Below are 143321 nucleotides of genomic sequence, written 5' to 3' on the forward strand. Positions count from 1 at the left end.
GCTATGGCTGGGCATGGCTGAAATGGCCAAGTGGTGGTCATTTGTCCACAGACGATGGAAAAGATTCTCATGGCTGCTTGAGCACCGAGAAGTGTGTCTCCTTTCCAGCCCTGCAAGAGCATCGGCTTGATGAAAAATATCCTTAATTAATTTTGACGCTTTTAAACACTACTGTAAGTATAATGGATGGGACAGAGATTGCAGGGGTCAGACTGGAGAAAATGAGCCAACTTTGCCCAGCTTTAGGGGACTTGTTTTAATAAATTTTGAAAGTCAGTTTTATGGACCTGGTTCGAGATTCCCAACAGCAAGTTTTAAGTGTTGGATTTCTTTTTTCCAGGAGGAACTCTGAAATCCGCTGTAATTATCCCCCCGTCCTTATAAGGGTCACAGTGGTCTGGAGCCTATCTCGGTGTAACTGGGTACCAGGCTAAGATAGGTACACTCTGGACTGAACACCAGTTCATCACAGACTACAGGGCACTTAAGAGTCTTTAGACTGTGGGAGGAAACCAGAGCACCTGAAGGGAATCCACACATACACAAGGAGAACAGGCAATCTCCACACAAAATGAGCTGGATGGGAATCTAAGCCCAAACATCCCAAGCTCTGTGCTACCAAAACTTGATGCAAAACTGAATAACACCTTAGTCAATAAGAAGGACAAACTTTTGGCTTCTAATGTGTTCCAACAGTGAGACTACTGCTCTCAGTATACAGAACGAACAAAGATGCAAGGACGAGGGACAGTGCTGAAACTGGCCTGTCTAGTTATTGAAAAGTGAGGCGGTGCGGTATGGATGGGGTGCACGGAGCCAGCGGTAGGGAGCGGGACCTGCCGTGTTAACAGGTGGGTTTGTTCTGCACCCTGAATCAGCCTTCCAAGTCACTGTGTGAGGACATCCCAGCGGATGCTGTTGGCGGATGTTCTCCGCCCCACTTCAAAAGCACATCAAGAGCAGGGCACACTGAGACTTCATTTGCACCGATAATGTGTACAGACTTTCCTTGGCATTGAACATGGGGAGAAATGACAATTCTACTTGAAGGTTTTTTTAAACAAAAACAGCGAGCAGCGTGTGCCAAAATGTGACTGCTTAAAGAGCAAAAAATCATATGGATAATTTATCTCCAAGCGCTCGCTGCTTCTGGACACAAAACAGAACAAAAAGTATAAATGACCAGTGAAACGGAGGCTTTTCAGCAACTAATTATTTATTTCCGAATCAAAAAATGTAATTAATCTCCAGAATACAACACAAATACGCACGTTTTTAGAAAGAGGAGTTTCTAATTACAGTAAATGATGCAAATGCAGAACAAAATATTCTATTTTTTTTTTTCTGTGGCTTTTTCATTCTCAAAATGCATAAGGGTCCTTTGGCAGTTTTGACTGACATACATGAAAACCGACCAAATCCCCAAAATGCGCAGAGATTACTGCACGGGGTGGTGTCTTTACAGATGTTTGTTTGGGCTGGTTGGTCACTTGGTTTCTCATGGGATGTCTGGACAATTAGTTGTGTCTTTGTACGTCGCAGCGACACACACTAGTTTCTGAGCTGCTGCAAATGAGGCTACCAAGAATAACGAAAAAATGTTAGAATTAAATGTTTTTTGTGCCCGAGCTAGGCTGAATCTAAAATGAATGCTCAGTTTATCAAACACTCATGTCTAGCAAATATGTTTCATTGGTGGGAAATGTTCCCTCCGCAGATTACAGAATAGAGCGGAAGCAATTTGACGAATAGTCGTAATTAGCTTCGAGGAACATTGTTGCCGTACTGCTCTTTACATGGTGCAGTTGTAGCAGTGGATTCCATGTTGAGATGCTCAGGACAGCAGCTGTATTTCTAGTGGTACCCTGCTATAGAAACAGTGCTTTTGCTCCCATCGCCATGGAAACAGTTCAAACAGAAGAGGTAATGGCAATATTAGTTTTAGAATAATGATGAAGCACTTTCTCACACTGCTACGCTTTCTGCCAAGTCCAGTTAGAAATGCGTACATGCTAACTTCAAAAACAGAAGCTGGCATTTTTGCAGTGTCACTTATTTTTTATGCGTCTTCCCCTGTGTGATCCTTTACTTGTTGTGATGGCTGTTTCCTCGCCACCGTGAGGCTTTAAAGAGAATAAAATAAAAACAATTCTGTCACTTGTGCTGTGTTTAATTTGACTCCATCTGAAATAAAGGCAGTAATTTTACAGTGCAGCACAACATTTTGACAGGTATATTCAGAATGCACGGAAAAGTGCAAAAACAGTTCTGAACTGCAAATTAGCGCATCTCAAAAATGTCAATAAAGAATTCATGGAATACAAATGTGTACACTGGTAATTCACCTATCTGACAAAGGATTTATCTTTAATTGCTCAGTTCCATGTATGTTAACGTCTACATGGGTGTTATAGATTGGAAGATCTTTCTATGGGAGCAGCACTGATCAATCAGTTTTTTGTAGGACAGCTGGTAGTGTATTGGTGACAGCTACTGCCTTTGGGCCCAAAGGTCGCAAGTTTGAATCTCACCTCTGGGTGTAGCACCCTTGAGCAAGGTACTTACCCTAAATTGCTCCAGTAACATTGCCCGGCTGTGAAAATGACTAAATGATTGTAAATAGATTAATACTGCAAATTGCTTTGGAGAAAAGTGTCAGATAAATATACATTTAAGAGAATCATTTTGCAAGCAGGTTTGAGAATTTCCTCTTCAGGTGCACAATGAGTCACATGGACAGAAAGCAGAGCAGTGACAATCCTTGTACTCCACTTTGAATGTAATGATGAGTAAAGTGCTGCAATTTTAAAATTACAATAATCTTTACTTACGTGTAATTTGTCCGGGTCCGTACGAGTGTTTAACCTTTAATTCCACTGACTCTTTCGATCAAGGCCACTTACTGTGTTATACAATCAGCTTTACCATGTGCCCAGCAGGGTATTCGTACTCTTAAGAAGTACCTCAATGAAGGGCACTGCAGCAGGAATGGGATTCGAGTCACCACTGTAGTGGAGTAGAATGCGCTCGGTTGTGCTGTATTCCCATAATAAGACGGACATCCATCTACCCCTCCGGTCCCAGGCAGACACGCGTTCAGGGTCTGACCACAAAATCTGAGGCCATTCATTCATAAAACGATCGGAAGATATTGCCGCCCGGCGGAGCGCGACCCAAGAGACCTTAACAAACATTCCAGAGCACATTTGATTCATTTTTAAGGGGGATTTTTTTTTTTATACAATACATATTTTTACGTAATACTCACTATATTTTATTTTACAGTACGATCTTTTATTTTTTTTTATTATTATAGTGCCCTTACTAGTAATTATATAACGTCCCCTTACCAAAAAAACAGTATCGGGTAATATTATAATAATAAACATGGCATGATGCACACTTCCCCACCCTGATTCTGAATGCTGACATTTTCCAAAAGCAGCAGCAACACTTTCGATGTGCCTCGTTCCTCATATCTGGAATAAATACACATGATCATGCAGCACGCACGAGTTCCTGCTGGCACTGTAAAATGTGGTACAGTACTGTAGTAGAGAAAGAGCCTATATTTGGTAGACACGCTCCCGCCCCCCAGAGGTTCGCTTCTCCCCGCTCGCTCCCAAGGACGGTTTCCAGGGTTCCCGGGAACGCGCGGCCGGCGCGGGGACGCGCGCTTCAATCTCGGTAGATTGCCAGACATGGCGGCGGATCTAAACCCGGAGTGGCTCTCCTGCCTGCCGTCCTCCTGGAGTTATGGGGTAACGCGGGACGGACGCGTCTTCTTCATCAAGTAAATATAAAAGCGGACACTTTTTTCGACTCGAATATTCAACTTTGAAGGTTGTGTACACATTTTTTTCTTTTACCTTTCCTCCCCCATTTCTTACCACCACCAGCGAAGAAGCGAAGAGTACAACCTGGCTGCATCCAGTCACTGCCGAGGCCGTCGTAACCGGGCACAGGAAAACTCCAGGTAAACCGTTCTCACGTCCCCCCCCCACAACCGGGTGCGTTTTTTGGGAACGCGCATGCCGGGTGCAGTCGCTGTCATCTGCGGCGCGAGCGCCCGCTCCCCGCCGCTGCCCGTGAGCAGCGCGCGCCGAGCGCGGGCTCGCGGGGCATTTAAACGGCGGATGCTGCGGCGCGAGGAGACCCTCAGCTGCCGGCTCGGGGAGAGCGGTGATTCTCTCCCACAGCGCGAAAACGACAAAAGTTCCCATATTTTAATTGTTGCGCGGGTTAATTCGAACCTCCGTTCCGTTAAATGTCACATTTAGGTGTTCGCCGAGGTACCTGCCGCAGTAAAGTGTTAAGTTTAACAGTGAGGAGATGTTAGAAAGACAGGTAAATGTGGTCCGATGGTATGAGCTGTCCGTCGCGTCCAGTCCAGATCTTTCTGTCTTTTCCACATCTCCACATCCCTCCTTCGCCGAGGTGGCTGGGGAGTAAAGGAGCGCAAGACGGCACCCCTTACGGCATGAAAGGAACAGGTCTTCGAGACGGTCGTATGTCGGAGCGGTCGCGCAGAGGTGGCGGTTTCCCACTTTCCCGCCTTTGGCGATTAACGGCCTCGCGGGAGGAAACGCTCTTCTCACACAGGAACATTCAGACCAGCTGAGGCGCATGTTACGTCCAGCTGTGTCCCCACCTCTTCCCCTGGCTGTCTGTGTGTGCATTTTTTAATTTATTTCTTTTTCCTGCCCTGCCTAGATTTACCATCCGGATGGGAGGAAGGATTCACGTTTGAGGGGGCGAGGTGCTTCATAAAGTGAGTTGTGGCCACGGAGTCACCGGGTTTCAAAGCCTTTTCGGTCCCACTTTTTTCCCCCTCTCGTCATTCCCGGATCTTGTCTGACAGCAGAGGAGACCTCCACTGGGATGTTTTATAAAACCCCATGTTTCAGAGTAAGGTGGCGTTTGAAAAACTATGTTTTTACTGAGACTTTGTGTCAGGATTGGCTGAAACAAGGGCTTTGCTTTAAGGTGAAAAAGGAGATCCCAGTGTCTTTTTCCCCCAGGATCTCAACATCTTTATCAGACCACTGTGTGTCCATTGTAGCTTGTGTGCACTCCTTATTTGAAGACCAAATTGATGAAAACTATTCTCCTAGGTCAAGCAAGTTTGTTTAATGCTGGAATGGATTTTCATCCTTTGCACCCTCTCCAGCTGCAGTGCTGTGATTTCATGTTGTCGGGTGAACATTTTGGCTATAAGTCCTCGAGCGGTGTGCTAGAAGCACACGAGTGAATACTGTTAATTCTCCTTTGTTACGCAGAGGTGTTGACAGAAGAACTGAACTGAGTTTCGCTGAGTGAATTTCTCTTTCGCAGATATCTTTGCAGGGCACCGAGCTTATAAGCAAGCATGCTATTTGTTTAGGAATTCAGCGGAATTAATGATCACTGAACTCACGTGTATCCAGCGTGTCTGTTAGCATGAATACTCCTGTAATAATTTCATGAATGAGTATTGGTTAACAGATTTGGACTCGGTCAGCTCTTAGAAGATTCTTTTGAAAAATAATGACTCAAGTGAATAAAGTTTTGTATTAAGAGGCAGCCTGTTTCATGCTCTTTGAAATCTTCTGAAGAACAAATATTTTGTGATATTTTAGGAAAATGTAAAATTTGGGGAACATTGTCATCCCTAATGCTGAGGTTTGCAGTTTGGCATATGAAGTACTGTTTCACAGTTATAGTAGTTTAATGTCTTGTAAAAATGGCAGCCTGTGTGTAGAAAGATATTTTTACTCATGTGGTCCTCTTTTCATCACTTTTTATCTGATCCAGCCACTCACTGTTTCCTCCAGCACTTCCCTCACTTACTGAATAAACTGAACCTGCTCATAGGCCTCTTGGATGGTGTGCATTTTCATTCAGACAGGTGGTCTCTTCATAGTGTGATGCTGTTGTTTGTTTATAAATTATGAAGGTGCCAAAGCTTGCAGTTATGTACAACAGGACTCGGTTGAAATTAATTGATTATTATTTATTTTGTATTAATTCTTTTTTGTAATAGTGTTGCTCATATTACATCAGCAACAGATGGCAGAGTGCCAGAGATTATAAAGAACTGCGGCCGTTTATTATTCCTCTGCTTCACTCTGAGTCACTGAGGGACTGACTCAAAAAGACAGGAAATCTTATTTATCAAGAGGAAGTTGTTTCCCACACTGAGTTACAATTTAGTCTTGCCACTCTCCTCTCCCTTTAAAATCATTGAGTTTTTGAGGCCATGGATGAAGAGCAAGGATAGCCCTTGTAAAAATCTCGTGGTGCTTAATTCAGAAATGGTGGCAACGGTATAGCTGTACGTAGTTATGCCGCAGGGGCTGACTTCCATCGATGAAGTGGGAGTTCAGTATGGACTTCAGATGGAAGATGGGGAAAAATAAAGGAGGAATATGAGCTGGAACAGACACAGGGAGTTGGGGCGGGCTCTTCAGTAGCAACAACAGTGCATGCTGGGAGTGTTAGAACCTCTCCTAGCTTCTGGCGCCTGGGGAATGCCACAAAATAAACAGTTTGTGGAGTTTTACCCACTCCCCCTGAGTCTTGTCTTGCTGCCAAACACACTGCCGTTTTGTTGGCTGACGCAGCTAGGAGAGTGATCCTCCTTTGGACCCATCTCCCACACTGCATCAGCCCAGCTAAGCAGGTGGGGGAAGGACCATTCAATCCCATGGACAGAAAGTTGGCGCTGGAGTCCTGTCCATTCGTGTGACCCTTGTGAAGGTATGTGACTGGAGATTTTTTTTTTTTCCCCCCCCAAATGAAACCTATGTGCACGAGTAGAGTTTTTTAAACAAAGAGGAAGGCATGATCAATAGCAGCAGCTTGCCCCTTTGTGTGTCTCTATAGAAATAAATGGCATGGTCGAGATGAAAAGAGAAATGGCTCCAAAGGTCATTTCACTGAGGCCTGCTCTTCCCCAAAGGGGAAATGTGCTTTCTGGAATTAAGGGATATCCTCTTCATCTGCAACCAAGATGCAAAATCTAATGTCGAAGGTGATTTTTGACCTGCTGCTGGCCTACCTGTGGGTGAATTCAAATGGTCAAAGAGGTTATACTTCATGAAATGCTTGCTGTGGGATAGATTTGTTGCGCTGCTACTTCAGAGGCAGGTGATGGGAGAACAGAAATTATAGTGTGGAGTTATCAGCAGAGTGGCTGTGTGCTAGTGTATGGCTTTTGACACTCAAGCTTGTATTGATGGCTCCTTGTGAGAGTAGTCCAAAGTGCCTCCCTAAAGCATGGCAGCTTAAAGTGACATGAAAAATTCTTTGAGTCATCTTAATTTTGAAGTGTTATTAAAAGTACCTGTCAGAATGGAGAGCCATTCTCAGAAGATACTTCACTGTGATTTTTATACCTTGATTTTGTTTTTCCTTATAGATGAGTTAATATTTTAATACTTACCAACTCAAAAGCAAATATACACACACACACACACACACACACACACACACACACACACACACACACAGTCTGAAACCTCTTGTCCCGAGCGGGGTTGCAGCGAGCCAGCGCCTAACCTGGCAACACAGGGCGTAAGGCTGGAGGCGGAGGGGACACACCCAGGACGGCACGCCAGTCCATCACAAGGCACCCCAAGTGGGGACTCGAACCCCAGGAAAAGCAAATAGTTTTTTGTTTTTTAACCCACACACACAGACACATTGTCTGAAACCGCTTGTCCGTAAGGCTGGAGGGGGCGGGGACACACCCAGGACGGGACGCCAGTCTGTCACAAGACACCCCAAGCAGGGACTCGAACCCCAGGAAAGCAAATAGTTTTTTGTTTTTTAACCAAAGGAAGTTAAATATGGCAGGATCCTTGAAGTGTCGTGAATATTGGACAATAATCTTAAAGCACTGGGCAATTCTGTTTAACATGGTTGGAATGGACTGAGGTCACCATGAAATAATTTTCACCCCAGTAGTTGTGTGACTGAACAATAACGTGCTGAATTTCAGGTCAGTTCAAAGGCCATACTTTGCCAGGAGGTCTGTGCCCATCAGTGGAATGTTGTTCAAATAAGCAGTTTCATTTTAATTAGCTAGAAACACATGCAATTTTGAAAGAGCAAGGGGAGGAAATGTCTGATTAGTGGGTTGGTCTGTTTTATAAGAGTAACTGTCAGGAGGATGAATTCTGGCATGATACCAGCTCTCCTCTTTAAAAGCCCACTGTCTCAGGGGAGGATGCAGTGTCTCCCACGTGCCTCGACAGGTACACAGCTCAACGGGGGTGACACGAGCGGAATGGATGTGGCACACGCTCCGCTGGTGCAGTAACATTATGTGAAAACCTTTTTTGGTATTGCTTTTCTTCTCCCCGCAGCGTTTTTGAATAGCCCTTTCCAGATTCATGCAAGGGAGAGCGCAGTTGATGGAACCAGGCTGTCATACCATTGGAGTTACCCAGTGTGGCACCTGTACCACTTCTAATCCTCCTCCTTCTATTTAGGTGCATTCCTCATCCCCAGCTGTTTCTTTGGGTCTGAAGGACTGGGAGAGGGGATGAAGATGTCTTCATATGCAGCCACTGGGCTGAAGAGTCTAAAAGTGATTCACTTCTTAACTGCTGGTACTGACTGTGAGTAGGTTGTTGTGTCAACAATTTGGGTTCTAGCGCATGGCTCTGAAGTGCTCAAACTGAACCTGAAACTTTTTGACACTGTCTTTTGTTTAAACGGTATTGTAGCTGCTATGAGGTTTGGAATTTCTTCCAGTTGGTTTGTGAATAAACTTAGTCCTTTCTTACATGCCAAACTGAGCAAATAAACATGGTCTCGTAATCTATTTGAAACATTTATCCCTGCTGTTTTAAGAAAAGATACCTGTCATGAGGTTTATGCTGTTAAACTGAAATACACAGTTGTAAAAATCTGTGTTGTACCTTTATGATCATGCCAGTCAAAAATGTATAGTTCATACTAGTATGCTGGCGATTGAGTATTTTGCTTTTGCAGCATGGTTGTAAGAGGTGGACGCGTGTTCTCAGTGCCATTGACGAAGGTGCTTTAGGCCCTGCTGATTTGCAAGCTGTGAGATTGTTCATATTTTTGTCTCTAGCTGTGTCAGTAGATTGGACCAAAAAGCATTGTTCCATCTTCTGACAGTGTGCTGAGAGTCATGACAGAGTGAAAGCAGGAGAATGATTAAAAGAATGATTTTTAGTGCCCTTTGTCAACCTAATTTATTTTACAGTATGTGTGATCTAAGGTAATTAGACCAGCTAAATGATTTTATAATTTGTGACCCTCTACTCACTCACTCGTGTTAACTGCTTCTCAAAGTCAGTGCTGTGGTGGTCTGGAGTCTATCCTGGATGGAATTTAAGTCCATTGCAAGATAGCCACATAAACATACACCTGCACAGTCTTACACTATGGCCAATTTAGAGTCACCAGTTACCCTGAAATGCATGTGCTTAGCTTGTGGGAGGAAAGCTAAGCACCTGGAAGAAACACACGTAAACATGGGGAGAACATCCCAACCCACAAAAACTGAGCCAGATTCGAACCTACACTCAAAAAGCCAGCCAAAGCACTATGTGCCACTGTACTGCCCTGTAAGAGTTTAGGTTTTAACAAATTAATGTTGGTTTAGTTTGCAGTTCTCAAATACTCAACACATTTTGAAATTTTCAAAGGAATCTGAAGCAGTGGTATTAAGACATATTTTATTGTTAGCTTGGACTTCCTTTGCGTACTTCATTTCTGTAGCGTTGTTGTTCCACACCAGTCATAGAAAGACCTCTGCCCCTCTGATTAAGAGCCCTAAAAGACTTGTTTGACTGATAAAGAAGCAGTGTTTTAGGAGAAGGGACATAGGACAGAAGTAACTGGAGAAGGATGGTGCCAAGCCCCTCTTAGAGCTTTTATAAGAGGGATTTGATGTGTTGACAGGGGGTTTATTACACCATAACAAAAGGAGGATCAATCCTTAGTACATTCTAAGCTTTTCTGCTAGTTTAGTAGTGGCTGATTTACAGCAGCCATACTGCTGCTCTGTAAATTACACAAAACAGTTTTTCTATCCTCTTTACTCTTGTTGGCCGTTGATGATCTGTTTTGACAGTTCATCAGTAAATCAGATCAGAAAATTTTAATTTCTTTCTAATGCCGTTTTGGAGCACTGCTCATCAGATACCTTGAGCGTGATATTACCAAATATATATTGTGGCTGTAAATTGAATACAAAATTGTTTCAGTAACAAATATTTCATAAAGTTCTGTTTAGCTGGATGGAATTTATAGTCTCACTGTGTTTTCTGTACTGTAATTTTATTTTGTCAGCGCTTGGTTAGTTCTTTTAAACATAGTATTTCTTTTTATTATCTCCCTCACAAATATGGATCTGTGAAAATTCTAAAAATACCTGGAGTGACATGGGATTTAATACCAATTAGCCCAATTGTTATAATGTCTAAAATTCTACAGCCTTTTGCTCATTGTGGGAATATAATATTATATATTTATGTTTTTATATGTAGTTGCAGACCGTACTGTGTTTTTGGCTTCAGAACCATAATCCTATAGCAATTAAAATGCCAAAACAACAGAATATATGAAAGGCAAGCTAGTGTATGTCTTTCTGTGTGTTTTTCTCGTCACATTTTAAAGAGGGATTGATTTAAGCGGTTGAGATAAAAAGAGTCCGTCTTCTGGGTATTTAAATGGCTGAATTAATCAGCACTTGTTTGTCAGTGTCCTGGCATCTCGGCACTGGAAGGGCATGGCGAATGCAGAGCAGATTGTTTCTCCCTGTCTCCTCCCGTTGGATCCAAGGCCTCTGTGAGTGCGCGGAGACAAGAGGACAGCAATGCTCCCTTGTACCTCCCCTCATCCTGTAAGAGGCATAGTAGAAGAAGAGGTCAGTCTGTCAGGCACTCAGTTTCAGGGTGCGCGTGTGTGTGGTTCCCATCCCGAGGCCATCCAAAAGAGGACAGATGCATCATGTTTGACAGCAATAAGGTTATCACTGGACGAATGTCTTTCTCCTTTTTCGAGAGCAGTTTCAGTGGTTGTACCACTCCACTGAAATGCAAATGTGGTCTGTTCTGAGCCATCAGTAAAAATGAAGAGCATTATCCACTGCCTCAGATACTTTTCAGGATTCACAGAGGCTGAACTTTAATGGTCCAGTCTGGTAATAGGAGCTATAATACTACATTTATATCTTTGACTTGCCGAAAAAGTTCCATCGTTATGAATCCACAGCCTTGTTTTGAAGTCATGCTGGTTACTTGAAGATTGCTGCGCTGAAAGATTAAAAAGCAAAAAGTTCATAGTAAAAGTTGGGCAAAGCAAGCAGCAGTAGTATGAATTAGAATTACTTACACCTGCTTATGGCTACATCACTGGTTTTCATGATGTCCTGTTTACCTCCTTGGTATCACTGCATTTGTTCTTTGGTATGATTCTATGAACCTGTGGTCCTAGACCAAAACTGCACCCTTTTCTGCACCTAGTGTCCCTTCTCATTGTAGGTCTGGGTTTTGGACCAGTGGCTGGGCACTGTGCCGACGAGCAAACGAAGCCCATGAATCTCAGTTGAAGGGTTTATTGTCCCAGTTGTAACACTGTGATCTGATGGACTAATCCAGATTTCCATGAATTGGCTGGGCTCTTTCCCAGCATATCTGGCAGCATCGCACCAATGTGGTACTGGTGAGCAGAACAAGGAGTCTTTAGTGAAAGCTGAAAATCAGACCACGGTGTGCGGGCACATACCAAAAGAGTCTATCTGAAATCTGATTTATTAGTGTGTAAAATTAATAAATAGATGTTAACTACTTGCATTTCCGAAAGACTGACATTCTTGTCAGGACTGTTATAATATTTGGCTTACCTTTCTTTAGACTCTTAAATGTTACCCCAATAAAATAATAATGGGGGGTGTGCTGGCGCAGCAGGTTTGGTCAGGGCCTGCTCTCTGGGGGGTCTGGGGTTCGAGTCCCGTTTGGGGTGCCTTGCGGCGGACTGGCAACCCATCCTGGGTGTGTCCCGTCCCCCTCCAGCCTTGCACCCTGTATTGCTGGGTTAGGCTCTGGCTCGCTGCAGCCCCGCCTGGGACAAGCGGTTTCTGTGTGTGTGTAAAATAATAATTACAATAAATGCAATTTAAATGTCCAGTGTATTGACAAAGGTCTTTTGAAAAAGTTTGTTACACAGTTTTAGATCAGTCTTGAAAAATTAACATTCACACAAAGTAAAATTTGAATGACCATTACAAGGTATTAACAAATGATATCAGAAAGCTCTAGCAGTCGCCTCATTTTAAGGTTGGCTTGACAGTGAAGGAATGCAGATGCAAAGTGCTAATTGTCAGGAATGTATACATTTTGAATGTAAAGAATTCGGGGTAAAATACAGTTACAATGATGCTTTTCCCTAATGACACCAGCAGTCTGTTTTTGGAACTCTCACTTAACACATTCCTTTAATCTCTACATGAAATGATCCTAAATTTTAATCTGCTCAGGCATCAGGGGGCTTATGATAGCACCATTTACTGTTTCAGCAGCTGTGCAGGTCACATCTGGTGTCTTCTGTCCAAGGAGAGTTACACAGTGAGCTGCTGTTAGGACCTTTCACTGATATGAAGCGGTTATGTTGGTAAGTTGCTTTTATTCTTTATTATGTTATACTGTTTCTCTTTTTTATATGATTTTGAATTTCTCTGGCAATTCTGAGATAGCATCCTTATCACAGTTTTTTGTAGATTTCATTGCATTAGTTTAGATTTCTTTTTGAGGAGACTAAACAAGCACTTTGCTTTTATAGCTTGATTACTCTGTAAATACAGGCAGAGGAAAAGAGCACTTGTACATAAATACACATTACTTTAGGAAAAAAAATATGAATGACTGCATTTGAGTGTGTTAACCTGCATAATCCTGTGGAGTGTGGAACCTGGCAGCTGGAGATTAGGTTAATGAGGTGTCTGCCGGTGTGAATGTTATGCATATGCATTTAAAGGGTCTTAATGAGATTTTTTTTTTTTTTTTTTTTTGAATTATGACCCTAATCATGTCTTGAATTGGACCTGGTGAAAATCCTTGCGGTGATGAGGCTGGTAATTTACTGCTGTGAAGCGTGTCATTTCCCCTTTGTTTCTCATAAGCATGACTGATTTCATTAAGGCACATGAGATAAATGAATTGCTATCAGTTCCAGATAAAAAAATAAAATGTATTGTTTGTTTTTGGAGGTTCTGTTAGCACTGGGTGATCATGGGCAAGGTCATAGGAGTCATGGCTGTAGCGAGAGTGGGCAGGGTCTGCGGGGCATTTGGCTGTCCTGGGATCGATGGTGCCCAGAGTGTGGGAATAGAGGGGAGGGTGCAACGGGGGGGTGTCAGAGGTGCATTAAACTTTTCTCCAGCCCAAAGCAACCTCACTTCCTGGTTTGACCGAGAGTAGGGTACATTGCCTGTGTAAAGGTCTGTGTAAACACATTTCTTACAGTGTCACAGATATTCAGAACAGAACACTATAAAACATACAGCTAAAGATTTACAAGATTTCAGTGTTTGTTTTCAGCAGGGTAGCTAGGGCAAATACAGTTATCTATTGGTGATATTGTTTTGCATAATTTACTGCAAATGCATTGAGAAACATAGCAAGAGAACGAGGATAAAAAGTCTCTTGCATAGCTGACATTTTAGAATTACATCAGAAGCACGCTTATGAAAATTCCATCCATATACCCATTCAGTGTCTGACACCATCAGACTTATTAAATTAGTTGTACTAAATAACTAAATTCTCACAGGCAACTCTGTGTGACTGAATGCTGTTGATCTATTGTAACGACCTGCGTTGCTGTGTTCGAGTAGGAAATGTGTTAATTATTAATCGGTTAGCGTTTGGTGACATACGGGGAATATTAGGGGTCGATTGCATCTGCCTGGAGGAGAAAGAGGAGAGAGCCTGAGGGCGCTAAGCAGGTTGGGGAGGCTGGCTAGACGCGCAGGTCCTGGAGGAAACGGGGTCTGCCGACCGAGAGCGTTGTTACCCTTTGTCCAAATAAAACGTTTGAAATGAACGCTGCCTTTGCGTTCTTCTTCGGCCCATCCAAACCCACGGCGCTGCACGCCACACTATTATAAACCACCATACTAATAATGCCATATGTTTGTTTCCATTTTGAAAACACTGTTTTAAAAGCCTTTCGTTTTCCCCCGAAGTCCCATAATTGATGTCTGAGAAATCATATTCAATTAGTCAGTTTTTGCATGTGTCAGTGCTTTCGATTTCTTCGCATTTATGCGAATACATCTGCAGTCCTGGTTCACCCTGTTATTGTAGCTCTGTGAAGGGTTTGCAAAAGAACAAGAACTGCTGGACGTTTTCTTTTTCACGTGACCTAAAGTTTGCATCCTCACTTGTAGTAATTGCTTTTTGTCCACCGCAGGTGTACTGGATTAGGTCTAGTTTGCATTCACTTGCTGCTGAGAGGCCTCGCAAGAGTGAGAGAGGGTGGACCTTGCCTTCCTTGTGACATGTGATGATCTACCCATTCCGTTCCTGAACACGTTATTACTGCTGTGGGCTCTTTTCAGCGCATTCACCATGCCTTTCTCCCCATCTAAAGCACATTTGTAGAGTGGCTGATGGCTCTCGGGGCTTTTGCCGTGGCTCCAAAAATGAAAAGCTCTTATCAGAAATCTGCAGGAAGGGAGCCTGTTTCACAGGTTGTAGGCTACGGGCCACTTATAGAGTGTGATGGTTTCAGCCTGGAAACAGGGTTTCTGTGCAGAGAAGGAGGTGGCCTTGGGTACAGCGGTGTTTCAGCATTTTGTTGTGCGCACCCTGATCTGCTTTGGAAGGCTGACGTCAGTGTCAAACTGCAGGCCGCATTAGCAGTGCATTGTGGGTCTTGTGAAAGAATCGTTACCGTTGACAAGCTGCCCTTAACACAGCTGCCTGGAGCCTTCCCTCACTAAAGGGCTGCCTCTCCAAGGGTATTATGTAAGATGCTAAATCTTTTCATGTATGATGAGGGACTGTGGGGCAGTTTCAGAGCCTATTCCTCCTCTTATGGTTTATATGTGTGGCTTTTTGGAGCCATCTCCACTCTGCAGTTCTGCAGCACTGTGCATTAGAGTTTTGTCAAGATCAGGTCATGTGACCCACAACCACAGTGGATCTCAAAAGCAGAGTGCCTGAATCTGGGATGGTTCTGATTCAGACATGTTGTGTGACCTTGTGTTGGGCACAGTGTCAGATTTCTGTGCGGTGTGTGCACTTCAACGGACTCAGCTTCTCTCATAGGGTACACACATCTTGGACGGGAATTATGATGGGCACATATGGCAAATGTAGCACGGCTGACTTGGCCACTCAAGAGTCCTGCTAATCAGTGTGTACCACAGATCCTGTGTGAACACTGTTTTCTAAATGCAGGGTATGAACCAACAGCCCCACCCTGCAAACAACTCCTGTCTCATCAGCTCTGCTGACAGAAATGGTCATGTAATCATGCTGGGAAATGGAGCAGAACCAAATGTAGCCAAACAATTCAGCATGTCAAGCAAATGGTAACTGAATACAGCAAGTGTTAGTTCACCTAATTCCTAGTGAGTACACAAATATTTATGCAAGCTGTTTTCTGTGTGTGATTACTTGATTGTAAGGTAAACATTCCTTTTTTGATGATACTGTTGTTAATTATAGGCCTTTGACTTGTATCTTGTGTTGCACGGTGGCACATCGAGTAGCGTTGCTGTCTCACAGCCCCTGGGTGGTGTGAGAGAACGTGGGTTCGATCCCCGCTCAGTCTGTGTGGAGTTTGCATGTTCTTCCCTGTGTCTGCGTGGGTCCCCTCTGGGTGCTCTGGTTTCTTCCCACAGTCCAAAGACATGCTGTTCAGGTTCCCCCATAGAGCGCGAGTGTCACGGAGGGAGTGTGTTTCACTGATGCATGGGTGAGTAACCCCTTGGAAGTAGTGTAGTCACCTTGGTGAATAAGGTGTGTGGGCTAGTAACACTACATAGAATCCATTGTAAGTCACTTTGGCCAAAAGCGTCTGCTAAGTGAATAAATGTAAAATGTAACTTAGAAAAACAATTGGTCCATAAGTTTATTTGTAACTGCAAAGTCACATTTACTCTTAAGTCAGTATCAGTAAAACTGCACAATGTATACTGCCCTTCAGTTATTAACAGGCTGTGTTCTGTAAAACCCTCAGACAAAGCTATAATAAATAAAAAAAAAAAAAAAAAAAAAAAAAAAAAAAAAAAAAAATACTGAATGTTACTGGGGGGCGGTGCATTGATGCAGCGGGCTTGGCCGGGCCCTGCTCTCTGGTTCGTCTGGGGTTCGAGTCCTCCTTGGGGTGCCTTGCAATGGACTGGTGTTCCACCATGGGCGTACCCCCCCCCCCCCAACCCTGTATTCTGTGTTGCCGGATTAGGCTCCAGTGTGTCGTCACCCCGCTCAGGACAAGCGGTTTCAGACTGTGTGTGTGAGAATGTTAGTATAATTGGATGTTATTATAATAAATATATGTTGTAAGATTGTAGTTGTTATATTTTAATTTCAAGCTGCTTTGAACTTTAATACAGGGAGCAATTTTATCACAGTGTCAGAGTACCGTTTTCTTGAACGATGCTTTTAATTTACTGTGTTGACTAAAAGAATGGTTATTCTGTGATTGCGGTACACAACATCAAGCGAACTAGCAGAAATTCATCTGCTGTGCGCTGAACATTTTCAGGTGTTTGTTTGGGAAAGATTTTCTTCAATCCCTGCAATACCTGCTTATACAGCCATAGTCTTCTGCTGCATGCTGTTTCCTGCGCTCGCCAGCAGTGGCACATAGTTCGTCCCTACATGGCGATGCTGCTGCAGTAAGACCTGCTCTGTGTGCTGGGCAGGGGCTCAAGGACAGCATGCTGCATGTCCCACTTTGGAGGAACCTCTTTAAGAAGCACAGTGCCACAGTGTAACCCTCAAACAGCAGCCATGTCCTGCAAACACAGTGTGCTTTCTCCCCTGCCAGCAGAGAGCATTGGCGAAACCAGCTCTCATGCGCTCATTTTTGCAAAGGTCTCTTCTGCCTGTGTCTCTGTAAGAACTGTCTTTGACAGATGGATGGAGTTATCAATCGCTGTAATTCAATGCCAACTAATAAAAAGTGATATTAATATGTGAGTGCACGTGAGCAGTTTTTTGCATCATTTTGCTGTGTGTGTGTTTGCGATTGAGTTTTGGGGGAAAAAAAAAAGGGTAAGTGAGCTAAATCCTCTTTTTTAAACAAACTTCATGTGACTGAACCCTCACCAAAGCTGGTGTTAGAGCAGATGAATTATGAGTTACACTGGTGACAGCAGCTTCACCTTCAGTCTGCACTTCAGATTTTCACCACCTTAGGCTCCAAATTAATTTTATCCTGTCTCTGGGATTACTACTTTGTTTTACATTTTCTCCATCACAAAGATTCTCCATGATCTATCAGCTCACTAGGTCAAGTGAATAAAACATTAACTCACATTAAAACTACACCACATAACAACTGCACAAATTGCTCTCGACTTTTTCCCTACTTCTATTGCTACAGGTTTTAATCGTCCTTGGTGTTGTCCTGTTAAATTGAGCCATAAGCATCTAATTCACCTCATTTAACCAGAGCATGAACAATCAATTTTATTTCCACATAATGTCTGTTTATTTAGAAGGTATATGGCCATGGAGTGCCCACACCAGGATGTGCTTAATTTTAATAACTTGAGGAATTAAACTGAAAATGAGAATTTATACATCTATTATCGGTTTAGTTTGTTGCTGGGTCTCTGCAGCTGCTTTTAGTAGCATCAGTGTTGGTGTTGTAGGTGAAGTGGAATGAGGCTGATGAGGGGACAACCCTCTGCTTAAATCCACAAGTGTGAAATAACCCAACACTGTGCTGTGCTTACACTGTATGGTGTACTTGGGGACCTCATTTACCAACCCCCACCCCCCAAGCCAGGCTGCTGGCTCTTCTCTCCCATCCTGCTCCTTTTCCAGGAGTGATCTCATTGTGGAAACTGCTGCTGTAGAAGCCATTAGGACTTCTGACCTCATGGAGAAATTTTGACACCTGCACTTCTTATAAGGGGCCTGGGAATAATTTTTATGTTTTTCTCATGTTGGCTTTGAATATTATTTTCTCTGACTCCATTCCAAATACGTTTTGTGAAGACCTACATTGACTTGAATGTAAAAATGTGCTATATTCATTGGAATTTTGTAGACTCATTGATGATGATATGCTATGCTACCGATGTGGTGGATGTGTGATCGTTACTGAGGCACTTCCTGCTGGCATTATTATTTAGCCTTAAATTGGCTCTTTTGCAGAAGTGACGTCTGTGGAGCGGCAAGAGTGGTGGACAAGGACTTTGTTGTTTTTGATTGGACTGAACTCCCACACTTCAGTAGTACACCAGTAGACCAGAGTTCACTAACTTTGCAGCATTTTACAGTTTACAGCTGGGCTCTTTTAAGCTGAAATTCTATTAATGTTTCAACAGCAAGGAGCTGTTGCCAGTATGGAGGGCTGTGATTTTTTAAAAATTTAAAAAAAAAATAAATAAATAAATAAATAAAAAGTTTAAAAAACTTCATGATCTGCTCAGCATGAAAAGACAGCTACTTGGACTCCAAAAGTAACTACCGTGTGATAGTGTGATAGGGATTGACCAGCACATGGGGATAATTTTCTCAATGCTATCAGTGACTATGACTTTTTCCACACTCAACTTTTTTAAAACCAGGTACACACAAAACTTTCTTTTGAATTGGATTAGAAATCATTTAGCAGCCAGCAGTTTTTCCAGCTGCTTGAAAAAATGATGAGGATAGAAGTTCAGACTTTTCCCTGTGAAGTGCTAATAAACGCTGATAGTCCAATGGTTAGAGCTGCTGTTCTCACATGTGGAGGTCACAGCTTCAAATACCATCTACTGCTGTCATATTCTGGAGTTAGTGTTTTTTTGGGTGCAGAATTGGCTTCTAGAGTCTTACATGCTGGATAAACCTCCAAATCTCTGCATGTACAGTTGTATAGTCCAGCTGGAGGACAGGGGAAGGGCAGTAGTCCATCATTACTGTTGCAGAGCGAGAAGCCTCTGCAAGCATCTCCATCTGCAAAGCCGGACTCTGTCCAGTGGGAGAACTCCACGGCGTCCATCCCGCATCTGCAACTCAGAGAAGTGTACTGTAATTTACTGCGTCATGATATGCTTTATCCTGTACTAGCTGCCCGTTGGCACCTGTACGCCCTCATGAAATGCCACTCCTGTAACAACTGTCATTGGAGGCTACCGGTGATTGTATGCAGGGATAAAGACTTCCAAGAGCTGTGGCACTCAAAACCGCAGAGCTGCTTCAGAGTCCAGTCACCGTATGCCTCTCTTGCATCTTCTGACCTATCTGTGAGCACATATCCATACAGTCATGTTATATTTACAGTTCTCTGTGTTTATGTGCACAGTGCTGTCTCTGCAGTGCCATTGCATGGGTCTTTCTGAGCTCCATCGAGCCCGAAGGCTGGTCATCTGTGACTGGGGGGCTTAATTCGGAAGTTTCTCCGTTTTGTTTTTTTACAGTAAGGCCACTGCTCATTTCCTAGTTTTTATTCGTGTTTTTGGCAAGAAGCCAATAAGGTAATTACAGGAAAAAATCATTTAAGTGTAAAAGAGTAGAAATGTTGGTTTCCTGAAGTTGTTTTGTGAGCCTGCTCTTAAAAAGGACATTGCGGTTTCCAGTGGCTGAAAAGAGTAGAGGACATTTCGAAGTAGCAAATGAAAATACAAAACAGTCCTATAAATCTCTAAAGATTTCAGCATTCAGTACAGATAATAAGGCTTTTTCAAAGCCAGGATGTCTCTTGCAAGATCAGGCATGCTGCATTCAGGGACGTTAAACTGTTCATTTGTTCATTTAGAGCAGGAGGAGTCAGCTGTGGTCCAGTGTGTTCTACTTTTCCTTTTAACTCAGCTCTTAACAGGATTCAGGTTCAGGCTTGACCATTCCTAATTTAGAAAACCGCTTTACACTTGTGTATGAATGGATGAATGAAACTTTATTAACCCCAGAGAGAAGTTGCACTTGATTGCAGGACCATGCAATGCACAACAAACACAGACATAAAATATACGTACATGTACGCATTGCGAAAACAGAGGTGAATAAGTAGGTAAATAAACAAGAAGGCCCGTTTATACACAAGAGAAGGCAGGCAGAGTTTCGCAACGGTGTTTTGTGGTGGTTTCCAGCGGCACCTCGTTCTCGTCCACGTCGGTGCGTCATTGTCTGTGGCCAAGTGACTCCGTCAGTCAGCATGCGTGTGGGATTCAGACTGCCGCCATAACACAAAGACCTCTTTAGATAAATTGAGTCATGAGGTTAATTGAAATATAATAGATTAAGCCCTTAACTAAGTCAGTTATTAATGTGGTCTTCCTGCTTTCCTATTTCCGCATGCTCTGAGGTCTTTCGGAGAGCCTTGAATTTTTCTCCCCCGAGGAATCAAGTTTAAAAGCACTCAATTAAACTCACGTTCTTGCCTCGTACCGTGAAAGTCCTATGGAGACTTAGCCATGGCAACCTAGATGCGGCCCTGGTCCGAGGAGAGTGTCGTACGCACTCCGGTCCGGGCCGGCTGTGCTTTGCAAGTGCAACCTACTGCTGCGGTACAGTTCGTGAGACATCGTTTCTGATGTGTCTCTAAAACTCTGTTCCACGAACCGTAACAGAACTCCTAGTTTCAAACCCTCCTCCCCAACTCCCCGTCCCTCACTTATACTATACACAAAATGCTGGATTTGTGTAATAAAACTCCAGACAAAACTGACTTTTGGAATAATTTTCCGGCGAGGTTAACAAGTTGCGGACAGGTGTTCAGAAATGAAGAACTGCACAGAGTCTCAGTCACTGTGGCTCCAGTGATTTGCATGATTTAAACAGTCATTTTTGTCCACAGACACTTAAATTAATTGAAGAAGCTCTGATTTCTAAGTTCTGGGACATAGTGATGCTTATTGTAAGTAATAAAGTTTAATTAACTCTCGGCGGAAGGTACGGCTGCTGTTTGTCATTCAATTGGCAGGTGGGGCTGCAGGTGGGAGGAATGTTTTCGACACGACGCTTCACGGAATTGCGGTCGTCGATTTGGTCGGTCTCACGGGAGCGCAGAAGTCGCTGCAGGGAATTCGATCGCGACAAGGTGTTCGTACCCTTGCTCCAGCATTTGGCTTCATCGTGTTTCATAACCTTTATTTGTGCGCGGCATGTAAAGTTGTGGTAAAAGTGCAGGCTCAGGTCGTCCGGCGGTCGTTCCCGTTCCTGCAGCAGTTATTTCCTCCTGCTATTATTCGTGTTTCTTCTGTGAACAAAAGGAGGGCTGGAAGGCCACAATTTGTGCTCACAATATGTCGAAAGCAAACTCCTCGCTCTTATTTCACTGAATGCATTCAACACACATTCATCTCCAGCAGGTATTAGCGGATTTGTAATCAAAGATGGCGGACCTTGTTTTTTGTTTTTCTTTGGCCTCAGATTTTCCTTCGCATATGTCCCTGTCGCCGAGTTTCCTGTGAAAGGCAGCTTCTCTTTCATTTTAATTGCTCGTTTCCTGCTAGCGTAGCCTAACGACCCGAACGCCTGCGCCCCACGTCTGTTTTCGGACAACACTTATATAAGCAATGGGAGCAGCTACTGAACTGCATGGTTCCTCCTTCAGCCTCGTTTTGTTTTCACAAGGTGAGTTTCATACAGTTCCACCCAGAAATTACTTCTGTGGGATTGGCACAGAACTTTTAAGGTCATTGACCGTTTTCAGTCAATAAATAATAATTTTTGTGGAAAATATATAAATAAAACATGTTACTGACTGAGGGGAAAAATTTATTTTGGCCCCACAAGCAAATTATAGTTGTGGAAAGCACTTGTGTGTTAAAACTTTACCTGAAACTTTTCATGTCCTTAATAAGAGTCATACCCCTCACCGCAGTTATGCAGAGCGCAGTATACCAGGCTGTCATTTACCTTATTGCCAGTTGTCTTGTGTACGTGTTTGGGAAGTGAACATTTTTTCATTGATAACCACAATTTTTAACAATTGCTTAGCCAGAATTAAAAAAAAGTAAATAGTGTTTTACATGGGGTGCGGTGGCGCAATGGGTTTGGTTAGATCCTGCTCTCTGGTGGGTGTGGGGTTCGAGTCCTCCTTGGGGTGCCTTGCGATGGACTGGCGTCCCGTCCTGGGTATGTCTCCTCCTCCTCCTCCTCCAGCCTTGCGCCCTGTGTTGCCAGGTTAGGCTCTGGCTCGCCGCGACCCTACTGGGGACAAGCGGTTTGAGTCAATGTGTGTATGTTTATTTTACATAACTTTGTTGCTGTTATTGATTTTTACTCATAATTCTATAATTAACTCAATTAATGGAATGCTTTCTGAAAGTACCAGGATTTTGTCTCATGAGTTACAGTGCCCCGCGATGGGGAGTTTTTTTTTCCCCATTATCACGGCGCTGGCCGACACACCCGTTATCGGTGTGCAGCTCTCATTCTGAACCTGACGCGACCATTTTCGTTAGGCCACAGATCTCCACACTCAGCAAGTGTTTAAAGGAAGATGTCAGTTCCTTCAACACCACGTTGATTCTATTAGCCGCTCCAGCTGAATGCCCTCTACCGCTATGGATTAGCGTGACCCCATTGGCCCTGCTCAGATCAGTTCGGTTGAGCCCCAGTGGGAAATTTTACAGTGCTGATGGAGCCAGGTGTGGTAGAGGTATAAGTAATCTGCCATTGCATTGGTTAATTTAAAATAAATTTCAAATAAATTCAACATGAAGGCACCCGATTTTCATTCGAGAGTGCGCTAAGATCATTAGGATTGCCATGGGTTGGGCTGGGCATATGGCATGAAGGAGGTCCAAAAAATCTTTGGCAAAGCTGTTTTGTTTAAGGAGGATACTCATTGTGCTGTCTCTCTGCTGGACAGCATGTTTTTTATTTTTTATTTTACGTTCACGTCTTCCTTTCATCTTGTGATTGTGCCGATCAAGCTTGTTGCCGATGAACTCTTTCTTCACCCTTGAACAGAGGTTCTCGGTCTGCATTACCAGTTAAGCATTTTTCACCTTTTGGTTTTTTTTTTTTTCTGCCACATTGGCCAGGAAGACTGTCAGTGCCTACGAGTCACGAGCTGATTGAACCAGTGGCCTTTGCGATGGCAGCCAGTTCTGCTTTGGATTTTCTCTCGGGTCTGCAGAAAGAGGCTATGTTTGAGCTTAAACTCTGCTCGGCATGAAAAGACAGCTACCTGGACTCCAAAAGTAACTACCGTGTGACGGTGTGATAGGGATTGACCAGCACATGGGGATAATTTTCTCAGCGCTATCAGCAACTATGACTTTTTCCATCCTCAGCTAGTGCTTCTCACTGGTGCTGAGGAGCATAATTTAGGCTCGGTCTTCAAAGCTGTAGATCTCTGTGCCTTACATGTCGGCTGAGGCATGGAACCTGGCAAAGCCTGCGGACTCATGCCAGTGAAATCCTGTGCAGTGAATGCTAATTCACCTGCCCGGGTCCCCAGCTCGTGATCGGAGTGAGATCTAATCTGTTGCAGATAATGAATGAACTGCATTTTGTGTAATACAAGTCAGTGGCACACGTTGACTTGATGAAATTTCTAATGGTGCAGGATACTTTCGTATTCTGGACTGTTGATAGATTGACGTCTTATTCCATTTGGTACCACGGGGAAACAAATGTGTATTTTTTTTGTACGTTCTGCACAAGGTTTTAGAGCACATGCTGTTTTCCTAACACATGTTGGCCAAGCAAAGGTTTTGTGATTTGAATCAGCCACAGCAGCAAGAAACTACTGCTTTCATTAGTCTCACCAGCTTTAGTATATTGGAAATTATGTGCTTGTTGTTCAGGACCATCTGCTAGAGGAGGAACAGAATCCTTCTTGGAACTGGAGTTTGCTGTGCTGGTTACCTTCAGTCTGGTTCTTGGTGGCCCCTTTTGCAGTGGTGTTCCATTTTGTGCCACTGTCTTCGAATTGCTAAGACCATGGAGATCTATGAAGGACTCTGCAGGTGGGCACCTTGTGCTGGTACCGCAGTTACCCAGAATATGGGACAGAATCAGGGTACTGATACAAGAATCAGAGCTGTCCCCAACCCTACTTTCAGTCCTTCCTCAGACTTTGACCGTTCTTCCTTAATATTATAATGCTGAGGGCGTACTACTTAACAACATAATTCCAAAAAAAAAAAAGAAATATTATCAGTAGAATTTTGCATTAACGCAAGAGTAACACATTTATATCTGTTTGCTTGCTGCTTCAAATGCTCATCATTTTAAACAGTTGTTTTGCATAATGAAAATAGGCTTTTAGCATTTTAATAGCAATTTACTTCTCAATTAATTACACGGACTGATGTGTATAATACTGTTGTCTTGATTGCATTACCCATAGTACATTTTTCTAGAGTGGTGACTGCAGTGTGCTTATGATGTCCTGGGTGTCCGGGCTGCATCGTGCACATGTGCGACAACTCTGGAAGCAAAAGGTCTGTTATCACTAGTGCACTGGAACTGTGCGCCAAGAGCAGATCTCTGCGCTGACCTTTCAGAGTGTGAATATGCATGTTCCAAAAGGCCAATTTTGTGTCCCATGCGCTCTGTCCTCAACGCAACTGTTTGAGATGTGCTGACGTCAGAAGTTATCCTAATCCCCACCTTCATGGAGCTGCTGCCTACAGAGCAAATGGGAAGCCTTGTGCCTTTTAACATTATCTCTCTGTACACATGTTCTCATCTGGGTATCACAGCCCTGGTTGAGTGGTACTCTTGTGTCTGTTGCAGGGATGTGAAAGAGACAGCAGCAAAGACCAGGCAGACATGATATAAGGACAGCCTTGAGTCTGTCTAAGGGAACACTTGAATTGCTCTCATCAGCATCTAATGAATGAGTTCTATATGAGTGGCATGTGCTTGTGTATGGCAGCAGGCTGTACACTTCTTAAGTGCTGAAACAGATTAGTCTCTAAGTCAGTGTCACCGTCCCATCACTGCGTGCGCACACACACACCTTCTGAACCGCTTCTCATACGGGGTCACGGGGAGCCAGAGCCTAACCCGGCAACTCAGGGCGTAAGGACGGAGGGAGAGGGGACACACCCAGGACGGGACGCCAGTCTGTCGCAAGGCACCCCAAGCGGGACTCAAACCCCAGACCCACCGGAGAGCAGGACCCGGTCCAACCCACTGCGCCACCACACCCCCCCATCACTGCATTTGCACTTTTAACAATGATGGCCCAGTTTTTAATGCTTTTCAGGCTTGTCTCATACTTGTAGTAAGAGTGATCATTTGGGCCTTAGTCTCTCTGGACTCTGCCAGTCTCTCCGCTGATCAGTCCGTGGATCTTTTCAGTCTCTGCCAACTTCCGTTAGTCTCCATTTGTGTGCAGAACCCTAGTTCTGCTGGTGTTCACATTCCTTGGCATTTGGACCACAGACTCAGGCCCAGCTCCTGAGTGACCCATGTGTGACCTCCAGAACCACAGGCTGCTGGCATCCCTCACGGAAGGGATAGTTGAAGACACACCCGCACAGCTTGCTCTGACACTTCTGATGATTCATTATTCTAATTTCAAATGTATGTCATGGTGAATGAATGTAATTTCCCCTCTTTCCTTTTCTGTTTGAAGACTGTCACAGAAAGAGGCCTCTGAATGTAAATATAGGCAGTGTTCCCAGTGGGCTAAATAAAGTAAGCCCCAACCCAAAGCTAAGTGCTAGGCATGCTTCCGTCTCACTCAGAAATACTGCTTTATTGATGACTGGAAATATCATCTAGAATGAGCCTCAAAACTGGTGAAATGGAACAGAAGCCACTAATACAGTGTCTTTAAAATTCTGGTTTCGTTTTTAACTTGCATGTCGTGGCTATTTTTCTCTGAAATCAGCTCTTTTACATGTTTTATTTACATACGCTGTCGTTCAAAGTTGAGAATTTTTTTTAATAGCAGAATTAATATTTCATGCATTCTGTATATATTTCCATTTCTTTGCTCAGTGCTGTGTAACAGCATTATTGTCTGCTGCATGTGTATCAGCTCATGAATGGCATTTATTTTGTTGTCAAATGCTGGCAACGTTTTAAACCTTAATAAAAGCAATCAAAATTGGTGGTTGAACTGCAGGCAATAAAAATTACTGGGAAAAAGTAAAAAAAAAAAAAAAAAAAAAACTTATTTTTACCGTGTTTCAGATAAAAATACTTTAATTTTTTCATGTACATTGTACCCACTGTAAATAATTAATTTCCGCTTTAATAATCTAGTTAATCTCACTGAGGTGGCTCTGCATTCCACCAGTCCTGAATCTCTATTAGTGCCCTCTGGTGGCCTGCTTTTTCAGGTCTGTGTCTCACATGTGATCCACACCAAAAACAAAAATGGGACGCTTGAAACTCGAGACTCTCAGTCCCTGGCTGGACTTCCAGTTCACGGGCAAGTTTTGTTTAAACAGCCAAAAATGCTGCTAATTTGTTCATCTCTCTGCTGCAGATCTTCTGCTCAGCTCCCTTTGAGATCCTCAGCTTGGGTTCTGCTGGAAGCAGTCTATGCTAGACTGAGCGAGTTGCTCACTGCTAACTACTGCTGTAGTACCCTTGAGTAAGGTACTTACCCGAAATTGCTCCAGCATAAAGTACCCAGCCATATAAATGGGTAAATCATTGTAGATGGATTAACATTGTAAGTTGCCTTGGAGAAAAACGTCAGCTAAATGAATAAATATAAATGTAATAACTAGATAACCATAAAAAAATAAAAAGAATCAACTGATGCTCAGTGACTTACAGTTCCTCCCTTCACCAGGTCTCTAGTACATCCATCCAGTCTATTTCAGTCACTGCTTGTTCTGACCAAGATCTTGGCAAACCAGAGCCTGCTTTGAAAGCATTGCACGTGATATACCCTGGATAGGTTGCCAGTCCATCTCAAAGGAGCCACATACATGCGCACTCGTTACTCGCCCATTCACACGACACGGGCAATTTAACATCACCAATCAACCCGAACTGCAACTCCCCTGCGTCCAGTACATGCAAGGCTGTATTGCTGTGTGTCTGGCTCCGTTGTGGTGAGGCGACCTCCCCCTCTCACTCAGAACTGCTGAATCTCTCTCCACATTTAAAAAAAAAAAAGTCTTAAAACTCACCTCTTCCAGACTCACTTTGCCCGTGATCTCTTAAGGTCGTGTAAGGTGTAAATGTTGATGCACCATAACTTTAAGATCATGCCCGGATAAATCCTTTACACAGCTACTCCTGTAATGTAGCATAAATGTTTATACGTATCTTAAAAAAAAAAAAAAAAACTGTTGCTAGGAAGGTGATCAGGAATCGTGGCCATTGGGTTAAAGTTTGATGCAGCTACTTGTGTGATGAACATTGCTGGATATGGTGGAAAGAAACTAACTGCACTTAAGAATCACACATCTGCAGCAATGTCTCTTTCTCCTAATGGACACGTTGTATTTTCTATGAGATGTACGTCACTTTGGAGAAAAGCGTCTGCTGAATGAATAAACGTAAACGTAAATGCAGGTAGAGACATCAGCACGGCTTTTGTTTAGCAACAGAGCGGAGTTATTTCTTTCACAAGTCCAGGCGAGAATGTGTTTGTTTGTGTGTGTGGGCGCTTTGGTGACCCAATTAGCCTGGATCAGGGACTAAAGTTCATCAAAAGTTTGTCCGGCAGCTAATCCACATTCTCAGCTGCAGCACTAATGTGTACGGCCAAATAAACAGTGGATTTAGGAACGCTGGAGCACAGCTCGGACGTGAGCTTTTACGGAGGCTGAAGCCACGAAGGAGCCGCGAAAGGGCCGTTTTGCCGGGCTCCACGCGCTGCTGCTCTCCCGTGACCGTTTCTGGATCAAAATAGATGGGCTGCATTGAACGAAGAGGACAAACAAGTAAAACATTTGCCAAACAGAGCTGCATCTGCGAACATTTGTCTTCATTGTTTATTAATGTACATAGAGCTTTGTTCACTGGCGAGTGGTTCGCTCGCTAGTTGAAACCGCGGCTTTGCTTTTGTCTCGTTTTTGGATTCGCGGCTCCGCAACTCTGTGATATCAGGCCTTCCAAAGATCGCGGTGTTGCCTCGCTTCCTTAAGCTAACAAAGATACGGCGAGCTAATTAGCGCGAAGGAAAAGAGAATAGTAAAACAGAGATCAGCGCGGTGGTTTGCTCCGGAGTTTGCTGTGATCCCGGGCCAGGCCCCCGGGTGTCCTCCGAGAGCATCGAGAGACGGAAAACGGCTGTGACGTGACCTCCGCGCTGCAGCCGCGTACCGTGTTGAGAAGCTGCTCTCAGCACAGTGAAGGAACCTACCGCTTTGAGTTAAAGCTGCTCTATAAGATCAAGGTACTTGTGCTCCTGCGGGTCCCCTGGCGCGAGCATACCTGATCCTTACAGCACTTTGTCATCTCCGCCATCTCCGCGTATGGAGATCACTGGAAGAGGAAAATTGGGGAACTAAGCCTGTGTCCCACCGCAGCGGTTTTATGTTTTTCGTACGCATGCAAAGTCTTAAATAGTACACATTGTGATTTGAAATTAAGTGCGCTCTCTTCTGAAATTATACAGTATGCAGAGCGCTTCCGCTTTTTCCCCGCGTGGCGAACTGCAGAGCTTTCCCCGCGTATCACGCCGGCAGAAACTCGCACTTTTCTCTCTGCCTTTTCTCCAGCTGAATTTTAATAGGCGTTTATTTCTGCATTATTTAACAGATGTCAAGAATTCTTTTCGCTGTGGTGCACAGTCTTGGTAAACATCGGTGTTTTGCTTCTTGCTTTGCCCAGGCCGGAAGTGAACGAGAGCCCCGTCGTTCAGTTTTGAGCATCTCTTTCTGTTCGAGTTGAGGAAAACGCACGGTGCTTTTGTGGACGTGGGTGTGAGGCACTTGGCCTCTATTTGACTTCGATGTTGAGCGGAGCACCTCTAAGAGAAAGGAGTGTTGCGTTGTGTAAAAACGCCATCCTCTCAGGCTTGAGCTAAAAGCCAAGGTTTAGCTGAACCCCTTCATCTGCCCGCTACCTTCTTGGGTGTTTCTGACAAATGTCCCATTAGCTCTCGCCGGCCACACTGATGATGACGGATAACTTCTTCTTGGCTCTCGCTCTTCAGGCACAGATGGATCCAAGTCGACGCGCAAAAAAAAATCCAAGCTCACTGCCGAGGCTGCGCTCTGTCAACCTGGAAGCGAATGATTCTCACGCATCCTCAACGTGTTTGGAGGATACCGCCAAGCTGGTCTACCGTGCTCGACGTAGTCGGCGGTTAAAGGTCGCGGCGCTGACTCTGAGCGCAGGTGAATGGCGGCAAACATTGTCTCAGTTGTCATCAGAGTCATGGGTCTCACCTGCCCCCCTCCTCTACTGCCTCAGCTGCAAACAATAATGGCTCCCTCGCTAGTTCTCCATTAGGCTCGGTTTTCATCTTCTGGTCTTTTCATGGCCCGATGGATCAGATGTCGAGCACCTGATGTTCTTTGTCCGGTACTTCCTGCCAGCAGGATGTTCCACGGAATGAACACGCTATACTGAGAACGAGTAGGACAGGCAAGCTCGTCTTCTAAATGAAGAAACGGTGAAAAATCCTGGAGATCAACTGTAGTTTTTTAGCTTTTTCAGCACAGCTCCGAAACTCTTAACCACGGAGGTGCTTTCTTACATCCGCACAATTTTTGAGTCTAAAATCGCCTCTCTGAAACATTTAAGTGTGCATGCCTGTGTGTGACCTAGGTATCGTGCATCTTATTAAAATCCTAAGCGGTCTGTGACTTTCCACTGGAAACCAAAGTGAATTGATTATCGGGGTAATAAATGGACATTAGTTTTCCTGTTCTGTAGATGATTGTTGTCGCTGGTCCAAGATGAGCTCATATTTGGCAACATTTAGCAAACATGTCACGCTTTCTGAATTTGATTGCACACAGTTTTTGTCCACAGCTGTTTACAGTTTCGCCGCGCTGACGTGAGCACACGCATTGTCTGCTGGGGATTCTTGGCTGAAAGTTAGTGTTTTGGTGATCTGCTATAGATATAGTGGTGAATGGATAGGAGCTTTCTTCAGTGAGTCCTTCCATACCTTCTTTATACATCCTACAGGTGATGTAAAGATTCATGGTTCTGTTGAGCTGATTTAAATTGTTTTTTTTTTTTTTTTTTTTTTTTTAAATGTTACGGAGCAGATTGTGAGGCCTGCTTTTTTTTATTATTATTATTATTATTATTATTATTTTTTTAAATCCATGAGAACAGATGCTTTGCCTAGTGTTCTTATGCTTTGGGTACTTATTTGTCACATCACTCAGGGTAATGCTACTGAATCTTTCTTGGCACTTGAAACGGTGACTTCTCACAGGTCCAGGTCTTTAATCGCAAGGCTGTTAGCTACTCCTTGATCATTCCTAAGCTGTGAATGCTTTAAAGCTATTGTGAATCAAATGCAATTACAAATGACATCTCATTTAAACACACGTTAATAACATACAGTGCATCTCCGCAAGGCACGTATCAGCCTCATCCTCAGTTCTAATCGGGTCAAGTTCCTTCAAAGCTTGACATACAAACCCAGTGTTTCTGAAGTATAAGTTGACTTTGATGTTACAAATCTTTGGCAAGTAGTCTGGGAAATGGTGTAAATGATATGGGTGGGAGGGACGCAGCTTCTGTAAACTTGCTCAGGTTTGCTTGTGTTGAGCTGTACCCATATTCAGTTTGTGTGAGCATCAGTGTTACCCTGAGCTGTTCTGCGCTTACTGGTGGACTGGACTGACTGTGAATGGCCCAGGTTGGAGGTTGGAGGCTCTTGGGCAGCGCTGCTCCAGTAACTGATTACCTAGCAGGTTTGAGTAATAGCTGCTGCTGTCCTGCGGCTGCACATTGCACCTCTGCCTGGGCAGCTGATTCCTGATGTTGCAGAACTCAGCTTTTGTTTGTCTTGAGTATTTTAATTAGATTGGTAATTGGGGTGGGGGGGTGATCGATGCCCGCCGTGTACTGGACCTGGGCCTCGAGCCCTGCTTGGGGTGCCTTGCGATGGACTGGCGTCCCGTCCAGGGTGTTTCCCCTCCCACTTCGGCCTTGCGCCCTGTGTTGTCGGGTAAGGCTCCGACTCGCCGCGACCCCACTTAGGACAAGCGGTTGTTGACGTCGGTTAGTAATTGGGGTCGTGGATTTTTTCGGTGTCTAAGTTCTTGCTCTATGTTGCGATTGTTGGCAGACTGGCAACGGTATGACTTATTTGGACTTCGGGGACTGTAAATTCTGTAAGAAAGTACCTTGGAGGTCTCTGTGGTTGAGAAACTCCTAGGGTGTATAGGGTGCTGTTGCGGTCGGGCCGGAAGTGATGGTTTCCACTGCCATTGTAATAATCATCATATTCTGGGAAGTGTTTCTCGGAGCCTTGCCATGCAATTCCTGTGGCAGTCTGAAAGGAGATTAGACTCATCTTTTTTTCATCTGCTGCTGTTTCAGAGAGGATTAGATGTGTTGATTCCTTGAGCCTGAATAGAAGAAAGGATGACGGTACACATTGCAGAGAATGTAAATGTTTTTCAAATGTCTTTGTCTCACGATCCAAAAATAATTAAAAGTTTGTTACAGCGCTCAACATTCTGAGTCACCTCCTGCATTCTCTGTTTGTATGTGCGTTCTCATCCTTTTCGAGAATTTGTATGTACATGGCGGGGAATGCGGAGTAATTAAGATTGTGCATCCCGGGCTTGTCTGTTTAAACCCCCCCCTCCCAGGGGACCGCTGTCTGACCGCTGTAGAAAAAAAACAAAAAAAAAAAAAACATAAAAATAAATAATATATTTATTTCTCCCTTAAAGTTTGGGAGAAGCTTACTAAATGACTCTCCTACGTCATTACTCCCACCCGTTTCAGTCTAATGACTTCCGGCATGCTCCCTCAAGTAGAGTCGGAGGGGTGTATCCGCTTCATCGTCTTGCTAATGCGGCTCATGTCAATGCCAAAGGGGCCCGTTTTCTCACTGCAGCGCCTGGGAAAATTAGAGCTGCGATTTCCACATCCGCTCCCGAAATATCGTGCAGCTGGAATCCGTTTCAGCACATGAATGTTTTCTGATTTTTATTTGAGTTTGCCAAGAAATAACCGAGTGTTAAATTAGTTATTCACATAGCTCTTATATGGGATTTGGTGTCATCCTAAAGACCTGCTGAAATACTTGTTTTGAATATTTTTTGGAAGCCCGTTTCCTTCAGATACCGTGATATCAGTCAGATGTCGATTTTGTTCAAAGCTTTCAAGAACTAATTAGGGCTAAATTATTTATAGAACTGTACCGTATATTGTGAAAATATGGTTAAAAAATCTTCATGAGTAAAATCGAATGTCTCATGTTCTGCGATGGGTCTTGCTGAATGTTTTTAGTCTGTCCCATAGAGGTAGGTATATGCGAGTCCTGGAGAACTGGATGGACTACTGGTGTAGCCTGTAGGGCTCACAGTGAATTGTTCAGCAGGGACAGAGAGGGGTTGCACGCAAAGTCTGAGACTTTTTTCCTTATGCAGCTGAAATATAGAGAGATTCATATTGATATTTAATATCCATCAATCATCAGTAACAGATGGTCCATCTGTTGGATGGACACCAGTTCACCTGAAACACATGTCTGTGGACTGTGGGGGGGAACCATAGCATCTGGAGACAATCCATCCAAACATGAGCGGAATATGCAAACGGAGTGCCTTGTGACGGACTGGCGTCCCGTCCTGGGTGTGTCCCCTCTCCCTCTGGCCTTACGCCCTGTGTTGCCGGATAGGCTCCGGTTCACCGCGACCCCACTCGGGACAAGTGTGTGTGTGTGTTGGGGTTTTTTTTTTTTTTTTTTTTTTTTTTTTAAAATGCATCAGATCAAGGTACGTTGATGAAAAAAGCAAGGTTCGAAGCCAAGCTCTTGTGACTGCAAGGTGGCATCTCTGATCACCGTACTACCTGCTGCCACTACAATTGAGAATTTCGTACAGATGCTGTCACATGTGCTGCATTCTTCTCAGCTTGCTATGCATGCAAATTTGTATTATGATTTTTTTTGTCCAAGGTGACTTCCAGCTGACTTCAAAACAGCTGTAGTTTTCACAAAGTGTCGGCCTACAACTACATTGTAATTCTATTTTAAGAGTCACAAGCTATTAATGAAGATCATAACAGAGCACTCAGTTAAATGTAAAATAAGGATGGTACATAAGTAGATGGTACATAAATTAACACATAGGTACTCTGACTAGCAAGTCATCCATTCACTCACTTTCCATAAATGCATAAATCCTGCTCAGGATCACGGTGGCCTGGAGCCTATCCTTGAATCAACGGGTGCATGGCTGCGGGGTACACCCTGGACAGGATTCCGATCTACCTCAGGGTCGCCAGGCACGCACTCGCACTTTTGTACACCGCAGAGCAATTTACAGTGGTCAGTTTACCTGAACTGCATGTCTTTGGACTCTGGAGGGAAAAAAAACTGGAACGCCCAGAGGACACCCATGCAGGCATGGGGAGAACATGCGAACTACACACAGACTGAGCTGCATTCGAACCTGTGCCAAAACACTCCACGCACCATTGTGCCCTCAAATTTATTACAGCCGGAGACCCTGATAAGCAGGACAGAGAGGGATTCTTGACTTCTTGCAATTATAGACAGTGACTCTGCCACCCTGGTCAAACCCAGGAGCATCTACAGCTGTTGACTGGTTCAGTTGTGCCATTCCGTGGATCTGTGTATGTCTGTCCGTCCGTCCATCTGTCCATCCGTCAGTCTGTCCGTCGGAGCCCACCTTCACCTCTGTCCATTTGTCTGCACGTCTGTATATTTGTCATTTGTGACCTTCTTCTGTTGATCATCTTTGTGTATTCATTTGGTTGTAACTACCAAGCAACGGACAGTTTGCGCAAATAAATACGGTATATTCCGAAAAGGATAAGGTTATTCTAATCGTCCGGAATGCATTCACGCTTTTACATAAATTCTGTTTAATACGGATGCCAGAAAAATGTACCACTGTTGGATTGTAAGAAATAAGGCTAAGGTTATGAAGTACCTGTTGAATAGGCCACTGGGAAGTATTTGATTGTAAGCATGTCCAGATTGCTCACAAATTCCCCTCCTGCCTGCCTACTCTTCCTGAGTAAAACGGTATCTATGAATCGATCCCTCATCGGGCTTATTGGCGACAGAGTGCGTGTGAATAATTCCTACTCCCCAAAGGCTCGACGTGACGTCCTCCTTTCACGAATACAGTTTTTCCACTCACGTGGCCATAGTTCTGGCTGAGGACTCTGTGCCACAAAAAAAAAAAAAAAAACGTGGTTTCGCGATCAGAAAAGAAAGCGTGTGTCGTTTTTTCCACCTTGCAAGGATTTGTGAAATTTTGGCCAGCTGCATCTTGGAAAAAGATCTCAGTGGAATTCCAGAGTAAAAGAGATAAGTGTAATACATAGCTTGTTTGATTTATTTCAAAAGAGGCGGTACCCATCGATATGTAAATTGAAATAAACTTTGTTTGTTCATTGCACCGTGTTCATTCCATGACAGATGTACTACATGTTTCCATTTTTAGAGGCTGAGCACAGGTAGTGCACTAGTGGTTAGTGGCCCCTGTCTGTAGTGCGAAGGGCTGCTTCCATCGCTCTGTGTGCCCCTTGCTAATTTCTCCACGTGTGCTCATGCCAGGCTCTCTGACACCAACAGGGTCCGGGGTGGCGAGCCACTCCAGTCTCCCGATTGGTGGAGAAACCTGTCAGTTTGCTCACTCAACGTAGCGATTGGTTTGTAGAGAATTGGGGCAGGGCCTTTGGGACTGCTGTCCACGATCTCTCGACTGCTTGTGTAATGATTCTGGCTGTGTTGGCGGTGCTCTGTGACGGCATCATGGGAATATCCGCTCGTCCTGGAACATGGGAAGGTTAATGCACATCCTGCTAGTCTCTCTCCGTGAAGCTGCTGTGAACTCTCTGCATTGGGGTTGGATCTTTTTGTGGTCGGAATGTTTTTCTCTCTCGCGGTGGCGCAGTGGGTTGGACCGCAGTCCTGCTCTCCGGTGGGTCTAGGGTTCGAGTCCCGCTTGGGGTGCCTTGTGATGGACTGGCGTCCCGTCCTGGGTGCGTCCCCTCCGGCCTTACGCCCTGTGTTGCCGGGTAGGCTCCGTGACCCTGTATGGGACAAGCGGTTCTGAAAATGTGTGTGTGTGTTTTTCTCTCTTTGACAAAGTCTGACTTTGTCAAGTAACGAGATTGTTCATGTCTGTTACGTTATATTTAGCAGATGCTTTTCCCCAAAGCGACTCTCAACTCCATGTAGTGTTGTCAGCCAACACACCCTATTCAGCAGGGTGGCTTACACTGGTAGATACACTACTTACACTGGGTCACTCATCCATACATCAGTGGAACACACTCTCTCTGTGTAACTCACACACTGGGGGAACCTGAACAGCATGGCTTTGAACTGTGGGAGAAAACCAGAGCACCCAGAGGAAACCCACTCAGCCACAGGGAGAACATGCAGACTCCATGAAGACCGAGTGGGGATCGAACCCACGTCCCCTCACACCATCCAGGTGCTGTGAGACAGCAGCGCTACTCGCTGTGCCGCCGTGCCGCCCGTGACTTAACTTGTTAAACTTCTATGTTGTCTTGTTTATTTGCCGAGCTAATGGTTCCCCCGGAGCAGCGCAGCTTAAGTTCCCTCAGGGTGACACTGCAGACTTGCACAGCTCCTACCACCTGTGCGTTCGTTCAGTGTGACGCGTGGCTCTCAGCTCCCTGCCTTTAATTACTTATGGATTTTTGTTTCAGGTCAAGTTACGGGAGCCTCCAGCAGAGGCCTCTGCTGTTCCGCTTGATCGCACCCGAAACGTGGGTTCCTCCACTTCATTTACTTTTTCTCTCGCTGTTTCTCTGTTTTCGTGCTTCATTAGTGCTTCTCAATTGTTATTTTCTTCAAAAGCGGGAAGCTTGTTGTTTCTAGAGCGCCGAGCCCAGATCGTTTTAAGTGACAGGCGAAAGAAGCGGCGCCCGAATACAGGAGCGCCACTGGAAATGAGGGATCAGAAAAAAAGCTGCTGTTGTCAGCTGTTGTTTCGGGTTCTCAGACGTGTCCCCCGAAAAGAGTTTGAGCGGCAGGAGCTCAAGTGCGGTCACTATGAAAGGTTCTCAGAAAGCCTCCGGTGTAGTGCGTCTGTGTGCATGTGATGAAAATGTTTGACCAGCAGGAGGCAGTATCCCTCCGCCTATTTCTCGTGCAGCAGCAAGACGGTCCCTCAAGGCCAGGATCTCCCAGGAGCAGCAGTGCAGCGTGAGGATTTCGCCGTCGTTGATCTAAACACCCAGGAGCCCCATTGACTGTGTTTATTTTTTCCCTTCTCTTTCGAGAAGTTTAGAGGAGTTGAAAGCACTTCAGGAGTTGGAGAGGGACCCGAGTTCAAATCCCAAGCGTCACTCGCAGTGAGCTAAGGTGGTGTTCTTGCGCGTTTACCTTCTTTTACATGTGGCCACGTCCTCTCAGCTGTCAGCCAGGAGAGTAATATGTGGCATCTTCAAAAATCAACGCGTGTCTGTGGTTCTGCCAGATATGTTTGTCATTTTTGAAGCCAGAACATCATAAATATTGTGTCTTTGAGACAACAGAGGGCTCTTTCAGTAGTGCTTCATTGTATTGATTCACATTTTTTAAAAGCACAGCGCCTGGGTGATGCGAGAGAACGTGGGTTCGATCCCCGCTCAGTCTGGAGTTTGCATGTTCTCCGCGTGTCTGCTCTGGTTTCCTCCCACAGTCCAAAGACATGCTGTTCAGGTTCCCCCATAGTGCGTGAGTGTCATGGAGTGAGTGTGTTTCAATGATGCATGGATTAGTGACCCAGTGTAAGTAGTGTATCTAGCAATGTAATCACCTTGGTGAATAAGGTGTGTGGGCTGATAACACTACATAGTATCCGTTGTAAGTCACTTTAGATAAAAGCATCTGCTAAGTGAATAAATGTAAAATGTAAATATGACTTTTTACTGTTTAAACCATTTATTTTTCCTTCACTTACATTTATTTGTTTAAGCAGAAACATTTGTGCAGGAGGCTTATTTTATCTGTGTGTCTTTAGTCTAAGTTATTCTGGAAGAGATCATGAGTGAGTAAGCAAGTGAGTCAAGTGTGGCCTTAATCGACAGAAGGTGTCAAAGAACAACACACACACAGTCTGAAACCGCATGTCCCATGTGGGGTTGCTGGGAGCCGGAGCCTAACCCAGCAACACAGGGCGTAAGGTCGGAGGGGGAGGGGCACACCCAGGACGGGACGCCAGTCCATCGCAAGGCACCCCAAGCGGGACTTGAACCCCACACCCACTAGAGAGCAGGACCGGGTCAAACCCACTTCTCCACCGCGCCCCCCAAATAACAAACACCTTGTAGTAACCTGTTTTACACGCTCTGATAAAGTAATATGTAGTGATGAATATGGTGCAAATGTTTCTCAATGCTGAAACTGATATAGAGAAATCACTTATTAATATTTACTTATCTGACCCCTTTATCTAAGGCCACTTACACAGGGATTTAATCAGCTTTACAACGATTTACCACTTTAACAGCAGGGTATTTTTTAACCTTCAAATTGCAAGGCAGAAGCTCTTGCCACCATCATGCCACCTACTGGCTCATGTAGGCCATCATGCGACAGAAGCTACGTACCAGGGGTTGAAATACTGTCATGCATAATATGGAGATGAACAATTGATGGCAGAGCACACCATTCGGAATTGTGAAGTTGCCTTTTACGCGTGCATTTGTCTCAGGTCAATTAATTGATTTTAATCAGATGTTTTAGTAAGCAGGATCAGGGAGTGCTTTGCTTTTGTCACTAACCAGCAGAGGTGAGTTCAGGTAGTGTGTTGTTCAGTAATTGTATTGAGCGACCAGTCGGGGGCAGTGTGGAATTGCTGAATTCTGCAGCGGTGGAAGGTTTCGGGCGGCCCTAAGCGGGCGGTGCTGTGGCTTCGATGAGAGGCTTGTAGACCGTGGGCCGTGTGAGAAAAGGACGTGTTCGGCCCACTGGATTGTGACCGAGTATCAGCTCGGAGCCCTGAGCGTAGCCGTGTCTCTCTCTCCATCTCTGCCCCCCCAGCGCTGACGGGTAAGAAGGCCTTCGCGGTTCTGATGCTCTCACACCCGCACACTCGGCTCTCCCACTTCCCTCCGTGTGTCTTGTTCGCTTCGTGAAATTGAGAAGCGGAGCAGGAAACTTGGACGGTGGCGTCTAATAAAACTGCCATTATGGGATGGGTGATTGTTTTATATTCCCAGTAAATTAAAGGTAATGTAGAAATGAGTATTACAAGAGCAGTAATTTAATTGGCTTTTCTAACATCTCTTTTCTTTTTCCATTTTTTACTGCCTTGTGCTGTACTTCTCTTGGATCTCATCAGATAAGCTCCTTTTATTCGTGCTCTTTTTAATTCCGCTTCTTGGACGTGAAACGAAAGTGCCTCGAAGTATTTTGTCTTCATGACAAATAAATTATGTAATTTCTTCGCTTCGCAAGAGACGTTTGCTGAGCCGAACAGTCCAGGTGCAGGAGGGTGGTTGGGATCAGTATGGTGATGGATCCTGCTGCAGATCGTCTCTTTGGTGAGAGGGGAGAGCTGGCGGCTTTGCCTTCACCATCGGTGTGCGGAGGCATCAGTTGCCGAGTAAACCGTTGGGTTTTCTTTTCACACCCCAGCAGTCGTCATGTCTGCATGTCATTTCGATGAGGGTATTCGGTTGCGATCACCACAGCGCTAACTGTATGGCTGCAATGGCACGGAGGCTGTCGGGTACGCTAGTCTGCATGCATGTACACATTGAGGAGCCAGGATTAGCAAAGTAGCCCTGTTTAAAATGGGTATTATATTTAGCTTTTCTTCAAGACATATCCAGTACACCACCACTGTCCTCCTTGGAGAACTGAATCTAGATGCCCAAATTTTTTATTTATTTATTTTATTTTTTTTTTTTGCATGTAATCGTGACATTTTATTCTGCCGTTGTTCACATCTGTCTTTTAAAAAAGAGTTCTGTATCAAAGTCTTTATTACATAACCATCGTACCTTGGCTGATCTATGAACTGGAAGTATGTGGAAGGAGATACTGCGGTAAAATGGTCTCAAGTGGCTGTGTCGAAATCCAGCATTGTGGACTCGGAGTAATAAAGACTTTGATCAATTTTAAGGTCTTATTTACATTTATTTATTCAGCTGACGTTTTTCTCCAAAGCGACTTAAAGCCTTAAGGTACTTACGACTATTTACCCATTTATACAGCTGTGTCCAAAGGCAGCAGCTCTAACCGCTGTGCTACCGGTTGCATTTAGATCTATAAGCTTCAGATTGCCTGAACCTCACTTGAGTCTAATTCTCCACTTTCTCTTTGCCCCGCTCGGGTGTCTTGCGGAAAATGGGCAGCCACTGTTTTAGTTTAAGAAAACCAGTCTTGGATTTAGAGGGTTCCCAGCTCAGTTCACAGCAGGGACTTTTCTGTCGTACCCTCTGAAAAGGCTTTTAAATTGTTTTTGTGACCTCATGCTGTTCTATAAATGGATGAAGTGTGCAGGTTTATGTCACTTAGGACAGAACAGTACCTGCCTATTGGTGGCATGTTTGGAATGACATCATCCTGTGTGTGCAGCTTCTGCTCTAGAGCTGCGTGTGCATCTGAGTGCCCAGTTTAAAGTGTGTTCATATGGTTGTACTGTAAGGGGGGTTGGGGGGGGGGCACTTCAGCTCAACTCCTGGTAATCTCTGCTGCTGTTCACCGTAGCTCAAATTCTGCAATGATTCAGTCCTCCCTGTAAAAACTTCCCGCAGCATATATAGATTTACGGGCTGCTGTCCTATTTAGCCCCTAGCACAGATTGCAGCAGATTATGCAAGGCATGTTTTTCAGTCATGTGACAAGGACATTCTTTTCTGCGTATTTTAATTTCTTGTGCGAAGGAGGAATTGTGGGATTTGTCGTCTGTTCTTCTTGTTGAAAATATCCGCCATTTTAATCTCGTCCTTGGGTTCATCTGTAGATAATGCTTAGGGGGTTAAGTCGCTTCTCCTTGCCTGAGAGCGGCTCTGGAGTGTAGATCTGCGGCAGCTTTTTTGTGTGCGGAGCAGCAATTATTGTTACTGTACAGCATGTCTGCGTTTATGAATCGCTGTCAACGGACACAGCTGCCTGGGAAGGTGTGGAGGAGGGTGGGTAGTTTGCCCACCACTTTGTTCCTACCACGGACTTGGAACACGATGTGTGCCATTTTCCTTCTATGGTTAGGTTTTGTGTACGCAAGTCGGTTACCATGGCGATAGCAGCAGGGCCTGTCCGCCTCTCTAGAGGAGAGCCTGAGGTACCGCTGCTTATGGCTGTTGAGCCCAAGTAGCCCCCGTCTGCTTAGTTCAAACCACCATGGTCTCTCTCTCTCTGCCTGTTTGGGAATGGAGGGGTGCACTTGGTGGGTGGGTGGCTGGGTAGGAGCTGCAGGCGGTGCCCATCTGTCCCGAACTTACCCCTCACAGCCGTACACTAATGAGGCTGCCACAGCAGGCATAGCAAAGGCTTGAACTGTTTACGTGTCTAAATCAAAATGAAGGCAGCAGCTCTGCTGGTGCAAACCGGAAGACTTGGGCTTGTCTTCCTGATGAAGTCTTCTTGCAGAGAAGACAGGACATAAGTAGGTTGTTCAAGGATGTGCTCAGAACATCCGGTAAATAGGAAACGTACAGAAAATGAGTATTTCTATGCATGTGTTTAGCTTACCAACTTTTGTACTTTCTAGAAGCCTATGGTTATGCATCTGTGAGTCAGTAGAGACAGTAGGTCGTGTCATTTCCGGTTGCTCCAGTTGCGATCAGCATAGGACTGGTGGTACCCGTTGAGATGCTGAAGGACACACAGAGCAGCGCTCAGGTTCCTGTGAAGTTCGATGAAACTGCCCAGTATGCCAAATGGGTGTCTGTGGTCTGCTCCAGGTGTGAGTTCTTTCAACTTGAGGTGACCACATCACAGCTTCGAGCAGAAGATCTTCTCAAAAGTGTTAAGGTAAGAAGTGCACTGAACTGTGAGAAAGAGACTTTTTAATAGCTGGGCTACAATCAGTGTGTAGAAGTGAAGTACAACCAAATGAAAGGCAGTTTGGCACAGTGCTAAAGGCTTCGAGTGGCTCTTCTCACTCAACCTCCCATTCCTCCCCGTTGCTCGTGTCTTTCAGGTGTATTGAGAACCATGAACCGTGTATGCTTAACGTACGGCGATGAGGCTCGTGACTGATGACCGGTCGGTCCGTTGTGCTCTTCCATGTCATTCTCTTCGCCTGTGCTTGAGCGGTATGGCGTTGTGACCCAGTTACTGCTCGGCTCCTTGGGCGTCCAGCCTCACGGGCTCCCGGTCGCTGCCTGGGGACTGGGGTAAATGGGACAGAGGAGGGCAGCTCGTGGTGCCTTCTCACCGCTCCGTGCCATCTAGGATGGATAATCAATACGCATCCCTGGACTACTGGATTGGGTTATTTCTCTTTTGGGTACTTTCACATTGGATTTTCTTTCTCTGCTCCCCCACAAAAAAAAAAAAATTTGGATTCGCTTATTGGATTTTAAGAAATAGGCCATGAAATATGTGCTGCTGATGAAGCTTCGCTGAAGCTGTGATGAAGCTGTTTCTACAGACCCTTTTAATCAGCTGCTGAGCATGCTCCAGGCAGCGGAGGCAGCACCGCCGCGCGCGCGCGCGCGTGTAAGTGTACGCTCGCAGTGGCAGCTCCTCTCGTCGCGGCAGCGTCTCCCTCTTGCGCTCCTCGTCCGGCTTTCTCCTGCTCGCGCTCCATACCCGGCAAGGCGAGCGGAGGTTGGAGCATCCGCCCTCCTGTCTTGGGCTCCCGTGAGCGGAGCAGAGGCATGTGACGTCCCTGGGGAGAGCGGAGAGCAGAAGAGAGGAGGAGGAGTGCTTCGCAGACACAGGAAGCGAGCAGAGCGCTCGCTTCAGCTTCAAATTCAGCGTCTGCGCCGGACGTCATTTACGCAGCAGGCTTCCCCGCTGGTAAGCTGATTGTGCGTGCGTGCGAGCGAGAGCGCAATTTGTGATTCGGTGCTCGTCCTTAATTGTCTCTTTGCACAAGATATGTGTTCCTCTCTCAGAGTCTCTGTTCTCGTGTGCTTACATGTACCAGTGTAGTTACGTTTGTTTATTTCGTACTTGGTGTTCCTCTCTGGGTGCCCGTAGCCGTGCGCGTGAACAAACGAGCGTGCGACCGCGGTGCATTTGATTTGTTTCACAACGTGTACATTTCTGCTGGTCGAATACATCTGTGTCTATTTATACCATGCTGAGTGCGTGTCTGAGCGCGCGCTCTGGCCTCTCCTCAGGGGGCGCATCTCCAGCACGCGAGGGGTGCGTGCCGGTCGCCGTTTCTGACGGATGCTTGGCAGGCAGCGCGTCTCCGTAGGAGCGGGCAGATTTCCGCTCTGAGCTCACGGCCCCTGCTACCTCCGACCTCTGTCTTGCATCGACTCCGTCTCCCAGGGCGGCTGGTACGGCTCGTGTTCCGCTCTATTTTATCCTCTCTACGTTCCGAAGAAGGTAGCGAGATACTAGGCGCTCCGTTTCCGCGCGTGCTTTTCCTTCGAACGCTTCCTCCACACGTGTTCGACTAATAGCAGAAAAGGTCATTTCGGTTCAACGTTATTATTAGAACAATAGAAGTAACATCGCAAGCGTACGGATGGATGTGCCAAAGCCGGGGAGGAACGGAAGCGGTTTGCCAGCGCGCGCACCAACCGACCAGCTCAGCGAGTTACGAGGCACCCACGTTGCCCGCTGTGCCACCGTGGCCCCCCGTGCTTACGGACGTACGTACAAACAAGGAAATGCTTTAGAGGGAGAGCTGCACATTCTGCTCCTTCAAGTAAAAACATAAAGTAGTTCATTTATATTTGCTGCACTGTTGGCTTTTAAAGACAGCTGCTCAGAGCTTAAACTGTATTTCTGCACGAATGGACAGAGACCGATGTTGTCAGTCCCGACAGAAGGTTTGCATTATCCAGAGGTACTAATGCTCTTGCGCCGTAGAGCTGATGAGAGGGTTCCGGAAACGCGCCCATCCCGTGTTAGCGCAGCAGAGACCTCCAGGGAGCGTGGCGGTTGCGGGGAGATAAGGTGGGCCTCTTCCTCCGTCCCTCGCTCCCTCCGCCGCTCGCCGGCACGGAGTCGACGGGCCGCGTTGGCAAGATGCGGGCCGTCCGCGCTCTTGGCAGAGGAGGGCGGTTTTCGGAAAGCTCCGCGCAACAGGAGCCTTCTCCAGAGCAGCCTCGTTTGAAGGCCCACGACCTGATGCAGCTCGGCGCTTTTTTAATCTTTGCAAACGTTTCGGCCTTTTCCTCCCTGGAAAACAGATGCCCTCCATTAAATCCTTTCTGGCTCATCCCCGTAATCTGTTTGAAAGGGAAAACAGTTTCTCAAAAAAAAAAAATACAAGCAGCAGGATTTTTTAAAAAAAAGATTTTTCTTCGTTTCTATGAACTTGGTTGTCGTTTTTTCTTTTTTTTTTTTTTTTAAATTATTTTAGGCTGAGACCTCGTTGAGCTTTGTTATATTATTAGTGTGCTTATGCCTTGGAAATACTTAAATAATACAAATTTAAGTATTTACAAATTAACGTATGCGGCTTCTTTAGTCCAATACGGCTAAACAATACAGGAACCCTCTTCACAAACAAGAACGTGTCTTCACGGGTCATCAGTGATGAGTCATTGCTGGAATAAATGGCTCTGTTGCTTTTCATAAACAATAGTTAAAGAAGGTGTGTTCACAAAAATCACACACACACACACACACACACTGAAACCGCTTGTCCTGAGCAGGGTCACGGCAAGCCGGAGCCTACCCTGGCAACACAGGGCGTAAGGCTGGAGGAGGAGGGGACACACCCAGGATGGGACGCCAGTCCATCACAAGGCACCCCAATCAGGACTCGAACCCCAGACCCACCAGAGAGCAGGACCTGGTCAAACCCGCTGTGCCACCGCGCCCCCCCCCCCCCCTCACAAAAATCATTCTCAATTAAAATGATTGTGATTTCATCTACAGTTTGTTTGTGTGTAGTTTTTTACGTTTGAAATAGATGTTCGATCAGGATTTTTATTAAGCAGTGAAGTTTGCAGCGGCGATGTTTTCCTCCACATCTTTCACCTGGTTTCACATTCAGGTGTAGCTGTTTAAATAGGCATGTCAGGGTACACGGTTTTGCGTGTTTATGCCTGCTTGATCCCTTTGTATTAGTGGAGCTGACTTGCATAGTGACAGAGGAAGCAGCTGTCTGGTGTAAATGCTGCAACTTTTAAGTCGTGCACTTTGTGCTCACAGGGGCTGAAGAAAGTAAATCCCGCTGAGCCTCGCTCACAGCTTTTCCAGTCTGAAGAGGCTTCCTCTCATCTCTCGCTCTCTCCCTCTGTCTGAATTTCAAATATTTCAAATTCGAGTGTCTTCGCTGGCATGAAAAAACTTTCATTTTCAATTTGCATTGTTCAAAGCGGAGCAACAATTATATATGGGGAAAATGACAGTTGTAACAGTATCAGTATTAATAATGGTACATTAAACTGCATTAATAAAGCAAAATACTAACTTTAAGAAGAGCAATTAGAACAGAAGCAGAAAATCCCGCTCTTTTCTTTGTCAGTCAGCCTCGACTGTATGAGGTGCTGAGGATCGGGAGTTTTCGGATGAAGCCGGTCTGCTCCTTTCGACCCCCGCTGTACTTAGTTACATTAAACACCCTGAGCTTCTCTGACCTCAGAAAGATTGACTTCCCAAAGCCATTCCCACCTTCTCCAGTTTGAAATGCGCGCGCGCACACACACACAAAGAACATTTGCAGTCCTAACACTGCTCTTTTTACATCTCTGCTGCAAGGGAGATGCGAAAAGACCACTCTCCACCTTAGGAAAGCACTGCTTCTCACTATATCTTGTTGGATCAATATAGTCTGATTACACACCTGATCAGTAGTTCTCAACTAACCGGATGTGAATTCTTCACTACTTTCAGAGGCTTTCATCTTTTTTTTTTTTTTTAAAAAATCATCAAGTGGTCACTTTTAAAAACGCCGTTTTTTCATTTGATATGTGCTGAAATTGATCTCTCTCAGCTGAGATGCTGAGGTTTCGGGTGTCTCCGTTCGCCTGCCGTTCCTCTTTCCGTCCTGTTGGGATCCACCTGTTGCTCGCTCTCCTGTTCCCAGTGAAGCTGCTCCACATACCGCTCGGGTCTTCCTGCGGTCGTTTCCGAGTCCAGCTGCGCACTTCGCGAGGCTGGCAGCGGGACGGCAAACAGGAGCAAAGGAGACGTGTTCTATCCTTGATCTTTGTATATTTTTAGTCCTTTTGGTAGCTTATTTGAGCTGGGAATAAAGAGGCAATAAAAAGCAAGGAAAGGTGTTAGATTTCTCCTGGGCTATGCGCACTGATGTTTCCTCTGGCTAAGCAGGGCAGTGCGGCATCAAAGCGGCGGGGTGGGGCGTCTGCACCTCCCAGACCTTGTTCCTGATGTGTTGTCATGGAGATGACAGGTACTGCGGAATGCTTATTGAGCTGTTGTTAAAATTGGACCGTCTGCTTCGATTCGCTAATGATAAGCAACTGAAAATTAAAAACGAGTTTATATTTGCGATTATGTCGTTAAAACGCAAAGAATTCCTCTGGCTGATGATCTAAAAAGAGTGGTATTTCCAGTAGCTGAGCCAAAGGGAGTTCTGATATTTGCTTTGCTGCATCAGCTGCCCTATTTTGCATTAATGGTAGGAAGCCCAGACTTTAATTTCTTCTCTAATTGCTAAATTAGCGTACTAATGTATGCGCACCACTCCGGTCCCATTTTCACGGAAATGGGAGAGCAAATAATCCAGTGATTCTGCTGAAGCCTAGATGACTTTAAAGGTCACGTGATCCTGGGATTCGCAAGCCTTCGTATGGACACCTGAGCGATGGAGGCTATTCGTGGACCCGCGGGCTCCTTTTCCAGGCCCTCGTGGCTTTCTTCATCATGACGGCTAAAGGATGCTGAAGGTAACGGACTGCGCAGAGGCAGGATACTTGGAACTGGTTTGGTCTGGCTGCTCTTACACCTTGTTAGAGCGGAAGCTCGGTCCAGCCTTCTGAAGGGTAATGGGATCGGTGCCAGGGGTGCCCGCTCTGTAGTGCTCCAACCTGGCCCAGTAGCGTGTTGGCATTCTGCTGTGCCCAACCACCCCAAGATTAGGTTATCATAGTGCTTGCCCCGGTCTGTCCCCTGTCCTGGAGCACTATGGCATCAATTAGTCTGTCTACTCTAGCATTAAACACATTTCTCGCCGGGCTATTGATTTTCAATGCACAATTAGTAGAGAGACAAATTTTTAGCCCCCAGTCTGAAATTATAACCGGTGGTGCATTTCAAACTGCGCCCCATTTAGTCAGACTTCCTGACAGCCTTAGGTGTCTGGCAAGGGAGAAAATCCAATAGCTAACATTAACTAAACTTTTTTTTTTTTTTTTCTTTTTTTTTCTCAGATCATTGTGGGCTCCAAGGAAGATGGAAGTCTAGCAGTGTTTATATAACTACTCTATGCTATGTAGAACTGCTTGGTGGGCCTGTTTGGGAGGAGAAAACTGGCCTGCTTTTTTTCCCATTCCGCTCTGACAAATAGCTGCTCATGCCATAATTTAATACCATCAATACTGCTTTCATTCCAGAGACTAAAATAACTCTCACAGCAGCGCAACTGACTGGTAGAGATTTGTGGTGGAGTTCGGCAAAATCCGCCTAGTCTGCTGGGCTCCCGTGTTCGGGGGGGGGGAATTATCCGTCTTGATTTAAATCCAAAAATCAGAACACATTTGGAATTGCTGTGAGGAAAAATCTAAATGAATACTGTGTACAAGGCCTTTGTTGAATGACTTTTGTCAGTAGGACATGCGGAACTGCATCGATTACGTCCTGAGATTTTCCATCATCAGAAAAGTGGCCTTACTTTTTCTCCGCTCCAGACATTTACAGGTGTGCTCCAGTATTACCTGTCCGTGGCCCCTCTAGCCTGCAGGTACTGTCCTCCTCCGAGACAATTTGTCAGCGCTAATTACATTCCTGTGCAGCGCGACTGCCAGTCACTCCAAGTGTTTCCTGTGTTAACAGCGCTCAGCATGTGCTCAGGAAGAAAGCTGACAGCTGGCTTTCACCGGAGCCCTTCTCACGGAGGGGTGCTTTCACCCCCTCTTTATTCGTCGCACCGCTGATGTTGTCGTGTGATGAACTTATCCCTGCTAACAGGCGCTGGAGCAGGCGGGACGGACGCTGCGAGCTTCTCCGTCTTACCCGCTTACGTGACTTCGTTTCCAGCGCTTGTTTGGTCGCGATCCCAATTACTGTAAGGCCTTTGGCGTCTGTGTGCGCACTCTAATAATTAGACAGTTTCCAAGGACCCTGCCAAGGTGCCACCGTCCAGGCCTGCGAGCGTGTTCCGTGTGTTATTGCTGAGTTGGCACTTTCTTCGGGAGAGAAAGTTCATTAAATACAGGTAAATGTCTGAATACTTAATGCTGATTGAGATGTTGTCCTGCTGTTTCCTGTTTTCACGTGACAGCTATGCCTCCGTGCACTGCGCATTATGTAGCTGAGTGTTAAATGATATCTTAATGTTTCTCTCATCGGTGGCACGGTGGGTTTGACCGGGTCCTGCTCTCCGGCGGGTCTGGGGTTCGAGTCCCGCTTGGGGTGCCTTGCGGCGGACTGGCGTCCCGTCCTGGGTGCGTCCCCTCCCCTTCCGGCCTTACGCCTTCCCCGCGACCCCGTATGGGACAAGCGGTTCATTTGAGGTGTTTGTGTTTCTCGTATCGCGGCAATCGCGACCCGCCCAGCAGTACGTTAGTGACCGTGTGCTGCAACGTCTACCTGGTGCAGGGCCGTGGTTGAGTTTGTGGGTTGGAGGAGAGTGAGGAACGGGAGGGAATGTTTTCACACCGCGAAACTCAGTTGCGACACCTCTGCAAATGGGTATGGGCAACGTATGGGGGCGTACTCTCTTCTATACTCTATACTCTCCGGCTCCTGTTGCAGTTCTCCCGTTCTCTGCTATCAGGACTTCCTGTGGGCAAGGACAGATGGGTGGAGGGCCACTGCGCCTGTTGCAGTTGGGCTGAACTTCTGCTAGGGACGTTTTCGTATGTATTATTGGCAGCAGGCACTAAGGATACATCCTGTACTGTTGAGTGATTGTTTGGCTGATCACAACTCCTTCAGCTTTTTGGAGCTACTGGGATGTCTTATAGAAAACCCAAAGGTGTCTTTGTGGAGCTCTCCACTGTTTTGAATTCCTATGAAAATAGGAAATGTGCAGTATGATAATTATATTGAACATTTTTGCCAAGTCGACTGCTACGTTCACCTGATAGGGTGGCATTTCGCGTTTTTGGGGAAAAAACATCGTGACCAGTCTTTCTACAGACTGCAAATTATTTTGAAATAGAGGGTAAGAAAATTGTCTTCCACCCACTGGAAGCTCTTTCCCGCATTGCTGATTCTTTAAGATTTTTGTTGAGTGTGCTTCACATCCGCATACATCAATGGGTGTACGTTCACATTCATATACATTTATACACAAATTAATTTGTATGCCCCACACACACACACACACACACACACACACACACACACACACACACACGCCTGTCACGCAGCCTTGCTCTTGTCAAACTCAGCGTTTTGTTCCTTTTTGCCACAGTGGAATAAAGGGTCATATTTTAACGGTGGACTTTTTTTTTTTTTTTTTCTTTCTTTCTTTCTTTCTTTCTACCCACCCAAAAGATGCTTGTCCAGGGAGTGTCCCACAGCAGGGTGAGTGACAGTGTTACCTTTGGGTCACAAAACACTCTTTCAGCACCCATCATATACACTCTTCACAGAAATCTGGCCAAGACGGTTTTATTTATAGCATGTCCTGCCCCTCCTGCGTTCGCAGCCGCTGTGCGTGGGGGTACACTAGTCCTAACCCAGCCTGCTCGCAGCTCGCATTCTCACAGTTGTGGCAGGGTCGAATGTGGAACAGTATAACTTACCCAAAGCAACTGTTCTCCATCGTGCCTCTTTCCCTGAAAGGGAGAGGGTGGTGCTCTCTCCCATTGTGTGTGAGTGACAGAGAGAGAGTGTGTTCTGCTGACGTATGGATGAGCGACACAGCGACATCCCCTATGTCGTGGCCGCCGTCATTATGCCCGAGTGCTTCTGAATGCTAATGGCAACGACCAACAAGGCCGTCGAACCACTCTCACCCCCAGAAGCAGAGACCTCCAAGCACAAAACAGGGCACGTCACCAGCACATGAATAAAACATAGGTCACTAAAATAAACACGGGCACAGCTGCACTACCGGTAGAGACTATAGGATGGTTATGTCATGACAGTGAATGTGTGTATGTATGGGGAGCTCATGCAACCGGATGCCCGGAAATGTCCGACAATTCAGACAAATGGGCGGCACGGTGGCACAGTGAGGAGCGCCGCTGTCTCACAACGCTCGGGTGGCGCAAGAGGGCGTGGGTTCGGTCCCTGTTCACTCTGCGTGGAATTTGCGTGTTCTCCTCGTGTCTGCGTGGGTTTCCTCCGGGTGCTCTGGTTTCCTCCCACACTCCAAACACATTCTGTTCAAGTTCACCCATAGTGTGTGAGCGAGTGACAGAGAGAGTGTGTTCCACTGATGTATGGATGAGTGAGCCAGTGTAAGTAGTGTATCTAGCAGTGTAAGTCACCGCGGTGAATAAGGTGTGTGGGCTGATAACACTACACAGAGTTCACTGGAAGTTGCTTTGGAGAAAAGTGTCTGCTAAATAAATAAATGTAAATGTAATTCTGCTTGTGTGCCCAGCTTCCGGTGGCCTTGCCATACACACCTACATGTTAATACACTTGCTCCAGCAGATACCAGACAACCAAAAGCAACAAGTAACTAAATCCTTTTTAATTCATCTCAGAGGCAAGCTTTCATTTTAGTGTTTTCAGATCGCCACGGTTATAGACTGTAATAGCCATTTGACCCCTTTCGATGTAAGTTGAGTCCATTTTCGAGTCTTAAACTGATGCTGGAGAAACTGCAATAGGTAACGTGTGGAATCTCTGAGAGTGTTGAAGTTGCCTAGTGCAATGGCAGCATAACTAATGCAGGGGTACTTCATTGCTGCTGCTGCTGTATGCTACCCTGCTGAGACACAGGCCCTTGTACCACCCCCTTACACCACCCCTGCAGCTCTAAAGTACACGGGTACCACATTGTTTGCGAGCTAGCGACCGCACTCCTGCGCTGCCTTACGTAAGACTTCATTCAGTCAGCTTTACAATAACATGACTCAACCGTGAGAGGATGGTGCATGTGAGACGTGCCTCCTCCTCCCCCTCACAGCCTTGACCTTCCCTTATGGATGTGCACGCCGGGCCCGTAGCCGTGACCCGTAGGCGGTCGGCTTCCTCGGCACGTTATCGGTGCGCGCGTGTAATATATTACGTCTCGTCTTATTGCGTGGCCTTGGACTGAAGCGTGTTGCATCGGTCGGTGCGTAACAAGAGAATCCTTGGTTGTCAGCGCAAACTGACAAGGTGCTATGTGTGTCAGTGAGATGTTGTCCATCATCAAGATGCTTAAAGGGGGGAGGGGAGGTGATGCCTGAGGTGTACGTGTCTGTGTGTGTATGAGGGAGTGGAGGAAGGAAGCGATAATAAATACAAAACCTACCATTAATAATGAAACACTTTTTTTTTTTATTGAACACACGTGCCGTGCACGTCTGTCACTGTCCCGTTGCACAACCGCAGCTGTGACATGGTGTCATTTGGGAACAGCCAAGGATGTGGGCTGGAGATGGATCGATGAGAGCTGTGTGCGCGCATGTGTACGTACAGTGCGTGTGTTCTTCCAGCTGCTCACTGCGCCTCTAGAGGGGCTAGAAACAGGTTCTTATGCTGATGCGTCCAGGCATTGGGGAGAAGACCCACGTATAATGTCGTGCTGCTACTGCATCCCGCCGTCTCTCCGATTATGTGCGGAACACAATTAAATGATTAATTTTTAATTTTGTTTTCTTTTAGGGGACTTAGCGTTGACGTTGCTGTTTTCAGCGTGCCTTCGAATGAAGCGTTCCACAGAATGGATGGATGAATAATTTAGAATAGTGGTAAAATGAATGGAAGGGGGGAAAAAAAAAACCAACCCTGAACCCAGCCTAGGTTTACAAATGTTTGTCGGGTAAATTAAAGTATAAAAATTCATGTATCGCACATTTGCACTTATTTTTCAGTCCGTCGTAGGTTTAACTGCTCTGTAACTGCTTTCCGTCATTCCTTCGGATCTTATCGTGTCGTTAGTTCGGATGTTACGAGATGCTCTCCCCCCCACGTGCTGCCTGTACGTAGCAGAAACAGACCTACCTGTGCTGCCTCCCTACATGCCACACCGTACCGTAAATAAAAAATTACCGCGTACGATCTTCAGGGTAACAAGCTGGATAATGGGGACAGCTGTTTGTGAGTAGCACTCCATAAAGTTTGGAGCTACTGACCTTCTGGCAGCACATGAAGGTTATGAGGCTTACCCCACCTGTATCTGCATTTTCCTGACCCTCCCGCGTTGTCCGGCACACTTTTCACTCAGCGTCATCACTGTGTTTTTACCATGTGACACACACACATATGTATTACCATACTCTTGGACTCACAAAGGCCCCACAGAGCTGTGCTCTTCCGCACTCCATTGAGGTGAGCTGGCTCGAGATCCCCGTCATTGTTCTTGGCCGCCCGCATCCAATAAAGTAATCAGAATTTAGAGTTTGTCAATTTTGTTGAGCCCTACATCATTAATGTGTTGTGATTTAATGTATTTTTGGAAGGAATGTGCTGGGTTCCTCCCAGTGGGACAGCTTAAGAAAACACACCTAAAGTGCTGTGTTTTGCAGTGAATTTACTATGCCTTACTCTAGGGAGTCCGTTCTGCTTCATTTTAGAGAGCGATTTCTCCGTAGCAGCTCTCGGCCCGCGGAGGGAGAGGCAAAGAGTCAGCGAGAGTGTGTTCTGTAGCCCGTGTGTAATTCAGAAGCCGGACAGTAGCGGACTTGGTCATCCGGGTTTGAATGTGGTTCTTGATGGTGTCGAAGGGGTTTCGTTAATGAATGGACAGCTTCCCTAGTTGTGTTTCTTTATGCACAGTATTTTGTCACAAATCATTTTTTTAAAGAGTACAATTGTACGTTCATGTTTCTCATTAAGAATTGATTTCAGTTTGGAGATTTTTTTTGTTTTTTTTTTTTTTCCTCCCCCCAAGATCCTGCTTTTTTTAGCTGCCTTTACTGGTCTTTTGCTCATTGGCATTTTTACCACCGGACCAAGGAAGGGTGAGGGAAATGTCAGAGCTTGTCTTTCTCGTGAGTAAACTGTGTTCTCGCGTAGGTAAATATATATTTCTTCAAGGCACAAAAATGGCTATAAAGGAGATACCACCACCTCCAAACACAAACCAGTTCTCATCCTGCAATTTCTCAGATATCCAAAGCAACAGCGAAGCAGTGAAAACATTCCTTTGAGTCACACTGAATTTTATGCCTTATTGGTCAGCAACTAACGTAATTGTTGGAACCCTGATTTACTCATTACAATTTGAAGGTTCCTGCCTTGAATCGCGCTCCCAGTGTCAGTCCCTTGATCAAGGTACTTACCCTCAATTGACGCAGTAAGAATGCAGTCCTGCATAAATGTGTAAATCATAGTAAAGCTGAGCTGGTTTTCTAACATTGTACGATGCCTTAGATGAAGGTGTCAGATAAACGTAAAGGTATTTTATTGTTGGTTTCAGATCCGCTGGAAACGTTACGCCGGAAACACTTTTATTCCGTTATCTCCACTCAGGTGGCATCGCAGGCTAACTAGCCCTTTTTTAAGAGATTGGATTCATATTTGGTGCGGTATTCGTACCCTGCGTTCCGTAACTTCATAAATGTCAAGAAAACCGTTCTTCCAAAGTAAGTATGGCTTCTGCGATTAATTTCCCATTACTCCGTGTATCCGCCTTCCCTAAACTTTGTAAACATGTTTCGGTGAAGTGTAATAAATGTCAGAATAGCTGCATTTGTGTAATACATGCATCCACTGATGGGTCCCTAATCCATAATTGAGACGTGGGTGGAGGAAGCAGGAGGCAGATGGTCGGCGTCAGTATGAATTTATAATGTACGATATAGTTTTCTTTTATTTCTTGTCGAATACCTGTTGCTTTGTTTTTTACGCGGACGTGCGCCTTCATCTGAATACCCGCTCCGCCCTACTGATGCTCGGTGGAGGCGTCTCTGAGAGAGGAGACCCTTCGCGCCACCTTTGATGGGATGGCGCGGAGCGGAGTCTTCCGGCTGCGTTTTGATGCGAAACTTTCCCGCTACGTCGGCGGGACCCAGTCCAGTACGGAAAAACCTTTCCGCGGGTTACTGCACGGTCCTTTGTACCGTTAGTGACCCCAGAACCCTTGCTGTAGCAAAGCCTCCGTGCTGCTTTGTATTTCTGAAGGCAAGGCTTGGGGTCTGATCCAGGGCTGGAAGGCCTTTCTTTCCTACCACCAGTCGCATTGATTGTCACAAAGGGTGCAGCCAGGAAGGAGAACCTGATAAGCTTCTCAAAAGGCATTGTTTTTAAGTATTCAAATGAGCGAGGGGTTGAATTTGAACTTTGCGACCAAGCCCCTTGGGGTCTTCTATTATCCTTTAACACTTTGCAAACACTGATAATCTGATAAAAATGTCTTATCCCCAGAGCTGCGGGGGATTTCTATCAGCTTAGAGTCTCCACAGAGGAAAAAAGTAGTTTGGTATTTTTGTTGCATTTACTTTTTTCCGTTCTTCTAATTTATATCTGAATTAATACGGTCCGTGCAGCTGTGAAATGCGAATGCTGCTTGGCGATATCAATCTCTGCAGCATGAAAAGGGTGAGGGGAAATGAGGACAGTTGGGTGAAAATGCGAACGTTGTCAAGTTGCTGTAGATGCTGTTTTTTTGTAAGATGGATTTTTAATTAATTAATTTATTTGTTTCTGAGCTTTTTGATGTGAGTTTTAATTCTGGGTGAAGGTCATGACTGAGCTGCCTCTTTGCCATATACCTCCGCTTCAGTTGATCGCCTCCGTGATCTCAGCTGAGCGCTGTTTGACAGCAGGAATACCGAATCGGAGTAGAGCGTTTACACCGCTTTTCTTGTCACCCGCTTCAACACACACAGCGAGTGAATGTGCCAGGCCTATTTTCCAATTGCTTTTGTCCTCCGTTCACTTTTTCTTCTTCTCTCTCTCTCTCTCTCTCTCTCTCTCTCTCTCTCTCTCTCTCTCTCTCTGTCATTATCATCTTTACTCAGAAACACTGGAGAGCACAGAAAATTGTGCTCAGTCTTGACTTTGCATGTGACTCCGCGCTGGTCTCGACCGTCGGGGTTTGAGCGCTGGGTCACGCGGGACTTGAGAGTAGAGGGTTCTAGCAGGGGGTCACATGGGTCTCAGGTTTCAGGGTTTTAGTGCAGCCGCTTGGGAAGGTTGACAGCTGGCTCACCCAGCCACCGGAGCGCACTAAAGGGGGACGCCCGCTCATCCGTGAACCCTCCGGAGCACCGCTTCCAACTGATGCTCCACATCTGGATAACAAGTTAACGTTTCTCCTGGCCGTATCTCCCCGCTCAGTCTTTTGTCCTGTCATTTATTGAAGGTTTTCATTGTAAGTAAACAAGCAAAGCATGTTTTTTGCTATTTATCGTTTTGCCTTTTTTTGTTCGTTTCATCGATGACGTTAATTTAAATACTGTATCCGATTAAATACGAATGGCTGTTATGCAGTGACTCTTGAGTACTGTGCTGCAGAGTAATGTTTTGGGCTCTTTATATTTGAAATATTGCTGCATTTACCAAGATAATGATGAGTGTTCTGTTTATAGTTTTGCTATGCAGAAGCCAATTACTTTTCTTTCTCCGTGCCATTAGATTTCTCTCTGCTTATCTGTGCTTTTAGATGGTTAAGAAATCTACAGCTTTAGGAATCATTCATCTGTAAGATTACTGATTTCTGTCACTTGGTTTTAAATTAATTTTTTTTCACTGCCCTTTATTTGCATAAATACTGTCTTTTAAAGAATATACTAAGGCACTCAGCCATTTACAGGTTAGGGGTAAAATGGCACATCCTGAGCTGTTTTAATGCCAGGTCGCAGTTTTGCGTTTCTCTTCAAACTATCACAGTCCTTTCCACTTCTACGCTCGTGTAAAACCCTGTATGTGCTCAAGTCATACATAAAAACGGAAGGAACAGTTCATACTGTCGCAGAACAAACGGGGTCTGTCTGCAGAGCACTGTGCATATTTGTACTCGGATATTGCAACATTAGTAATGCTAACATATTGCAAACACTTTCCCAAGTAAACACATGCAAGTGCCCCCAGCAGAATATATATTGATAATTTCAGGAGTTAAAAAATAATTTAAGAAATAATTTGCATATGCCTCCTCTCCGCAAGATTTAATTCCGGAAAACTAAGTCCCGTAATGTTATTTAGCGGTCGATTTCACACCAAGTTCTGTTCACTCCCGGTTAGTCGCGGGGTCACGGGGACCGTTCTTCTCGGGACGCTTGACATGAAGGGACGTGGAGGAGACGATTGCCATGATTTAACTGTAGTAAAACCTAAGCCCGGCTTTACTGGTTAGTCATTTGAGTGCAAAATACTGTTCTACTTTAGATCAGCAGCAGACCGCTGGCAGTTTCCGCTTCGAATGTCAGGCTTCGCTTTATTGGAATTCTTTCCCTGTCTCCTCATCCGCAGCCACTACTTTCTGCTTTTTTGCACCAGTGTGCGGGTTTTCACTTTTGGCTCGCAGCAACTTTGTGGAACCCAATAAGGCCGAGAAACTGCTCCTCGTCTTCTGTCAGACACTTTCCTCAAGGACGAGTGTGTGTGTGTGTGTGTGTGTGTGAGAGAGAGAGAAACAAACAGACAGACAGAGAGGGAGGGTGGGAATGGTTTTGTCGTTTTAGATTGGAGTTCCCTGAAATGGTTTAACATTTGGCTTTTTCTTAGAAAAGTGTAATGCAGTCTGCTTCAAACCACCACTTTAACCAGTTACTCAGTGCCCAGAACTTTTCTGTTTTCCCTCTGTTCCATCTGGTAATTATGGGTTCCGAAAGAGCCAGTAAAACCGTAATACTAGTCTGGACGAGACACACAAGCTTTTAAGATTTATTTATGTTCTTTACTGTGCTGCTGCAAATATGTGCTCCTGCTCACAAAGGTATTCTATTCAGAAAGTTTGTGTGTGTGTGTGTGTGTGTGTGTGTGTGTCGGGGTTATTCATCTCCTTCAATATCTGCCGTTCTTGTACAATAGTTGTCATGTTCGCTTTTGAGACGTCAAGCCCCTGTGGTGAGCAGACTCTCCGGATCCCTCGGCGCACAATTCAGGGGTTGGAGAAACAGCTCGGATGTCCGCTGGGACACACTTCAGCGGAGACTGGACGCTGCTGTCGGCTCAGGTCCAGCTGGTGCTGGAATGACTTCCTTCCTTCCTTCCTTCCCTCCTTCATTTTGCTTTTCCTTCGCTGTTCCTGCACTGCTGCGAGGGAAAGCCTGAGTTGTGTCTCACGGTATTTTAATTTAAAACTGAATTTAAAACAAAAATGAAGGTAAATCTTGCTCTCGGAAGGATAACGGGACACCATCCGCCACACGTATTGGCAGTGAGCAGAATGCTTCCACCATATTATTACTTTTTTTCTTCTTCTTCAGTGGCTTTTTAAAGAGGGAAATGTAGCTGCTGTAAGAGGATCTGGCCCAAGGGGGGCAGCTGAATACTAATTCACTGTGTGTCTGGTCGTCTGGTGAGCTAAGTGCACAAGTGAGATTGCTTGGGGGTCAGAGGAACGTGGTTGCTTGTGATCTTCCCACTAAGAGCTGTGACCTGGAAAGTACTGTCCGCTATGGTTCTGAGGACCTCCAGCTGTTCTCAGGAAGGGGTTGGTTATCCGAATATATTTGTCACGTCCACTCCCACGTCTCAGACGACAACACCTGACTCTGCTCCAGCACCCGATTGACCGATCGCCCTTTAAAAGACCCTCCTCGGCTCCCATACCTTTGCGGAATCTCGTCAGAGACAACCGCCCTTCCTTGTGACTCCTCGCTCATACGCATCTTCAGTTGTCAGTTCACGTTCTCCGGTTGTTTACCCTTCGCTTTGTTTCTCGACCACGTCCATGGATTTTCGTTCTGACCCCGATTGCCGATCGACCGACCACCCGCCTGTCCCTGACATCGAGAGCTTGCCTGATCCTCCGAATCCAGACGAGCGACCCCGCACTTGGGTCCTTCCGTCCCGGTTCACCGTGACATATTCCCGTCGTAAAATGTTTGCATTTTTTCTTCCGTTTTATTCTGAAGCAGATGCATCCTAGTATGTGATGGTTTTAAGCAACAGACTTTTTAATTATGATTTCTGCTCCCCAACCAGATGGCCTTTACTTAGTTTTGACAGGCAGGCAATTGCTTCTGACTGACATTAATGGCAGTCTGTTTTCAGTGTTTTAGCACGGGCACGGAGTGTGTGAGCAGGCAACAGATGCGTGACTTCATGTGCTTCTCACCCCCCGCTTTCACATCCATGCGAGTGTGAGCGTGAGCGCTGTTAAGTTAAAAGCATTTGCGCTCCCCGCTGAAGTTGGATTTTAAAGGAAGGGTCTCTATGACATGATTATTTGTGTCAGCCCCTTTTTCACCTTTAATTGCTCGAGTGAGGACGCATCGCTAATGCCCTTGCGTTGCCGGCCTGACACTTTCACAGGAATGCCTTTGGTCTCCTGTGAAGCCCATTACTGCAGTAAAATAATTGCCCTCATTTCTTTTCCACTTTTCCATGAAATAGGCAAGGCCACGGTGCCGTGGTCTCCAGGACGTCTCCACTTGATATGCAGGGGAAGCTTCTGAGGTGCAGTTAGCGGCAGCGAATTTGCTTTCTTACATCCCTCGAAATATGTCTTTAAGACTGCTCTTAGCCATGTCCCTTTCTCTAAAGGTCTCTAATAAATTGAAATGTCACGATTATAATTTGGACTTGAAGCCGTTGATGGTCGATGCTCCGTGAAGAAAGTCACATTATAATGAAAACATTGTATTGTAGCCACAGGTCTCTGTTGGGTTTGCAGGACGTCTTTAAGGTTCCCTTTTTCTCCTAAATACATGTATGTGTTTTTGTAAGAGGCAACATATGAAAATGTTTCGCTCTCCACCGAAGCAGCCCTGTTGACATCCAGCTTGGCAAAAGTGGTGTTTTTCTTGCTTTTACCTGTGCGTGTTCTCATAGAAAAAGACCTAAAGTTGTACAACTCCGTGTATACACATTCATTCTTATTAACTGCTCTTATTGACATCTTTGTGAGCGAAGAAAATGTGAATGGTTCCGTGTACAAAAGGCGCTTTCCTCTGAACAACAAGTAGTCCTAGTTTTCCAGATGACTACAACAAAGTGTTTCTGATCCTATTTTTATCTTAGTGTCATAAAATAGAAATGAGTGATAACGAGTAGTCACTCAAAAATGAATGATAATGAAGTCAGTCACTCACCTTTCAACATTCCCTTGGTTTAAATTGTACTTGCGTTCATCATAGGGCTCCTTTTCCCATCTCAAACACACACACACACCATCTGAAACCGCTTGTCCCATATGGGGCTGTGGGAAGCCGGAGCCTAACCTGGCAACACAGGGCAAAAGGCTGCGGGGGGGGGGGGACAACACACCCCACACCCAGGACGGGACGCCAGTCCGTCGCAAGGCACCCCAAGCGGGATTTGAACCCCAGACCCACCGGAGAGCAGGCCTGTGGTCCAACCCACTGCCCCACCGCACCCCCCTTTCAAACATCCTGTTTAAATTGTCCTCAAATAACATGACAGCTGAAGAGATATAAGACAATGATGAACATGCACAAAAAGTCTGTTTTGTGCCACAAAAAATAAACAACCCTTTGGATAATACTTAATTTCAGAGAAATATTTATGTTTTATCGGTCCAGTTGCAAGCCTTTGACCTTGTTTACCCTCCGAAACCTAGGCTTTTTCGTGCCTCTTAAGTGGTTCCATTCACTTAGGCTCCACGAAACAGGCATCCATGAAATTTAAAAAAGCTCCCTAAGTGCTGCACTGCAGTTTGGATCCAAACATTCAGTGCTGCTGTTTTGAGACTATTTTGTGCTGACAGGCCTGCAACTCGCTGGACAGTTACCTCTCGCGGCTTATGCTTCTATACTGACAAAACAATCCATGCTTTCTTCTGTACTTTTTACATACTTCAAAGAATGATCATTGCGATCTGCCCTAGCTTGTGCTCGTGAGCCAAAACCAATATGTCACAAGGTTTAAGGTGAGATGCCATTTCATGTGCTCAGTGGTGAAAGGCACGCAGAGGCCACCCTCGACACAAGTTGATAACCTGCAGCGAGTTAACGCAGGTGTGTGTGTGTGTGTGTGTGTGTGTGTTTGAGTGTGAAGAGGCCTTCGTTCTTTTGCCAGAATGGTAGAATAGCAGGACTTGCATAACGGGTGAGGAGTGAGTCTCTTTAAGCCTTGTGAGTCTGCTTTCTCCTTATCGCTGTCAGCCTGCTGGAGACCGTTCTAGCTTCTAGCCTGTTTTCCTGCCAGAAAATATCATGCTGGAAGCTGCCAGATTCTTTATCAATAACCCTGATCACAGCTCTTCTCAAAGGGACAGCATGAAAGGAAATGTACAAAAGTAGTGGTTCCAGCCCTGCACTTTATGGACCAATAGTCAAGATCAATGGATCTTGATAAGAAAGTCTTCCCAAGGAATAATTAATAATAATCAAAATAATTTCACAACATCTACAAAGATATTAAATAGGCTGTGAACGCTGATTATACTGTACATGATTATAGCCTATGGCAGACAGATGTACAAAGACTGGTATACAGTGATTTCCACATTGAACATACCACTGTGCTGTGCTATCTCTGTCCTGCCCCGCTCTCTTCATCTTTCCCTCGCTTATGTCGCTGTATCTCGGCTCTGTCTCTCCCATACGCGCACGCTGCCTTCGTTTTTTCACACCACTAAAAGCAGTTTCCTTGATGTGGTTACTGGAGTCTTCCTTTACAAGACTGTCTTGGCAGCAATTAACTCCAGCTATTCTTCATGGTCATTTTGTGGTCTTTTTACATAATGTAGATTCTTATCCATACGTGCACGCAGTTGTGCCAACTACCATCTAAAAAATTCTCGTGAAAACGATGGATGTTCTCTCAGGCTCACCACGCACGCACACACACGCACACACAGGGTATATAGGCCTGTGGGTGATTTAAGTCTTTCTTGAGGAGGCAGCATCCTGCAGTGATTTTGCTGGAATCTGAGCAATCTGGACTTTGTGTGGTAGCCCAGGTGTATCGGTCTGCGGCTGGACTCCTGAGTCCTGGCAGCGCAGCTGCTCTCTGTGTCGTCAACATAGGAAGATCACTCGTGCAGCTTCTGAGCTTAACAGAGCTGTAGCCGCTGAGCGGAACTGATGTGGCAGTATGGCTGACTTGCCTTGTGCCGCTCGCTTTTCCGTTTTAACCGCCGTTGAAGCTGCTCTCTCTGGCCAAAGTCTCACTGTTGGAGTGTCTTCGTTGGCTCTCACCTCATTGCGGTCTTTGTTGACCTCAACGGAAGGACCCAGGTGAGCAGGTGGACGCTCAAAGCTGTCGGAGTAAACTGGAATTCCAGTGCTTAGCTGCTTCATCGTTTCTCCAGTTAATTTCCCTCGTTTTTCATGCGGACATTATGCTATATGTTATTTTATTCCAAGCAGAGACTTCTGAGATTTCACCTGTTGCCTTCGTTCAAAAATGTATAAATGTTTGCTTGCTTAAATATCATGACACCATTAGACCTTTGGACTTTCTGCATTACCTTTGACTTACGTATCAGACCTAAATGTAGTGTATTAATCCACCCGAGGTGTTGTGGTTGCGTTGGTCCTGCAAATGTAGCAGAGTTTTACCCAGTGAGATGTGTGGTCAGTGAGAAATGAACTGCTTCCTCCTCGGGAGGGAAGGAAGGGGTTCGCCGCTTGTTGTTCTACTTTTCTTGGAAAAGAAGCGTTAGTTTTCCCTCAAACGTAGGCCGGCTTCCTGAGAACTGCTTTTGCTTAAATGTTGTTTTTGAGCTTTTGAGCTTCAACTGATCGTTTGTGTTGCTTTGCATAAGGAACTGTTGTAAATGAACTTTGTACTCTGAAATGGTCCCTCCTCATTTTAACCAAATTGCACCTCACTATGACTGGACTGTACCTTGTTTTCAACAAGTTCAACAAACCGCAAGGGAATTTGCTCAGAGAGGTTCAGGATTTTCCCTTACCTTCGGTAAAGCACGGTGGCACCATGATGTCTTGAGTTCCTGAAACCCTACGTGCTTTTTATAGCAAGCAACGTTGTCTGTACAATGTCCAGAACTGACGGGCTGCTCTTCGGGTGCAAAACATTTAGATTAGTATGTCTGTTCTGGTCTTCGGTTCAGAATGGTCAAAGTCAAGTAATGTTATTAACCTGAGGAAGGTCGAGCACAGAGGCACACGCAGTTCTGCACAGCCGTTGGATTACGTCCCGGAGGCTGAAAGCAGAATTCCGCCTCGTCTGAGACGGGCCGTTCCAAATCCTCTCGGCAGGAAGGTCTCATTAGAAGCGCAAGCTGCTTTAAAAGCGTTAAATTAAAAACAATAAAAATCAATTTAGCTGGTGAAGGACTGTGTGTATTTATAGATCTGCTAAAGGGTGTCTAATGGCTCACTCCTTGCTTGGGCTGAAGTCAGCAGATGGGGCTGGATGGAGGAGGCAAGAGGCATCGTGGGTTTCTTGCTCCTCTGGGCTGCTTTCCCTAGCTGGCTGCGCTCCACGTTCGGAGGAAGCGGCACCTAACAAACCCTCCATGTGGAAACGCTCATTTGCGCCGACAGCTGTGCAGCTGCAAGATGTTGGTCGTTTCAGTGTGTGCTGTAGAACTGCAGTCAGTGCAGGACTGTAGTTCTGCTCCAGACCCAGAAGATGGTGTGGGATGGGCTCTATGGCATGAACGTGGGTGCGTGGGTGTGATTGCATTGTGCGGAGGGCATGCTGCAGTTCTTCAGCAAAGTCTCTACTCTCAGCTCTCCAGCTTGGATTATTGATCCCCGCAGTGCTTTCACCTGACGCACTTATCCCGACCTGACGAGCTATCGGTTTGCAGTCGAACTTGAGGTTTTTAAACGCGAGGCTTTTTAGCAAATCCCTTTCGACGCTGAAGCGGGGTAAAGCTCTTTTGTGACATATCGCTTATGTTCAGAAATTTCATCTTCATGTATCAACTCATCTGTGATACAGCCCTGGCCTCGGTGTCTACGCTCATGGACCCGTCTTCGTAGTTCTTTGAGAGGGTCGTCGAAAAGAAGGTAATGTAAAAGCCCAAGGCGCTGTGTTAAATGGTGCGAGACGCCGATTTCCTCCCGTTTCCTGTGTTCCTTCAGCTTTGTTCTGCAAAAATTCCAGAAAGAGGGGCCCACCTCCCCCAGAGCATAGTGGCACTCTTTCGCCCACGGGGGAACGGAAAGCAGCCGCACTCGCAAGCTGGCTAGAGGCCGTCCGCGCACAGCTCGGTCTCTGTACGTCCACCTCCGGCACGGCACGACCCACTTGAAGAACCGACACTCCCGCCCGCGCACAAACAGACACACGCACGCTGAACAGCCCAGGCCCATGGCAGCAGAGTAAACAGGCTTGCAGTGTGAAAGGTAGGCAGTAGGAGGGGTGCTAGGTGAGGGGGAAGGCAGTGATTGAGCGTGACTGACAGCACTTCACCTGGATGAGGCACATCCCTGCCCGGAGAGCCTCTCCGACTGCGACTGCCCTTTGCTGCTTCACCGGCTCCTGTCTGCTAACTGACAACAGAGATATGGTTGTCCCTTACGTTTTTTCAGTTTTCCTCTGCAATTAAACTGTAATCAGCTGTTGTGGCCTCCTAATAAAGAACTCTTTCTCCTCCTTTTGGAAAATCCTGATGAGTTTTTGCTCTTTTTCTCAGCCTGCCAAAATCCATAATTAAAAGTTTTCTCCGAGTTGTTTTTCCAAGCATTGTTTATGAACGTTCAGATACCCAGTCCATTAAAACTTTTATTTCTTAATCCTTTTTGTTATCCCTGGGAAGAGACTATTAAATTCCCACATCAGGCCAATGAAATGCCTTTCACCCTGCATTGTAGTTCCAGCCTTTTCAGAAACATTGCTACAGTTAATGGGTGGCGGACTTAACACATAATACCGGACGCTTTACACCTTTATTGCCTCTAAGTTAATAGAATTTACCAGCTAATAGGATAGAAAGGTAGAAAAAAGAGGAAATTCCTCGCAGATTACATTTACATTTATTCATTTAGCAGACGACGTTCTCCAAAGCGGCATACATCTCATAATCAGGGATGTACATCTCATTAGGTCCCCTTTAACGACTTTTTTTTTTTTTTTTATATGTATAGCTGCCACTGCACTGTTTTCTCTTTTTTCTGTTTCTCTATATTTCATTTATTTCTTCTTTGACTTAGCTTTCTCATATAACTACATTGCGATGTAAAATGAAAATACTTGAGATCCAAACATGCAAACGGCACACGTAGAACAGAATTAAAGCAACGGCTGTGCCTTGCGTTGCACCCGAGTCTTCTGGAATACTCTCGTAACCGCTACTGCCCTTGCGCTGGACATGCGGTCACCTATGATGTATAAATGCATATGGAAAATCGTGGATTGTACTCATTAGCGTACCGTGCTACCATTGGCCCTATAACCTTACCACTTAGGACTGGCAACACCACACAGCCTTAGAATGCAAAACACAGCAGTAGAACAACCAATATTTACATTTATCCCAGGGCTCTAAGCTATCCCAGCTGTTCACTGTTATCCTGTTTACTTTTACATAGCCCCGGGTGGTGTCTGAACAGTGTATTGTGTTTGAGATATTAAGGTTTAAAGAGGACAAGGAAACACTGAATTTTAAAAGGACCAATTGAAAGTTTTTAAAGTCTTTTTTGTTCTCATTACCAGCATGATCACAGTAACATTTGAGTCTGTTAAATGGGAACCAGAGATCACGGTAAGTGTATATGTAAATAAATGTTTTTTTGTGACGGTACTGGCTCCTTGTGTAACAAATGGTCAGGTTTCAAGTTTTCAAACTTTCTGATTGTTTCATTTGTGCAGTTCCTTATCTGTTTTCTCAAAAATGTATTTGAAGGGGAGCAATTGCTGCCCCACCAAGCCAATAGGTGGCAGTGAAAAATGATGTAGAGGTAACCTTTGGAGTTATGAACAAAATGAGTTTTGAACAGACTTGCGGTCTGTTGAGTTGTGTTTGTAAGTCAGAGACCTTTGTGTTTTCCAAGCCACAAAAGGAGAACCATTAGCTGATTGGGACCCTTAAACCAGCTAGAGGAATGCTGACCACCGCTCATCATACTAGTCCTGTTGAACAGCTGCTCAGTCCCACTGCCTTCCCTCTGCTCACTGCTTGATGTTTATTATTATTATTATTATTATTGGTTTCGTTTCTATTATTCCTATTAGTTTTGCTGTATCTATGGTCTGGGTTGTATGGCCTCGTGGAAGTTTTCTTCGCAAGGAGAATAGTGGGTAAAAAGCAGGGAGCATTTAAGTGTTTCTGGCCTTGATTGGGGGAAAATGCTTACATATGTGACCGCGTGGCTCTAGTAATGCAGCTCTGGCTTTGAGGACCACAGACCACATCCTACGAGTCGCGCATGACGACATCCAGAAGTGAAACCGGTAACTAGGAGTTTGGAAAAAATTTGTCATCTGCTGTTTTTTCCATTTCTCCTGCTAATCCAAAGGAATCCCAGAATACCATGGGGGAGTACTAATGAAAACCTATGCATACACTGCCACCCCAGCTGAACCTTGAATGCCTTTTTGCTCTTTGGTCTGTTTGTGGACCGCCTCCTCTATGGGACAGGGAAGGACATCAGTCTGGGACAGTGACCTCCTGCCTTTTCCCCCGCCGTTCCTCAAAACCTCATGTGTTTGCTACAGCCTTCTTTGTGTGGAGGTGGAGCTGCCGAGAGCTCAGCTAATGCCTCGAGTGACACTTTTTATCCTGCCAGTGCTGAAGTTGTCAGGGAGAGCGGGGAAGAGACGTCACTGCTGTCTCTAACATTCAGATGACAAGCTTGTCTGGATTTGTCGATAGAGTCGCCAAACTTCTTCAGCTGATCCTGGAAATGTGAGATATTGATACAAAAACCTGAAATGAGCTCTCTGCTTGCATTCCCAGCTAAATGCCACACTTTGCTCCCCTTCTCGTAGTATTGCTGACCTTTACTTTTTTCTGTCCTCTCTCCCTGTGTTTTACGGGGTTATGAAAGTGCCGTATCTTGACATATTTCTTCTTTCTTTTTGAACTTCCCACACTGCCTCAGCTCCACGCTTCTCCGAGCATCTTCGTTGGTCGGGACCAGTGTTGCGCGTCCCCGTGCCACCCCAGATACACACCCGCACACACAAACGCACGTTTTCCCATCGTGCTGAGAGCCCGAGTTCCCCTCTGTATCCAGGTGCTGCGTTGTCCTGCTGGAGAGGATTAACAGCTGGCCTGTCGGACTCAAACGAACTGCAGAGCGTCACAGTTCCGTTCACTATCGGCTTCCTCAGCTGGAGCACGCGGGGCTCTTCGGATCCGCAATGCATCATGGGCTCGGCCCAGCGAAGCGTTTCGGCCCCGCGGCAGCTTCGGAGGCGACGGAGTGAGGGACTCGCGCAGCTTTCTCCCGACACCAGAAGTCAGTGAAGTGTGTCACTGCCGTGTCCCCGAAGAGCTGAGGCTACAGGCGGAACGCATGGGCAGTTTCACAACTCTTCTTCCCTGCCTCCGCTGTCAGCTCCTGAGATGTGTGTGGCCTAAAGCGGAATGTGTTTTGTTTTTACCTGTTTTTCTGGGTACCGAACAGGTTACTCGTCGTTCGGTTCAAACGCGGACCTCTCATAAAATACGGCTCTGATATTTACGCTGCCGTTGCGACAGAGCTGTATTTTTCATGGCTTTGTTATAGTGTTGCTTAGTGCATAAATCTCTTCTGATATCGGGCCTTTGTGATGCGTTCTCTTTTACAGAACATTACACGTGAAATCCCTTAGTGATTTATTAGACTTTTTCCACCTTCAACTGGACTTTATCCCTCTGTTTTGCTAACTTTTCAAACAAACGTTCCTCCCGCTTTGTGCATATTACCCGGCGCACTGACTGCAGAGGCCACTGCGGGGATTTATTGCTGACGTACGCTCGCGAAATGGGCAATGTCGCAGGCATAAAACAAGCATTAGGCCCTGTAGTTGGAGGATAATACAGAGCTCCTAGAGTAGTGCTGATCCCATGGCCTCTGCTTACCGCTCTAGTACAAAGTGCCCTGCAGCTGCGAATCCCCAACCGGAATCCTGCTTGGTGGGCACTCGTCACCTTCCCGTGGCACCTGGGGAGTTTGTGCCGAAGTTCTGCCGTTGCTGATGCCCATTTGTGTGTTTCTGCATGTGTATCTGTGTGCGTGCCTATGTGCCTGTGTGTTAGAGATTAAGTTGACGTGTGGTCTTCCGACGAGATCTGACGGTGTGTAGTTTGGCCATTTGTCTTCATATCGGCGGTGCGTGGTTTGCTTGTTCTGGATGTAGTTCCAGCGAATCCCTCGCTCTGGCGGCGGACCGGCTTCCGTGCTCGAGATGTACTGGCACGGAAGGGAAGAGGATGCGGGGATTAAAGCTGATTGAGGCCCACATATGTGCTGACTCGTTTCTGCTGACGTTCAGAATCCTCCGACCAGCCCGCGTCGAAACACACTGCGGTCGCCGGTGGTTGTATATGCCAGTTTCGTTAATGGAGCAAGTGTGCAAACCCATAATTATTCGGGATCTCGGAGATAAGGTTGGGCATTTTGCTCCCGGCTTCAGCGGCGCTAAATCCGGCTCCTTGTCGAAGCTGTCCGAACGTGGCCTCGGCACCCGGCGAAGGCAGACGTGCGTGAAGTTGAGCTGGAGGCGCACGGTGCCGCGGGTCTGCTGGGCGACCGCGCTGCTTCCATGCTGCTGCCAGCAGCGTCTGCGCTAATTACAGAGGCAGGCCGGGCTCGAACCGAAACGGTTTTGTTCTCCTTGTGGACAGGCCGTGTTTAAAGTCATTACGCTTCAGGGTCTGCTGCAGGCATGGGACTTCTCCCCAATGTTTATTTACAATCATTTGAATTCTAGGCTTTTGTTTCTTTCTGCCTTTTTTTAAAACCGTTTAATCCTTTTTAAATAGTGCTGGAGGTTTCAGCCGGAGTCATCTGTACTCCGGTCTTCGTAAACGGGGCCCACGCTTTCCGGGAATTTTGTGAACCCAGAGCGCCTGGGGAAGGAAGCGTGGTCAAAGTCGAGGCTTTGCTTCCCTGTGTTGGAAGTTGGGGTAGTCAGAAGTGAGTCATAGCCCCTTCCGTGCAGAGAGTTGCTAAGACAAGATTGCGTTTGTGTCTACGGAAGCCTCATAAAGGAGCCGTTAATCTGGATGAAAAGGGTGGGCCTCTTATGTCCTTGTGACCAAGGCATGACCGCAGAGATAGCAGTGAGTCTCCAGCTGCCGGAATGTGCCGGATCGTTGTGAAGCTGCTCCGGAGGACAGAGGGGGGAGAGCCGAGAAGCCGTCGGGGATACGGTACCGTTGCGCCCAGAGAAGGAGGATCACCATGTTGAAGTTCAGCGCCACGCAGTGCTCCAGGTGTGTAGACTGGCGTCCGGCGAGCTTCTGTTTGCGAAGTGCTGGAGACGATGGCAGGGAAGTGGCGACAGAGCAAGATTAGGAAATTTAGCTCTTCGGCACAATACGGGATAATCATTATTTGTGTTCTCTGGGGATGCTGTTATTGTCCTGTTTTTCTTCTGCTACACAGAGTTTTATCTGGTTCTGTCAGATTTTTTATTTTTTTTTGCATTCTCTTTCCAAAGTTGAAAATGAAGCAGAAGGGGTGAGTTTGAGGAGAAGGACCTGGGCTGACCTGGCTTTGAGCAGCTGTGGTTTCAGTCTCAGCACATTTCATACTCGCTGAGCCTTTCATTCCCAACAGATGTTAGGGGCTTTCCAAAGCCAAATAAGACCACAGACTGGTATCAGAAATCTCTGTTTATTACACGGAGGAATACGTGTACTTGGACAGAAAGTTGTATTTATTTTTGCGTTCCATTTTTTGGTTTTTAAAGCTGAGCCAATTCATTTACTGTTTGATGAGTAGGGGGTTACGGTCTTTTTTTGGGTGTTCGGAGGGCAGCGCGGATTTTTTAAGAAGCTCTCGAAGGTTGTTGGGCCGTCCACGATGAGTCGTGTCTGGATACGAGCGGATTCACAGAGGGTTCCAGCCGCTGGCCGGTCGCACGTTTCTCGTGCTTGGACGAGACCTCCGCTCATCTCCCCCAACCATATATTTCAGTTCAGTTCCCTGCCTGCAGGCTTTCATCATAAACATGTGAGGACGGAGCAAAGCCTTAAAAGCAGGGCTCTCGATGGACCTCACCTTGACGTTGGTCCTTAACTAAGCTCCGAGACAGCCAGGATGCTTTAGCCACAATGTAATGGCAGTGATTTTAAATGCTGACTCTCTCTGGTTCTCTGTCCCTCTGTCCTCAGCCACAATGAACGCAAGGTGACCTGCAAACACCCCGTGTCTGGCTTGCCCTCACAAGAGAACTGCATCTTCGTGGTCAACGAACAGTAAGTGTATTCTCTGTGTCTCTATACATGCGGTCAGGGTACAGTTTTTTTTTTTTTTTTTGGAGCAGCCCAGGTCTTTAGCTCTCTGACCATCTTGGGTTTTCTTTCTATTTTCTTTCCAGTGCAATCAGTGGTCTTCTTATAAGTGGTATTTGCCTCAAGGAGTCAGATGTGCTAAACAGTCTGAGGATGGGGGAAAAAAAAAAAGAAAAAGAAGTGCTGCTTTATGCCACTGTCGTAGAAAATGTATTCAGACTAAGCACTCGTCATGATAAAGCTGCCACCTTCAGCCAAAAGTGTTGTCTTTATGTAACCTAATATTCTGGGTTTGAAAACACCCAACAGGAGAAGTAGCACCGTCCCTGAAAATCATATGCCAAACTGGATTTTCTGACATCAGCAACAAATTATCTGCGGGTTGGCCAGGAAGCACCGTCAGAACAAAAAGCTTTTGTTTCCTTCAGTTCGTCTGAGAGTCTTCTGATGTACGGGGAGGGATGTGCTTGTGATACCAGCAGCACCTCACCGTTGCCGCATGTGACCCTGCCCCGCATCTCATCGAAAATCCGACGCTTCCAGCCCGATCCCTGGAGGCCAGTCTGCCCGTGTTTGCGACGCTTACCACCCGCTGTCCCGCGGAGTCGAAGGCAGAGGACTTGCGCAGAAACAAAGAGTTGTAGAGTCAGAGTGTCAGTCGTCTCCGTTCAGGACTGACCTGGTTTGCTTTGACTTTGCAGAGTGAATTCAGGGAGGGGGTGGAGGGTTTGCTCATCTCCCCGCTTAGTCCTGACAAACCTGTCGACGTCGTATCTCATCCTCAGCTTCTTTCGCTTCTCGCAAAGTCAGCATAATTTCACTTCAGCAGTTTTCACTAAAAGGCAGTTTGAAATGCCTGCCGCTTGCATCGAGTAACCGACGTCAACCGAAGTGGTGTCCATTCATTTGGAGTCTTAAAGTAAAACCGTATCGTATATTTTATTTCTGCAGCGCACCTTCCCTGTCCTGCCGCGAGAGACACGCCGCTTGAGAGAATTCCGACTGCCTACTTCAACTGGAAAAATAAAAACATCTTGCTGGATGTTAGTGTCATGTTGCCCAGTGGTTAAGAAGTCAGTTTTGGCAGATAGTCATGCCATTCCAGCATGGAAAACCATTAGAAGAAAATTTATAGGCAGGAAGAAATGACAAAGAAGCTGCCATAAAGAGGCCTGGTTTGCTTTGACTCGGGGCCCTGTGGATGGGATAATGGGGAATCATGTTACGGTTTAAGAGCCCCCTCATAATAACCAGGTTACCAGGCCCAAGCTCCCAACACATTGTCCTCCTCCTCACAATGGGATTTATGTTCCCTCTCCTTCACTCCTCTCTCCCGTAGCCTTTATGAGAATTACACCCGTAAAGCCGTCTTTAATCTTCTCCGCTTTTAAGAGATGATCATAGGGCTTTATTTGGGATCCTGGAAAATGTCATCTATTGTGTTTGTTGGAAGAAAATGCTTTGAAACCAAAGCAAAGATATGTCCGAATATCTGAACGAAAATTTCTGAAATTGACGAAAAGGTCTCGCCTGAGCTTGTTAGATCTACCCCGTGGCTCTTACGTTTCATCTTTGCTAATTGTTTCCAAGTCTCCATTGTGACGCTTATCTCTCCAACCTCCTGAAGACACGGACAAAACGTGTTGCGTCTATATATGTCACGGCTTCTTTAGCCCGCGTAAGCGACAGGTTCGTGTGATCATGACTGGCGTTTGATATTTGACCGTTATTATACGAGTTTCCATCCTCGGAGCTCTTTAACTTTGACATTTCACGTTAACCGATCAACTGTAGGGTATCCAAAAAAAAAAAAAGGTTTTCACAAACATGGTACAAATTTAAGTGTTCTTTAGTGGTTTAATTTGCCTTGTGCCGAGATATATTACCCCACCTGTCAGCAGAAAAGGCTACTGTCAGCAGAACAAGAGCGAGCTGTAATCTCCCCGCAAGGTCGTCCCAGTCCTTGCGTGGAGTCAAATGAAACAGAACAAGGTAAATCACATTGAACTGGAAATTGCTTAAATGACTTCTGGAATGGAAAGGATCTCCCGGAGAACACCGCAGCAGCCCGAGGCTCGCGCTCCGTGGAAGATGAGCTCCTTATTTACGTTCCGGAGCCATTATTTTTATGAGAGTCACCAAAGCAATGACGGGACCGAGCGCTTCGGCATTAGTCCAGAAATCTTGGCTGCTGTCAATATTTGTTTTCGCGAACATAATGTACGCGTTTATTTGGCAGGAATGTATTTTTGTGACTTTCCCTAATGAAGACGAGCCATATTGACGTGCCTCAGTAATGGAGAGAACTGAAATCCCGCCCCCAGCTTGGAAAGGCAGATGCGGTATGCGACACTGGTGGTCCGTTGTGCGTCCAGTAAGGGGGGGGACATTCGGGCGCTGGGGAGCGCATGGCTTCCACTCTGCACCACCTCTGTCTACCATTGCTTCCTAAAACACAGCCTGTTCCTCTTCGATACTGAGTGCGAAAATCATTACCAAGCATTTGTTTTATTCCAGACGTGACCTGATGCCGGTGACGCGCACTGCAGATTCGTGGGGTCCGCAGGGATGACCGCTGTTGCACTTTACACCATTTGTTATGTCACCCTTTCATTTATTGATTTACTGTTGATAACTTTTTGTGATTTTATTAGTTTGCATAATGGGTTGTGAGCTTTATTTTATGTAATTGATTCATCTTCTTGTTTTTTTTCCCTCTTGTTTTTAGCTTGAATTATGGGAAACTCGTTCACCCTGTAATAAACAGGTAATATACAGCTAGGGTAACGGACGCTTCCTCCTGTCTCTTACTGTGGAAAAGAGCACATCTTTATCTCTCTGTTATTTTGCTCTTTTGGCCCATGCATTCAGCTCCCATCACTAATTCCAGCAAGTAGACATTTCAAATTGCCCGAGATCCTGCTTTTCATTTCCAGCGCAGTTATGCAAGTTCATGTTTGCCATATTTTCTTCTATGTTAAAAAAAAAAAAAAAAAGCAGTTTACTCTTTTTACTTTTCAGTTAGCTTCTTGCTGAGAGCAGTAAAGATGCAGTCACCATTTTCAAAGAAATGAGATGTGATTGTCTTTTCCAGAAGGGACTGGTGTGTCTGATTCACCAGTGGGGTTTCCACGAAATCATCTCCTGCAAAGCAAATGAGATAGTGATTGCATAAGACAATTGGAACACGCTGGAACACTGCAAGGGTTTCTCCAAGGTGGCGATTACCGATGATGGGCTCTCAGACAGCCGGCGCAACCTTGGCACCTCCCACTGTTAATGTGCTCAGAACTTGCGTACTTCCAGTAGAGCTGCATGCATTGGGTCCAATCCTTGCATCCACCCTCCACGGAGGGTTAAATTCACAAGGCTCTACCTCCATGTTGCAGAGCTCACGCTCCTTTCAGGGCCTCATGTTAAAACTTCAACGTGGTTTAACACCATAACGCAGAGCAGTTAACGTGACAGTGCGCCTCGGCTGCATGGCTCCTCTACAAATACTCCTCCGTCGCACGCTTGCGCCGTATGACGGTTTTCAGTAACATTTTCGGCGCCGTGTACGTAGACTGCACTTCTTCTGTCGTGTCGCAGAATGCGCGGGTAAGAGTCTTTCTTTTAATTGTAACTCCTTGTAACGTGCAACGCAAGGAAAGTTTTGTGCCACGCGAAGTTCCAATGTACCGTAACCAGTCAGTGTGTGCGTATGTACGTATGCGTGCGTCGTTTGTCGTGACAGTGGACTCCCCGTTTGCCTCTTAAGTTCCCTTTGTGAGCTACACTTTGTGTATGAAATACTTTTATAATTTACTGTAAATCAGCAGCCTTAAGCTATAACCTTTCCTCATAAAACACACCAACGCAGACGCTCCGAAATGAGCCTTCCCGGGGATTCTTTATCACCTGCCTGCTCGCCCTCCGAGGCACATCTCCCACAGTCGCTTGGTTGTCGGTGCGCAAATGTCAGTCTGCTTATCCTGCAAGGGATCGGTGTCCCATCCGAGGTGTACCTTGCTTACCTAGCGCTTTGTGCTCGCGGGATAGACCGCACAACAACTACAGCCCTGACTTGATCGAGCGTTCGCCGTACGGTGGCGCTATGCTAGGATCGTACACTTTACTGACCGTCCGGGGTGGGTGCTGGGGGTCCAGCGGGCGATGTCCACGCCGCCTTCTTCCTCCACCCCTTCATCGCACCATTCCTACCGTGGATATTCCATAGCAGCGCAGACAAAAGAAACGAAAAAAGCCGAACAAAAAGGACTTTCCGAAGGATTAATTATGTTAATTAATTGGCCGTTTATTTTCTTATGAGTCACAGATGTGGGGGGAGGCGGGCAGCGTACCACTGAGGCTCCCTAGCAGCTGGAGAGGAACTCTGCGCCAGGCTGTTCCGTGGGCAGCGCGTAGTAGCAGCTCCCGCCTCCGCGGCGTTGGTCTCGCTCGTTTTATTTTTACACCTAACGCGGTCATTAGCCGAGTCTTCGTTAACCACCGGTGAGCCCCAAACAAGCGCAAACAGCAGGAGGGTGCGATAGGAAGGCGCCGCGAGCAAAACGGAGCATCCAATATACGGATGCGTCACGCCTCCAGTGAAACGTGTTACCCTCTTTTTAATACTTTGCCCGATAAGCAGGGCCATATTGATTATACTCAGCTCATACTTGGCTCCCCTTTAAATAGCTGCACAGCAGGGGTCAGCCTGAAAAAAAATTGGACTCGCCGGTATACTATGGCATATTATCCAAACAAATCCCAGGTCTTGAAATAGGTGGCGACGTTTTAGTGGTTCGTCGTCGTGTTTTTTTCTCAGGAGCGATCGTGATGGAGCCGATCGCGGTTTCGAAGAATCCGGGGCTTTCTTCCGCCGTTCGGGAACGCTTGTCGTAGTCGCACGCTCCGCAGGCCCTTCACGTGGCTTTGTCTAGAAAGTAAAGCCCATTGACAGTAATGCTTCACTGTAGCTGTTGATCTGCAGTAGGGAGGCTTGTCACGTGTCGTGCTACTTTCTTCCCTCGGACAAGCGTGTTGCACGCGAGCGGCCAGTTTCCGTGCTTTGAGTTTACTGTTGGTGGCCTCAATGCAGAATTCACCCTGTGATTGCTACTCTTCTGCGGTACTGCCATGGCTCCTAAGAGGCGGTCCAGCCGCTGCTGTCCCGTAGCATGCCGCGGTAACCGGGAAAAGGATGTGTGTGAGGGGAACGGGAATGTTTCGGTGATGCCGATGTGAGCTAAAACCTAGTGTTGCATCGCAGGGGGATGAGTTTTACTCCGTTCTTGGCATCCTCTGTGTCTCTCCTGGCTGTACAGCAGCGTTACTGCCGAACGGAGCGCAAATTTTTATCATTCTTGAGCCATTCTTATTTGAAGACATCAACTAAATTGCATTTAGATGTAGTTTAAAATTAAATTTATTCTTAACGGAATCCAACCGAGACCCTTCCCCCCTTTACATTTTTCGTCTTTTTTTCGTTTTTCGTCCTTCCACCCAACCTAGGTACGAACTTACGCGGTTGAATTTTTCACGCGAACTCGGAGATGTTTTCAAGCGCTTAGACACAGAGAAAAATCAGCTGTGACGTGGATTGTGTAATTGCTTCGATTCGGAGACTTTGCTCTAGCTTCCCTGTGCCGGGCGGCGCGCGACACAGAGACCAGCTCTCGTTAAAGCCGTGGTTTACACTTCCCGCGACGCTGGCCCGACCGAGTGGATCGTGCTGTATCCGGCATGCTGGAGGGTCCCCCCGGAATGGGCGGGGTCAGAAAACGTGACCGTAACTCGGGCTCGTTAGGTTCTTTTTAATTGAAGTGGGTCCCAGCAGATTTGAATGGATTTCAACGGATATCACCTTCCTCGTCCAGGTCCGTCCCCAAGACGCCGGCGAGCGAGAAGAAGGAGCGGCCGCTCAGCACCATGAGTGAAGCATCCAACTATACCGGCGGGTCGGATCACACGGCCCACACGGGTCACACGGGCAGCCCCGTTGGCAGGGTGAGACAGGCCTATCTGCAGGAGTGGGGCCAGCCTCTCAAAGCTGAATGCGATACGCTGTACGACATCGCGAGGCCGGAGCTGGAATTTGATCTGGGCACAATGCCCGAATAAGTGAATCCGGCAGCCATGTTTTCACTGTTTAATGGGATTCGGTTTCACACTCTGTTTAAATTGCAAACACACTGTGCCAGAGGCTTGCTCCCAATCCTGCTCCTGGTACTTCCTGCTCCTATTCCACCCATCTCCCGCTCTCTCTTCTTCTTGCTCCAGGACCCACTATGCCAGCTTATTGTGCCATTTCAGTGCCTCCTCTGCCTCCTCATGTCAGCTGTGGGTTTTACGTTTCTAGAACGTACCAAAGACATTCATTTTAAAATGTATGTATTTGCATGTTTAGTTATTCGCTTTTGTACTTTCAGCCTTCAAGATCATCAAAAAAAGTGCATAATTTCGGGAAGAGGTCCAACTCCATAAAGAGGAATCCCAATGCCCCAGTTGTTAAGAGCAGCTGGCTGTACAAGCAGGTATTCAGTTAATTTAGCTGCCACATTTCTTCAAAGCGACATACCGTGTTAAGATACATAACTACAGTTATTTACCCCATATACGGAGCAGAATTAATTTTTGCCGTATCAGTTCAGAGTAAATGCCTTGATCAAGGGTACTGCAGCGAGAGGTGGGATTCAAACCTGAGCACTTGAGTGCAAGGCAGCAACTGTAACTGTTATGCCACCTACTCACACACACACACACACACGCTGGCGGAAACCGCTTGTCCCGAGCAGGGTCATGGCGAACCGGAGCCTAACCCGGCAACACGGGGCGTAAGGCTGGAGGGAGAGGGGACACACCCAGGACGGGACGCCAGTCCGTAACAAGGCCCCCCAAGCAGGACTGGACCCTCAGACCTGCCAGAGAGCGGGACCTGGCCAAACCCGCTGCGCCACCGTGCCCCCCACTCGCTCCCACCAGCAGGGTTTTATTCACACTAAGTCAGTGATGCTCAACTCCGCGTGACTTTTATTCTCAAGACCACATCACAGAGAAGAAGGACAGACTGTGTCCTTTTCCGCACACAAAAGCCATGTGGTCTTGGCAGTGACTAACCTCCTCTGTGCTCTACACCACTGCACCTTTGCAGCTGTAGTAGTGTGTTTCCACCCTATGGTTTCTTCAGTGCTGCTACCAGAAGATGAGCAGACAGAAAAGAACAACTGGACAACATCACTGTCTCCTGGGGAACAAGAGCTGAGAAAGAACGAAGATTTGGTGTCCGAGTCCGTTTTAAACAGAAATGTCTGTGAACAGCCAAACGGCGATGCTCAGCGAATGACGGGGAGCGGCTAACTCTTTGTCCTGCACTCCTCCACAGGACAGCTCAGGCATGAAGCTGTGGAAGAAGAGGTGGTTTGTGCTCTCCGACATGTGTCTCTTCTACTACAGAGGTGAGTGTGCGGTGAGACAGACCTCGTTGTACCTAGCAGAGTGTGTTTAAACCAAATCGTTATAAAAACATGGATGTGAGCATTTTCAGTTCCCGTTCGAAAACTGATAATCGCACCAAACTGCTGTGAGAGAGAGAGACTCTGAGGCGTACTGTGCTTTCATTTTTCTTTAGTTTATTTAAATGTGACGAACTGCTTTCATCTGGCTTAAGTCAGTTCGCACACTATCAGGGTAAGTTTACCTTATGAAAGCGGGGTCGCGATGAGCTGGAGCCTAATCCGGCAACGCAGGGCGCAAGGCTGAAGGAGGAGGAGACGCACCCAGGACGGGATGCCAGTCTGTCACAAGGCACCCCAAGCAGGACTCGAATCCCAGACCCACCACCAGCAGGCCCCGGCCAAACCCGCTGCGCCTCAAGTCTCAGAAGACCTCGGAGCTCTAATATCTGTCTTGTTGTTCTTAGTTTGAGAGTCAAGGGTGGCACAGTGGGTAGTGCTGGTGCCTCACAACTTCTGGCCTGTGGATTCAGCAAAGTGTTTGAATCCAGTTCAGTCCAGTGGAGTTTGCGTGTTCTCCCCGTGTCTGTCCGGGTTTCCTCTGGGTGCTCTGGTTTCCTCCTACAGTTCGAAGACATGCTGTTCAGGTTCACCCATTGTGTGTGAGTGCCAGAGAGAGAGAGTGTGTTCTGCTGATGTATGGGATGAGTGAGCCAGTGTAAGTAGTGTATCTAGCAGTGTAAGTCACCACGGTGAATAAGGTGTGTGGGCTAATAACACTACATAGAGTTCATTGGAAGCTGCTTTGGAGAAAAGCGTCTGCAAAGTAAATAAATGTAAATGTTTGCTACTACAACAGTGGGAGTAGTTCAGAAAAGCTTTGTGGATGTGAGCGATTGGAAAAAAAGCTCCACAGTCAAATGCAGGATTCAGAAATTATGTATATCTTTCCTGTTCTCTGGCAGCGTTGAGTAAACTGCGCTGACAAGGCATTTCTGGGAGAGCCTCCGAAGGGTTTGTGTAACTGTATATGAGTAATTATATCACGTACGACTTATATAATTTTTTTTTTCCTTCAAGACGGCATTGTTTCATTTCCAGTTGTCTTTTAAATATTAGTGTGAACACTGAGACTGTTTTCCATGAATGGCAGCAGCTGTATGAACGGCAGCAGCAGCAGCAGCAGCAGCGAGAGACTCTCTTCCCTACTCTTTTCTGCCACCGCTGCTGAAAGTCTCCAGGGAATGCGCTGCTTTATCTCCCAGTTTGATCCACTTTGTGTGTTGTAACCTTCCTACTGCTGAGCCCAGAAACATCCTCGGTCCCAGACCGAGCAGGGGAGGTGGGCGGCGCATTTGGCCTTGCTACCAACTTTTAATTAAAATTACCAAGTTATCTTGTGTGTTTATTGGCATCGTATTTTTCTAATAAATCAAACCTGAAGTGCCCTTGCAATTTTACTAAAAAAGATGAAGGGCTATAAAATATGTTGCTGTTTATAGGTCATAATATTAGTGCGGCCACTGAAGTCGTCTACTGCTCCGCAGAACATAAGCAATTTAACTATGATCTATCTCCTTGACTATTCCCGTAAGCATACTCTCAGATTAAAATAAATGTAACGAGTTATTATTTTGCTTCTTAGCCGACAGTTTTATCCAAAGCCACTTACCGTCATCCATTTGTACAGCAGGGCATCATACTAGAACATGGAGGTTCATTAAATGTGTTGCTCAAAAGCACAACCTTTGGGATATGACTCATGAACCCTCATGTTAACTGTATACACTATTTAACCACTGTGCTGCCCGCTGCATACAATATATGATGCGAAGCGTCTCTCTTTTCCAACACAAGTGGTAGGGCTGCTGATTTTTGCAAACATTTCTTGAGTGACAAGAACATCAGCTGCTATCTGCTCTGCTTTAGGAAGCTCTGAAAGTCAGGACTGTAGAGGGACCGTTGAGCCATAATTCCTTATCTGAGGCCCACTGAAGTGTCTGACCTCAAGTGGTCCAGAGGTCTAGGGTGGTTCGCTCATCTTAATCAGCTCGGTTCCCTCCCGTGGTTTGAGCTCCCTTGGCTTTTCTGTGCTTTCCGTCTTTGTCTCGTTCGACTCGTTCCGTTATATGAGTTTCGGCGCGAGTTATGGGTGACCGGTGGCTCACGGAGAGGGCTGTCCTGAAGAAGGGGACGTATGCCCTGCTGTTCCTGATAACAGCCATCTCTCTCTCTTCCCCACCACTCTGTCTGCATTGTCCTCCCCTCCGCCCCTCTCTGTCACTTCCACTTTATCTCAACATCGTTCCTGTCTCATTCCGCTTTTTTCTCTGCCTTTCATTTAATTCTTCCCTTAGCGCTAAGCACCTGTCTCAGGAAGGGTTAGAGTTCGGAAGTTGTTGCTGGAGAGCTCGCCGAATTGCTCCACGGTAATGATCTACAGTAGGTACGTGCCGCCCTAAGCAGCAGTTTGGGCCCGTTGTCAGGCCTGGCCGACGGATCTTATCTCAGCCAGGTGGTTGCGGCCGAACCTCCTGACAACGATATCGCCGCCCTCCCTTGAGAGGAGGCCTGCCTTCGTCGGCTGTTACAGCGCGTCTCTAACAGGGAGACAAGAAGCAGCACAATGAGCCAATGAGGGGAGGGGATTTATCAGCTTGGTTTTGAGTCAGGATGGCCGGGTCACGAACTCCGCGCTCCGTCTTAGATCAAAGTGGGTTTCCGCTGTTTCTCATCACCGCTGCGGCATCACCTTTCCACCTCCGCGTGGGAGTTTGCGCAGCGATACCCGCAGACTCGCTCGACCTGAATAAATCACTGTCAGTCAGTCTGGGCGAGAACGTAACAAGAAGGGCCTTAGATTGGTGCTAGGTTTCAGCAACCTGAAGGATAAACATATTTCTGGCGCCTGAGGTTTGCAGATGTTTCATCTCCTCCATCAGCCCTACAGGTACCATGAGTTACCGTGCAGTTATTGTGGCTTTGTGTGTGCTGATGGGCAGCAGTGCTGCGTCTGCTGCGGTTGTGGTCAGCACACAGGTTTGCGGGTCGTCCGTGCGTTGGGTTTCTACCGACGTCGCATCTTTCCCGCTCGGCCTACGTTAAGGCAACACGAGAGGCGAGCAGGCCTCCCGTTGGAAAGTGGAGCCGTTCGTCGTCGGTCTGCCACCGCTTCATGCCTTTGTACGGTGATGTTCATGGACTTTCTATGAAACGGCACAGATTGCTTGCCGACTCAAATATCTGACCCCCCGCTCCAACTGAAATGGCAACCCCCGGTTCATTTTACTCGAGAACATACTAAGTAACAGCCTGCAGTTCGCATCTGCCTCCGAGCAGCTTGTTTAACGTGGTTATACACTTACCGCCACATTCAGAGATCTGTCCGTTGACTGGATCTGTTCAGGTTAACCTCATATTCTGGCCTCTCGCACTGACTGAGCAGCGAGCAACAGTGCTGTACATTGAAATGGAAAATAACTGTCGAGCAGCATTAAATAAATGGACATATTAGTGGGGTATTTTTTTTTCTGTTTTTCAGATGACAAAGAGGAAGCCATTCTGGGGAGTATTCTCCTGCCTAGCTTTCATATATCCATGCTGTCTGTGGACGACCATATAAACAGAAAGTACGCCTTCAAGGTCAGTGCTTTTTATTTATTTATTTTTTTAAAAAAAATATTTTATCTTGCAATCAGACATTGTTTGCCTGCTGATGCCGTAACGCTCATTGTTGCTTTAGAAAGCGAAAGGTGGCTTTGTGAGCAAAACGTGAGCTGTTTTCGAAGAGCACGCGCCATCGGTGACGGACACTGCGCTTTGCCTCGGTTGGGGCTCGGCGTTGCGTCCGACGTCCGTGTTTACGGGGAACGTTCCCCTTCGAAAGGGAACACGAAGCCCGACGGTTTGCCGCGGTCCGTTCTGAGCGCAGTCAAGTCAAAGTGAGCGCGCGCGGCGCAGCAGGCCAGCGAGCGACGCTCCCTGCGCTCTGGTGTGTTCGGAGGGAAAGCGAGAGCTGCTTGCCCACGGAACCACTTGATTCCCATTCGTTCTTCAGGATAAATTCTATAGCTTTTTTCTTTTTTTTTTTTTTTTTTTTGTCTGTTTCACGCTCGCACTCTCCCTCACAATGCTCCAATTTGTGTTCCACGAGGTCGACCGAAGACTTATTCAGCGTCTTTACTGTGACGAACGGCAGCACAACACGGTAAGTTTACGCCGAGCTGAAAAACCGTCCCTCTGCCGGTTTACTTGCTGTGGGAAGCGATGACATGCTCATAAATTCACATCTTTGTTCTAACTGAGTTTTCTCTGTACGCACCGTGTAATCTCTTCCGTATTCCGTGGGTGAAGTCCTATTCCGTTGTGTCCTTCACCACGTTTGCAGGAAATGTGGACTGCCGTACAGGCCTTAGGTGTACCGTGTGCGGTGTGCGTGTGCGGGAGACTGTACAGGAAGCAGCTTGTCATTGCAGTCCAGGCCAGCTTACTTGAAGGAAAAGCATGCTGAAAGTTGTCGCATCACACTTCGCGGCCAGTTTACCTCTTCGTTGCCGTGGGCGGTTGACCCCTCCCCGGGGCTCGGCCGCAGCGAACTCGTTTACAGATGAAGATTAATTCATTAATGTCATGCGACATCTCTCGCTCCCTCTCACCGTCTTTCCTCCTATCCCTGTTTTCAGGTCCCGCCTTCCGCGAAGCTTTTCCTCTTCTTTCCAAGCAGGCGACGCACCCCAACATGCGGACGTACTACTTCTGCACAGATACGGCCAAAGAAATGGAGTCCTGGATGAAGGTGATGACGGACGCAGCTCTGATGCATTCGGAGCCGCTCAAGAGGTAGGCCGGGGAGGTCTTCTCTAGGGAGCTCGCGTAGCTCATGAGATCGTCCTTCGCTGTCACTCCGTTTCGTCTCCAATAGACCCCGCAGTCGTTTTTGCCCTTTTGCCTCGTGCTGCTTGGGTCACTTTGGAGAACCCGAGAAACACGCTCTGCTCTGAAGCACTCGCCCTGTGATGTACCTGAGCTTCGGTGTGTGTGTGTGTGTGTGTGGTTGGTGGAGCTCAGGTACATCACAGGGTACATCACATGGCCTTTCTCTGCATGTCTATGTTCTGGAAAAGCACGTTCACCTCATTATGACTCACAGGGGCAGCGGGTAGTATAGTGGTTAGAGTACCCTGGAACTGATACAGTAAAAATTACCCTGCAGTAACAGTGGATGAATCATTCTAAGTAGCTTAACATTGTATGTTGCTTTGGAGCAAAGCAGGAGGAAAAAAAAAAAGAAATATATGTCTAAATCTTGTTGGTAATAACGGAAAACCTTTTGAAACTTTTAATTACATTAATTCCGTCTTTAATTTGCTTGGAGAACATTTTTTGCACACTTTCCTGAATCAGAATCAGAACGAGCTTTATTGCCAAGTATGTTCACACATACAAGGAATTTGTCTTGGTGACAGAAACTTCCAGAGCGCAGGCAGTGCTGCGGTCCTTCTGTTTCCCTCTCCGTGTGTGAAATTTATGCGTTCGCCTTCTAACCCAACGTAAAAATTCTCCTGTGGAGAATTCAGATTCTTGACTCAAAATACAGAAGCGGCCGGGTGAGGTAATGCGTGTAGGGTTTCATAAGTGCTTTGCCTGCGTTAACATTCTGAGGGCCCGACACCAGGCTGCGAAAAGTGATGAGCGCAACTGATCCTCGAGACGCCCTTCTATGGAAACTCGGTGGCCTTTGGGCCTCCTCGGGGGGCTGCGGTCCTCTACCGAGATGCCCCCCACCGGTGGCACTTCCCACCTCTAGTGGTGCCGCTACAGAAGTGCTAGTTCAGAAATATGCTCTCAAGGGGCGTTGGTACAGCTGGTAGCATACTGGTGAGAGCTGTTGCCTTTGGACCCGTAGGTTGCAGGTTTGATCCCCACCTTCGCCTGTAGTACCCTTAAGCAAGGTACTAACCCTAAAAATGCTCCAGTAAAATTAATCAGCTGTATAAATGGGTAAATAAGTGGAAGTATCTTAACATTATAAGTCACTCTGGAAAAAGTGTCACGTAAATGTCCGTTCCACCGGGGCCCCTTATACTACCAAGACATCTGTACTGTGCCTCCTAGAGAGGCCCTGGACCAGCAAGTGTCTCTAATAGGACGGGAGAAAAGAGAAGTGGGATTTGAGCAGCGGGAAGGGAAGCCAACTCAACCCCCCTGTGCTCGGTGGAGACGGCGTTTTATTGGAAACCTCCAATTTCCGCTTCGTGGCGCTTCCCAGCGCTGCAGACAAAGAAGGGCTCGCGGTCCAGGAGGGCGCACGGTCCGGAACGGAGCTGCTTTTTATCTGAATTTACCATCAATCGTTCGGTCCGAAAACCGAACACGAAATGAGCGCGCCGAGTAAATTGGGGTCGCATTTCACAGCGATTTCAGAACTGACGGCCTTTTATTGGAATGTCAGATTTTAGCAGCAGCTATGTAACTCAAGCCTGATTAGTTTCCCTCATGCATTATGTAACTCCTTTCTGATGTGGTGCCTGGTTTTGATATTAACAGCAGTGCCACGCTGACAGCTTGATTAACCGCAGCAATCTTAAGTGCGGACGTGAGACGTCGGTGGTGCAGGCAGCCGCCGTGACGCTTTCTGACCTTCGCCTCCGTCCAGGCCGGAGAAGCTGAAGGTGGAGTGCTGCGGCATGCAGGAAGTGAACAACATGCTGAACCACCGCGTTCTGAGCAGGCCCGAGGCACACAACAACGAGCGCAACCGCGAGGCGGCCCACTTCGAGGAGCGCAGACGGAAGGACGCCGAGCGCTACGGCTTCCAGAAGGACGGGCTCGAAAGGACCCTCACCAAGATCAACAGCATCAAGCTGCAGCCCGCCCAGGCTGCGGCCATCGCGGCCGCCGTGGCGTCGTCGCGGCTGGCCGACGGAGCCGGCCCCCAGCTCTCCGGGCAGCGCAAGCCCCCCCAGGCGAACGGGCCGGGGGAGCGGGCTGGCGATCGCGGCCTAGGGGAGGCGGCGGAGGCGCCGTCGCAGAGGGGCCGCGGCCAGGCGCCGCACCACGAGCCCGAGAGGACCCTGCAGAGGACCAACTCCATGCAGCAGCTCGAGCAGTGGGTGCGGAACCAGAGAGGGCGCGGCCAGGAGGACGAGACACGCAGGTGGGTGGGTGGGTGTGTGTCTGTGGTTATCATCGCTTTCCGAAAACCCCGCACTGGCACAGCGATGCATTTCTATGTAAATGCAAAGCGTGAAATCCTTATGCCGCGCCTGGTCGCGGCTGCCACGGCAAACCCCGTGCGGCGAAATAACAAACGCTTTCGTCTGTCAAGAATCGCACCTTCCCGCTTTCATTAGAACAGAAACGTGTTCTCCCCTTTTTCTGACATTCTGTTCCTGCGTGCGAATAAGGAGCACGCTGTTGTCTGTAATGAAGGAGAAACTCACCTGAGGTTGTATGAGCTGTCAGCGCACAGACGGGAGTGTGTCTTACAGGATTGTGTGTTTTATTCTGAGAAGTCAAAAGACATCGGCGGTACATAGTTTCCTTTGAGTGTAACGTCGCTCGCTCCTTTGTTTCCGCAGCAGGAAGTGTTTTTGCGGACCTCCTACCGAACGTTATTAAATATGTTTCTCTTTGCGTTAACTGAAGAAGTAAGCGCGAGATGTTCTGAGATGTACGTCGCTTTGGAGAAAAGCGTCTGCTAAATGAATAAATGAATAAATGTAAGTACGCTGGATTCCGTGTTAGAAACAGTCAAGTTTTCACACACGCACACATCACCTGAAATGCGGGTAGGACCGGAGGGGGAGGGGACGCGCCCAGGATGGGACGCCGGTCCGTCGCAAGGCACCCCAAGCGGGACTCGAACCCCAGACCCGCTGGAGAGCCGGACCCCGCTGCGCCACCGCACCCCCCGGTCGAGTTTTCCATTGCTCAAACGTGTCCCGGTCTATTTATTTACTTTTCATTGCACTTTTTTCACTCATATTTTGTAAAATGTTTTTCCAGAGCACAGCGAACGTGACCTACGTGTATACAGCGAGCTCACAGATGTCGACAAAAAGCACCCAAGAGTAATAGGCACCTGGGACTGCCTTAATTCAACTCACTTCCACAGTGTTTACAACTCGTCTGTGGTGTTCTTGAGTGTTGATAATAGGATGAAGAACATTTTTCATGGGGTGAATCAGTCAACAGTCAGCACGCTAAATGAGGTTTTGGGGGATAAGTCACTATTTTCGGTCCTTTCAGGTCAGTCAGGCAGCTTATCCAGCACTGCTGCTCCAGAGGGCTACGGTCAGTCATTTTTAGGTCGAAGTCAATGAAAATGGACAAAAAAAAAGTGTTGTTCTTTTATTATACCCATATTTGGGACTTTTACGCAACCTAAGTCATAAATACTGTAAACTGAGGGACATTTCTATTATTGGTTATGACTTTGGAGGCAAAAGTGACTTTGGATTTACAAGCCAAACAAATGATGATCAGACTCTTGGTCAAGGGTTTGTAAAGGGAGACACCGGCATACAATTGTGAACTGAACATTTGCAAATGTGTATTTGAGCCAGGGGGGGCGCGGTGGTGCAGTGGCGCAGTGGGTTGGACCACAGTCCTGCTCTCCGGAGGGTCTGGGGTTCGAGTCCCGCTCGGGGTGCCTTGCGACAGATGGCGTCCTGTCCCGGGTGTGTCCCCTCCCCTTCCAGCCTCACGCCCTGGGTTGCTGGGTTAGGCTCCGGTTCCCCGCGACCCCGTATGGGACAAGCAATTCAGAAAATGTGTGTGTGTATTTGAGCCTTTGATTAAACATTCAGAAATGTATTTAGGAATGTGCTGGTAAACAACCTACTGGCTACAGTTCCCAGAAGCGCGTGCAGAGGACGCAGTCAGATGAGACGGTGCGTCTGGAGTGCGCTGTGACCGCTTTCTCGAGGAGACGTCTCGCGGCTAACGACCTCTTAGAGAGCTGCCAAGCGCTACCCTCTCATTTCCTGTTCTTGCTGTGCGTGACTGTTTTCCATCGGTCTGTAACAAAGCCCACCACTGTGTTATTACTGCTGAGGAGCAGCATGCCCCCCCCCCCCCCCCCCCCCCCCAAATAATACGTACGAAAAGATAAGATATTTTTAGGGGATGCCGAGCAGGAGCGTCAGTTTGAGCACAGATGTGACATGGGATACGATCGAGCAGAATCATGACGCATCAACATTCCCTTGAAAGGCCAAAAGCTTGTTTCTTGCCCCGCGTGATTGATGGGATTTTTATTTTTCTGAATGCGGAGTATTCTGCTGCGCTCGTGCGGCCCTCGCTTTCCGGGACGGACCGGACGAGGCGGCGACGGCGGAAGCTCGCGCGGCACAGGCACCCCTGCAAGACGCATTTATTACTTTTCACCGTTATACCCCGTAACTTCGCCGCCGCCGCCGCCCTGGACGCGCCCACCTTCCCCGTATCAGTTTCCATTCCCCGTAAAACCCGAGTCCAGCGTGCGCGGTCTCTCTCGGCGCGCCTAATAGTTTTCTCTGTCGCCTCTCTCCTCTGTTTACTTGTTTATTTTCACTTTCCTCAGGACCGCGTAATGGAAGAGGCGTAAAACATTAAGTCTTGTCGTCTGCTCTTAAACGGCCTAAATTCCTGGCGCCGTCTTGTCACTTTGCGACCGATTCGATTTTGAGATGACCCGCTTGAGAGTCTCGGTGCGGCGTCGTCGTTACTCGATCGGTATCCTTGAGCTCAGCCACGCGCTGTTGGCTTCTCGCTGCGGCTGCTTTTGTCGGAGAAGGACTTCTCTCGCTTTGTCATTCGTTAGGTGGAGGTGGGTCCGCGCTCGGCGCAAAACTGCCCTTCCCTGCCTTTGGAGTCTATACCTTCTCGCAAACCCCCCGCAGCAACTTACGGCGCTCGAGCCGCGCGGTAATTGCGTGCGGATTGCTCACGCGGGCCGTGACGGGTGACGGATCGTTCGAATCGGCTCCTCTTAATCACTTCTCCCGTAGAATGGAGTTAGGCTGAAAATAGTCAAGGATTCTGCTGAATAAATTGGCCTTAGCACAGCATCTGCTTCAATACTGTGCTTTTGTTATATGAAAAGTCTCTTGTTGATTTTGTTCCCCCCATGGAAGCGAACTGCACACATGAAAAGTACTGCCATTGTTCATTATTAGAGGTGCGTGGCTGAACGAAACGCTCCGTTGGAGAGGAACTGTAAATGTGTTTTGTTCCCTGTTTCAGCATCATGTCCTACCAGACCCTGCCCCGGAATATGCCCAGCCACCGGGCGCAGGTGGTGCCCCACTACCCAGAGGGCTACCGCACGCTGCCTCGCAACAGCCTGGTGCGGCCCGAAAGCATTTGCAGCGTGTCGCCTTCGCTGTACGAGCGCGCTCTGGGACCCCCGGCCGCGGACAAACGTCGTTCGATGCGCGACGACACCATGTGGCAGCTGTACGAGTGGCAGCAGCGGCAGGCGTATATTCGGCACGGCGGACCCCCTCCCGGACCCTACGGCGCGCTCCCCAGCCCCAGGACCATGGTAAACCTGTCGGAGCACGCGGCCCGCTCCATCCCTCCGTCGCCCTCCCACGGATCCCTGGCATTGTACCAGGGTTACTCGCCGTTGCGCTCCTACAACGCTGGCTCCCGCTCCGAAGTGTCATCGCCCGTTTTCCGGGGCGACGTGACCATCGACCGCAGACACAGGACACACCTCACCAAGGTACTTAACGTAGGATCCTTAATCGGAATCGCGAGATTCCTTTAATCTTTTAAACGAACCCCCCCCCCGACCAGATAGATTTTGACACGTTGGCACAGCAGGCGAAGCCGGTGCCTCACAGGTCCCGAATTGTGTGGTAGGCGTGAGTTTCAGTCCAGCTTAGTGTGTGCGGAGTATCCCCATATTGGTACCCCGTAGACATCCCCGAAAAAAGGCATCGGCAACTTCCATTCCTCCCTTGCCTAGAAAACCATGAAGGTGGGTTGCCAAGAGTTGAATTTGACTGGCTGGTATTTCCACACACACAGTGAACAGATGAAAGGTTTACATGTCGTGCTGAAATCCCTTTATTATACAATGCTTGTAAAGCTTGCTTTACATGGACACTCATCCATTGCCTTATCATGGTAATGTGTTCCTGAATTGTTATAACTGTCACATGAGATGGTGAATTTCATAAGTCAAAGAAGTAATTGGAGTCAGTGGTAAACATTTTTATGTCTTCCTGACCAGAGAAAATAGATAGATAGATAGATAGATAGATGGATAGATATACTTTATTGATCCCACAAGGGAAATTATTATGTTACAGCAGCAGAACACAAGTCAGATAAATACTTGCAATATATATTTAAAAAACATATAAAACAAGTGGAAAAATACAAGTTAAAAATACAAGATAAAAATATAAGTATGTACAATTATGTATACAGTTGGAAGAATAAAAGAATAAAAAGTATATTAAATGAATAAATTAAAACAGTATGTAGTGCAACAGTAAAGTGCAAATTGTGCAAAACGGTAATATAATCATTATGAAGTAGAATGACCCCTTTAAGGTAAAATACCCCCAGTTTACATTAAAATATATACAGTTACTCCAAGATATAAGTGATCACAACATAACAGTGCAGTTTACTTCATTAGTTACTCTGTAAAACTGTATGACTGTGTACCTGCCCTTGTTCAGCTCTTTCGTACCTTGTATGCACTGTACACTTAACAAGGTGTGGGTTTCCTTCCACACTCCAAAGGCATGTTTCCGATGAACTGGTGCCTCCAAGTTGTCTGTGTGTGTGTGTGTGTGTGTGTGTGTGTGTGTGTGTTACATTGCTTTGCTACCAACGCAGCCAAAAACTGTGTCTTGGGATATGTGGCAATAAACTTGCGCTTACTCAAAATAATTCAACATGTTTTAAAAAATATGTTGGAATTACACACACACACACATTTTCAGAACCGCTTGTCCCATATGGGGTCGCGGAGCCTAACCCGGCAACTCAGGGCATAAGGCCAGAGGGGGAGGGGACACACCCAGGACGGCACCCCAAGCGGGACTCAAACCCCACACCCACCGGAGAGCAGGACTGTGGTCCAACCCACTGCGCCACCGCACCCCCACGTTGGAATTACTTTTTAAGAAATCATAAAGACAGCAATATATATACTGCATTGTTGTACCGTACACATGGTTAAATGATGTGAGTGGTGTAAGACACCTTAGATAAAGGTATCAGTTAAACAGTCGTTAATAATCACGGTAAGTCCGCTAAATGAGTACATGTAAATGTGTGTCATCGTGAGATCATCATCGCCCTTGTTCGATATTTCCAGAGTCACGACTTGACCCAATCTGCTCAGAGCAGTGGAAGAGGGACTGTAACATAGCCGCGAAGTAGCTCAGAACCATATTATGTACCATCAGTGTCTGGGTCACAAAGACCAGTGGTTTTCTCTCTGATTTGATGTAGATGAGTTAAGCGAAGACTTACTAGCCCTTACTGTAGTAAAGGACAACCTCTCCCCCTCTCTGCTCTATATGCAGTATGCCTACCCTCCGGACAGAAGGACGGTGCCTGCGGTTGCCCCTGGTCAGTCCATCACTCCGCAGTCCCTGCAAGGCAAGACGGTGAGTGGTCGCTCCCCCCAGTCCCCTCTACCCCGCGAAAGATCCCTCCTCAGCCTCCGAGTGCAACCCTGCAATTTCATGGTTCGCTTGGAAGGAGTCCTACGTGTGGTTTTCAGCTGCCTTTCTACCAAAAACGAAAGGTTTCCATTATAATCCCCAGCATCTCTCATCCAAGGACCATTATGGTTTCTCTTAGAAGTACAATTAGATGTTAAATAAGGGCACCAGAAGTTTTCCACTTGGGTAGAAACAAGAACTGGTTCACAGTGAGACATTTGTTTTTTCCACAATGCATCCAACTTTCTTATCCGTCGACACTTTACCAGCTGTTCTTTTGTGCTTTTTCCGAGGGGTGTAAATGTGAACGTGGTGTGAAACAAAGCGTAACAGGTTATCGGGAAGATTAATTATTCTAATGTTTTCATGTACCGAATGGAAGTAATTTATTGAGTCAAAGTAATAAAACATGAAGTTTCTGGTAAGGTTATTAAATGGAATATTATACAAGACACTGTTTAAATCAGACATAGAAGAACCATGTACAGCAAGAGTTTTTATTTGTGTTTGTTTTTGCTTTTAGTCTTCCGTTAGCCGGAAATACATTTGCTTGTTTGCTGTAGCGAAAGTTTGTCATTTCTTCAAATCGGCATTCTGAACATACAGTTATTTCCATTAGAACGTGCAGTTTTGTTGATTAAAGTGAAACAAGAAAAAGAGCAATGTTTGTACACAGTGACCTCATACATTTACATTTATCCTGAAGTTTTTCTCCGGAGTGACTTACAATGTTTAGGCACCCACAATAATTTACCCCTTTCTACACACACAAAGGCTACAACCGCTTGTCCCGAGCGGGGCCGTGGCAAACCGGAGCCTAACCCGGCAAGGCCGGAGGGGGAGGGGACACACCCAGGATGGGACGCCAGTCCATCGCAGGGCACCCCAACTGGGATTCGAACCCCAGACCCACCAAAGAGCAAGACCCGACCATACCCACTGTGCCCTCGCACCGCCCGTCCCCTTTATACAGCAGGGCAATTTTTGCTGGAGCAATTTAGGGTGAATACCTTGCAGAAAGCAACAGCACTGACCACTACACTCTCCGCTACCTTGTAGCGGTCAGTCCTCTTTAGGACTTGATAACTTTTTTGTTACTGAAAGGAGAAATCTGTGCTGCTAAAAATAGCCACTGACATATTACAAGGCTTGAAAAAAGGTGGTGTTAGTGAATGAGGACTCAAGGAAGGTGCCGTAGGTGGATCCCAGTAGTCCAGCTCTCTCATTTCCATTTCCAGGGGGTATTCAGTTGCATGTAGTAGAGAAGTGGGTGGCATCGTGGCACAGTGAGTAGCGCTGCTGTCTCACAGCACCTGGGTGGTGCGAGAGGATGTGGGTTCAATCCCCGCTCAGTCTGTGTGGAGTTTGCATGTTCTCCCTGTGTCTGTGTGGGTTTCCTGTGGGTGCTCTGGTTTCCTCCCGCAACCCAAAGACATGCTGTTCAGGTTCCCCCATAGCGTGTGATTGACACAGAGAGAGTGTGTTTCACTGATGTAAGATGAGTGACCGCTGGTGACACTATATAGAGTTCATTGCAAGTCGCTTTGGAGAAAAGTGTCTGCTAAGTGAATAAATGTAAGTGATTATCTCTTCATCCCTTTCACTTTGGAAGGTTGTGTTTATAAGCATGTGCCCTCTACTGAGAGATGGATCAGTTCATGAATGTTACAGTTACTTACTTACTTACTTGTGCCTACTACCCCTCTTGGGGCCGCCAACAAGGGCTCTCCAGGCATCTCTGTCCCGGGCCAGTTTTTCCAGTTTTCCCCAGGTGTGGCCCATCCTCTTGGCTTCTGCATGAATGTTACACGACTACATGGAAAAATCCTCTTAAAATATAGTTTGAGTTTATCCGTCTTGCATAAAGTGCACTTGGGCAACACGTCAAAAAGAGCAATATACAAAAATTAAGCGAATTGAAAAAAAAACTGAGTGCTTTTGGAACATCACTGTGGTGCGTTAAATTGTGAGTGATTTGATTGTTGTCAAAGCTTATTGAGTTTTATTTCCTGTACCCCCGTGCTGAGAAACGGCTGGATTTGCAAAGCATTTGTTACCGCCTTTGCCTGAGATGGAAAGACAGTGCAGAACAAAGAAATCATTGATTGACCTGAGAAGATGATGGGAACCACTCTGGAGGAACCTGCTGCCTGTATAGCGAAGGAGGTGCCATCTCCGTCGTGCACGGCGACAGGACGGGGGAGGTGGAACGCTGTCTTCAAACGTTAATTTGTGAAATACGTTGGATAGTAATTGCTTGCAAACGATCCCATCTGATCAGTTTGCTCATGGCACTTCGGTCCCATCGGGTGTGGTAAACGGGCTCCTCTCAGGACTCTCCGTGAACAAAGAGATCAGCCGGTCAGCTGTGCTCTGGTTCAGACCCCGGGCTCCCCGAGGCCTAGAGTCTGCCGTCTGCATACGGACCCGTTCACGCGCTCGCGTCGTCTCTCTTGCTCCTCTACTAACTTCTCCAGTTCACTTAGAAGGGTGAACTTTTACTGTAAATGTATACACCGAAGGAGGAGTACGCTCAGGTAGCGACAGGGATCCAGCCCTGGCCTCGTACTACTTTTCCTCTTTTCATCCGCTTCGGGTCAAACGGCGCGCCGAAAAAGCGCCGTCCGTCTCGGCGCGGTTCACGGGCACCTGCGTGCTGACCGGGCTAACCCTCCCCATCCTCTGTGGCTCTCCTCCTTCGCACCCGCAGCCGGAAGAGCTCACGCTTTTGCTGATCAAGCTTCGGCGGCAGCAGGCAGAGCTCAGCAGCCTGCGGGAACACACGCTGGCGCAGCTCATGCAGCTGGGCCTTGACGGCGCCAACCCCAAGGTCAGCCCCAGCCCCAGGGTGTTTGGTGTGAGGGGGTCGCCCGGGTGCAAAGAGCTTTCCTTCACCTTTACCTTTTTTGTTTGTTCGTTTGTTTGTTTGTTTGTTTGTGTTTTATGGTGAATTGGATATTTTGCTTCGTAATTCGTTTGAGAAATTGCATTTATCCCTTGAATAAATCACTGAATATGGACCATTTTCATAAAAATTATCATTTAGTATGAAATGTTGTCCCAGTTATATTGGAAGATGGGGCAGATATGTAACTCTGGCCCTTTCGCAAATAAATAAATAAATGACTGTCAAAATCTGATCTCGGTCTTAGTGTCTCAGAAGTCCGTTTCATTGCTGACCAGCCGTCAGACCAGAAAATGAGTTTTGTGGCCTCTGTTGTTCAAGGGTTAACTGTGATTCTGGTTTCCGTGGTGACACTTCTGCACCCTGCATGTCACTTCGCTGTGGCTGCCGTCCTCTTCCGGATAGTTCCACCAGCTTTGCTTCTGAGGGGTGCTTTATTTTGCTCTTTATTTTGAATCGCTCAAATTTTTTTGTTTCGTTTTTGGACGGGAGACCTCGATGTCTGTGTCCGCAGCTGGTTGCGTGGACGAGCGTCCGCTTGCTCTCGTCACTCGACTGATCTGTTTAATGAATTGCGCAATGCATGTTTATTGCGTGCCGTGCGGGATGTTGCAAATGCTGCCGCACGTATCCCCTGTTATGTACAAAGCTGATCCCGCGGTCTCTGTTTTGCGCTGTAAAAAGCAGTAGAGTCGTCTCTTCCCGTAGACTTGAGTGATTGAACCCGTTCCAACCAGGCCTCGCTTAGCTTTAGTGTTTAGCTTTTGACTTTGATTTTTAATGTTCTCTTCATATCTATGTGTCTTTCTCTCTTCCTCTGTTTCCACCACCTTCTCCGCCTCTCTTCTCTGCTGCCTCCCCCTTCGCTGCTGCCGATGCTAGAATGAGATTCTCTCCCATCACCTGCAAAGGAACCTTGTGTATTTGGACAGCCAGGTGGGGAAAACTGTGTCCTGTTCCTGACTTCCGCGTCTCGTCTTTGTGCCCTTTGCTTTTCAGGGCCTTGTGACTGTAGCCGTTTCTCACTCCGTCTTAATGCCGCTCTCTTTCCAAATTCCCCTAACTGTCTAGACCACTCAGGTTCTCTTCTTCTCATTCTTTGTCACGTTATGTTTGCAGGATTTCTTATCTACCTTATGACAAGAAATATGAAATAGGCCACTAAGGCATCATTGATAGGCATCCAAGAGCCTGTTTCCAGAGTCATTGTAGAAGTAGACCTTCTGCACTATAGAATTACTCAACTTTTGTCTGCTACTTTTCACTGATAGCATAATGATGAACCACTGCTGTGCGTGTGTGTGTGTATATATATAAAATCTTTAAAAAAGTCTTACTGTGACTGTTTGTTACTCTCTCATCATCAGCTTTGTGTTCCTGTCCTAACTGACTGGACAGCCACGTCTTCAGAAATGTTTGTTTTTTTTTGTTTTTTTTTTTTTGTTTTTTTTTTTTTTTTTAATTCAGCGATGAGCGATTTATGAATTCCAGGCAGTCACTTGAGATGTTCTACGAAGCCGTTGAATGATAAGCATAGCTTAAAAATGTTTGAAGAATAAAGAAGAACGGGAAGAAAGTAAATAAAGCAGACGCTATGTTTGCGAAGAGGAGCGCACCGCTGCGGTTTCGTTAGCGCTGAGTGAGTGAGCGTAGTAGCTCTGCTGAAACGAGCAGCACTTGAGACGTTTGATGGTTGAGACCGTTGGCGCGTTACGAAGGGCAGGAGCATTCGGAGAATTGAGAGGGGGACAAGAAGGGGAGCGGGTATCGCGGTGCGGTCGCGGGCTGCAGCCGAGCGCCATCTCTTCGGGTGGCTCCACCTTCCTTGTCATGACGGCGCCCCCCGTGGTTGTCGCAGCGACGTGTCGGCGCGCACCACCGCTGTGGCCTTACTCTGGCTAGGTGACCTTTTCGTGCGACTGCTTCGATGACAGCTCACCGGGCGCAGAGGAGGGGAACCGAACCGTTTTGTCCTCTTTCCTTACTTGGTCTCCTTTTACTGTGCCGCACTGTGCTTCTACACCGTGTCATGGAATTTTAAAGGTAATTAATACGCAATAGGCAGGATTGTGTTACCGTGTTTTTGGAATTCATGTCCAGCCATGCATTCGTAGAGTTAGTATTTTTTTTTAATAACATCTCCCTACCTTTTCTATTGCCCCCGCAATAAAAAAATAGCTCTCGAAACATATTTTTTCAGTTTTTTTGCCGTCACCGGTGCCGTCACGGACTTGGAGCCCTTATCAAAACAGGCATTGAAGATTTCATTTAGATTTTCTGCGAAACGACGGGACTCTTCTGGGGATTTTGCTGCGGTGAAAGTAGTCTGATTTGCTTTTGCTTAGATGCAACTCGTAATGAAGCCCTTTTTCAGCGCTGCCATTAACGTGTGAATGTGCAAGGTGAACGCTTTGTGTGCTGTGTCGTTTCCTGCGAGCTCGTGCACTTCCACAGGTGTGCTCCCAGCAGTGCGGCCAGCGCTTCGCCGAGGAAGCCGAAAGGAGAACAATAATTGAGAGTTTTTTTTTTTGTCCCTGGAATCATGCGTGCTGTAAACTGATGACTGCTCCTCCCGGTTTGAACGTAGATGAAGGAAAACGAGCCTTTAATCATCGCGATTCACACCATGATCGAGAACTCTGCTCCAAGGCCACAGCTGTACCAGCAAGTAAGGTGTTGGCAAGCGAACGGCTTTGCTTCTTCCTCTTTTGTCATCCAGCCCAAAAAGTCCCCCTCCCACATCCCTTTTTTTATTGGCTGTTCACTTCTCCAGGCATTTTTATATCCCGTCATGTTTTGTGTCGGCACACATCTCATTCCACATCTCACGGCTTGTTTTTGTGAGAGGTCCGGTCTGTGGGCATGGCTGAGGACGTGTGCTGCGCTGTCGGGCTGAACTTCCTTCGATGTCTGATGGTCGCTGACGCACCTCACGTTTACCTCGCTGTGTTTTGCGTTTGTCTTTTTTTTTCGCCCGCCGCCAATGACCTGTCTTCGCTCAAAGTGGCGCTTTGTCGCTTGGTGTAGATCAAGGCTGAGGGCTGAGAGTTTATCTTATTAATAGGATGACCTTTTAGGAATCTACCAGAACCAAACACTTTGTGTGCAAAAAGCTGTTTGCCTGAAGAGTTTGAGAGACAAGGAAATCTTGACGATCCTGTGCGCATGTTAAAGCAGAGGACCTTCCTGGCTTCCGTAAATAGTTGTCATTCTTCTCACTTTACTAAACACTTAGATTACGTTACATTTCTGCGCGGTACTTGTGTTCGCGATACGTCCGACTTTAATTTAAAGACGCGCGAACGTTGACGAGACACGGATGGCGCTGCATATCACTGCCCTTTGTCTCTATAGCGCTTGTGCGGTTGCATCTCGTGGAGGCTTCCTCCTCCTCCTCCTCTTCTTCTCCATCTGAACGTCTGACGGCCACATTTAACCAGGAGCTTTCAGCAGGTTGCATTAGTCGGCGCAGTGCTGGGGAGACTGTAATTACCGTGACATGGTGTTGGTGCGCCAGCACGCAGCGTTTCACATCCGTGACAGTCCCCATTCAGCTAACCCCCGCATGAACTGCCCTTGAGCGCCTGATTACATGTAAGGACACATTTCCATTGCAAAAAACAATGTGAAGACAACACTTTAACATCTTTAGGTCTTCCTTTGCGTAACAGGTTCCGATTCCTCGCGTACGTGTTTTACGGTTTTTTTTGTAGCTCCATTATGTTGGTTTCTGCCTCCTGCAGTCAATCGGGCTGGATGAGTAGGTCGTTCGTGACACTTGACGTAACATCAGTGAAGCACTCGAAAGTGCTGGGTTTAAAAATAACGGCGTAACTTGTTATTCTTCTGTCGCCTCTTAAACGCTTCTCCTATGGCATCTATAGCTGTACCTTGCAGTGTCGAGGTTTCGGTCCCACCCGCTGCAGAACTACTATGGATCCGTGTAATTCTACAGCCTAAACCGTGCCGCTTACCCCAGCTTAGTCGCTTATACTTGTCAGTGTCCTGCTCTGGCCTTCAGTAAAGATATCGTCCATATTATTCTTGCAGCTGCTGTAGTGATTGCAAAAGGCACGGTTTAAAATTAATGATATAAAGTGCTTAAAGATCTCTAACGTTCATAAATGTCTAAAATGCGCGCGGAGAGGTTTGTTGCAGGTAAACGGGAAAATGATGCCAGTGGATGCAGGGCGGGGAGGACTCTAAGCGTCTCAATATAACACGCTGTGATGATAAGAGCCTTGCGCTCCTTTGGGAGGCCCCCAGTCGAGCTCCCTTTCGACCGCCACGGGGCTTAGGGCTGACGGTAATGGAGCCGTTCACCTGGGAACGCGGGTGTCCGTCAGGGAGGAGCGGAGCCCGCAGGAGCCGGACAGCGAGCCGAGGCCCTGCGTTCCAGCAAGCGGAAACGAATGGGCGGCTCCCTTTTTTTGCTGGGCTGAACGACGCCGGTTCCGCGATTCTTTCGCACCCGCCGTACGCGGAAGCGCTCCACGCCGCACGACATCTACGCAGCTCCGGCCACGTCTCCATCTGCGCCAGCAAGCCGGCTGTCGCCGTTCCTTTTTCCACCAGAAGTAGCCATGCCAAACCAGCCCCCCGCCTTATCCCTGGACGGCATCTGCATGCTCCCTGTGGAATGTCTCCTACACACTGAGTCAGCACGTTGGCCTGTGTGTGCTGTGGGAGAGTGTAACACTGTTCCAAAGAAACCCCAATTTGTCTGTGCGTCTCTATGTGTATTTTAGGACAAACGTGTTGAGTGTTTTGCGCATAAATGCTGTAAATGTATTTAGACTCGTACAAGGGAAAAACAGGTGGCGGTCAAACGTTGATAAAATTAACGTCTGCCAATAAAGAATATTGCCTTTAAATCGTTGGGTGAACAAACCGAAGCTCGTCGAACCGATGATCGGCGGTCGGAAAAGGCCACGGCTCGTGTCGCTGCGGTCCGAAGACACACCGTCAACAGTCTTTAGACTCTCCGGCGTGCTCTTCCTCTTGGGTTTTTTTTTTTTTCTTTTTTTTTTTTTCCTTTTCAGATAAAATCTGTCTCTGAAATCCATTTAATTTAAAACACTGCCTTATGTCACACGCTTTCACACACCGCTTTAACAAAAACCACCTGTTCCTTCATACTAGTGAAATCACACGAATTGCTGAGAACAGATAAGAAAAGTCCCGGAGCTCTTAGCTGTTATGAGCGTAGGGCTGCGAGAGTAATTATAATAATATGTGTGTCATAATTGTGTTTTTCCCATTAACAGAGATTTTCTCTCTCTCTTTAATGGTCAATAAAAAGCAGTGTGCTTTTTCTACTCTCCAGCTATCAAGTATAAACACCAATATTTTCTCCTTATAGGCAGTAATGGGATTGTTCTCCCCCGATGCGTTGCATTTCCCTCATTAGTGCCTTATTAATAGCCTCTGTGCTGCGGCAGCACGCAAAGAATACGGGCAGTTCACCGCGGCAAACGCGAAAAATTAGCTGAACCGATGCCTTTCGTATGCCGCCGGGCCTTCTCCTTTCTGACATGCGGTGTGAAGACGTGGATGATTGTGGGGAAAGTGGAACTTTTGGAGGATTCGTCATGTCCCCTAGGTCAAGGCCGCATGTTTCGCCAAAAACCGAACGTGAAATAAGGAAGCGACCGCTGAACTTTAGTTTAAGCATGAATGCACTTATCGTGTCTCCTGAGTAAATTCATAGGTTTTCTAAAACCGCCTCTGCAGCCGCCGTGGACGTTGAGCGCTTTGCCTCTCTAACGGTCGCTTTGCTCCCGCAGATGAACCCCGAAGACTACAGGGACAACTCTTTTATTTACCGACCAGAGGAGCTGGATATCGATGTAAGTTCAAACACCAATATTGTATAACATGTTCGCATTAATTGTGTGGAGGGTTGAAACATTAATTTTTTTTTTTTTTTCCCCCACCCCGTCTTCAGAATACATTCAGCACGATTGAATTTGTGTTTTTTCGAGCGCTTTTCCGACACGGCAACATGGAGCGCTGAAACTGACACTGACGCTAGCGTAGAATCTCATTCTATCTCTGCGTGTTACTGGTTTTACTGGTTTGCTGGTGGTTGCAGTGGTATACGCGCACCTCTGTTTTTAGTGTGTGTGTGTGAAATACGGCGGGCGCTTCGGGACGAGGCCGGTAATGCCGTATAATCGGCTTTGTTGACATTTCCCCCCAAAAAATGGCAGCAGAAGGCAACGGCTAAAGCCACGGCGCCCTCGACCGACGTTTAAGCGCCGGGGTTTTGGCATTTATCCAGCTCGTTAATGGCCGAGCGGCGGTATTGACATTTCGAGTTAATTGGGAAAGCAATAAGGCGACAGAAAACACTTCCTGTTTTCACTCGGATTTTTAATAGGCTGCTCCAGACAATCGCGCCCTTTAAAAAGAAGAAAGGGAAATTGATCTCCTAAGTTTGAGTACCTTTTCAGGGAGGTCAGCCTCCTCTCCAGACACAGCTCGTCCCTGCCTTTGCAGCCGAACACAGCCTAGCTCTGTGCGGAGCGTTTTGCGCAAGTGTGTGTGTGTGTGTGTGTGTATGTGTGTGTGTGTCCTTGAGCTGCGCTGAGCGGAAAGGCGCTGACTTTTGTGAACCAACCCTTTTTCTGCCCTTTTCATCTGCCCATTGATGGACTGCTTCAGATGACACTTTGATGGAGACTGCATGGGCAAACAGAGCAGTGATGAATGACTTAAGGCCTCGTACGACAAAATGTCCACAAAATTAGTTTCGCATTCGCTCGCTTCGAGGTGAGGGTCAAGAAGAAGGCGAATTCTGCGAAGCGCACTCGACGCAGACCTCCGTTCGCGAATGCTCGGCTGCGGCTCGCCACCCACTTGACCTCTGTCCTTGCTGTTTCTCAGGCTAAGCTCAGCAGGTTGTGTGAGCAGGACAAGGTGGTGCGCACACAGGAGGAGAAGCTGCAGCAGCTCTACAGAGAGAAGGTACCCAGCGCTCTGCCTCTCTGGGGACCGGCGTGCAGGAGCACAGTGCTTTTACTACAGGGGGTCCGCAGTGAAGCTATACCGGGCAGCAAGGGACACACAGTCATACTCAGAGAACACAGTTAGCAGGTGTGGAAAACATTCCTACCTGCTGCTTTAATGATGTAACGGGACCGGAGCTAGACCACATTAGAGATCTTCTTGAGATTATTTGAGATCCGGCTGTTGTAAAATGGTACAGTATTGAAACTTTCAAACTTAACTCTGCCAGTTTGCCGTTGAGAGCAGAACTTTGTGGAGCCGCAACGCTGAAATCTCAATAGGTCGTGCATAGCATCGTGACTTTCTGGCCCAGCCCGTGGCCTCCTGTGTCAGACCACGGCAGGAACGTGACTGCGTGGTCGCAAGTCGGCGGCGCTGGCCAAATACAGCTTGCGGAGGTGTCCCGTGACCCGACCTTTGTCTTGCTTCAGCACACCCTGGAGACGGCCCTGCTGTCCGCCAGCCAGGAGATCGAGATGAGTGCGGACAACCCGGCAGCCGTGCGGAGCGTGGTTCAGCAGCGCGACGTGCTCCAGAGCGGCCTGCTCAGCACCTGCCGGGAACTGTCTCGCGTCACCGCCGTGAGTCCGACATGTACAGCCCCATCTTCCGCAGGCCAGCGGCGGAAATGTGTTCGTTTACTCTCGGTGATGCCGGGGACTCTTTTTATTCCCAGTAGAATCTAAAACGGTTGATTCTTGAAAGAACGTGGATTCTGCCAGAACTGCCTTTGGAAAGTTGTGTCGCAGTGATGGTGTCACGGTGTGGAAAGGCCTGAATTGAACAGGACACTTTGTAAATGTGCCAAGGCTGCCAAATTATACCTCACTTATGCAGTATGTCCTAGTGCTATGTTAGTATGATTCTGTTGCTAATTTATTACCTTATGCAGCATTTTTTTTTTTAGATTGGGTAGATGGTTTCCACACACCCCTAAGCAGTTCCCCCTCACTGACTGTGAGCACTGTTTCTACCCCCAGGAGCTGGAGCGATCCTGGAGGGAGTACGACAGGCTGGAGTCAGACGTCTCCCTCGCTAAGAGCAATCTCCTGCAGCAGCTGGAGGCTCAGTCTCCGCAGGTACTCGGGCCCCCCCCCCCAGCTCAGGCGTAGCTGTCCGCCATAGGCTGCAGCGGCACCTGGGGGACCCTGGAGGAACAGCCAGTTGTTCCGTTCTCCAGCTGATACCTAGAAAAGGAAAAATTTAAAAAAAAAAAAAATCACTGCGTAATTAGTTCCAGGTAGCAAGTGTCTTAGGGGGAAATATATGGTTATTTTTATCTCAGAGCTACAAATTACTTTCAAAAGTGTCTTGATGTATCAGCTGGGTGGTTTCAGCTGAGTCCTTATGACTGCAAAATTAAGACCATAAAATTGAGATTAGAGAACTAAGTTATTTAGAATCACTTGTCTGAATACCCTTGGACGTCTTTGCCACGCAGTGGACTTGGCACTGTCTCAGGGGGTGTTTAACAGACCGTTATTTGCTCATTAGAATCAAGTAGGAAATGGGCAAGAGTGTGGGAGCAAAGGTGATTGAGTAGCGGTGTAAGACTAGACAGCTCTTAATGAGATCTGAGGGTGTGTTCTGCCCCGCCGCTCTTCAAGGAAAACCCGGGTATTCCTCGCGAGCACCGTTACGCCGATCTGGGATCCGCTGCAACTTTGCGGCAGGGTCTAAAAACCACGAAAGTGCTCTAACCCTCAGTGTCCTTCGCCAAAGACACGCCTGTCATTGGAATGAGGCAGGTAATTATCTCCAGCACCCCAGGGACTGTGCCTCTGCTCTAATACTACCCTCACTTAGGATACTTGGATCAAGTAATGCGCTTCTCCGAGACACAAATTTGAGGCACGGCTGCTGCCTTCACACCTGAATGAGTCAATTACTTCAAGGCTCTATTCTGTTTCCTGGGGATTTTTTGCTCCGCAAGAGTTGATAATTAAAAGTGGGAAAATTTGGTCTCCGAACGTCCCCCTGCATCCTCCATCAGTGTGAAAAGATGACAGTGGTGTGGTTCCGAAGGGTTGGATTAAAAGGTGAGTTGGATGCCTACAATTAATTACAGCGAGTTGAGCGACACCGGCAACTTCATGGACTCGTCGAAGGTTGGCAAACACAATGGGGAAATGCGGCTGCTCGGAGGCTTACGCTGCCAGTAAAGGTTTTCCATGCTTACTGCTGGCCGGGAGTGCAGTTATTGAAATGTCTTTTTTGGGTTTGCATTTCCTGACATGACAGTGAAAGCCTTAGTCCCTCTGAAAGCACACCACAAAATGAGTCCTTTCTGCTCTTTGTCTTGTTGATGGCGAGCTCAGCGGCTGCCACCAGTCTAACCCTCCTGGAGAGCAGGGAACAGGACAGGCACATCTCAGCAAACCACTTCTCTTAGGACATCCTTAGCCCAGGGCTCTGGGTGCCTGAGGTTATCTATGACTCATTCTGTGTGAGCTAATGAACTCCTTTCCGTGTTGTGTGTGTGTGTGTGTGTGTGTGTGTGTGTGTGTGTGTGTGTGTGTGTGTGTGTGCGTGCGTGTGCGCATGTGTGTGTCTGCCCATCTGCCCACACAGACAGAACCGCCCAGCCAACAGCATGTCCAGATCCAGAAGGAGCTGTGGAGGATACAGGATGTGGTGGAGGCCCTGAGCAACAACAAACCCCCAAGAAGCACAGAAGGCATGGGTGAGTGAGTGAGCGAGCGAGCGAGTGAGCGAGTGAGTCTGCACCCGTGTGTATATTTGTTCTCTACTCATACACCGAAAGACAAAGGACAAATGGAGCGATGAATAAAACATTTCTTTATGCCAAGGATCAAAGACTTTGAGCTGATGGTAGGACACTGGTGACACTGGGCTCCACTATTAATGAGATGCACTACTGAGGAGGACCATCTTGGCTTTGCCTTTATTCTGCATTCCAGTTCACCCCAGGAATGAGTGCTATGTTCTGTGCACACCACACACACAGGGCTTTTGCTCGCACACACACACGGAGTGCTTGGAAAACAAACAGTAATCAAAAAGGTGCACAGGACACTCAGGTACCATTAGTGTCACACACTTGCAGTGTTTTCTGTTCAGGGACTGCGGAGTGATGCAGTGAGACAAAATCATGAAGTCATATGTTAAAATTACTTCATTCTCAATGTGAAGACAACGCTGAAATTGCTATCGGCAGAGCTTTGCATCGACTGCTTATAACCGCAACCGATTTTCCTTCCGTTTCTAGGGTTCTTGGGTTCCAAACCAATCTCCAGCAAATACAAGAGCGAGGTAAGCATATGGTTGCGTCCACCGAAACGGGCGATCTTTGGGCCTCTTTGGTCGTTGCACGTCTTGCCTTTGATGGCGTGTGGTGAATCACGCACAACAGGGACTGTCAGCAGGCTGAACGTCGACATTTCCCAGAGCCTCCGTCCTCCTGGAAACTGACAGTGAGACAAAGCTACGCACTGCGGCTGCTCATCTGTATTGATGACCGTTGCTCTGGTGGTTTTTTTTTGTGTCCAGGGTGTAATCCGGCAATGGGTGTTACTTTCTCTACTGGTCATGCGTTCCTGAAGTCTGCCAAGATAATGGGGTCTGGAATGTCTGGAATCAGCTGTCCTGATGTCATAAAAGTGATGTCATAACAGTATCACAGAGCCGTGACTCATCCTTTTTTGTGTCTTTCAGTACGAGCGGCTCATGGTTTTTTTTTTTTTTCTGGCCCTCTGTCGGGGTCAGCTTCTGATACACCCGGTAAATCTGTCACGTTGCCCCCTTTGTAACCCTCAGGAAGAGGACTCGGTACCCCCACGGCCCCCCCCCCCCCCAATCATACGACATCAGCGAGCAGCCGCCCGCAGCCCCCCCAATGCCCCCACTGCCCCCGCTGCCCTCGGGCACCGTCCAGCTTCACGTAGTACGTCAGCCCCTGCATCGGCCGGAGGAGCGCAAAGCCAGCCAGAGGAACGGCACGCACAGCGTAAGCCGCTGACCTCTGACTTGTCGTCTCGCTCCACATCCCATCATCGCCAACAAGCGTTGATGACTTCCAACTCGCGTGTAGTTTCTTTCAGAGAGGGACCCCATCAACCCCATCGTCATATATCCCTGCCAGTTATGTGTTTGAGCTTAACAGTCTGCTATCTTGAAAGTTTTCAGTTGCTGCTGAGTTTGCATTTATTGTCCCGATTCAGTGTGCTGTACCCTGACCGTTTATTATCATTTTTCCTTTTTGTCATTTTCGAATGGCTTGCGGCGCTGTGACTTTGTGCTGTGATTGTGCACCAGCTGGTTGTTGTATACTTCCAAAACAAGTCCAGCATCTTACTTGCCGGATCACTTGATGCATTGTTCTGTCTCCAGGAATCTTCTCAAAGAGACTTGTGTTCAGTCTTGTTAACCTCAGCCTGCATTGGATTGACTGGCTCCCTGATCCCTGTGCTTCGCTGCATAAATTTCACTCCGTCAACTTACATGGGTATCAGGGGGCCCACAGGAACACAATGTATCAGGTGCTCCTCTTCCTATGTGTGTGTGTTGTGTGTGATACCTACACTTGCAGTGACCTGGGCTTTTATCCCACAGGGACCAGACTACCGACTGTACAAGAGTGAGCCCGAGCTCACCACCGTGGCTGAGGTGGATGAGACAAATGGGGAGGAGAAGATTGAACCAACGGTAGAAAAGGAGCCATCAACCACCAAGGGTAGGATGGCACTGAAAGAGCATCCTAGAGTTCGCTGCTGTCCTTTGACCTTCGGCTCAGGTTGAGTTCAGGTTAAGTTTTGCTCGGTGAAGTTCAGGACTGACAGAGTAGAAAATCATTGTATTTAAGAAACATATATATATATATATATATATATATATATATATATATATATATATATATATGTGTGTGTATATATATATATATACTCGTTTTATCAAGTGACACAGTGGCTGTGAAACCTCCAACATTCCCTCCTCTTTTAGATACTCTGGTGACCTGTTGTTTTCAGGAATTTCCTACCCTGTTGGGATTGTGCCCCCGAGAACGAAGTCTCCCATGCCAGAGTCATCGACCATCGCATCATACGTCACCCTGAGGAAAAGCAAGAAGCCTGACCCCAGAATGGTAATTCTACTCATCTGTCAGTGCTGCTGACAGCATGCGGAGCGCTTTCTTACCATCAGCTGGTAGTGAGAGGCTCTTGTGTTGTGCGCTCATTTCGCTGTTTCGCTGGAGGGCCAACCGCTTGAGAAGCACAGGATTGCTGGGCAAGGCAATTCTCACTACTCTTCAGCTGCTGATGAAGAGTGAGTCAATGGTGCTTACACGAGAGCTTTCTTATGACCCCGAATACTGGAGGAAAACGGATCAAACCGTTTCTTTCAAAAAAAAGAAAACGACAGCGGCTTCGCAGTTATGCAAGACATGGGTCAGCTGGTGTGATCGGTAGGTGACGCTAAGGCTGGAAGGCAGAGGTGTGACACATCCGGGTAGGAGGTGTCTCTGTTTTCCACGCTTTTTTGTCGTGGTCTTAATCCTTCTTCTGCTTCGGCCTGCTGCAGGACCACCCTCACGGCGCTGCTGAGCAGCTCTGCGGACCGGAGTGCGGGCGGCCAAGGATGAGCCTGGAAGAGCAGATGGAGCGAATCCGGAGGCACCAGGAGGCCCTGCTCAAGGACAGGAAGAAGGGGTCCGGCACCCCAGGGCAGGAAAACTCCCCCTCTCGCATCCCCTCGTTTTCCAAGGAGAACCCCTTCCGCACCTTGCCGGTACCCTTTACAGCCATAGTCTTTTGTTAGGCAGATACCGTGCTGTCGGTGTTCACCGTGCGTTTCTGTGCCAGTCGTACTATTGCTGTACTCCAGATGAAGGGACTCTAACGTTACTTGTGTCACGACTGTGTTTCACTCTTCATTTTTGGTGCGTACGCTTACGTAGATGTGTGGAAAATACGTTTCTCGCGAACTGTATCGGTGTTCCTCGGCCGGTGGCAGTTTAGCGTTTGCAGGTTTTAGATACTTTGAGCTAAGGACTTGATCACAAATGCATTATCTCGGTGCCGCTTCAGCCATTTTGTCTCACGAGGAGGAGACAGGTGGCGGCTGATTTGCATGGCAAAGCGCACCGATCGCATAAATTTTGTGTTTACCGAGCAGCATGAAGCCTTCAGCGTAGCCACCCGGTGTGTTACAGGGGAGTAATGCGACAACAAAGCTGCGTTTAAGATCGTCGCCCCTCTGTTGGCTCTGCCGCTCTGCCCTGTGCTCTGAGAGCTGTCAACTTGCTGTATCTCAGTGAGATTTTTTATTCATACGATTGGGGCCCTGAATCTGGCTGTCAGGTTCAGTTGGTATGATCGGGAGAACTTCCACTAGATAATAATAAATACTCGAGTACAGCATTTTTATAGTCTTAATAAATTTGTGGAGCGGGTCGCACAGTGTTTAGGGCATTAGCCTTGCAATCTGATGGTCTTGGGCTTGAACCCCCATCCTGCTCTAGTAACCCTAATCAGGGTTCTAACCCCACATTGATAGTGTAAGAACTTCTTGCTGTATTAATGAGTACACACACACACACACACACACACACACCATCTGAAACTGCTTGTCCCGTGGGGGGTCGCGGGGAGCCAGAGCCTAACCTGGCAGCACAGGGCGTAAGGCCGGAGGGGGAGGGGACACACCCAGGACGGGACGCCAGTCCATCACAAGGCACCCCAAGCGGGACTCGAACCCCAGAGCCACCAGACAGCAGGACCTGGTCAAACCCGCTGCGCCACCGCGCCATCGCACCCCCTTTGTATTAATGAGTAATTCACTGTAAATTTGATTATCTGACAGAGTCAGTTAAGGTAACAATTAAATGAATAACTGTTAATGTTTATGGTTGTTTTTTCAGTCCTCAGTCCTATAGTCCTGTACTGTCGGTGTTGATTGGTGGAATAGACGCGGGTCATCCTTTGGAGATGCTTTCTGTGATTTCCGCTTTGATTCCTTTCGTCTGTTGGTTGTAGAACCGGAAGAGAGAGGAGATCCTCTCGAGTGACATCCAGGAGCTGGAAGCTTCTTTGAGGGAGCAAGAACTGTTGGAGGACCATGAGACCCCGGCTGAGGAGATCGTCCAGCTCGAGGAGGTAGCGGAGCCAGAACCCTTTGACATGGAACGAGAGGTACGGCTTCGCTTGTACGTGTTTACCTTTTCTCTATTCAAAGACACGGACACGGACACGGCCACGCGTAAACCCTGTACTTCTATACAGATGTACAGAGACGTGTATGTTCGTGTATCCTTTATTTATAGGTATGATATATAGACATATATGCAAAAAACATATACTTTACATATGTGTGCATACACACAGAGATATTAGCATATACATATGTTTTTTAAGTGTACACTTCTGATACTTTAGTGGTGTCTTTTTATCCTAGCTGAAGATGTTTGTCTACAAGGACAGCAGATATGTAACTAAATGAAAAATTTTTACGGTAAACTTCGCTTATGCTAATTGTGAACCTGGGTGAGTCATACATTTTTGAACATGCGGAGCATAAGGACTTATTCATTCCGATCAATCAGTGAAATGAGCCCGCAGGCGAGTCGCACCGAGCCGTCGTTTGCCACGATCGCTTGTTCAGAGCGTATTTGGAGTCGCAGATGTCTGTGCTCCAAGAGGTTTTCAATCAGTGTTTTATGAGGCTGTAATTTCGCACTGTTTTGTGGATCTGCACTGTGCCTGAAAAGGGTAGCGGCTCTTATTGAACCGGAGTCATTCTTCCGTTCTAGTTCTCAAACCAAGCTATCAATGAGCGCTCCTTCCAGAAACCCCATTGGTTTCCGCTGTTTTTCCCGAAACGCGTAACCGCATCTTTTCTCCACGTGTTTCAGTTCGGTGCCTTTTACCTGTGAGTCTGCAGTGACGCTCTGGAAAGTGAGATGCCTCGATCCAGCTGATTTATCCGCTGTGAAATTAATTCTGTTTGATAAAGACAGCCTTCCCTATCGCACACAAAACAGCCGTCACTTCTCCTAATGGCCTTATTCAAGTGCAAGCCCAGAGTGCTTATCACCTGCCGAGCCAGCTGGCAGGCACATCTCTTCATTTATTGCGCTAATATGATGGGGGGGGGGGGCAAATCATCTACAGGTTTCTCAGCTTAAACTGGCTGCATGGAGGCTGGACGGGGGGCTTGCGCTGCATCGGCTCCGTGACAGGATTCGCTACGCAGACGTGAGACCTACAGCCTCCACGGCTCAGTCAGCCTTTCGCCATTACCCTTCGAAGGAAAGGGGTTGGGCTCTAAAGAGCTTAGCGTCTCGGATCAATACGTAATCGTGACGGCACAGAGCACAGCTACTGCCGCAGCCGAACGCCGAGCCTCGGTTAGGGGTCCGCCGCGTTCCTGTGGTAACACCCTCGAGCCGACGACGCGATGGCGGCCGTACCGAAGCAGCCTGCATTTTTGTTCACGGGGGCAAATCAACCCGACTTGCTAATGAGCCCTCTACTACAGAGAGCAGGCTGTGGCATCAGATCTAGTGCTTTACAGGGCAAAGAGGAATAAATCCAGTGCATCAAATGCAGCAGTGTTTATTTCTTGCTATATTTCGCAATTATATCTAGCAGTGTGACTTTCCCTTTTACTGATAACCCTTGACCGGGGGGCACAGTGGTGCAGTGGGTTGGACCTTGTCCTGCTCTCCGGTGGGTCTGGGGTTCGAGTTCCGCTTGGGGTGCCTTGCTGTGGACTGGCGTCCCGTCCTGGGTGTGTCCTCTCCCCCTCCGGCCTTACGCCCTGTGTTGCCGGGTTAGGCTCCGGCTCCCCGCGACCCCATCTGGGACAAGTGGTTCAGATGGTGTGTGTGTGTGTGTGTGTGTTTGAGAGATAACCCTTGACTATTACAATGGTGGAACAGGATTCCAGAGCTGTGCAGGAAAATGATGGCCACATCTCAAAGTGTCAGAATGACGCTTCACTCTTGATGAAATCACAGGTGTCAGATGTCCAAATACAGTACAACCTTTTTAGCATTTTGTTTTTGTTCGCAGCGCTTCCGCCTCCAGTGTATTTACTGAACACTGGAGGTGAACGCTTAGTTACCTGTGGGGTTTGTGGGGGGTGGGGGTTGTTTCATCCGTTTCAGCTGTCCACGCCCGACACGGTGCTGATGACTGAGCGCTGCGTGGAGTTGGACCCCGAAGAGACCCTGGGGCCTGATCAAGGGACACACGCTCGGGACAAAGAGAAGCGGATCGAAGCGCCTATTACCAAGAACAGGCAAGGCTCCCAGCAGCACCGGAGAGTGACAGGAGGTTCAGAGACAGCTTCTTCCTGGGTCATCATCTTCCTTTTTGCCCAGACAGGGCTCTCTGACATAGCATTTATTAGCCCTCTCCGAGTATGGGTGGGGGGTAGGAACGAATCGCAAAGGGAGAGCGCAGCCTGGAGAGAGCATACGGGAGAGCGGGACAGCTTCCAAGGTCTTATGCCGAGCGTCACTGGAGCGGATCAAAGGCGGTCAGGTGTGCTGTCACTTAAATCGGTCTTTTCATGTAGATTACGACTGGCCCCATTGCCCAGCGAGGGCGCGTGCAGGAAACGCACTGAGGAAGGCATTTTTTCCCCATGTCGCTTGAACGAAGGGTGACATTTTCGGTTTGAATGCCAGCCCTCCAGTGAGCCTTTTAAGGGGAGTCTCAGGCTCTTCCAGAAGAGCCATTGCTTTGTATTCTTGTGACTTGGTGAATGCAAGTTCTGGAGAAGAGTACGGGAACAGTGCGGAGGGCGGAGTGGCATTGCTTTCGCTGTCTGCTTTCTTGTGCGGCAGCGTGCGGGACACCGAGCCGCCGGAGCTCCCGAGCCCCGAAGAGACGGAGGAGCGGCGGGACGAGACGATCGACATCAGCTACGAGCTAGCGGCCGAGACCTCCAAACACAGCAAGCTGGTGGCAGGTAGGGAGGGGTTTGCCGCATTCGGCGCTCGGTCAGGAAAGAGTTCGCTCTCCAAACCTACGGACACATATTTTGTCATCGTACATTGGCTCCTCGCGTTACAGTGAAGGTAGAAATTTTTCAGAGATGCAAACATTTTTCCGTTTGTTTCATTTTAATTCCATCTCCATCTCACATATTTTCTGGGGGTTTTTTGGAGGTAATGGACCCCAAACCAGAATAAGAGTATTAGACCACCTTAATTCAGCTGGTTTCCAAGTGTTTAAAGGTTGTGCCTGGTGTTCACTGATCAGTAACAAAATGACAGCCTTTGCACACATTTATATAGCAAGAATGAATTGATTAATTGTCAACAGCTGGCACTGAGTAGGAGTGTATGTTTATTTTCACATATTTTAAATTAGTTTAACTTTTAATGTAACTCAAAGTAAACTTAAAGACTTACAAAGTATTTCTATTTGTTATACCTATATAGGGGGTGCGGTGGCGCAGCAGGTTTGACCGGGGCCTGCCGTGTAGTGGGTCTGGGGTTCGAGTCCCGCTTCGGGTGCCCTGCGATGGACTGGCGTCCCGTCCTGGGTGTGTCCCCTCCAGCCTTATGCCCTGTGTTGCCGAGTTAGGCTCCGGTTCACCGCAACCCTGCTTGAAACAAGCAGTTGTAGACATTGTGTGTGTGCACACACACCTATATACTCGGAGCCTTTTCTTTTTTTTTTTTTTTTTTTTTTTTTTACAAAGTCTAACAAGCAAGTAGAGGGGGATGGATGTCTGTGATGATTCATTGATTTTGATATTAGTCAAAGTAACTTTGGAATTATGAACAAAGTGAATTGTGAACAGACTTCCAGTCCCGGTTGTGTTTGTAAGTGACGCGAGTATTATGAACGTTTCTACGTATATTTAAATGAGCTATAGTCCTTCAGAAATGCAGCATGAATTTAAAAACCTTTTAAATGTGTTCTGACATTACTACTCTATGTTTATAACATTCTCTGAGCCCACAACTGACTTGTTCCTGTACTGAAGTGACATTACATGCATTTTCAGGACAGCGTGTAATTTGAACGGAATTGCATTTAATGGCATACCGATTAATTTCTTTACCTGCGAAGATCAAAAAACGTTTTCGCTGTTTGAAATTTTCAACATCTATTTGTTTTCCTGATGAAGGTATAATCCTCATTTGAAATACTTTGTTAGCCAGCCTCGAAACTCATTAGTGCTTGCAGATTTCAATTTCCGTTGTTTTAATCCCAGACAATCCCCCTGATTTCGTGCATTCAGGCAGTCCTTAGAAAAATCCCAAATAATTCCTCCTGCCATGTGGTTCGACGCGCTCCTACATCCATCGAGAGTCCCTAAAATCACCTAGATCGCAGCACGGCTATCCGTCCCCGTTTGTCATTTGTTATCCAGCCGGCACTGAAATGTGAGCCGGAGCCACGTGTGTCGGCGCGCAAACCTCGCCGGCTTCGGTAAAACGGGGGATCCCGCTTCGTCATTCCGAGAGCAGCCGCCAAGTGCCGATTCCAGAGAGGGCCCTCCGTCTGCGCTGCCCAGCCTGTCCGACCATATGTCTCTGGACCCGACTAGTCCGCTTCCCGCCGCACCCATCTGTGGCTAATCGTTCGTTTCGCCGCGCGAAGGAGAACCAGTCGCGGCACAGACACGCTTGCATCTCCCGCTGTGTAAGACCGGCTGGGGCGGACTTTGTGAAATATGCCAATGTGTGTTAACGCGCAGTTTTCTAGTTCACGAGAGCAGAGCGTTCGGCCAGCAGATTTCGGAGTTCTCCGGTCACAGTGGGAGCAGGAGTACCTTCAGCGCCAGTCTTTAGTAGTATTATTATTATTCTTATAAGCAGCCTTTCGTACAAGTTCAGAGTTTATTGTCATAAGTACAAGTACCGTGTACAAAGTACTATGAAATTCTTGCTTGAGTGCTTCTCCGCAGACTGTAGACAACACAGTAGATAGCGCTAAACAAAAAACAAACAAATAAATACAACAAACAAATGAATAAATAAATAATGCCTGCCAGTAACAATAAGGAACAATAAATAGCCAGAATAATTAAAAGTGCCAGTGCAAGTGATGTGCTTGGAGGGATCAGTGCAGGTTTAGGTTACAATTCCATGACCTTAACCAGCACTTTGGTCGCAGCCTGTTGTAATTCTTGCCTTTGTTCTGCTCGTCGTCATTTATTTCTGTTCCGCCACGGGGGATGCGGTGAAAGAGGGCCCCCGCCCCCATCTCCCGTGGCGTTTTTCCTGTGCAGTTTTGTTGTAATCCAAAACGATTTAGGTCATGCCAGCTCCCCGCTGTGCCGTGGTCCAGCTTTATTTGTCGCTGCTCGGGAGCAGTAATTAACTGGCGTTTGTTTGTGTCGTTCGCAGTGAAAAGCCTGTCCTCTCAACCTCAGTCCCCGACCTCGGCGCCCCCGGCATCGCGCCCCCAGCTCGCCGACGGATCCCACTTCATGTGTGTGTAGTAGCAAGAGTAAGAGGCTTTTTAACCCGGCACCCTTCCCCATCTCTGAGTCGCACCCTCTAATTGCTCTGTGCAGTTTCACGTTATACGTGACGCTTACACTTTCACGTTCGTGTCCGCGCTGTCGTTTTTCCGGAGGCGTGCGCTCTCTTTGCCGTTCGGAAGCTCGCGCGCACTTCTGCTTTGGTATGTTTTATTTAGCGGATGCTTTTCTGCAAAGTGACGTACAGCTCATCGTACGCAGAAGTGCATTCGACAACAGACAAATATTTAGGTACAGACACATAATTATCAAAGCGCAACTCGTTTGCTCGTGGATGTTGCTCAAGTATCTGCCAGTACAAGTGATAATCACATAGCAAATAAAGTGATATTCAGACAGCAAATAAGAGCTCTGTATCTGAAGAGACTGTTTCTACATTGCGTAGCACCGTGGCTTTTTTGCACAAGCGAGAAATACTACGTACTTTGGGGATTAGTTACACTGTACATTGGACACTTACGTACAGTACGAGTGCAGTACTTAATTTCTCTCGATGAATCACCCGCGTGGTCTGTGTGACACCCGCGTCAGTGATCAAAACCAAATCATTCGGGAAATTTCTTCTTTCGTCGTGCCGAACACCAGTTTTTGTCGTCGCGGGTTCCTTAGCACGTTTTCGGTCCGTCTCCACCCCCCGCGGGGACCGAACCCTCTCGGATTTGCGCCTCACATTGTTACAAAGCTTCACTTTGCTGACTGCCACAAGTGGCAGCTTTGTAAAATAAAGAACGTAAAGGCGACAGCGCTGTTAACAGGTCCTGCGGTCATCGGCAAGCTGCGTCCAGGGTCGGGGCAGGAGGGTGAAGGGCGCCTGTACCGCGGTGCCAGCCGGTACACCTGACGCGGAAAAGCCTCCTTAAATATGTATCGCACGACATCAGCTGGAGTGCATTATTGAAGGCGTGTGTTTCTCCATGCTTCAGTATCTTCTTCCGCTGTATTTGTAATAGTGAAAACCACAGAGAGACATCTGGAAACTGCCCTTGGGGCTGAACACTTCCGCCGACCTCTCCGTTACAGCTCAGGCCGGTGAGCTCGGCCGTGTGCGCGTTCACCAGCCGTACTCCCCGCCCCGCTCGCATTCTCGGGGATGAAGCGTGGATGAGCCGCACGCCAACAAGGTCTACGGAACGGACCGGGTTCGGTTCTTGGTAGGGACACGCGTCTTTAGCTGACGACGCATACGGGCGCGGTTTCACAACGTAAGAAAACGGTCCGCCTCGAGCCACGCGCTCCTTTACAAATCCCCGAGAGGTTAGACAGCGCACGGTTTTGTGAGGAACGTTGTCTTTGGAGGTGTCTGTGATTAGCACGTGTCAAGAACTGCATCGTTGACCCCCCCCGCGATGGGTATTTTCGAAATCTTGAACGAACCCTCCCGCCGAATTAGGGGTCCAAGAGGTCGCCGGGACCTTTCCCCTCGCTCGTGCTCGGCTCTTACGGTACGCCGGTGTTCTCCTCCCTTCCTGCAGCCCGCGGTCCGGCCTCTGTTGAGCGGAGCGAGGATGGAGGTGCTTGACGTTGCTCCCTCTACCTCACCCTGGAGCCCTGGAGAAGGCTAAGCCTACGGCACGTTCATCGCAGGCACCTACAGCAATATGCAGCCCGGCTAAAAGTCACACTTTCTGAGGCCTTAGTTCCTCCGCTTTCATGCCTCCAACTGTGACCTCACCTCAGCAGTGCCAATACACTGGGAACAGAGGACATGGCTTCTTCCGGTGATCACTATTCTAACTATTGTTGTTGTTACTACTAATAAGATTCATTCTCCAGTTACGTGATGATAGAAAATTCTGTACAGTTGTACATATTGGCACAAGAGGGACTTTTCCCAAAAAATGTGCTCTTTCACTGAACAATCAGTCTCTTTCTCTCTGTCTCACATACAAATGCGCACACACACACACACACACACACACACACACACACACGCACACACACACACACCTGACCTGTGCCAATTTTCCTTTGACCAATCAGCAATACAAACCTGTGCTTGTTGTTTTTTTTTTTTTTATTTTTATATTTTGTTACTTCTTTTACTCAGTGTTGTTTTTTCAAATTTTAAATCAAATTTTATTTCTCTTGCTTTTTTCTTTACAATGAAAATACATGTTTAGGAAATTCATTGTACAAACCATTTTAGTTTTTATATATTAGAATTATATAAATATATAGCTATAAATATACAGTTGATTTATAATTCAATAGGGTGCCACTTTATTGCTGCAGATGGCCAGATTTCTAATATTTTTGGTGTATGTATTTATATGTGTGGGATCGTCTGCAGTCCCTTCCGCACTGTAGCCGACACACATGAATGTCCTGGCTTCTAACCTGCTGCTTTATGTTCTTTTCTATTGCTAAGGTATACATACATACATGCATGCATACATACACGTGTGTGTGTGTATGTGTGTATGTACCTGTTTAAAAATATAGAAACACAAGTTCAGTTCTGTTTTCTCGAGGGTTCGGGAGTCCTGGAGCTGGAGAAGAGAATAGCACATGTAAAAAGCAATAAGGTAGTTTTATCAATCCAGGACTTTGGTGTATAATATGTAATTATAGAAAGTTCAGTGTGTATATACTGTATACCATATAATGAGCAGAGCTAAATGTAACTATAAGAGGCTACTTATTAGAGAGTGCATATGCAAATGTTCATATCTCATCTGTTTTATATCATGTTAAATAAATGTTGATGTTCTTACTCTTTGGTGAGATGCCAGCGCTCACTTTTGTGTCCCGAAGGACAGCTCTCGGGGACTTGCGTTTTCATCGAGGTCGACCTTTTCGCAGCGTAAGTCGCGAAGGAGGTACCTTTGGTGCCCAGCAATTCATGCACGACACTGAACTGGGAACACAAACCATGATTGTGTAACAGAACCGACGAAGCAAAGAGCTAAAGGAATGAAAATCGTTCCAAGGAATATAATATTTCACACCGTGCGCGACACACATTGATTCCTTGTAGCTCTAGTAACTCCCAGCAGCTGTGTATTGCGCTTGCGCTGTGTTATTTCATGTGTGTTTAAACGCCTGTGTGTATACCGCAGAGCTCGAGCAGCGACACACAGACAGGATGCGCTAGATAGGAGCGGAAAAGAGAAACCCTCCGCCGGCTATCCCGGCATGTCCCTCGTGAAACTGCCCTGGGTGCCACCGGTCGGTCGGATTGCTCTCCACGAAGAAACCATATCAAAAAGTAGAGTGAACCAAAGGGTTTTTTCATTTGTTCATACGTATATAACGAATATATAAACACACACACACAACATTCTGTGTGACATCAGAGATCGTTCGAAACCGCGTGAGGTGCGTAGACTGTCGTAGGCCCTCCTGTGAACGGGAATGTTTTAAAATCCTCAAGTGGCAGTCATAGTAAGGGCAAACTTAAGCAAAATGCTTCTTGTTTATTTATTTTTTTACGCTTTGAATGACATTTGCTTCCTCCGTTGGGAAGAAATGTCTTTGATCTCTGCATGAAATAGAAGTGGGATGCAGCAGCTAATCTCTGCTGTGGGCCTCTGCTCGTACCCTGGCGCAGATTCATTCCGACAGACGCAGTGGGGACTCCTGGGGGACCGAGCAGGAGTGGTGTGGCGGAGGCGGGCTTCATTACCCCCTCAGGTCTTCATTATCCCTCCAGTTATTACAAGGCTGCATTTATCTAATGAAGTAAAAAAAGGTCCTCGATTCTGCCTCAAATGACAAAATGCAGTGGAGTCTCTTTGATTCAAATGCATGTGGTCATTTATCTGAAAGAGCAGAAAACAAATGAAAAAACGCCGAAGGAAAGAAAAATCGATATGCACCAATCAATAAGCAGATGAGCTTGCTGAGAATTGAAGACGCAGTCGAGCGCTGCGGACCCTGTTATTCCTGGGCTCGAGCGTTCCCGCATTCCAGAAGAGACCTTCGGGGCCCAAGACCAGCGGCCACCCCCCTCGGTGGGTCCGGAGGGCGGCGCCTCTTGAGCAACGAGGACTTCCAGATCGGGGTCTTCGCTCATCCGGTGTCTGGAAGGGCGAATCCACGGCAGCTTCCCTTCATCTGTTAAAATGAGTTTTTGTTTTCACCTCTTGTTTTTCGGGTTTTGTTCGTGCGGTCGGTCCGTAGAGGAGAAGGTCGCTCACGTTTGACGACGGGGCCACAGAACGCGATCGAGGCCTCGGCGTCCCTCTAGTTTCTAGTTTCTTCATCTCAGCAGGCCCGCCCACCAAACCTTCGGTTGACACGCGCTCCTCTAGTGCGCCGCTCACGTGTCGACAGCTCGAGAACAAAGTAGGAGAAGCTCAGAGGCGTGCAAAGGCTGCTGGGGTGTTTTCCTTTTAAGCGAGGGAAACGTCCTCTACCGTCAGCACTCAATTTTCTATCGCAAGCGATAACGTTACCGAGGAAATGGATTCTCTCATGTGTGTGCTTAGTAGGCCTGCCTGAGGGTTCTGAAGCCTGGCTAACCCTCAGCATCCAAGGCTAACTCTAACCCAACACCTGTCTCTCATTCCTCCGCAGGAGACGGGTTTTGGGGGGCGGGGGGGTGGTTTCAGGTTCACCTGTGGATGCCGCAATCACGGGGCAGAAGGAATGTGGAACGTGTTCAAATGCTCTTTTGCGCACTCACGCCTTTCTTTGGGCGGACTTGCACGCAAACACATTATCGCCGTAAATCTTCCTTTCGCCGATGCCTCTGTTCCAGGCAGCTTATAATGTTAGGTTATTACCGCAGTGATCCGCTCACAGTGATTTACCCATTTATGCAGCGGTGTATTCTCGCTGTATCAGAGCAGGGTAAATGCCTCGAACAGGGGAATGACGTACGACCCAAGTCACTTCAGCTTGCAAGGTTAGAACCTTACCTACCATTCCACTGACTGTGGTACGAGTCACATTTGAGGCTGCGTCCTGAGCACGTGTGCACTGCTGAGGGCTCCACCCACATGGTCCGCTCCACGCTGGGATTACGCGTGGATTCGCTCCCGCCATCCGTCTGCATTGCAGGGAGCGGAACCTAAAGGTCAACATCCGCCTCGTCCCGGACTGGCCCTGAACGTGTGGTCGGCGAGCATCTTTCATATTTCAAGGATGGAGCTGGAATTCAGGGTCACACGCATTCAGGCCCAATAGGAGGCGCTGCTTTGTTATGGGTCAAAATACATATTGAATAGGAATGAAGGAGCAGTAATACATTTAGTTGACACTTTTCTCCAAAGCAACTTACACTTGCCAATTAGCTACCCATTTATACAGCTGGGTAATTTTACTGAAGCAATTTATTCTAAGTACATTGACTAAGGCTACTACAGCTGGAGATGAGACTCAAACTTGCAACTGTTAGGACCAAAGGCAGCAACTCTAACCACTATGCTACCAGCAACAATAATAATAATAATAATAATAAAAAGTTTGATTAATTTCCACGTTTTGTAAAGATGTAAGATTTGTGGCTCCCTCTTTTCTCTGCACTCAATATTTCATGAGTGTTTAACGAAAGGGATTCGGTTTGGGAGGAATGATAACGTGCAATGAGGCGCATAATTGTTTAAAGGAAAGTGCACTTAATTGTATTGCGGTATTTTAACCACTAGCTGGCCTGGGTGAATTAGAGATGGATGTTGAGTGTAAACAGCTCGGAAATTACCTTCTCTTTCTCGCTACGCTGGCTGTGGCTGTTGTTGAGCTGGTGCCATTAGCTCCAGAGAAAAACAGAAAAGATGGGTTCTCCAAGTAAATGGCACCTGTTGAAGGGTTCGCCCTGCGTTTCAAATGAAATGTGCTGTTAAATCCAGCGTGACCTGTATTAGGCACAGATAAAGGCAGTGCAGCGCTTATGAATTTGCACTTAATCAACTGTAATGAACGCATTAATTATATTAGCTGGATGAAAATATACATTGACAAAACTGTTTAAAATTGTGTACCTCTTTTCATTTAAGAGCTTCTTTCAAACTGAAGACTTTCTCCTTACTGGAGGGTACAACAGCGGGGATCAGCAGTGAAACAGATTGCGCTGCGGCCAGCTAAAAATGACCAGCTCCACTGATGTCCGGTGTCAAGAGTGGACATCATTTCCCTTGTGAGATGCGAGCAGTGTCGCTAAGACAGTCAGAAGTAGAGTTTCTTATTCCTCCTGCCATTGCTCATCATTTCACGCGGGGATGCCGCCGGGCCTCGGAAATACACCTTCCACCTTGGAAACTCAGGCGGCTGTGTGGTAACCATGGAAACCAGGAACTGCACTGGACAGATAAGTGAGCTGTAAAACAGCTGCCAGAGTCACATGCTTTGGCCTGATTGACCCCTGTAGATTTAGAATAAGTATTTTTGTAACATTTCAGTACAGGAACTTGTATGTGCGTTTGATATTAAAATAAACTTGATGTACATGTTTTTAAAATTTTTTTCTTTATCACAAATCCATGACAACATTTAAAAGCCACATAAACTTTATTATTATTATTATTATTAGATGCTGTTGCTGATGCATTTCATTGAACTTGTATTACTTTTTAGTAAATGCTCCGACAGGCTTCTTTTGACTAAATTTAAAGGAGCCATAGCGACCCCTGCTGGTAACATCCTGTACCCTCACTCAGCTGGTGTCTGTGGGGTATCAGTATCACTTATCTGTCTTTTCACAGTATACCAGACTATAAAATCAGCAGAAGTGCTGTTTAGTAGCTGTTTCGCCACCTCTGTGTGCAACACATTTATATAACAGAGAGACACATATGGACCACCAGGTGGCGCAGTGATTAGAGCTGCTATCCTATAATCTGAAGGTTTGCACTCCGGCTGCAGAACCCTAGGTCCTCGAATCGGTAAGAATATGCTATGGATGAATGGGTGAGTCATGATCACTGAGTTGATTATCTAACTGTGCAAGTCCTTTTGAACAAAGATGTCAGCTAAGTAAAGGCTAATATTAATTATTACAATTGATCATGAAAGACTAGTATGGCACTGAAATTGTAAACGGTCTTGAAGAAAGACAAGAGTGAAATACATAAATAAAAGTAAGTGTGAGCTGTGCTTGTCTTCTCTTAAGTTTAATTCCTCTGATTTGAGTCTCCAGGTCAACGCGCAGAGATTTTGAGTCCTAAAGGTAAAGGACTACAAGGACCATAATGCCTTGCTGTAGGTACCGCTATCATTAAGCAAAAAAAAACCGTGCAGGCCTCCTGAAAACCTCCGTGGTTCGTATACAAAAAACCGTTTCCTTGCATTGAAAAAAAAATACATATTGACTCCAAAACTAATTTAAAACACGTTTAAGGATAAAATTAAAATAATTTAATAGATCACATTTTTGATGAAAAAACTGATGGCCTTGGCCCAACTTAGCTTGTAATACGTGATCACCATAACTAGGTGTGCAAATGAATCTTTCTTTCGCAGCAGTCAGTTTAAAACTGAGTTTTCAATTCAAATAAGCATTCTGTGTCACACTACACAAGGGGCCTAACCAACCTGTCCTGCAGTGCCACGAGTACCGAAAGTATCAGCAATAACACTCAGCAGCAATGCTAGTTGAAACTGAAACAGTCCGTTCTTAGAGAATCCTCAGGGCACCACTGTCAAATCACCAACTGTGCTCTCAAACACGTGTACGCACTCGGAGTGACTGGACCATTACGTCATGATGTGGCTCCTCCCCCGCGATACCGTTTACGAGCTAGGACATTACGTCATAGCTTAACTCCTCCCCCGCGTCCACGTTTTGACAGGCTTGGCATATTATGCAACCGTCTGGCTCCGCCCGCGACTCGCCAGCCTCTCAGCGCAGCGCGGCGTAGCGCGGCGCAGCAAACACGGAGCGCCGCGGGGCACAAGGCTCTTAAACATGGCTGCCGCTGCGACCGACGGCGCTGAGCACGGCTCCTCCGCCCAGGCGAACGAACGAAGCGAGGCACCGCTGGAAGAAGAGACCGAGGAGGAGAGGCCGGGAGGCCCGACGAGCCCCCCGGCGGAGCCTGGGCAGGGCGAGGCGAAGATGGAGGATCGACATGATGATAAGGATGAGGAGGATGAGGAGAAGGAGGGCGCGAAAGACGGAGCGCCGGAAAGGGATGCGCAGCCTCGCGTCGGTCCCCCCGATCATGATCATGATCATGCGACAGAGGCGACAGTAGGAAACGCCGCCGGAGCAGCAGGAGAACTGGACGAGGAAGAGGAGGAGGAGCAGGAAGAGGAGGACGAGGAAGAAGATGTGGAGGAGGAGGATGCGGACTGCGAGCTCCCCGGAGCCGAAGAGAGCCCCGAGCAGCAGAGCCCGGCCAGCAGCAGCAGCAGCGCCGGAGACCCCGCGGACGGGCCGGAGAAGGAGCCGGAGCCCGAGCCGGAGCCCGGGAAGCGGAAGGAGCCGAAGCCGGAACAAAGAGACGTCGACGGCGAGTCTTCCGAGTCCAGCGACTGCGGGAAGGATTCTGGCGGAGGCGGGGCCGCGGAGCGCGGTGGCGCCGCGGGCAGCGAGCACGAGCACGAGCACGGCGACAAGAGGCGCTCGAGCGTGGAGATGTCGTCGTCGTCCTCGGACGGGGAACCCCTGAGCCGCATGGACTCGGAGGACAGGTCGGTCACGGTGCGCGGCTGTCCGCGGCCCTCCGCGGCCGGTGGGGGCGGACACGCCGAGTGAGAGCGGAGCCCAGCGGTGGCCTTCGCTTCGGCTTCGTCGCTTCGAGCAGCGCTGAGAGTAACAGTCGCGAGTCGCGTTATCACTCTCTCTCACTCACTCACTCACCGTAGCGCCGGGTGCGGTTACTTGCAGCGCTTTACTCGCATTTAAGTTAACTGGCCAGGCATTTTGGTGTCAGTGACAGTGGCACTCGAGTCGCGCACGGAGCCGGGGGTCCAGTGGGATTCGAACCTTCTTCGGCTTCGCCCCTCGTCGAGTGCCGTCCTACCGGCTAGGGCCGCTGCTCTAACCACCCCGCCCCCTAACAGTGCGCCCCACGTGGTGCGGACCCGCACCCTGGCCTGCCTGCGCAAAACCCCCCGGGAGCTGTCACTGCTGCGATTAGTGCCTGGCTGCGGTCACACTGTTTCTTTCCTAGTGACTAGTTCGCGCGTGTCCGCTGTGTCCGCTGTGTCCGATGTGTCCGATGTGTCCGATGTGTCCGCGCTCAGTCCTCGGCTCCTCGTTTAGGACGTGATCGTGATTGACCGAGTGAAACACACCGTGACCGTGTTGTACCGCGCTGCGATACGGTACTTATGATCAGCTGTCAAAAGGAGGTGCGACTAAGTTCGTATCGTGACGCTCAGTGGGAATCGAAACGTAAATTATGGGCGTCATCTGAACTTAGGCCGTGGGTTCGAACGCCCTTGTCACCCCCTTGATCGGGGTCATTGCGGGTCACTTTTCTCCAAGGAGTCCCGCTACGTTAATGTCCGGACTGACATGATTTATTCATTTACCTGCCACTTTTCTCTAAAGCCACTTGTTAATGTTTATCTATCTGCAGTTATTTACCCCTTTTATACAGCTGGGTAATTTGGGGTCAGTACCTTGCTCAAGGGTACTACAAGGGGATCTGAACCTGCAACCTTGGGTCCAAAAACAGTCTCTGTAACCACTACAGTACCGGCTCCCCCAACACTTACCCCAGATTCCTAAATAAGAACATCCTGCTGTGAAAATGGGTAAATCAGTGTAAAGTTGATGATTGTCCAATATAATTCATCTTGGATAGAGGCCCCATCTGAATATGGGGCAGCAGGTGGCGAAGCGGTTTGAGCCACTTCCTTTAGGTTCGTGGGTTGCTGGTTCGGATCCCTCCTCCTGCTGTAGTGCGCCTCATCGGTAAAAAATTACCCAGGTGTATAAATGGGTAAGTAAGTATACCTTAACATTGTGTGTTGCTTTGGAGAAAAGCATCAGGTAAATGAATGTAATAGCAGCGTAAACGTGAACATAAACAAAATAAACGCCTAAATGAACCGTTTTAGCAGTTGTGCTGAAAAGGAGGGAAAAAATTTCATCCCCATTATACATTTACATTTACATTGGAATAGTAGTGTAATATTAGTTTGAGCACGAGGATGCGATGGTGCGGTGGGTTTGACCGGGTCCTGCTCTCCGGTGGGTCTGGGGTTCGAGTCCCGCTTGGGGTGCCTTGCGACAGACTGGCGTCCCGTCCTGGGTGCGTCCCCTCCCCCACCAGCCTTACGCCCTGAGTTGCCGGGTTAGGCTCCGGTTCCCCGCGACCCCGTATGGGATGAGCAGTTCAGAAAGCGTGTGTGTGTAGTTTGAGCACAAATTTTAAATATCGCTATGATAATATTAATGTTTACTGTCACTAGTAATACTTGAAATAGTGCCGTTACTGTCCTCATCCAAGTTGATCGCTCACAGCTTCGCGATTGGTACCGGGTCCCAGCGTACATTTACACTTATTCATTTAGCAGATGCTTTTCTGCAAAGCGATGTACATCCCATAGAAATAGAGAAATAGAATAGAGGATAGAGAAATAGAAATCAATAAGCCGAAGGGCGCAGGTTCTTCTTTAACAGCAGCATTTACCACGGTGGCCTTTGTTGTAGTCCACGGCACGCTGCGTTTCCAGCTGTGTCTCGGTGGTCGCGGTTGGACTTCCCGACCGGGACAGAGTCGCCCGATGGCAGCGTGAGGACCGCGCCAAAGACGCAGGATGGGTTTGAAACCCCCAGGCAACACAGATATGCACCGGTTCATTGTCACGGCTCTGCACGTGTATGTGTGTGTGTGTGTGTGTGTGTGTGTGTGTGTGTGTGTGTGTTCTGGGGCGATTTTGGGCCAGGGCCCACGACAGCGTGAAAATGCGAGTGCGAGAGTCGGTTTTGTAGACGGGTTCAGTTCCGCAGGCTTCCCCTGCCGGCAGTTCACACACAGGGCACCGCGATGACTCCCTCGTGCGGGGCTCTTTTAGAGGAGAGCAGTCGATAAAACCCCTTCGGCGATTCGTCTGAACCGTAGACGTCCGTTGACTCTCGGTGGTTAACGCTGCAGGTGAAATGTTGCGTGCGCGCGCACAAACACACACGCCAGTGGTGTTCTGACAAACTGCTGCTGTTGCAGGGGTGACTTTGAGGGAGCTGCTGACAGCCTGGGCTGCATGTGATTATTTCTTTTTCCTTTTCTGAAAATAAATGTGCCACAGGTAGATGGATGTGTTTATTCATCTGGTTCTTTAATCTTTTTTTTTCCCCACACACATGCAGGCTGATCTCTGCTTATAACGGACACAATTTACGACAATCCAGCCTCGTGACGCCCCCCCCGACCAATTCCTACTGTTTTCGTACCCTGCACACGCCGCCACAGGGCACCTCATTTCTTATTATTCTCATAGTGCGTCGAATTGCGTTATTTCCAGAAATGTCGCTTTATTTATAGGACGCTTTATGATCCCATTCCAGTGACTTCAGTTACAGTGTCTAGAAAGTTCTGGGGGTGCAGAAAAGAAAAAGCAATAAGAGCTGAGATTTAGGAATGAAAGTGTAAATAATAGTACTGTATTTATAATATTCTATATTAGTGTTATGATGAGTATGGGGTGCGGTGGCGCGGTGGGTTTGACCGGGTCCTGCTCTCCGGTGGGACTGGGGGTCGCGTCCCGCTTGGGGTGCCTTGCGACGGACTGGCGTCCCGTCCTGGGTGTGCCCCCTCCCCTTCCGGCCTTGTGCCCTGTGTTGTCGAGTTAGGGGCTCCGGCTCGCCGCAACCCCACTTGGGACGAGCGGTTTCAGTCTGTGTGTGTGTGTTATGATGTGAAATCAGTGGAAAAATGTAACAAATCCCTGTTGTACAGTAGCATTCATGTGCCAAGTGTCCTTATGTATCCTCGCTGTTTATATAATACGGTATTGGGGGCCTGGTGACTTAACGGTGCACTTACGATAAGGTCGTTGGAATGGAACCCCGTCGTGGGTCTGGACCACCAGTCACCCGTATGTCACCGATTCTGGGACTTTGCGTTGTGGCCGCGCGGAATGACAGGATGCCTGTGGGATGCCGTGAAGGCGCAGCGCCACGGTATTCGCGGCACTGTTTCGGCGGTGCCAAAAATGCGCTGAAAACCGTCACGGTTGGGCCTGAAACTGACCCCCCCACCACATGTGGAAACACCCTTGACGGCACCTGCTGCTCTAACCGACATTGTGATCCCCGAGGTTTCGCCACCTGCGTCGCGCGTCCAGCTTACAGCAGAAACGCAACAGACGGCGTACGTCCGCAGGGTTCCGGTTACGTGCGTGTCGTCGTGCGAGGCCCGAGGTCCCTGTTCAGCCTCGCGTCGTCCCAGAAACACAACGGCGGCGATGCTCGGTCTCTTCTCTTTTCGCTGCCGCACCGAACTCGCTTAGAAATAATGCGTAAGGGTTTGCTGTGTTTTTTTTTTCTCGAAGGGCCAGCGGGTGGCGTAGTGGTTAGGGCTGCTGCAGGTAAGATTGAGTACAGTACTTAATACTGTACAGTATTCTTTAATGAGTAATGAGTCCTCACCCTCCCCTCGCTAGCAATTCTAAATATGAAGTAACTAAGAGAATGAAAAATGAAAAGATTTATAAAGGGGCAACAATGGCTGCTGGGCACACAATCGCGGAGCGAGTCGATAAGAAATGTGGCGGTCGTGCGGCAGGTGCGGCGGTCGGCGTTACACGTTACAACAGAACATTGGGACTCGATACAGTGAGGTTGATTGGACCACCTGTCAGTAGAGATGTGGACCGGGTTACACTGGTTCACGGGTAGATGAATTACGATCAGGCTCAGAAACCCCACAGCCACAGATTGCTGGTGTGTTTATTAAACTAGAGTGTGTGTGTGTGTGTGTGTGTGTGTGTACTGTATATGGCTTCTCTTATAGAATTTGGCCCTGCCTCAATACTGATGTGGTTCAGCGTTGTGTGAATGTATTGACCGCTGACTGACCGCTGGGGGGGGCTTGGATCGAGGACGCTTTCGAGCAAGAGCACGTCGGTGTTTCCGCAGGTCGCTTCCAGGGCGCGTTTCTGTTTTAGCCGTTTCTGCCACACGCAAGTGAGGCTTTGAAGGCTGTGGGGAAGCACGCTGGGGGGGGGGGTGGAGCCGAGCGCCGCTTTCCCTGCCCGATCGTCGCGATCGACTGAGTCATAACCGCACGCGCTTGAAAGTGCACCGTGATTGGGCCGCGCGCGGCATCGGCCGCTTGTTCGTCTCCCGCCGTCTTTCGCTTCTGGGGGCGGGTTTTGTTTTTCGCGGCTCCAATCACATTGGTGTGCCTTTCTTTCTCAAAAAAAAAAAAAATGAAATCTTTCCTCCCCCGTCTCTCTCTCTCTCTCTCTCTCTCTCTCTCTCTCTCTCTGCTCTTTGAGGGATGAGCGTTCCAGTCCTGCTCGCACGAGGCTCCTGAAATCGCATCCTTCAAGTCCACGATGTCCCTCCTTTACCTTCAGTCGTCGAGCTGATGCTTTTCTCCAAAGTGACTTTCAGCATCGTTACCGACAGTTATTGACCGTCTGCACAGCTGGGTAACTTTACCAGAACAATTTAGGGTTGGTACCCTACGTGCGCGGTAACAAAAGGGGTCTGAGAACTTGACTGGGGGATCTCCTTTTGCACACCTCAGCTTGTGAACCGAAGGAGGGAAACGATTCCAGTTGACCCGATAACTGCCATTACCCCGCGGTGGTGCGGCGCCGCGGGAAAACGGTGCGGCTCGGAGAGGAGTTTCTCCGATAAGGAAGTCAATAGAAACCGGGCGCGGTCGACGCGGGGGTCTCGACGTCGGCTCTGCGGCTCGCTCTGGAGCGCGTGCGGCACGTCGGGGCTCGGAAGTGCGAGACGGCAGGAAGAAGCGTCGCTGTGGTTTGCGGCGCGAGGCTGTGCCGCGAGGTACTTTCCTGAGGGCCGGACCGAGGCCGCGACGGCATCCCGTGCTAGGTCCGTAACCTGAGGGCTGCGGTCGCGTCCCGCCGGGGGACGAAAACGAGCCGATCGGAAGTCGGCTGGAAGCGGAGGGGCGTCTGCGGCGGCTCCTGACCCAGACTGCGTTGAGACCACCTGAGCTTCGAGCGACAAAATGAGATCGGCTGGATGGGGGGTGTGGCTGCAAGTGAGTAATGTGCAGCATCCTGGCTCAGAGCCCCAGCATACAGGGAACGCGAGGTGCGGTAGCGTTCGGAGGTTGGAGGGGAAGCTCTCGTACGACTCGTACCGTTCGCAGAGCTGCAGATGGACTCGGTTCTATTGGTCTAATGGTCGTAGTCTTGCCTTCCCAGAAGTCCCATCTTCGGTGTGCATCTGCGCCGTCATCGCACTCCTAAGGCTGAGGCGTCGGGTGTGGCACCGCAGGTCTCTCCCGGAAGAAAGGCTGCGCGAGACCGCGACCCCTGTGACCGACGTACCGCTGCTGCCCGGTGCTTTCGGACTGAGGGTTTGCGACCTTACTTGGGGGCGGTCTCTTCTGCGGTATGCTAATAAGACGGGGCGGTGCCATGATGTTATTGCTATGACAACGAAGATGGGTTTGGGGAGAAAGTCTCTGGGGTAAAGCGCTAAGGTCAACCGCTCTGCTGCGGTCAATGTCCAGTTCCCCGCGGGACAGGGAGGATGGGTTTCTTCCCAGTGCCAGGCAGGACGTCCTCTGGGGACACGCCGGGCTCGCAGGCTCGGGGTGTGCAACGGTTGTGCTTTCGCAGAGATCCCTCTCACTCCCCTGTCCTCCTGCTCTTCCTCGACTGCAGCATCAGCAGCACCCTCATGGACATGGAGAGCACCGCGTCCAGCGGACGTTCCACACCAGCCATGATGAACGGACAGGGCAGCGCCACGCCCTCGTCGGCCAAGGGCGTCGCCTACACTTGCTGCTGGGACCAGTGTCTCATCCACTTCGCCTCCAGCCCTGACCTGGCGGAACACATCCGTGGGACGCACGTGGACGGCCAGCGCGGGGGGGTCAGTTTGCTCCTCCCTGTCCTCTCTTGCCGCCGGAATGTCCGGCCGGAGCTCGTCCGAGACCAGTTTGGGTAAAAGCGCGGTACACCTGTCCCTGGCCTGACGCCTGGCTTTGTTCCTCGTAATTAGGAGTTCGCTTTACCGTCAATTATGTGGGAAACGTGATCGGATCGCAGGCATAACGGCAGTCCAAGTTAAAAAGTAACCAGAATAGTGTGTGTTATTTGTAGCAGTGATGCTCTCATAAAATACAGTGATGCAATGATATAGTGATGCTGTGATATAATAGTGATGTAATATTACAATAGTCCAGTGATACAGTGAGACAATAATACAATGATATAATAATGCGGTGATACTGATACAATAATACAGGCTGACATTTTTCATAATTTCTGTGGGGAAAAAATAATTGAAAACTGGGGCTATGAATTGTTTGTGGACTGACGGCGTTGCCTTCAAACCGTGACTCTAAACACGGTATTTGCGGTGGTGTAAGGAAATTCGTGTTTATGTGGTATAAATAACTGATATGTACAGGTTTATACAGTTTATTTTTAAAAGTTACTGTTGAGTTTGATGATTTAGTGGCGGGGGGTGCAGTGGGTTGAACCGGATCCTGCTCTCCGGTGGGTCTGGGGTTCGAGTCCCGCTTGGGGTGCCTTGCGATGGACTGGCGCCCCGTCCTGGGTGTGTCCCCTCCCCCTTCAACCTTGCGCCCTATATTGCCGGGTTAGGCTCCGGTTCCCCGCGACCCCGTATGAGACAAGCAGTTCAGACTCTGTGTGTGTGAGTGAGAGAGATTTAATTGCAAGTTCAGTTTACCATAATCGATACTCTGGTTGGTCGAAACTGACGGCGCAGAATGAAAGATAGCCGGTAGTGTAGTGGTTAGAGCTACTGCCTTTGGACCCAAAGATCGCAGGTTCATGCCTCCCCCCCCAGCTGTACTACCCTTGAGCAAGGTACTTCCCCTAAAAATTGCTCCAGTAAAAATTTCCCAGCTGTATAAATGGGAAATTAATTGTAACCTGAATAAATGTAAATGCAAGTCATTGAATAAATGGCCTGGATGCAAAATTACCATATTACTGTGTAAGGGGGGGGGGGGTGACACATTTTTGGAATAATTAGCCTGTTTAAAAAATGGGGTATTTTTCCATTAGCAGTTTTTACATCATACAGATCCCTGTTATATGAAGCGGGGATGTACTGCTCTTTATTACTGTTAGTATTATTACCCCCCCGGCGCTCCGTTTCCCGGCCGCAGTGACAGCTCTCCGTTCTGCCTCCCGGCGCAGGTGTTTGTGTGCCTCTGGAAGGGCTGTAAGGTGTACAACACCCCGTCGACCAGTCACAGCTGGCTCCAGAGACACATGCTGACGCACAGCGGGGACAAGCCCTTCAAGGTGGGAGGAGCCTCCCGTCCAACCCCGTTCCCCGCCCCCCCCCCCGCGTGCCGCTCCCTCGCCTCTGACCTCGCGCCCTCTGCTTCCTTCGGCAGTGCGTGGTGGGCGGCTGCAATGCCAGCTTCGCCTCCCAGGGGGGGCTGGCGCGCCACGTGCCCACCCACTTCAGCCAGCAGAACTCGTCCAAGGTGTCGAGCCAGGCCAAGGTGAAGGAGGAGTCGCCGTCCAAGGCGGGCGTCAACAAGAGGAGGAAGCTGAGGAACAAGCGTCGCCGCTCCCTGCGTACGTAGCCGCCGCCGCCGCCGCCGCGACCGACCTCCACCCAGCAGGTGGCGACATTCAGCACGACCGTAATTGGGGCCACTGTTTTGAAATTTTCTCACTAGAAAACGTTCAGATTTGTGAGAAATGAGCCAAAATCGCACCGGCATCTTACCGTTTTGGCTGATTTTGTTTTAAGGAAGCGCTGGGGGTAAAACTCAAGAAACGTCACGCTAATTAAATTATAATTAAAAAAAAAAAAAGAAAAAACTACCAACTGCACATTGCTCCTTCCCTCCCCATGATGGACGACGGTGGGAAGAAGCAACGTAGAGCTGGTAGTTTAACGGTCAGGAGGATCTAAGTCCGACATAAAAAGCAAAACATGAATAAAATTGACCGATTAAAAGTTAAAAACATTTATTTCTAAATGCATAATAATACCACACGCAGAAAGGTGTCCGAGTTCTCGATGACAGTGAATGACTTCTGTTTTTACAGGCTGTGCATCGTATCGCTCGAAAGAATGTGATTGAGAAGCTTGTGAACAATGAATGACTGAGTTCCTGCGCATTCGAGAATCTTTCACACCTGTGAACTTCATTATTGTGTTTATTATTGTTGATGATGATAATATTCTTTTTGCGTTTGAAAATTGGACAGGTGCACTCTTGGACTGGACCGGTCAAACGTAGAATGTCCCTTTCCTGCAGACGACCGGACGCTCGCTTGTTGTCGAGTCCTCAAGGGCTTCTGAAAGCCTACATGCGTGCCAAAGTCAAATATTCATCACGGGCCTCTTCCTCTGCCTCCCCCCACCCCCGTGTAGCACGGCCTCACGATTTCTTTGACGCCCAGACGATGGACGCCATCCGACATAGAGCCATCTGCCTCAACTTGGCGACGCACATCGAGAGCCTGGGCAACGGTCACAGCGTGGTCTTCCACAGCACGGTAAGGCTGCTTTCCCGGGACGCGGTGCTCGGCAGGGGTCCGGATGCCACGCGTCCATCATAACCTGTACTCGTCAGAGGACTGTCCTGTGCTGTTCTAGTGAGGGCGAAGAAAGACGTTATTTTTCTTGAATGGAGGTCTCAAGTAAACCTTTTTCCTAAAATTCGTTCTTTCATTTTAAATTTATTTTTTTTTTTTTCCGCCTCACTGGTTAAAACACACACACACTAGATGAAACCGCTTGTCTAAAACGGGCTCGCAGGGAGCCGGAGCCTAACCCAGCAATACAGGGCATAAGACCGGAGGGGGAAGGGACACACCCAGGATGGGACACCAGTCCGTCGCAAGGTACCCCAAGTGGGACTCGAACCCCAGACCCACCGGAGAGCAGGACCCGGTCCAACCTGCTGCGCCGCCACCGTGCCCCCTGGTTAACATCTTCCCTTAGTAATCGACCACTTCGTCTGCATTCAGTGACTGCGACAATCCGTCTCTGGTGGGTCGCAGTGCACCCTGGGAAATGCTGCAGATTTCTGTCTCGGTGGCATCGATAGCACGGAGGTCAGAACCGTCGCCTCGTTCGTCAGGGTCTTATGATGGATCCTGCAGTTTCCGTAGTGCTCCAGTAGGGGGCAGTATAGCCCCTGTAGTCCGCTGCCTTGTACCACAATCCGTGGTGTGGACTGCAGTGTCGTGACTCCGTGTGTGTTTCTCCGAAGCGCTGTGGACACGACCTGAAGGTCAAAAACACGCCCGTGAAGGATGTAGTGTTTTACACGAGGTGCTGTGGTGGAATCCTAAAAATACCAGGCTATGTTCTTGAGGAACCGGAAGTTCTGAGGAGCATTCAACTGGCGCACTTATGTGACCGATTTATTTTTTTTCCTCCTGCTAAAGCCAAACGGTGTTTTCCACGCAGGGACTTAACTGAGCGCTGCCATGTGTTTTGACCCCACAACCTACTGGCGCAGAATCACAGAGGTCACATCACAACATGTCAGCATCAAACCCTTCTGCTCTGTCCCCCTCCCAGGTAATAGCGAGGCGAAAGGAGGATTCTGGGAAGGTCAAGGTCCTCCTTCACTGGACTCCAGAAGACATGTGAGTACTGCTCGCTCGCATTCGTCACGTCGGAGGGTGCGAAGGGACCGTGTATCCCACCCCCGCAAATGTGGGCAGTGTTAACCTGCCGTTAGTCGCCTGAAGTCCTCTGGCCGCACGCACGGGGCAGGTGAGTCGGTGATGATGTCGTCCGTTAACCTGGAGCTGTCGGCGGACGGCGGGTGTGGCTCGAGCTCCGTGTGGGGAAACGTGACCCCACGCACGCTGTACGGACCGGAAAGATGTTGGAGTTACCAGCGTGGCCGATGCTGCAGATGTTTGTGGTTCATGGGTTCTTGGGAGAGTCCAGCCCAGTCAATCCCTGGTCGTTCCTGTGTAGCTGCAAAGCATTTGGGCCAGCAGTACCGCGTCATGGGGAAGGCCTGGTCTGTACTTAGTATCCCTTGACCGCTGTGTGACCGCTGTGGTTAAACGTGTAGCTGCAGGGAGATTTTAGGGGAAGCTGTTCTGTCAAACGTCCAGCTTTGGGGTCATCGTGTGGTCTTGTCCCTGTGGTTCACTGTGTTTGTCGCCATCTCAATGTGACCGCGCTGCGGTCGAGATCCAGCGACACGCACTCTGGAATCGTGTACCCACCGCTCTTTATTAGCGGTTTCTTGTGGCTCCGTAACGGACTCTGACGGCAGGTAGGGAACTGCCGCCCCGGCCCTGACCGCGCTCCCCTTGAACGTTCACTTCGGCCTTTGCGCGTTCCTTGCTCTCAGTTCGCCGCTCGAGCCGTTTCCCTCCCGGGTCCGACCGCTTACCGCACCTGTTACGCTGCCGGCGAGGTGTGCGTTCTCATGCTGTTGGCAAAGAAACAAATATGGTGCAACCACCTTCTGCCTGATGGGGGCGCCCTGGGGATCCCAACTACTGTCCCCATGACACTGGGAAGAAGCGTGTGCTGGATTGCTATGCGACGCATGTCCACACACACACGCGCACACACACACACGTCTTCCTCTCATTGTCTCTTGTTAGTGTTGTTCATTATGGCGCTCGGGACCTGAGAACCACGCTGACCTCCAGCTTGTCTCTCTTGTGTTTACGCCCCGCCCGCCCTGCCGTTCAGATTGCCGGACGCCTGGGTGAACGAGGCCGAACGACCGCAGCTCAAGACCAAGGTGGTTCACCTGTCGCAGCTCCCTCACGACACAGCCATGCTGCTGGATCCCAATATATACCGGTGAGTGTCACCTGTAACTCGACCGTGTTCGCGGAGGGGGTCAGGACGGGAGGACTTGGAACGGCAAAGGGAGTCGACCGCGTGCCGTGTCCAGCGGGGCTCCCGCCGCGCTGCGGTCTTCCTGCTCTTTCCCAGCACGCACGCAGACACAGCTATATCCGCTGATGCTCTCTGTTATCCCTCCTCAGAACCCTGCCCCAGAAGCGGCTGAAGCGGAGGTAAGACCCAGGTCCTGGTCCGGTGGACTCGCCGCACTGCCCTACCTCTAGGTCTGCCCCCCACCCCCCTCTCCTGGTCACGCGTGTTGTGTCCGGCACACGACACGGACGGCGCCCCGAGGCCCCAACCGCTCGGTGTGTGAGGGGAAAACCTCATCCTTTTTAAACGTGTTCATCTCACCTCCCCGACCCCCCCCCCCCCCCCCCTCCAGCTGTCCGACACCAAATGACACTGCACATAAAAACATTTACAAACAAACAAACAAACATATGGATGTGAACATGAGTGTTTTTACTGGTGTGAACTGCGGTTGTACTGTGGTTACCTATGTGTTCTGCTCTAAAATGTTTCTCACCAGCTTCACAAGAATTTTCTAGATTTTTAAGGTTTTTTTTTTTTTTTTTTTTTTTAAAGAACTTTTTCCACCTATGATGCTGAACAGTATCTCTGGAACTCTTGTCTTTTGACCAAAATGGGATAAAACATCCTGTTAGTGTCCCTCCCTCTGCATCCTGTGAGGTTTCTCTCAGGGTCCAGCTCCTGTGCAGCAAGAAAAGACTTTTTTTTTTTTTTTTTTTTTTTTTCTTCTTTCCTTCCCCCTTTTATTTCATTTAAATTTTTTTATTTTTTATTTTTTTTTTTTTTTTTTTAAAATATGAAGTTTTCCAGTTTTTTTTTTTTTTTACTGGATTGCCGATCTTAACAGGAAACTAAAGTCGCCCTCTGCTTTTAGGGTGTTTTTCTAGACTCTGGAGCTCCGCTTCGTGCCCCAAGTTGTTGCCTGCTGCGGTTCCCGGAGTCGAGGAACGGACCGAACCCCGAAACGGTTGAGACGACCGAACTTTTGCTCTCCTCCTCTTTCTTACTCTCACCGGAACTACACCACAGTTGTCGGCGGTACTTTGTCTCCCTTCGGTTTTCGGAAGCTGTGGAAGAATAGAGAACAGCGTTTAGGGTCGTTTCCTTCTATTTTTTTTGTACCATAACTACTGCTGGATGGAGAGCTGAAATTGCCCCCGATACGACCGGGTACGACGTTTTGGTCTCGGGGAGCAGACAGTAGTGCCTGTAAATATTTCTGCAAATGTGTAATATATTTTTATACCAAGGAACTGTACTGTGTTGTAGATTGGACCTTATCTTCCTGCTGCGTTTAGATGAGTGAAAAAAAAGTTACTGTATATAGAGGGTAAAAAATGGTGGTAAAACATCGCTAGATGTCCTGGAGAAGCTGTCGATGTGAATGTTGTCGTCGGACGCCCTGCCCTTTAGAGCTCAGGAGGGCCGTGAAGAAGCGTGATTGGCTCTGCAACGGCAGAAAAAGAGCAGTAATTGTGGTAAAAGTGTAACGAAAGTAATAAAACCTCCTTTTTTGCCACTTCCCTCTCTGTGTGACTTTGGAAAACTCTGTGGGGCTCTGGGATGACTGCGGCGTGCGGGTCGTGCGGAGCTCGGGTTCCGGAATCGGCCGATCCCGTCCGTTTCCCGCCTCTTGCTGCGGTTACGGGGCTTCGTGTCGTCGTTTCGAAACGGAGCGCGGCTCGGGGGTCTCCGGAGAGACGGTCGCGGGCGTGGCTCTCGGGTCAAAGGTCGGCCCGGCACGCGACGCGGACGGCGTTCCGTTGGCGGAAAGCGAGTCCGTGCCGTGTCGTTTTTGTTTGCGCGCCGGACTTGATGCGCTGCGGTGACATCGCCCTTAGCGTCCATATGTCATCGTCCTCCGGAGTGTCCACTTCCTGCTCTCCTTAATCCTCTGGGATGTTCTGCTTATCTAGAGCCCACATGTGCACTCTATTACATTATTTAAACGTGATGCGAGCGAACAGTTACCGCTTTTTTTTGTTGATTAAATTCACGGAAAAAATTGTCACAAACCGGCACCGAAAGAACAATCGGCTCCTTTCCCTTATCAAGCGGTTGCTCCACCTTCAGCTGTAACGACCGCAACTAAACGCCTCCTGTAATTCAATGAGTCCTTCGCATCCCTGCGGACGACTCGTATCGGAACCGCTTTAATTGAGAAACGCTGCAGGTTTTTGCGCGCGAACGGCACTTTTCGGGTCCTGTTGGGTTTAGATCTCAACTTTGAGTGGACGTTAAGCGCAGCTCTTCCGGAACCTGCGGAAGTTCTCGGTGCGCCGAGTTGACTGGACCCGGGAGCGTCGGCATGCGCGCGTCGGTCCTTTCGTGTCACGTAGGGTCGTTGGACGAATGCCGGACCGTGTCGCGAATCGCGGAGAGCCGAATGCCCGTTGCTTCACGTCTTTACGATAAGTCGCGCCGCGCGTGCTTCGTTCGCCACGAAGTTACCGCATCGGCTTCGTTTTGCCTATCGGAAGTAAAATCGAATGCGGAAACGTCGACGACCCCACGTGCGCCTAACCCTCATCCGTGGTTCTGTGGAGCGGGAGGACGGAGGAAAGCGAACGGGCCGCGCTTTGACATCTTGGCGACGCGAGATGCGCGAGAGCCCCAGCGATCGATGGCGACCGCACGTGCGAGATGGGAAAACGGAAGGGCGTTCGCCTGCGGGGGAGCAGCGCTGCCGTCGTTCTCAGGGATCGACCCAATAATAGCGTCCGTTCCCCGAGTCGGGAAAGGGCCGCGTTCTCTGGAGAGCGCCGGAAGCCACCGCGCAAGGCGGAGCGCGGGATCCGTGATATTCTGAGCTGTTGCAATCCCGCAAGTCCCCGGGGCGGCCCGACTCCGGACTGTGAGAACTGCTCTCGTCACTTAACTGCAATCTGCTTATCGCTTATTCATCAAGGTGTTTTTTTTTTTTTGTACGCTTTGCAAAACTGGCTTCCGCTCCACGCTCTCAGTCTAATGGGCTCCTTCTCATTTGGCTTCTCCACAGCCCGCTGGCAGGGGGCGAAAGCACTGATATTTTCCGTTGTGTGCCCCCCCCCGATCCGCCCCAAGCGCACCATGTGTGGTCTCCAGCTCCACGTTCCCCAGCCTGATCTGCGAGGCATTCTGGTAGCGTACGTGAACAGCCACTATCGCAGATCCACCCGAAGGAGCCACAGAAGGTCCCACAACATGCTTTGAATATGTATGAACTCCAAGGAGACCTTGACCCCTCCTTCCCCAACCACGTTCTCCCGCACTCGTTTTCATGTCGCGCTCGCTGGGAGACCAGAAGCTGGACATGCTGGCGATGCCCCCACCCAGGAATGCTCTCCAGAAACCGGACTCTGAGATCTTCAGCGCTGACCTGTGTTCTCGCTTCGTCGGGTGTCTCGACGGGGTTCCGCTTCCCTCCCAGACCTCTGGGCGCAGCCTGTCGGACGCCTCGGCGCTCGGCGTCGTGCGCGTCGCGTTATGTTTCGGGTGGCGGTTCTCTTCCGGAACGTCTGAACGTTGGTGCCGAAGGCTTCCTGGGTTTGGACCAAACCGTCTCATTTCGCTTCCGAGGAGAGCAGTTGTTCACTCGGAAATGTTTACCGCACTAACTTGCTGGGGGAATCGTTTCAATGGCCCAAAAAAAAAAAAAAAAACCCACTATTGCTGGATATTTTGAACCAACGTGTAGCACTGGGCGGGTGCGGTGGCGCAGTGGGTTGGACCGGGTCCTGCTCTCCGGTGGGTCTGGGGTTCGAGTCCCGCTTGGGGTGCCTTGCGATGGACTGGCATCCCATCCTGGGTGTCTCTCCAGCCCCTCGCCCTCTGTTGCCGGGTTAGGGTTAGGCTCCGGCTCCCTGCGACCCCGTAGGGCACAAGCGGTTTCAGATGGTGTGTAGCATTGAGATATTGCGATGGGTCGAGTTGCGGTGTTACATTAAGTCACAACGGGTGCTTCGCTGGTCACACGTCTGGGGGCGAGGGTGCGCCAGAATATGGAGGAGCAAAATGTTGAGCCTAAGATAGAAAAATAAATTGTAATCTTGGAAGAAAATGATAAACTTTGCTTAATAGTTTTATTTGTAAAATGAAGATCTGCCACCCTCGTGTATTACTTATCCCCGCTGACGCATCGCTGCCGCGTCTCTTTGAAATGTTGACTTTTGGAGGTAATATTCCTATTAATGGACTGTCCCTCTGTGCAAGTTAATAGATTGTCTGCCTGGTTTGTGTCTGTTGTGAAAGTAAGTTCGGGGCTAAAAGGAAATTAAAAGAGAAGAAATTAAAAATCCAGGTTGCGGGGTTGCCGACCCCCAGTCATCAGTAATGTACATTTTACACCGGTATGCTCTGCCGTTGTACGCGTGTCCGTGAAGGAAGCTGATTTACTTTTGGTTCCTATAAATGGTGTTTGTTTTCCAAATGCAAAGCCCTGTCTGTGTGTGCCGGCGGGAGGTTTCACTGCCTGTTCCCCATAGAGAGTCATGATTTCAGGGGTCTTCAGGAGCCTCGATGGCCTTTGAGCAGATTGGGGGACTGCAACGTGATTTCCGCCCAACGGGGTCACTAACGCACCCGGCAACGCTAGGTGGCGTAGTGGATAGAGCCCCCGCTTTCATTGGACTCTATAGGTTTAAATCCCCGTCCCCGAACGTGCGAGGTTGTTACCCTAAGAAGTGCTCCAGTAGAGAAGAAATACCCTGTTGTGTAAATGGTAAAATCATTCCAAGGAGTTTAACACCAAGTTGTTTTGGAGAGAAGTATCAGTTAAGTGACTAAATGCCAGCATCCTACTCAGTTTGGTCACCAAAGTACCCAGTAATACCTGCGTGTCTCGCTAACAGATTGTCGGCGGCCATGGGTCCACGGTTCGACTGCGCATCCCCTAGCCCGCCCCACGTGCGTTCTATTTCCTGCGCTGAATTCCAAACGGCACTTTGAGCGGTCTCTGCCAGCGTACCGCCCGTTCTTTGGTCCTCGTGTCACGCTCCCGTTGGTAGGTCGGCGCGGTTACGTTGCGTTTCGCTCCGGGTTCGACTCGCCCAGCTCTGCGGACGGGGCGCGGCCTGAGAAACGCGTATTTCTGTAAAGCTCTGTGCGTGCCGCAGCCTGTGCAAAGTTTTGTACGATGGCATGTGGTGATGTGTTCTGTGCGGCTGAGCGAGATACTGGGCAATGGTATCTAATAGGTATATAAAGAGTATCTAAAGGGTATTTAATGGTAAACCCGTTAAATACCCTCGCGGTACTCTGTGTACCTGTTAGACACTCTTTAATTACCCTTTAGATACCCATTAGTTACCACACTCTTCTTTCACAAGCGTTCCTTGCTTTAGGAGGCACTGTGATTTTTGCTTTAGTTAGTTACTTCCTGTCCGGCGGTGTCAAATTCAGGACACCCCCGCCCCTCCCCAGCCCGTCTGTCGCATGGGCTCCGTGCTGCTGGGCTGCCTGTTGATTGGTCGAGTGCTAGACTGCCTCCACCAGTGAGCCAATCAGAATAGAGGCCTACTTAGCACCGCCCCAAATAAATGGCACCACAGGGGGCAGTGTCACAGACCCCCCCCCCAATTAATTGGGCCTCGTAACACACCGATCCAGGGTAAAAGGGCATCGGCACGCCACAGAAATCAGCTTTCAAGGAACGTTCATACGTTTTTACCATATATTACACAGTGACTGCAGGAGATTTATTGCATTTTTAAAAGCCCAAAGCCTCAAAATACAGATTTAAGGGCTTTCGGTCTTTTAAAGGTCAACGTTAAGGGCTGAAAATCGGCTCCCGTTACGCGTCGCACTGAGCCGTGCGGTTTCGTAGCTGCGTGTCACAACTCGTGGGTTCGAGAGTCCAGCGGAGGTCCGTCGTTCTAAATAAGGTGCTCTAATACAGCACTTATTACATTAAACTTGAGAACGCAATTCGACGTGTAAATCCAGACGGTGAAATAAGCATCTTAGTTGTTCACATACTTACCTGCAATGGCTCCAGGCATCAAACTCCTGACAGAGAACTTCCTATTAAAGTAGTAGTGTTTACGCAACGTATTTTTCTATGAAATGTGAGCTTTGTACCCGAACTGGAAACTCCTGCCAGTTATTTCCCAGCAAATATTAATATAAAGTTGCATTTCTTTCTAAACATCAAGACGAAAGATTGAGTGCGGAGATCGTTCGGTATTTCTGTATTACATTTCAACCCAAGAATAATAGGGCTGTCCGGAAGGGCTCTTATGGTTTTCGTTACTTTCCTTAAATTATTGATTTTCTTATGTATTAAAATGGAAATCGTGGGTTTAAAAGGTAAGCCACAGGAATGATTATTTAAAAAAATAAATAAATAAATAAAAAAGTGCTTCTGCACACAGATGATGCCTGGCTTTGGACTCGGTTCCGCAGAATTCTCCACTGAAAGTCCCTTTCAAGCGAAGAATACGCTCGGCCTTTGTCCCGAAAATGGGGCGCAGCTCCAAGAATGTGTGAAATAAGCTTTTGGATGCGGAACGTCTCCCCGTCCTCCCGGAGTCCTGGAGACAAACCGCAGCGTGAATACATTAGAGAGGCTGTCGGATGAATAATTGGACGTGTGTGACGCTTCTAGAAAGCGGGTCCGGCAGCTGGTGCCTTGTTTTGCGTCGGGTTCCTGGACGCGCTTGACACGGGGGACTGGGGCACGTTGCTGTAAGAAAGGACGCTTCTGTCGCTCTGTCCGCGGCCTCTGTCAAACCGATCGGTAATAGTAGGAGCGGCGGGAGTGCGAATGTATCCTCTAATCGCATTTTCTTTAAAAGGCGAAGCAGCGCGCACACATTAAGTTGGCTGCTTAAACCATAATGTAGCTTTATAAAATGTTAATAAAATGTCTTTCATCGATGAGGGACGGCTGCACGGGTGAAGCCGGTGGTGTAGTAGTCAGAGCCGCTACCTTTGGCCCAAAAGGCTGCTGGTTCAATTCCCACTTGTAGCTGTAGTACGCTTGAGCGAGGTGCTTATCCTCGATAACTGTAGTTTCCTTTGGAGAAAAGTGTAAGCTAAGTGAATAATTAAGGGTGCTCTGGTTTCCTTCTGCAGTCCAATGACATGAGGTCCAGGTGGATTGGTGATGCTAAATTGTCTATGGTGTGTGAGTACGTGGGGCTAGCCTGCGATGGACTGGCACCCCAGTCAGGATGTACCCCAAGCCTTGGTGTAGTGATTCCAAGATAAGGTCTGGACCACCATGACCCTGATATGGACTATCTTCCTTATAAGTCACTTTGTAAAGAAGCATCTGTTAAAGGAATTTACATTTATTCATTTAGCTGACGCTTTTCTCCAAAGCGACGTACAATGTTAAGGTTACACTTAGTTACCCATTTATACAGCTGGGTAATTTTTACTGGAGCAATTCAGGGTAAAGACCTTGCTCAAGGGTACTACAGCCGGAGGTGAGGCTCAAACCTGCAACCTTTGGGTCCAAAGGCAGTCGTGCTAACCACTGCGCTACGCTCCAAAAAAAAAAATTTGGAAAATGTTTTTAATATGGGAAATTGTTATGATAAGTGGCTGAAAGGGCTGCAGTAACAGAGCAATGTAGCAGATCAGTGCGTAGGGGGGTTTATCGGTGTATTTACGCCCCACCATGAGATCACTTTGGTTGACTTTACCTCAGCCTTTATTAAGGTGTCAAAAAATATTTACATGTTGCAGTGATTTAGTGAAGTCATTATCTGTGTGATTTCCTCACTGACATATTCATTACTAAATACATACAGTTTGAAATGTTTCTTGCTTCATTTCTCTGGTAGTGAAGAAGAAGCTTTATAAAGATGTTTCTGCTGGGACTGGTGTGTGTCTGTGTTTGTCTGCGTGTCTTTGTCCAGATGTTGTTTTCCCAACACTTGATTGCATAACATTTGGCTCTGGCTGCTCAAGTGACGCTTGCGCTGGGATTATTTTCACATTCATAATGAATGGTTTTCCTCCAAATGTGTAGTACGGTGGCACTTTAAAAAGTAAGTAAAGTGAAAAGAAAAAAGGGAAAATCTTTCGATAACGATGCTCTGAAGTCCTGCTTTTAAAAATGGCATGTTTATGTTTACTTTGGCAGACGGGGACCAGCACCAGTATGGAATACAAGGCAGTTTTAAGGAAAGGAGAGCTTGGGGTATGAGGTCCAGCCCCGTAAAACAGAAACGGGAGGCTCTTAAAGCGCGTCAACGTTACCGTTGTTTCTGAGGAGAGTCGACGCAACGTCTTGCGCACGGGGTGCGAGAAGCACGTTTTTCTTCTTCCTATGAGGAAGAATCCCGCCCCCAGGCACCGGCTTGTAGAACCATGGTTCAGAAGTGCTGCAGGGAAACTCTGCTGTGTCCTGCTGCTTCCCCCCACTAATGTCATCGCAGGTCTGAATGCTCCCCTGTCACACCACTGAGACCCGAAGAAAACTGCAACATACATGTTTCCAGCCACACACACACACACAGACTGAAACCGCTTGTCCCAAGGAAAGTCGTGACAAACCGGAGCCTAAACCAGCAACGCAGGGCATAAGGCTGGAGGGGGAGGGGACACACCCAGGATGGGACACCAGTCCATTGCAAGGCACCCCAAGCAGGACTCAAACCCCAGACCCACCAAGGAGCAAGCACAGGCCAAACCCCCTGTGCCACATACCATAATACACTGAATCTTATACCCATTTATGGCTTCAATTCCAGACCTTAAATGATTAATCCTGCACAGGAAGGAGAGATATGGGAAAGTAACTGACATCACTACAGGGGAAAAGGCTGGCAGGGTGTGAGACTCGCACAGTGTGACCCACACACTTTCCAACCCCATCACTACCAACAGAAAATAACCTACACACTTGTTCATGGTGACTACCCTCCATCAGCTGAGTCAAACTTATAGTTTGATTGCGATATTTCTTGACGTACAATCCACGGTTCGCATATCCTCCCAGTTCACATCACAAATGCACATCCCTTGCCAAAGGGGTGTGTTCTTCCACTGATGGTCCTGGGTTCAAAGGCCCTCTCTTGCTATAACACCCTTGAGGTATTTACCATGAACTTACACACACAATGTCTACAACGACTTCTCTCAAGCAGGGTTGTGGTGAACCGGAGCCTAACCCGGCAACACAGGGCGCAAGGCCGGAGGGGGAGGGGACGCACCCACGACGGGACGCCAGCCCGTCGCAAGGCACTCCAAGCAGGACTCGAACCCCAGACCCACCACAGAGCAGGAGAAAGGCAAAGCCATTGCACTGCCACGCCCCCCTCTTCATCCTGATCTGTTCCATTAAATATTACCCAACTGTATAAATGGGTAAAAGCTGTAATGAGCTCAGTAGACAAAACTGACACTGTGAGACACTTTGGACAAAGGCGTGAGCTCAATATCAATGTCCTCGCAGCATCTCATGATGGACTTATGACATGTTTCAGTCTTTGGCAGGAACACCAGAAGTGCTCCATAAGACTGCGATCCAGCAACGTCTCTCTTGGTACTGCACATTTTTGGGATCTGAAGTGCTGAAACAAAACCCCCACCTCAAAAAAAAAAAGAAAAAAGTCTTCCGACCGTAACACATAATGATTCAGAATTATTTCTTTGTCTTTGGGGGGTTGTGTGCTAATAGCTCACTGATAGTTCTTTTGTTTCCACAACAATTTTTTTTATTCAACTTTTGTCCACGCTTCTCCTCTTGCTCTGCTTGGGTTCTTGGTAGATGTCCTCCTCCAGCTGCCCTGGGCTATGTCACTCGTGTGGGGCCATGTGTACGCTGCTCGTCCTCAGCTCCTCCTGGCCGGACACACACACACACACACACACAACTTTCCTCCACCTCACTGATAGCTCCCAGATGTTGAGCAAAGGGGGAACCAGGTTCTATTCTTTGGACCCCCCAACCCCCAGTCAGTGCTGTTCCCTTGTTTCCATTTTTCACACGTATCTGGAGTTTGAACTGCTTACGCAGCTAACTCGGCGGCTCCGATCCCTATCCGATGACCACGACCCTGGATTTCTGGGACCATGTGAGGGTCAGTCCTCGGTCCCACAGCTGTTTACCATTTATTCCCAGGTTAGGGACGGGAGTGATGCTTCTATTGATGCTTTTAACTACACGGTGAAGCTCGAATAACAGGTTTAGGACGGTTCTTTTCCAGATTCACGCAGAGGGTAGTCGCTGCACTGCTATGGAAACCCAAACGTCTCTGTACTATGGTAAAGGCTTGATAGGAAGCTCGGTGCTGCGCAGTTCAGCTCTCCTGTCACTGAGCAGTGGGTGCGGAACACATCTTTTTTTATTGACATCGGCTCTATGAAGTGGTGTTTCTGCAAGACGTTCAATAACTGCAGCCAGTTATTTGGTTTCTCTCATTTCCTTCAGAAGTTTGGATCTCTATCACAATGAATTTACTATTGTTTTGGGTGCTTTTCCCAAAAATCTCACCATGGAGCAAGGTACTTAGCCTGATCTGTTCCAGTTAAAATTTCCGAGCTGTATAAATGTGTAAAACACCGATAGAAGTTTAGCATACACACCTAACAGTGTAAAAAATGAATAAATAATGCAAGTTCCATCAGTTTTATCAGATGCCTTCAACCCTTTTCAGGGATATGAGTTATGGAAACTATGGCAACTGTGATAAATAAGTCAACTTTTGTCCTCGATTTGTCTGACACATTAGATGTGTTTATATTTACTGGTTATTTTGCGCAGCTGTTAAATACAGACCTGCTTTACCATGAACATGGTTTGAGTTTACACCAGTGGGAAATCTTCCGGACGTCAGTGAGGGTAAGAGAGGGGGCAAAATTCCAGCTGGGCTCTAATGAGAGATGTGGGGCACATCCAGCATGCTTCTCTGATGTCGGTCCAAGTAAAACTTGAACGAGCCGCCTTGTGAGCAGACGGATGTGTTTATCATAAGCTGAGACGAGCTCCAGTGACGCAGGACGCCGCGGAACTGACTCGAAATGTATGTGTGGAGGATAGGTCAAGAAACAGACGCCTTTTTCACGAGGACGCTCTCTCCGGACACGTTGTCCAAGCCATCCGAACGCTGTAAACAAAGTATTGGCAGGAGAAGGGAGCTCAGAACATGCAGGAACCCATCTGGCAAAATTTGTCTTCCACTTGCCCATCCCACACGTTAGCATTTCTTCACAGACACTAAATGTACTGTTTTTGCCCACCTTAGTTATTACTGCAGCCGTACTGTGAGATCCGCCCATCCAGGTTACAAGGATCGGTCTTTACAAGGAGTTTAAATATGTGTACTTTGACTTAAGAGGTATTTCTTACTCCTGATAGTTGAGCAGAAACCAGAGCGACCATGAGCTCGTCTTCTCAGTGATAATTTGTGTTGTGTTGCATTCAGTTCTCACCCCCATCAGTCCTTGTTTGCTGCTTTTACTTGGTATAATCTGCATGGTGGTTCAGTGAGTAGCGCTGCTGTCTCACAGTGCCTGGGTGGTGCGACAGGATGTGCGTTCGATCCGTGCTCAGTCTGTGTGGAGTTTGCACGTTCTCCCCGTGTCTGTGTGGGTTTCTTCTGGGTGCTCCGGTTTCCTCCCGCAGTCCAAAGACATGCTGTTCAGGTTCTCCCATAGTGTGTGAGTGACAGAGAGAGTGTGTTCCACTGATGTATGGACGAGTGACCCATTGTAAGTAGTGTATCTAGCAGTGTACACTCACCAGCAACTTTATTAGGTACACCTGTTCAACTGCTCGTTAACGCAAATATCTAATCAGCCAATCACATGGCAGCATCTCAATGCGTTTAGGCATGTAGACATGGTCAAGACGATCTGCTGAAGTTCAAAAGTGAGCATCGGAATGGGGAAGAAAGGTGATTTAAGTGATTTCGAAGGTGGCATAGTTGTTGGTGCCAGACGGGCTGGTCTGAGTATTTCAGAAACTGCT

General features: G+C 47.8%; 2 protein-coding genes across 3 annotated transcripts; both read left to right on the forward strand.

Moving 5' to 3' along the window:
* Positions 1 to 3679: 3679 nt before the first annotated feature.
* LOC108931429 (pleckstrin homology domain-containing family A member 5-like) lies at positions 3680 to 113419 on the forward strand. The gene is given in 32 exon segments (XM_029245944.1): positions 3680 to 3793; positions 3900 to 3976; positions 4714 to 4771; positions 68897 to 68980; positions 71745 to 71783; positions 74878 to 75007; positions 75430 to 75534; positions 76383 to 76455; positions 79994 to 80094; positions 81176 to 81291; positions 83108 to 83608; positions 86680 to 87163; positions 88989 to 89072; positions 91840 to 91959; positions 92917 to 92970; positions 94622 to 94702; positions 97821 to 97883; positions 98923 to 99003; positions 99477 to 99626; positions 100026 to 100124; positions 101617 to 101728; positions 102275 to 102318; positions 102823 to 102846; positions 102848 to 103012; positions 103618 to 103738; positions 104031 to 104146; positions 104584 to 104790; positions 106038 to 106193; positions 108170 to 108303; positions 108854 to 108978; positions 111374 to 111458; positions 112983 to 113419. Coding segments are annotated over 32 exon segments (3903 nt in total). The 5' UTR covers positions 3680 to 3701; the 3' UTR covers positions 113005 to 113419.
* Positions 113420 to 119220: 5801 nt separating this feature from the next.
* Positions 119221 to 132938, forward strand: LOC108931663 (zinc finger protein AEBP2-like). Of its 2 annotated transcripts, none has more exons than XR_003797399.1 (9): positions 119221 to 120084; positions 126217 to 126427; positions 127729 to 127836; positions 127932 to 128118; positions 128927 to 129051; positions 130085 to 130152; positions 131228 to 131341; positions 131530 to 131694; positions 132294 to 132938. XR_003797399.1 is itself a non-coding variant. In XM_029249651.1 (9 exons), exons 1-9 carry the CDS (start codon positions 119357 to 119359, stop codon positions 132304 to 132306), a joined length of 1584 nt encoding a protein of 527 aa, XP_029105484.1. In that variant the 5' UTR covers positions 119221 to 119356; the 3' UTR covers positions 132307 to 132938. The 2 variants fall into 2 exon arrangements, 1 of the variants encoding a protein (XP_029105484.1); XM_029249651.1 differs by having other exon boundaries at positions 131530 to 131559.
* The last annotated feature ends 10383 nt before the right edge of the window (positions 132939 to 143321 follow it).

The sequence above is a fragment of the Scleropages formosus genome, chromosome 2 (genome assembly GCF_900964775.1).
Source record: "Scleropages formosus chromosome 2, fSclFor1.1, whole genome shotgun sequence".
NCBI classification, from domain to species: domain Eukaryota; kingdom Metazoa; phylum Chordata; class Actinopteri; order Osteoglossiformes; family Osteoglossidae; genus Scleropages; species Scleropages formosus.

Excerpts from the sequence above, each read along its gene's own strand:
- LOC108931663 (XM_029249651.1), top strand. The coding sequence starts at position 119,357 with ATGGCTGCCGCTGCGACCGACGGCGCTGAGCACGGCTCCTCCGCCCAG. Across the intron at positions 126,428-127,728 it reads TGGACGGCCAGCGCGGGGGG|GTGTTTGTGTGCCTCTGGAA; the intron begins GTCAGTTTGCTC and ends CTCCCGGCGCAG. Across the intron at positions 131,342-131,529 it reads CTGGATCCCAATATATACCG|AACCCTGCCCCAGAAGCGGC; the intron begins GTGAGTGTCACC and ends ATCCCTCCTCAG.